General features: G+C 44.6%; 6 protein-coding genes across 25 annotated transcripts; 2 read left to right on the forward strand and 4 right to left on the reverse strand.

The window, feature by feature from the left end:
• The first annotated feature begins 2012 nt into the window (after positions 1–2012).
• On the forward strand, positions 2013–33133 carry cdk16 (cyclin-dependent kinase 16). Of its 7 annotated transcripts, none has more exons than XM_049016837.1 (18): positions 2013–2420; positions 14824–15001; positions 17474–17650; positions 18125–18258; positions 19783–19908; positions 20480–20536; positions 20663–20777; positions 20867–20961; positions 21138–21200; positions 21477–21600; positions 23127–23247; positions 24407–24504; positions 24739–24844; positions 24941–24983; positions 25215–25305; positions 25612–25711; positions 25821–25903; positions 28665–28793. In XM_049016837.1, the coding sequence occupies exons 2-17, from the start codon at positions 14884–14886 to the stop codon at positions 25900–25902; spliced, it is 1650 nt and encodes a 549-aa protein (XP_048872794.1). In that variant the 5' UTR covers positions 2013–2420; positions 14824–14883; the 3' UTR covers position 25903; positions 28665–28793. The 7 variants fall into 7 exon arrangements, with proteins under 7 accessions (XP_048872794.1, XP_048872795.1, XP_048872792.1 ...); XM_049016835.1 differs by having other exon boundaries at positions 2014–2420; positions 25821–25898; positions 28665–33133; XM_049016836.1 differs by lacking the exon at positions 2013–2420 and adding an exon at positions 2476–3225 and having other exon boundaries at positions 25821–25898; positions 28665–33133.
• Positions 33134–33558: 425 nt separating this feature from the next.
• tsr2 (TSR2 ribosome maturation factor) lies at positions 33559–38097 on the forward strand. 2 transcript variants are annotated; one of them, XM_049016843.1, is made up of 6 exons: positions 33559–33675; positions 34086–34176; positions 35599–35690; positions 37104–37286; positions 37864–37906; positions 37937–38097. In XM_049016843.1, exons 1-6 carry the CDS (start codon positions 33595–33597, stop codon positions 38017–38019), a joined length of 573 nt encoding a protein of 190 aa, XP_048872800.1. In that variant the 5' UTR covers positions 33559–33594; the 3' UTR covers positions 38020–38097. The 2 variants fall into 2 exon arrangements, with proteins under 2 accessions (XP_048872800.1, XP_048872799.1); XM_049016842.1 differs by having other exon boundaries at positions 37864–38097.
• Positions 38073–56471, reverse strand: srpk3 (SRSF protein kinase 3). Of its 8 annotated transcripts, none has more exons than XR_007398487.1 (17): positions 56422–56471; positions 55876–55984; positions 49573–51206; positions 48083–48191; positions 47659–47746; positions 46396–46483; positions 46148–46254; positions 45881–46046; positions 44193–44218; positions 41712–41895; positions 41379–41621; positions 41179–41276; positions 40973–41080; positions 40502–40571; positions 40132–40224; positions 39214–39481; positions 38073–39058 (listed from the first exon to the last, which is right to left on the reverse strand). XR_007398487.1 is itself a non-coding variant. In XM_049016832.1 (17 exons), exons 1-17 carry the CDS (start codon positions 56435–56437, stop codon positions 39297–39299), a joined length of 2844 nt encoding a protein of 947 aa, XP_048872789.1. In that variant the 5' UTR covers positions 56438–56471; the 3' UTR covers positions 38073–39296. The 8 variants fall into 8 exon arrangements, 7 of the variants coding, with proteins under 7 accessions (XP_048872789.1, XP_048872786.1, XP_048872788.1 ...); XM_049016832.1 differs by having other exon boundaries at positions 38073–39481; positions 49573–50148; positions 50629–51206; XM_049016829.1 differs by having other exon boundaries at positions 38073–39481; positions 49573–50532; positions 50629–51206.
• A 512-nt stretch (positions 56472–56983) lies between these two features.
• plxnb3 (plexin B3) lies at positions 56984–101053 on the reverse strand. Of its 5 annotated transcripts, none has more exons than XM_049017059.1 (36): positions 100931–101053; positions 79513–80692; positions 78033–78212; positions 76763–76891; positions 76572–76672; positions 76352–76484; positions 75702–75861; positions 74996–75104; positions 74360–74468; positions 72914–73042; positions 72716–72832; positions 72530–72623; positions 72267–72433; positions 71972–72123; positions 71175–71280; positions 70762–70898; positions 70502–70678; positions 69107–69269; positions 68652–68888; positions 68283–68444; positions 67189–67337; positions 66769–66869; positions 66126–66343; positions 65816–65994; positions 65568–65634; positions 64698–64844; positions 64364–64523; positions 64140–64243; positions 63969–64056; positions 63699–63865; positions 63206–63366; positions 62416–62563; positions 62163–62227; positions 61596–61671; positions 60030–60104; positions 56984–59904 (listed from the first exon to the last, which is right to left on the reverse strand). In XM_049017059.1, exons 2-36 carry the CDS (start codon positions 80674–80676, stop codon positions 59800–59802), a joined length of 5736 nt encoding a protein of 1911 aa, XP_048873016.1. In that variant the 5' UTR covers positions 80677–80692; positions 100931–101053; the 3' UTR covers positions 56984–59799. The 5 variants fall into 5 exon arrangements, with proteins under 5 accessions (XP_048873016.1, XP_048873020.1, XP_048873018.1 ...); XM_049017063.1 differs by having other exon boundaries at positions 79513–80689; positions 100931–101032; XM_049017061.1 differs by lacking the exon at positions 100931–101053 and adding an exon at positions 100817–100920.
• Positions 101054–104207: 3154 nt separating this feature from the next.
• On the reverse strand, positions 104208–118461 carry abcd1 (ATP-binding cassette, sub-family D (ALD), member 1). 2 transcript variants are annotated; one of them, XM_049016701.1, is made up of 11 exons: positions 117962–118461; positions 116409–117421; positions 112621–112801; positions 111878–112020; positions 111301–111469; positions 110660–110754; positions 107661–107806; positions 107112–107257; positions 106309–106393; positions 106034–106159; positions 104208–105663 (listed from the first exon to the last, which is right to left on the reverse strand). In XM_049016701.1, the coding sequence occupies exons 2-11, from the start codon at positions 117345–117347 to the stop codon at positions 105438–105440; spliced, it is 2256 nt and encodes a 751-aa protein (XP_048872658.1). In that variant the 5' UTR covers positions 117348–117421; positions 117962–118461; the 3' UTR covers positions 104208–105437. The 2 variants fall into 2 exon arrangements, with proteins under 2 accessions (XP_048872658.1, XP_048872657.1); XM_049016700.1 differs by having other exon boundaries at positions 116409–118461.
• A 5812-nt stretch (positions 118462–124273) lies between these two features.
• Positions 124274–131692, reverse strand: ccdc120a (coiled-coil domain containing 120a). The gene is made up of 9 exons (XM_049016702.1): positions 131569–131692; positions 131382–131487; positions 130879–131009; positions 130174–130290; positions 129945–130065; positions 129069–129125; positions 128843–128978; positions 127414–128469; positions 124274–126537 (listed from the first exon to the last, which is right to left on the reverse strand). The coding sequence occupies exons 1-9, from the start codon at positions 131614–131616 to the stop codon at positions 126432–126434; spliced, it is 1878 nt and encodes a 625-aa protein (XP_048872659.1). The 5' UTR covers positions 131617–131692; the 3' UTR covers positions 124274–126431.
• Positions 131693–143765: the final 12073 nt, after the last annotated feature.

The raw sequence follows: 143765 nt of genomic DNA on the forward strand, positions 1-143765 counted from the left end.
TTTATGTCACACTTAGAACTTAATATCATAACAGTAGAACAAACTAGAAAATAAAAGGGAAAAATTATTTAAAAACACAATATTCAAATATTACAAGGACATGAGGGTAACTCTATTGCTTTGTACCTTCAGTTGAAATCCCACCACTGCTGTGTGTGCACTTCGCATATCCTCCCGGTGCCATATGAGTTTGTCCTGGTTATTTTGGTTGTCTCCTGTGGCCCAAACACATGTAGTTAGGTGATTTGGTGTCGAAATTGCCCACAGGGTACGAATGTGTGTGTATATGTCCCCTGCAATGGATCGACATGTCACGCAAGGTGTGTCCCTTAGTTTGGTCCTCTGCTCCCTAGGAATGGCACCAGTTCAAAGTTCCTGTGATTCAACCCAGAATAAGTGGTTGGGAAATGAATGGATGGATGCAGAAGTACATGATGAGTTGAGACTAGAGAATAATTTTAAGTTGCATACGACTGTTCAGATAAAATAAGTCCTAAAGGGTTATTTAAAAAACACAAAACACAGGATACTGTTGTTGAAATGCCCTTATAAGATATATTAAAAAGTTGTTTTACATAATTGCTGTGGAAGGCTATGGGTAGCTATGGCCGGGCTTTTACAGTAGTGTACTTGAAATGGAAATTGGGTTCCTGATGATCCAGGAGCCAAGTACTGGAGTCTGAAGGCCATGAATCGTCAGGCACCAGTTCAGTCACCAGGACAGAGACACAAAGATCTAATTCTACATGGCACAATGGACAGCTGAAGTAAAATGAAGCCAAACTGGTCCATTAATCCATCCATCTTCTGTAATCGCTTGCCCTATTCAGCATTGCAGGGTGTCTGGGAACCAGTGCGCAAAGTGCACTCACACCATTCACTCGAGCACACACACACACACACACGGGCAATTTGGTAACTCCAATTAACCTAAGCATGTTTTTAGACTATGGTTGAAACCAGAGTACCTGGAGGAAACCCCACAACAACAGGGGGCAGATCATGCAAACTTGAACTGTGATCCTAGAGGCGTAAGGCAGTGCTAACCACTGGGCCACCATTCCACCCCTGCCAATCTGATCCTATGAAGAAATTTCCTTGACAAGTTAGGATAACAGTAATAAAAATATACATAAATCTTCATCAGTGTGTTTTTTTTTCTCTCTGAATTTTGCTATCAATTCATTTTACCCAGAAATACAGTTTGTTTCACACAAACATATCTCATCAAATGTATGTATTAAGAATTTTGAGCCAAGTTACAGTGTCATTCCCTTATTATTTTTGCTTTTATTATGTTTTGGCTTTTGATACCTGGGTTAATTTTGCATTTTTAGTTGATTTACTGTAAAAGTGGGTTATGAAAATATCGAGTACATTTTACTGTTTATTGGCAGACAAGATTAATGCCAATGTTGGCAAACCAGCCACTAATTCAGCACTGGCTTTTGAAAAGGGAAATAATAGACACGGAAAAAGTAGCACCCTCATTGCACAAATGCGGTACAGTGATAATCCATAATTTCCTCGCAAAAGCAGAAAAACCCTGTTCAACAATAACGAATGGAGAGAAAATACACAGTCTTAGAGAATTCAGACTATACACAGAACAAAAGGCAGACTAAAAAATATACATTTTCCTTAAACTACCTGTATTATATTTTGAAATGCTATGTTTTCTTTATATATATATATATATATATATATATATATATATATATATATATATATATATATATATATATATATATATATATATATATATATATATACATATATATATATATTATGTCGGACTAAACAATATTAGACCCTCTTTGAAGATCTGTAAAATTAACGCACATTAAAATTGCTCTGGGAAGAGCAGTTTGACATATTTGCCTGACCTCTCAGTCTCCCCTGTCCCTCTAATGTAATGGTACAACCTCCGTTACTTCAACGGAATTTGGATCAGACTACTGCAGGAGTCTGATAGCCCATGAGGGGGACGTGGGATCTTAAAATTAAATAATATAAATAGAAAGTTCGTTCGATTTTTAAAACACGTGTCTTCTTTTTTAGACAAAAAAGTTATAAAGATTTTCTTGCCTGTATTAATACGAGGTGACCTAGTTCAGCGTTTCAGAAGCAATTGCATAATTAAATGATCTCCACCTCTCCGATCTGACCGAGTGAGTGACTCCTGAATCTATTCGCAGCTGCTCAAGCACCCCCCTTTCCTTCAGATTTGGGAAAGAAAAATCGCCGCTCAAACGTTATAACAATTCAGGATAACACAACTGAGACATGCTGTCAGCTGTAGTGGAATCTGAGCAGTGTCAAAGCCAGAAGAATCATGGCTGAGGACTACTGGGAGAACATATTAGCTTTCGCGTATTATTGTTAAGATTACAAGGGCATAGGGGATCTCACGTCTTTGGGTAAGCGATCGAGCAATCTTTTCTTGTGGCAGTAGTTGACTAACACTGGCATTTAACTACTGGATTATAATTTATCAGTGTATTACCGTATTACAAAATATTTCTCATTTTGGACCTTTAAGGTATAATAGGGACGAAAAAGAGCTATCGCTGAATTGTAAATAATCGTTGCATTTCACATTAGATTCTCTTCAAACGTTGTGTGGGACAAAAGTCGGGTCTGGGTTTTGTTGAAGAACGTCAGTTAGTCGACTACATCCTGGCTATTAATATTGTGAAAAATTAGCTGCATCGCATTCCAGCGCACGTTTAAACACGAAGTCGCCTGGCTAAAGTTCTGCAAATATAAGTACCGCAAAATAAAAAGCTGTCCGTGGACGATGAGATATTCTGCAAAAGGGAAAATTGCAGTTTGAATTTAGATGACTTTTTAGGGTTAGCCTGCTACCTACTGTACATTAGGCTCGCCAGCCACCGTAGTTCACGCTGAAAGTGAGTGTCGGAATTATTATAAATGTAGGAGCCGGTTCGGTAAACGTGGCGCTTCCACTGTATTGGCGTGAACCTTGGAAATGGTCGTCATGACTGCTGCGTTTGTGACGTTGCCGAGTTTAACGGTAGAACGCGGGCCGATGTTCTGTTGGAATTAGCTAGTCTTACGTCACACTTATAACGGGCACTACCGGAGAGTGGAAAGAGGACACTGCTGCCGACTTGGTCCGTCTCTCATGCCTCCAATGGTGGTGTGATTAAGTCTGGCATATTTCTCTACGACTGGACCACAACTTACTGTGGTGGATGGCACGTTAGTATATAATTGTATATATGTTTATATTTACACCGTTGTTCAGTATCACGCATCGTTGTGTTTTGCCGTTAGCCTATAGTTTTATTCAATTTCGTATAGCGCAACTGAGGCCAATTCACATACAGCTATTTACATGCAGTGACTCCAGAAGGCCAAGCTGGTGTTTCATATTACAATAATTGTAGTCATATTACACGGGGTAAAATCGGCGGTTTTACGCAAGGCCGTTGTATATACATAATTGTTTTTGTACAACACATCTGTATGTTTCGTGCATGCACACTTTTTTTTTACATTTATTCTATGTAATAGCCATGCGTATGCTGTATAATTTAGGCCTATAATTAACGGAGATTGGCATTAAGAAGTTTAGCGGTTGTGCACTTTTAATTAGTAAGTGGAATGTAGGTTACTCATTTTACGTGTGCAAGCGATGTCCCCGCTTTTCAGAGCTTTTGGTTAATTTGAGACATTGATATGAAATCTTTAAGATTTTTGTTTTTATTCAGTAACTTTATAGATGTTCATGGTTATATTAAAGGCTGGAATACTCAAATAAGCTAATGCAGATTCACGTATATAGCATCATTCTAATTAGTCTGTGTTAGAAAATTAAACCTGAAGATTTCCTGTGCTAGCAGAAATGTTTACACGTGTGAATCATTTATGTCTAAATGTTGATGTATTTAAAACGAATTATGTGTATTTCAGTACACTGCGAGACTAAATGTGGTAATTTTGTCATCGGATGTGTTCATAAACATTGACCTGGGCAGACAGACAGGATATGAATACCAGGCTTAAGTTATCCTGCAGCTCTCTAGCACTTGACCAGCGGATTTGGAGCATGAGTGGGAGCAGCAGACTATGGGAAGGGTATGAGCAGAGCGCATGAATCCCAAGGCCAGCTGCTACTCTGCCCCCACCATCTAACTGCGGTGCTGAACCTGAGTGACTCCAGTGGCTAGTTACTGTGACAGATAAACATCAGGGCAGCTTGCGATGATGAACAATCGTACAGAAAGGGATGTGTGGCATATGCCTCATGCGAGGTGTTAGGCTCCTCTATTCATGACTTAATTTGCTGAATCTGGCACTTTGGTTATTTATGTCTCCTGCTATGACAGTTGCAGTCATGGCATGGTGGCAACAGACCTCATCAAGCCAATCGTAGGCCTAGTTCACTGATGGCACTGAAACGGCTCTTGGAATGTCGAGGTTGATGCAGAACCTTCTGAGCTGAGCATGCGCCCATGTATTCCCCTCTGTGGTGTGCTTGCCGTGTCCGGTGAACCACTGCACATGCTGAGACGGACGCAACTGTATGGCTTAGTCTCAGTAAACTGGAACTGCTACAGGAAGAGCACAACTGTCCCAAACCTGCACACGGCTGGTGCTGACTTTAGTCTCACAATTAAGTTTAGGGCTCACATCTAATGAGCATCCCGTTTCCTCGCATCTCCAGCACCCTAACACTGGCGTTTTTGTCACATTGTGAATGAAAGTTCCCGGCTGCATCAGTTCCAGTCTGCTTCAGCTTACCCAAAGGGCACCTTTCATGCAGCATGCTAATGAGCTCTATTTTGATTGGGTCTCGTGTAGTTAAGGAATATAAACAAGGTCTTCCTCTACCACATTGCATTCCTTCTGTACCAGTCGTTCAACACACTTATTGCCAGTTGCCTCTTGTAGGATTCTACCATATGGAGAGCAAACCCTAACCTGTTCCTATTTTATGTTTTTTTTTTTTATTGGCAACCATCCATCCATCCATTTTCCAAACCGCTTATCCTACTGGGTCGCGGGGGGTCCGGAGCCTATCCCGGAAGCAATGGGCACGAGGCAGGGAACAACCCAGGATGGGGGGCCAGCCCATCGCAGGGCACACTCACACACTAGACACTCACACATGCACACCTACGGGCAATTTAGCGACTCCAATTAGCCTCAGCATGTTTTAGGACCGTGGGGGGAAACCGGAGTACCCGGAGGAAACCCCACGACGACATGGGGAGAACATGCAAACTCCACACACGTGACCTAGGCGGAGACTCGAACCCGGGTCCCAGAGGTGTGAGGCAACAGTGCTAACCACTGCACCACCATGCCCCCCCCCCCCCCGGTTGAATATCTCATAACTAAATAAGTTAATTGGCAACAAGTCAGTAAGATGATTGGGTGTAAAACAAGCCTCCCAGAGAGGCAGAGTCTCTGTGCGGTGAAGATGGGGAGAGGTTCACCACTCTGTGCAGTGAAGATGGGGAGAGGTTCACCACTCTGTGCAGTGAAGATGGGGAGAGGTTCACCACTCTGTGCAGTGAAGATGGGGAGAGGTTCACCACTCTGTGAAAGACTATGTGGGCAAATATGTGTGCAGTAATTTAAGAATAATGTTCCTCAATGTAATATTGCAAAGATTTTGGGATTTTCGTCATGTACAGTACATAATATCATGGAAAAATTTAGAGAATCGGGAGAAATCTCTGTACGCAAGGAACAAGCCTGAAAACCAATACTGGATAAACGTGATCTTTAGGTCATCAGGTGGCACTGCATTAAAGACATACAATGGGTTAGGAACACTTCAGGAAACCAAGCTTATTTAAGATGAACTGAGGCATTGTGGGAAAACTGCCCTGTTGTCTGACAAATGAAATTTTTGAATTCTTTTTGGAAATCACGGATGCTGCATCCTCCAGGCTAAAGAGGAGAGGGACCATCCAGCTTGTTATCAGCAGACAGTTGAAAAGTCAGCATCCGTGATGTTGTGGGGGTGCATTAGTGCCCATGGCTTGGGTAGCCTGCATGTCTGGGAATGCACATTAATACCAAATGATGAGGTTTTGGAACAACTTGCACTGCCTTCCAGACAAAATCTTTTTCAGAGAAGGCTTTATATATTTCAGTAGCTAATGCCCAATATTTTGCATTTTACTTCTTCCACTTTCATTAACCACTTATCCAGTTTGGGTTACAGTCTTGGGAGCCTCTGTGGGAAGTGTCTCAGAAGATTGCAGCCGTTTCAAAAGGAGACAGACACAAACAGGCATGTAACAATGGAAATTTACTGCCATGGGTTAACCTGAATAGCATTTCTTTGGGTTTTGGGGAGGATGTTTGCAGATAAACCGCATGTAAAGGTGGGAAAGAATTCAGATGCACTCCTTAACTAATGGAATTTTTTCATTTTAATTAGTGCACAGTTTCTACCAAGACACAAAAAATGTAGGCCAATTGTAATATTGGTAAATGCATTCAAAGTGTCGAGACATAAATATACAAATGGTAGGAGACGCGGAACAACAGCACTAATTTGATTTGCTTCTTGTTGGAAAAATGTGAACCGATTTGTAGCATAGTTAACTTAAATAAAGCAATTGAATTGACTGCTGACCAGTATCTAATACTGACAGGCTTAATTTACTCACTGCTGTCTAGCTTCAGGCTTAAAATACTGAGCAGCTGAGCTGACACACCAACCCATTTACTGTAAGCAAGATGTTTCTGTTTAAAGCTGCAGAACAAACCAAAGACCCATTTCTTGAGGTCTTAGCTGCAGAGCACGGCATGGCCCAAATTTGTAGAACTGTAGGAAATGTTCTTCCAAAGCCCATAGCTCCGGCATCTTGTGGTTGTCAACCACCGCCATCTTTATACAGTGAGCACTGGAACTGCTGTAGTAAACACTGAGACTTCTGCAGCCAGGATTATGCAGTGAGCACAGGATCTGCTGCAGTAAACACTGAAGTTTCTGCAGCCAGCATTATACAGTGAGCACTGGAGCTGGTGTAGTACACATGGAAACTACTGTAGCCACTGTTTGTGGTGAGCACTGAAAAATATTGCATGTTCTGTGGCAAGTACTGAAAATAGCATGTGACATGATACCATCTTAGATTAAAAAAAAAAAAACAGATCAATGTTTTCATGAGGAAAAAAGCACCAATATTTCCAAAGGCTTCACTTCACAAAATTATGTTTTTAAAAACATTTTTTTGCTTATCTTGTCACAATTATGTAATTGTACATTAACAAAATCTAATCTTCATAAAACCAGAAAATCATAAGATTATGGAGGTCCTCGCCTGATGGTGTTTGTAAAACATGATTTTAATTGTATAGTCATGGTGTTAACGGTCTGCTGTGCACACTGGGGTACCTGATCTAGATTGTAAGGCCAGTTGGGAAAGGGCTTTTCGTTATACAGTATGGGCATGATAGCTGTTGCCTTTCACTGCAGTTCAATGCCTGTCAGGCAGTTTTGATATTCTGGAAGGAAGAACATTCGCTTTTCTGGGTATTTCACCACAGTTTTGTGCCCTTGCCATGTTATTACACTTTCAACTAGTATAGTCAGTGTTTTGTTGAAAATTTGACCATTTTGAGAAAAATCGGCACCCTGGCTTGCTGCAGTAGTGTGCTAGAGTCATGTGGGTCTCTCTCTTTTCAGAAAAAAAGCCATTCACCATGTGCTAGCGACCACATTTTGAAAATGATCTGTTTCGGCCTTTTGCAGTAAGTGGCATGAAACAGGCTTGGGGATGATCAGACTTGCCTTATTTCATAGCAGACAGTATGGTTGTAGAGATGAACTGTGTTACATAACTACTACAGCCTCCCTGCCTTGGATGGCTTCTATATATTCGATCCAATAAAAATGAGATTAAAATTTGCTGTCACCAGTATTCTGAAAGCTTTGTATCACTATTCCACTTGATGTCTTGGCTCAGCTATGCAGTGATGATGACTGCTCACTAGTAAACAAAGGTTATGCTTAAATTACATTAGAATTTATGAATATTGTTCAAAGCTGTCAGAACCTTGACACACTAGATCTAGTGGAGTGTAGATTACAGTTAATATTGCTGCTTGGCTGCTGACTTGTGTTTATACTAATGTGCATCACTGCATCGATGGATACAATTTTTGAAACCTGGGAAGCTGTACATTTGAGTCCCATAAACATTTATGGTAGGGTCTGTCTGAAAACTGAATGATAATTGGCAAATTTTCACTATTGAAAATGCTCAAGACCTTCGAATTAATAAAGAGAGAGACAATGTGGTTTTCCAAATTAAACGTTTTAGTACCTGTAAATGCCTGTGATCTTGACCTGTCTTTATGTTTATAATCTGGATTCCTAGCTATTCCTTTACATGATTATAATCCTTAAAATGTAGTTGATCCATCTCTGAGCGTTAATATGGAAATATTAGTTTATGATTGTATGTTGTATTATGTTTGATGTTTTGAGGTGGGATGCTATATTTTTGATGTTAGCTGATCCATTAGCCTTGCTACATTTTGTGTTCTGTGAGGTTTTATCGACTAATGTTGCCCCGAGATAGATAGCCCCTGTGCAGTTGTGGCTATGACAAAACCACCACTTGTACTGATTGGCTACTACTAGTCATGATAATACTTTTATGTATTTTACTTGTTTAGGGGTCTAATGATATGCAAAATTCATGGTTCGTTACAAACTTTTGGGTTCGTGGTTTTGTGCAATCTTGGGTCAGCAGGGAAAGCAAAATGATTGAAACGATTTATTATTAACTTCACACACAATTATGAACAGTTGTCAACTAAAAGTAGTGTCTGTTTGTGTGTGTGAATAACCTAAGAGACACATATTTTCACATCATAATATACACTGAACAAAAATATAAACGCAACACTTTTGTTTTTGCTCCCATTTTTCATGAGATGGACTTAAAGATCTACAATTCATTCCAGATACACAATATTACCATTTCTCTCAAACATTTCTCACAAATCAGTCTAAATGTGTGATAGTGAGCACTTCTGCTTTGCTGAGATAATCCATCCCACCTCACAGGTGTGCCACATCAAGATGCTGATCTGACATCATGGGTAGTGCACAGGTGTACCTTATACTGCCCACAATAAAAGGCCACCCTGGAATGTGCAGTTTTGTCTCACAGCAAAATGCCACAGATGCCACAAGCATTGAGGGAGCGTGCAATTGGCATGCGGACAGCAGGAATGTCAACCAGATCTGTTGCTCGTGCATTGAATGTTCATTTCTCAACCATAAGCCGTCTCCAAAGGCGTTTCAGAGAATATGGCAGTACATCCAACCGGCCTCACAACCGCAGACCACGTGTAACCACACCAGCCCAGGACCTCCACATCCAGCAGGTTCACCTCCAAGATCGTCTGAGACCAGCCACTCAGACAGATAATGCACGGCCCCATGTTGCAAGGATCTGTACACAGTTCTTGGAAGCTGAAAATGTCCCAGTTCTTGCATGGCCAGCATACTCACCGGACATGTCACCTGTTGAGCATGTTTGGGATGTGCTTGACCGGCGTATACGACAGCGTGTACCAGTTCCCACTAATATCCAACAACTTCGCACAGCCATTGAAGAGGAGTGGACCAACATTCCACAGGCCACAATTGACAATCTGATAAACTCTATGCGAAGAAGATGTGTTGCATTGCATGAGGCAAATGGTGGTCACACCAGATACTGACAGGTTCTGAGTCCCCAGACCCCCAATAAAGCAAAAAACTGCACATTCCAGGGTGGCCTTTTATTGTGGGCAGTATAAGGTACACCTGTGCACTACCCATGATGTCAGATCAGCATCTTGATGTGGCACACCTGTGAGGTGGGATGGATTATCTCAGCAAAGCAGAAGTGCTCACTATCACACATTTAGACTGATTTGTGAGAAATGTTTGAGAGAAATGGTAATATTGTGTATCTGGAATGAATTGTAGATCTTTAAGTCCATCTCATGAAAAATGGGAGCAGAAACAAGAGTGTTGCGTTTATATTTTTGTTCAGTATATAAAAAAATAGCACTGCATCATAATGAACTGAATTCCTTCTAAATCCTATGTTCCCTACTACCGATTATGGTCACGTACCTGTGGTGATAAATATCCCCGTAGCCATAGTTACTTTTAGCCCAGTCCTGGCAAAAACCTGACAAAAGCGTCTTAAAAGCCATGCGGAGACTAACTTTCAGGGGCTGCATCTGCTTGGCTCCAGTCGTGCACATACTTGGATGATGTCGTCTCATGAGTTGGATGTGTTTTCAGTGACATATCTGAGTTTGGTATAACAGCTTCAACAGAAATTTATTGGAAAACCAAAATGTTCCCAAACTGGCAATTATGACTGACTTTAGCTTGCATTAGCAATGACAAACTCATAGCCACAATTAGCAATTTTCTGTGTTGAACATATATATACTTGTAATATTAGGTTCTGCCTGTGTGAATACATGTATTCATTCATTTTATTATGCTTATTGAACCAAAAATTATGTACCTAATGGTGCATAATGAATGCGTGGTACCATTAAGCCCCAACTATTGATAACTGATATTGTCATATTACCCACGCTTAAATTTAACAGTCCAATATAAATATGCGTAATGTTACAGCCCTACTGCTTGCACTCTTGGAAATGCACAGCAATGATGACCTAGTGTCGAAATGTTCGTGTTACATCCATGGTGGATCTATAATATAATAAAAAGAATCCAAGCCGAGAATCCGAGTTCTGACACGATTTTTTTGTTATGTTGATTGTGTATCATTGTCATGAACTGAGAATTAATCATCTGAGTCTAGGAGTGTTGCATTTATGTTTTTTAAGCTCTTATTCAAGGATTTTGAAATGTGCCCTAGGATGACGGTATATTTCCAAAATAAATGCAGTAAAATCCTGTTATAGTGCACTCGCTTGTAACATGATATCGTCTATAACGGACAAGGTCCGCTGGGCCCGGCCGTGCGGCTTTAAGAACATGCAGAAAAAGCATCGGATATAAAGGACTCGCATATAACGGAATTTCGCTTATAACGGACAAACAATTTTGTCCCCAGGGCAGCTTTTAGCTGTAGTTTGTTTGGCTATAATGGACATATAGGCTCCGCCTACAAGGGGCGTGCCGTGCCAGTGATATCCAGCGCAATCGGAATTATTAATAGTCATGCATCTGGTCAGGTAAAGTTGGATTACTACATGTACAATATAATAATCTATACCACAAGTGTGTTTGCTGGGGTGTGGCATGAGTAAATGGTGTCCTGTAGTTGTGTTCTGGGCACACAACAACTCTGGATATAACATGCTTTGGATATAACGGACTGTTTCCCTTGAAGTCCGTTATAAGTGGATTTTAAGCAGGGTGATAATTACTGGTTTAAAATCCAACTATTTGGAAACATGGCAAATGGTGTCCACTAAGGTTCTCTACTGGGACCGGTCATCTTTACAGTTACATAAAGTGATTTAATACCAGTCTCAGAGGTGATTATACTGCTATGTATTTTTGTGCTGCAGCCCTGGATCAAGGTCTTCAGGAGGTTCATTCTGTCTTTATGTATTTCAAGTACCTCGCCATCTTTCAAATGTATAAAAAATTTGTCTTCTCAAATAAAAAAAAAAAAAAAAACATTTTAGACTTTTGCTGTGTGGTCAGGGTGGAAACCCCATGTTGGTCGGTTTTTAGGTGTGCAATACAATATTTTCAAGAAGTTTATTGTGAAAGTTTCCATCTTTCCATCCAACTTGTCTGGTTCTGGTGTGGTGTTTAATTTTTGTCTTGTATGCCTGAGATTCTGTTTGTATCCCAAGGCCTCCTGGCTAGCTCTCCCGGGAGATTTTGTTGTCTCAGAGGGATTTACCTGGAAAAGGGAAAAAAGGTAACATATGGGAGAATCGACAGGTCATGTTGAATGAAGGTCATAGAATATAAATGGCAGTTGTTTGTGTGGCAAAGTAGGTTGCTTGCATTATATATGCTGCTTATCTGGATAAAAATATAATTCATAAAATGTATGATAATGCTTAAAAGAAATCTGATGCATTCTCTCTAGAAATGCCCAAGTTACAGTGCTCAGTTTTGCATTTTGAATAATGTACTTGGGGCTGTCACGATCATGAAATTTTAGTTGATTAATTGTTATACAAATAATTGCGATTAACGATTTTATAGTGTTGAATGAACAGGAAAAAGACAATCAGCCTAGAGCCTAATCATAGTTTAATATTAAATACACACCCCATGAAGAATTGAATGTTGAATACTGGAACATAAATACTGGAAAATAAAAATTGCATTTGCCTTCTAAGCTTTGTAAACCAAAATTATAGAGGCCTGATTTGACATTAACAAATAAGTTAAATTCCTCAAGTTAAACAGAACCCGTTGTCTCTTCCTGATCCATACCACCTGCCCGATTTTACTTTGTACGTCAGCACCACCCGATCAGCTCATCCTGCCATTTTAAGACACATCATGTATTGTCTACATTTACAGCAAACTAAGCAGGTAACTTATTGGAACTAGGCTAGTCTGGAGTGAATATAAGTGAACGAAGATAAAAATCCTTTAAAACTGGGGTACCTTACATCTGACAAGTGATCTGGCTAAGCAAGAAATTTGCCTTTTTGAGAACAGATATGAGCCCTGGTGTTAATAATTCCGTTGACACAAAAAAAAAAACAACAATCCATTTTCTTTGCTTGTCATTTTAAGTGTTCACTCCGGTCGTCTATTTCCAGCTTTTGAATCAACATAATTACCTAAATGTCACATATCTGAAATGATATTTCCATCAGTTGCTGCTATCCAACGACATGGTATTTTGGTATACATATAGCTTCGGTCTACTCTAAAATGAAATATGTAGTTTGTTGTATTTTGTCTTTGTTTCAGCATATTTTTATTAGGCGAGATTTTAATATATGATGTAATATATGGGTGGGTGGCACGGTGGCTCTCAGTACACATTTCCAAGGTAGGGTATCTTAATCCTGCCTCTGCTCTCTGACTGGAGTTTGCGTGCTCACCCTGGGACCCACTGGTGCTCTAGGTGCACTGCAGTTTTCTCTCACAGTCCAAAGTTGAAAAGGCTAACTGGTGACTCTAAATTGCCCATAGTGACTGGCATCCCATCTGGGTTCTACCCCAGTCTTGGGCTGTGTGTGACCTGGGATAGACTCCAGGCCCCCCAGGGGTGGTAGAGAGATTGCTGGATGTAATATGTTTTAAATAAAGGGTTATCTCTGTAAACATCAATAGAGAGTGATATTGATCCTGTGATGGCATCCTGCTATAGGAGTGGAGCGTGAGATGGAGCAGCTATGCCTCTCAGATTTTTAGTAGATTTAGGCCAGAAAAATCCCATTTGCCCCGTAAAACTATACAGGCAGCTAATGAGGTCTGTGCCGGGTCGGTCGGTTACGTCTAAGGACACCATTGTCCCTACTGGCTTGTACTTGTGAAAAGCTTGGAATTAAAATAGGACCTTGTTTTCTCTGTGGAGCAATAATGATTAAGATCAGGATTTCTTTACAAATAGTGTTTTTTCAAATGGAAATGCTATTTCGTTAAAAAAACTTTTATTTATTTATAGGTGTATTAATATTTCTTCTTCCAACTGATTCCTCATATGTTGGCTTTTGTGCTTTGTTTATTTCAATTTTTTTCTCTGGTTAATTTTTATAAGTGTGAAGTCGTGTCTTTTCTTTATAGGCAGACTCGTTAGCTGCCTTGTCCCGAGGCTCTGGCTGTGCTGACGGCGTGATGCGCTCTGCACATTGCCGCTGATGTGCCTGAGGGAGCTGCGGCGGATGGCGTCACACGTGCCCCCTTTCCCATCTCTGATTAGCGTTTCGGTCTAATGGGGCTGCCAGTAGAAGACGAAGTAGCTTCATTCTGCTCTGTTTGGGATTGTGAATGTTTGTGGCCCTTTGGGATATTATTAGCTCATTTATTGTGTGGGGAACAGTGAGTCAAGAGTATCTGCTATATCTGGACTCTAACACTTTTTTAATGAGCTTTTTTTGTATGATGATTGTAGATCGCAATATGCCGACACATTGTAGCCTCATACCTTCAAGACTGGGGATTGCTAGTCCGGCTGCCACTCTATCTGGCCAGAGGCCAGTTGCAACCTCTGAATTATGAATATGTGTGTAATCTACGATGAATGCTCATCCAGTACAGGGTGTACCCCCCCGCCCTGTGTTCTGTGTTGACCCTGCAGTGGACGGGAGGGTGGGATATCGGCAAAATCTCTCATGTCTTCATATTTCTGCCGTTTTGTAAGTCCTGTTTCTTGCAAAATGTAGACAACTCATAGGCAAGCTTAGACCATCGCCCCCTTCCCCTAGAAAAACCATACTCTTCACGCTTATCTTGCTCTTTGTCAAGTCATTTTCCATGTGTGTTTTATAGGATAAGGTATTAGGATACAGAGCAGCAGTAAAGGAGCCTTCTCGGTTGAAACACAATCCTCTGCCAGTCTGCTTTACGGGCAGACCCCCGGATTCGATGCACCGCTTGCACACATCTCTGGCATGTCCACAGTGGCTGACAAACTCTGCGTGCGTTTGGGACCTTTTAATTTGCATTGCTGCAGATGGCTTAACTGAATATCCAGCTGCTTAATTGCTTAAAATTGGAGACTTTCTTTGAGCCAACTTGGGTAAAGGCGTCTACTTTAAAACCCAATGACTGTAATCTTCTCTACTCTTTCCCTTGAGTTCAAGCCGCTGTGGCGTGATTTCTTGCCTGTCTTTTTTTTCTCCCTCCTCTGACAGAGAGATTGAACAGTGGCTGCCTCTCCCCCCTCTGCATCTCGCCCCCCCCTTCCTCCTCTGATGGACCGCATGAGGAAGATTAAACGGCAGCTGTCCCTCACGTTGAGGGGGGGTAACAGTGGGGACAAGAGTCTGAGCGAGACCATCAGCTCACAGGACACCGCACACAGCGATTCGGGTACAGTGGACAAAACACTGCATAATAAGATTGTTGTGGGTATTCTGCATACTGCGACGCTGCTGCAGTAAATAAAACAAGATGTATTGTGGCACTGCTACAGTAAATAACCCTGCATTGTCACCCCACTACAGTAAATAAAACATTGTACATTCTGACACCACTACAAGATGTACAGCATTGCATGTCATGACACCACAATAAGACATACTGCACTGCATCTTGTGACACCACTACAGGACACGCAGCACTGCACATCTTGACACCGCTACAGGTCATACAACACTGCACATTGTGACATCACTACAGGACATATAGCACTGTATATTCTGACCCTGTTACAAGGCACACGATACAATGCATTGTGACTCAGCTATAGGACATGTGACTCTACAGTAATAATGCTGTGCATTGTGCCTCTGCTCCAGTAAATAAAATTGAAATTGTGACACCACTGCAGTAAAAAAAAAAAGTACTTCTAATTGTGACTCGGCTACAGTTAATAAAACTACACATCGTGACACTGCTACAGGACATACTGTACTGTGATGATTGCAGTACATGCATCGTGGCACCTATTCAGGGACGGTGAACTGAGGCTTCAGTGTGAGGATGCACATTGAACTGTGTATGTTATGACAAATGCAAATAAAAAGCTCGCCCTGACTCTGCACTGCAAATGCCATGAACTGGAGCCCTCTGTAATGGGCATGTGGACTGAATTTAGAGAGTTCTAAGAGGTCCATTTCTGCACTGTGCCTGGAGTGTTTCTGGTGAATCAGAGTCCAAATAAAATTCCAGTTCAGTTTAATGTATCATTTTATGGGCAGCAGTTGCTGTAAAATAACACGGATTGTAAAATTTAAAAACGGAGATGTTTGCTGCCATATTCTTTCAATATTAATAGATTTCCAAGTACCAGATAATTCAACAAAATATTATAATGTGCACATTATGCAATAAAGTATCATCATCATGGCATATAATGTAATAAAGTACGAAAATACCATATGTAGTTTACAATGTCATTTACAGATTAGCAGTATGTTATAGTCTATGATGTAATATTGAATTATATCTATAATCGGTACACGTGGTTGTGGGATGGGGGAGGGATCGTCTCCGGGTGAGATGCCACGCCCACCACCGATCCCTGGGGCCGTCAAACACCGTCAGCAGATCTAGTTCCTTGCAGATATCGTAACACTGTCCAGGCCTCGTGTCACGGCACCTGAAGGTTTCACGTGACCATACTCATGTATGACACACAGTACAGATATCGCAGACCACTCGCGTGTCCGTTTCACCCGATTTTCCGTTGCCACAGCATACATTCCAATTTGATGTAGCGATTTCACCGGAGCTGGCAGGTTGGCGGCTGCATCTGGAGGCGTGTGTGGGATAGCAGAGCTCCACCTTCCCGCATGCCGACGACTCCTTTTTCTGTTAACCAATCGCATGTCGCCTCCAGCATGGTCCCTTTCTGCTCTCACACTGGCTGCGTCGGTGGCTCCTTACTTTCCATTCTCGAGGTTCTTGCTTGTTTGAAACAGCTTCAGTCTGTCTTAACCCTCCCCCCCCCCACATTTGGGCCGGGGGGGGGGGGACGGCTTGGTTAAGGCCCCGTGCCCTGCTGCTGTCCCTAACGTCCCGTGACGGAATTGTCTGCATCCTGAAATCCACGCTACCAAAACCTCATTTTAGGAATGTTGGCCTCAGCTGATTGGGAGTAAAGATGTTGACTAATGCAGCGGCAGAGCTGGGGAGGTAAGCGTGGTCAGCGCCTATCAGGTGCTTCAGTTAAGCGGGACCGTAGCACAAACTTTATAACCAAGTTAACCACCTTTTAAAGCTCTCATGCTGAAGATGTTCCCTGCAAATAGACCCTGTTTTAATTTGTCCTTTAATTTTGATTTTACATTTAAAGGAAGCTAAAATCACGCATTCAGAATAGACAGTGTGGGATTTTTGCTTCCCTGTTATATTCTTTGTTTTAAGTTACTTCTTTTTTTGTTTCTTGTCTTCCCCCTCTTCTCCTGTTCCTCCCTTTCTTCCTCTGGACCATCCCACTCTTTTTGTCTTTCGTCCTTGCCTTTGTTGTTCTCTCCTCCTCTTTGTTCATTCCTGACTCCGCCTCCTCTTGCGATTCTCTCATCCTTGTGGCCCCGCCCTTCTTGCTTTGTGTGCATCGGCATGTGTTTCCCCTCCTTTCCCTCACTTGGCCCCTCCCTGGGTGTGTTGCTGTGCCCTTGTCTTCAGTGTCTCTCTTTACCCTCTTTACTGCCCCGGCACCCTGCCGCTAACCCCTCTCTCCCCCTCCCTTTCTCCCCCCCACTCTCTCTTCCCGCTCCCCACATCTTTCCTGTACCCTGCCCTGCCCTCGCCTCCTTCCCGTTCTCCTCCCCTTGCTCGCTGAACTCCCGCTGTCCCCCATGCTCCCACCCACCCCGCCCTGACCCTTCTCTCCCCCAGACGCCATGTCAGTGCGGGGCAGTGGTGGTGTGCGGGGCGCAGTGCGGGGCGCAGTGCGGGGCGCTGGAGGCTCCTTCAGCATGCACTCCCTGCTGCAGTCGTACAGCTCCAGCCTGCACCGACCCCGTGGCCTGGGCCGCAGCCTCAGCTCCTATCTCAACCACGCCACACGCCTGGGTACAGCACACTGAGCCATACGCGGTGGGGGGGGTGCGTGCGTGCGTGCGTGTGTGCGTGCGTGCGTGCGTGTGTGTGTGTGCGTGTGTGCGTGCGTGCGTGCATGTGTGCAGGATGTCAGGGAAGGGATTACTTGTAGTGCCACACAATCAGTCAAATCCTGTATAACTAACTAATGGGTGGGAATAAAGCCTCTTTATTCTGGGTTTTCATTACACAGAAAATCGCAGGTTCGGGGGGTGGATATGATCCCTGTGTGTGTGTGTGTGTGTGTGTCTGTGTCTGTGTGTAAGAGTGTGTTTCCATGGGGGGCACTGGTTGTTCTCAGAGGTCATGTGTTTATCTGCATCTTCTTGGGGCACCACGTAGTGGCATGCTGAGCTCTGTGTCCTACTTTTTGTGTGTGTGTGTGTGAGAGAGAGGGTGCTGGCAGGACACGGCCCTTTTCTAACTGGGTGATTGTTGTGTGTCCAGAAATAGTGCATGAGGATGTCAAGATGGGCTCAGATGGGGAGAGTGACAAAGCATCTGCCACATCCTCCGATGAAGTTCACAGTCCGGTCCGAGTGAGACTGAGGAACAACCCAACCCGCAAGATCTCCACAGAGGTGCTTATGCTGGAGCACACACACACACACACACACACACACACACACACAAGTATTGATGTTGGTGTGGATGATGGGTGGTATTCTGGTGAGCACGATGTGGATGGTGCAAACATGATACAGGGAATGAGTGGTGTTCTGTAGAAAATCATGTATGGAGTGGGTGGTGTTCTCTAGAACATGGTGCATGGAGTGGGTGGTGTTCTCGTGTAGACGGTGAAACAGCTGAACGATGGAGCACGCAGTACGGCTGATGTCGTCACCTGACATCAGTCTTTCATGTGGATGCTGGGGCTGGACATTGCCGCCTCTCCTCCACTTTCCCCTGTCTGTGTGGTGTAACAGCCTGTTTGTATTTCATGTGAATATACCTCCACACGTGGGCCTGAGCACTAAAGATTGGAAATGGTGATCTGATGAGTATTATTCTACACAGGTAGAGAGAACTGAGCTGGGAATCACTGGCTTGTACACATAAAAGTAGTTTTGAACATTTTATTAACATTTTTTTGTTATTGAGTTTTTTGATCTACTGCAAAATGACTAAATATGCTGTTAATAGTAATAATCATAGTTCTCATTGGATGTTTCTTGTCTTTTGGGACTGTTCTTGCCTGGAGAATTTGGCAGACAGGTTCCCACCACTTACATCAAGATACTTCAAACGCAAAGTGCATATTTAAAGGGCAAATTTGCTTGTATAAAAGGGTGGCTTGTTTAGATCTGTGTGTTTGACGTTGCTGGAGGCCCAAAGAAGATTAGATTACAGCTCCAGGAATGGTTCCGACTGGTCTGAGCCCAACTGGGGATATGAACAGCCTTCAGTTAAAGGAAAACCCAGGTGTGAGAACCAGGTTATCCATGACCAAGTGAAACTATGCGATTGTACTTTGTTTTGTTACTTATGGTTAAGGTTAGGGCTGGGTAGGGATAAGGGTTATGGAGAGCGGTGTGTATGTGTTTGTGCAGAGAGAAAATGTGGTTCTGCCAGGTTAGTCAATAGCTGAGATATCTGAAAGTGGCATTTTCGCTGCAGGGATGAGCGCTCTCCACTCTCTATCTGCCTGTAAATTAAACCCATGAGTCTCACGCAGTGTCCCTGCTGTATTGAGCTTAACAGCACTATAGCCCAGAAGGAGCGCAACTCCACATTACATCCAAAACACCCACATATAATACAGCTTTCACGCTTAACACTAATGGTAATTTTTTTAAGTGCATGTAGCCATAATGCTGATAAAAGGTTTTTTTTTTGTATAACTGCCTTTAACTGTCAGCAAGATTGTAGATTCCCTTGTATTTTTAGTCCTGCTTTGGCGAGACGTCATTGTTGTAGTTCATTCATACATCAGACTTATCCAAACGGTGGGCCGTGCTTGTGGTTGTGTGCCGGCTGCTGCGGTGCTGTGAGCTGCCTCACTGCTCGAGCTCCTACCCCGTTTCTGCGGTCATAGCCACTAAGTCGGCTTCCCATGGGCACCACTGCCTCTCTGCTCCAATCCTCTCCTCCTCCTCTCCTCTCAGGACATCAACAAGCGCCTGTCGCTGCCAGCAGATATCCGGCTGCCTGACAGCTACCTGGAGAAGTTCAGCCTGAACAGTCCGCTGTTCGACAAGCCGCTGAGCCGCCGGCTGCGAAGGGTCTCCCTGGTACTCCCCCACCGCCTCCCCCCCCCCCCAACCCCCAGCTGTCTGTTGTACACTTGCTGAAGGTCAGAGTCGGGCGCCAGTGCTCCTCGGTGGGATTAGGCAAACATGGTCTCTCCTGTGGGCCATCCTTCTGCATCGGTGGACGCCGAGGATTTATCATGTGCAAATTTATACTGTAGCTCTGGGCGTTTTTGGCATAACGAGTAAATATAAGTATGTAAGGAGATGATGGACATGGGAATAGCACAGCACCAAAAGGGGGGCCTGCAGCTGCTAGCGAGAGCAGGAGGCTTCGCTGAGACGTGGACCTCCTCCATGTTAAATAACCAACATTGAGCTGAAACTAATGAACATGCCAGCTGGATTCAGATGTGATTAGGAGCAGGAAGAGCGCAAATAGGCAGTTTTATTTTTTTTCCATTATCACACAGACCAGCCGTGGAGGGATGATATTGACAGGGCACAGATATCTTTGGGGAACTGCCACTCGTGAATCGACAGGCGAATGGTGTGTGATTGATTTCTGCCCGTGCAGTCTGCTCTTACCTTCTGTGCTGTGTGCTGTTTACAGTCGGAGATCGGCTTCGGGAAACTGGAGACCTATGTGAAGCTGGACAAACTTGGAGAGGTATGGTGGGTCTGCTGGTATCTGTGTGTCTGTATGTCGGGTTGATAGGGCGTGACTCTGTATGTGGGATCAATCAGGTATTACACTTCTTGTGTCTGTGTGTCTTTGTGTTTGTATCAATTCCAGGGGACCTACGCCACTGTATACAAAGGCCGCAGCAAGCTGACTGACAACCTGGTGGCCCTGAAGGAGATCAGGCTGGAGCATGAGGAGGGGGCTCCCTGTACTGCCATAAGAGAGGGTGGGTCCTCTTTCCTCCACTCGCTGTAGTGCATTATGGGATGGCCTGAAGTTGAAGCGGGAATGACCGTTATCCTCTCTCACTCTCAGTTTCCCTGCTGAAGGACCTGAAGCACGCCAACATTGTGACTCTCCATGACATCATCCACACACAGAAGTCCCTCACGCTGGTGTTCGAGTACCTGGTGAGTCAAGCGCGGAGAGGGAGCACTGCCAGGGGCCGAGGCCCCGTTCACTGCTTCCTGCTGCTCCATCTCCCCACTCCCACTTGCCATGTGATTGCTCGCTCTCTGCATCAGCAGTACCATGTATTTCTTGCAAAATTAGCTGATAGTGATAAAGTCCCCCCCCCCCACCCCAGGACAAAGACCTGAAGCAGTACCTGGACGACTGCGGCAGCTGCATCAACATGCGTAATGTCAAGGTGAACCACTGCCTAAGGACCGAGCATTCAGCCAGCCCCTGTGAAACTCACGGCATGCTGGGAAAAAAACAACCGGTTCATGTATCACCAGTTGCTATGGACACACAAACATCCATAGACTGCTAAGCCACCACCGCAGCCTTTGGTGCTTATTTAAAGTAACAGGTCGCCCTTAGTAGGGTCACATGATCACCGTGTGTGAGGTTGGCCCGTCACCGACCCCACGCGCTTCCCCAGCTCCCAGGCTGTGGCTCACATCTCTGCTCCTTTCCCCAGCTCTTCCTGTTCCAGCTGCTGCGTGGCCTTAACTACTGCCACAGGCGCAAAGTCCTCCACAGAGACCTCAAGCCCCAGAACCTGCTCATTAATGAGCGCGGCGAGCTCAAGCTGGCTGACTTCGGTCAGTGCCGCCTGTCCCCCTGTCTGTGAGTCTGTCTGTCCGCCTGTCTGTGTCCGCCTGTCTGTCTGTGAGTCTGTCTGTCCGCCTGTAAGTCTGCCTGTCTGTGTCTGCCTGTCTGTGTCTATCCGCCTGTCTGTGAGTCTGTCTGTCCGCCTGTCTGTCTGTGAGTGTGTCTGTCCTGTCTGTCCGCCTGTCTGTGTCCGCCTATCTGTTTGTGAGTCTGTCTGTTTACCTGTTTGCGAACATCTGCCTTAGTCCGCCTGTCTATCTGTCTGGCCATCTGGACTGTTAGATCTTTTTATCCTATGATTAAATTATCAGTTATTAATGTTTTTGTCCCAACATAGTTGATGTCTCTGTTTGATAGCGCTGCTTTGAAAATATTCTAATTGGATGTCGCAGAATAGCAAACAAAACCAATAAAACTTTATAGATAGATCTTACATGTCATATGAATGTCGCTGTTCCAGTACTGGGTCCCAGGGAGCCTGGAGCCCCCCCAGGAAGCACGGAGAGAGACAGGGGCCACCATGGACAGTGCATCACGCTACACACGCTAGGAACAATTTAGACAGACCGTCCAGGATTTTGTGATTCTGCATTTGCAGAAATGAACGCAAAAGGAAACTATTTGCAGAGCTTTCAGTTTTTCAGATCACCACATCTTTTCCATAAGGAATGGCCAAATCAACAGATAGCTTGCATTTGGACTCTGACGTGTCCCTGCAGTGCAGATTCGTGTGGGGTATGGCCGGGCCCTGCTGCGGGGAAGATGAGCACAGCAAACATCTCATTTACCAACAAACTGAGGCAGTACATGGAGCACAGACGAACGTAATCCACGTAAAACAAAATACGGGCACTTACACTGAAAGAAATAAAGTATAGTTTATTTACCTGATGTACGACTGATTTTATTTGCTGCTAACTTTGAATTTATTTTACTAAGGCTTAACTAACTGGAACCAAAAAGCACATAGAACTCCACAAGCCGCATCACAAATTTCGTGAAAAGCAGGTTAATCTTATTTGGCCACAACAATCACAAAACATGCCCTGAAATTGTATAGGGACCGATTTGGAGATGCTGATTCATCTCTCTGGATGCCGTTCGGCTAGCAGGAGGTGTAATTGGAGAAAACCTGCATGAACTCTGCGACATGATATTAATTGTACACATTCAGATCAGGGGGTCAGCTATCTACTGAGCTACTATGCTACCAGTGTGCAGACACATTGACTGCAGCAGAAGGATCCTAAACTTGCTGTGTTTCAGAAAAAAGAATGCGGGGTGTGTGTCACATGGGGTCCACTGGTACCCCACTGTTGTTGTATCATGCTAGTTTTGTCTGAAGGTGTTTAGAGTATATAACTTAAAGAATGTAGGGAATCTGGAGTGATATCCTGTTTAACATTTACATCTCTGTAATAGCCAGTTATCTGGCTTTCTGCAGCCTTTAAAAGGTCACCCACCGTGGGGCTTGCTGGTTACCGAGTACCTTATGGTCCCTTCCATTGCGTTTCAGGTTTGGCTCGGGCCAAGTCCATCCCCACCAAGACTTACTCCAATGAGGTGGTGACGCTGTGGTACCGCCCACCGGACATCCTGCTGGGCAGCACTGACTACTCCACCCAGATAGACATGTGGTGAGGCTCGTGGACACAGACTGGATTGACTGTGGATGTTTTCTTCTTAATGTCAAAATCCCAATTTCTGGACTTTTTAGTTAAGCTGCCGTATGTCAGTTTCATCCTCTCTTTCTATCAGACTAATTTATACATTTGTGAAGATGAGGTGCTGTGGTAACATGAACAGGTTTTCACATCCTTTTCAAACCAAAGAATCTAACTGCCACTTCTGAGATACCATAGTTTAGTTTAGGCTGTCCCCCCCCTCCCTGAGTAGGGTAACAGTTAGGGCAGAATATAGTGTGTGTTAGTCCATTCATGCCGTTTGTTGGGTCATCACACTGCCTGTGGCACTTTGTCCATTTTTCCTCCATTTAGTTTGATCTTGTGTATTTATACACTAAAGCAGGTACTTTGAAATGCCCTCTCATTGTCACACGACTCTGCGGTGTGATTCCAATTACAGCGCACACATGGTTACTGTTAAAGGACTTGGAAGGAAGTCTGAAAGAAGGGGATATTGGGTTTTGAATTTCAGTTGAGTTCATTTTTGCTGCCTTGGATTTAAAATAAATCCTGCTTTATGTGAATGTGTACGTCACACTCGAAGCTCCCCCTGGTGGCTCTTTTTGTTTAAGCAGTTATGAGAAGGCACTTTTGTAATTTATTAGTTCATGTACCTTCTAAAGAGGCAGGATAAAGTACTGACACTTCAAGTGTTTCAAGAAAAAAATATTTGATTTGAAGGGCCATATAATTGGTATCGACAAGAAACGTGTAGGTGGTGAAACACAGCAGTAGTTTTATAAACTAACAGGCGCTTTGTAGAAATTTATGGACGGCTGCCGAGTCTCGCAGTCTGACAAAATGAAGGAAATCTTCATCAGGAAATAAGTAAATCACATGTGTACATCGCTTTCTGCCTGTGCTGTGATACAGGGGTAAATGCTGTACAGCTGAGCAGGTCACAGATCCTGTGTTAGGAAGGTGTTCAAATCCTGTGGTTGGCAGAGCAAAGCCCTGAACCCCAACCGATGCAAAAATCGTGGCTCTCCCTCCTCCCTGTCCCCAAGCTATTTATGTTGCCTTGGACAAAAGTGTTTGCTATTTGTAAATAGCTGGCTGCCCTGTATTTAGTGAAGATGGCGATCCGTCTCTGTCTCTCTCCTTGTCGCAGGGGGGTGGGCTGCATCTTCTATGAGATGTCCACAGGCCGACCCTTGTTTCCCGGTTCCACCGTGGAGGAAGAGCTTCACTTTATCTTCAAACTGCTGGGTCTGTGTTACTCGCTGGCCGACCTACCTTTAAGTAAACACGGCAGAACCGCCCCCTAACCCGTGACCGTTCTGTCGGTTCTGGAGGTTCAAAGGAGGCTTTGTCGTTCTGCTTGCTTGCTTAATCCCCCCACCCTGCAATTTCCTCGCTGCCACCTTTCCTGTACTCCCTTGATGACAGTCTTACTGCCCCAGCTGCGTTCCAGAATGGGGTTTAAGCTCCCTGTGTTTCCAGGTACGCCCACGGAAGTCACTTGGCCTGGAATCACCTCCAACGAGGAATTCATCTCCTACAACTACCCCCGCTACAGACCTGACTGCCTGCATAACCACACGCCCCGGTGGGTGCTCAGGGCCCCGCTTTCTCCTGCCTGGGCTGCCTCTTCTCTTTGGGCACCTCTCGCTGATGCTGTGTCTCGTGCCTTTTCTCCCTCCAGACTGGACAATGAAGGGGTAGACCTGCTTTCCAAGCTGCTGCAGGTGAGGCTGGGCCTGCAGGCTGCCCGCTCCTCTCTGCTCCCCTCTGCTCCTCCTGAATCCCGAATGCTGTGCTGTGTGTCGACACGGTTCATGCGCCATTTGTACAGCGTGTCTGAGTGCGAGTCACTTATCTACGCTGTAACTGAGCGAACGGACCTCCCATCTCCTTCGGCACGGTGAGTGTGTACGTGTCTGCACGTTTCGCTCTGACTGCGCACCTCTGCCTTTCAGTTTGAGGGGAAGAAGCGCATCTCTGCTGAGGAGGCTATGAGACAACCCTACTTCCACTGCCTGGGAGAGAGGATCCTCACACTGCCTGACAGTGAGTTCCCCTCCAGCATGAGAACAAACTCTCTGCGAAGCTGTCACTCTCCGTTACGGCAAACACCGCTGCTGCCTGGAACACCCCCCAACAGGCAGCCCCTGCAGGCCTATGCGGCTGTCTGTAGTTTGGTTAGTCATACACGCGACCAGAAGGTTCTGTGTTCGGGTCTCCAGAGGGGATCCGTTTTAAGAGCTGATGTCATCAAGATCGTACCTCCGCAGGCTGCCATCTGTAAGTGTCTGTGACTGCAAATCGGTCATCATAAACATCAGAACCTTTATCCACCACGTGTAATAAATACAGAGAATATCTGCCAGGGCCAGGGCCTTCCAGAGCCCCACTTAGATCAACCTCAGTGTGAAATTCACGCTTCATCCTTCAGACAGCCCCGAACATTCCAGCTGTGAGTTTCAGGGAGCGCCTCTGTCATTAAGTAGTGAGCAGGATGTATTTTGTTCTCATTCCACAGTTGCTGTGGGTAAAGCTGAGTCTCTAATCCTTCCTTTTGTCAGCTACTTCTATTTTTGCACTTCAAGACGTTCAGCTGGAGAAGGAGCCTGGCATGCGGAGCAGCTCACTCACAGACTCAGGTGAGGTACGCACAGCATCATCGGCGGCATGCCGTGCTTCTGTGCCGAGTGTAGAAATGTAGGTGTAAGCCCCCCCCTCCGCTTCCGATTTATATGTGCACGCACAAAGACGACATGAGTGTGCTCCTGAGCTCCCCCTGTAGGCTACAGGAGTGTACTCTTGGGTGCGACCTCTGTGTTTCGCTGATGAGCTTAGCTTGGCTTGGAGCTCCAGCTGCCTCATTTACCAAGCTCCGTTTGAGAATATAGGGAAGCCAGCTGGTATTCAGCACACAGCACTTATGAGCCATGGTCTGGATATCAAATGCGACTGTCACCCTCGGACCAAATCTCTCGGTGCATAATGGCCACCTCATGCTTTTTCAGCTCCTGTCGCTTCTTTCCTCTCTCTGCTTTCCAGTATCTTCTATCCAGCTTTGCTTTGACATTTCCTGCACCTTTAGGCCACTCTGTGTGATCCCCAGACACGGGGGAACAGAGGAGGGGGGGCGTGGCTGTGTCCTGAAGGTGGACAGGACAGGAAGTCCACCCCACCTGTTTCCTGTACTGTCCACCTAGGAACCCCCCCCCCACTTGTTTCCTGTACTGTCTCCCTTCAGGAAACTATAACCCCACTTGTTTCCTGTACTGTCTCCCTTCAGGAAACTATAACCCCACTTGTTTCCTGTATTGTCCACCGACAGGTCATGCCCCCCCATTTCCTGTACTGTCTCCCTTCAGGAAACACACACCCTCCCCCCGCCTGTTTCCTGTACTGTCCACCTTCAGGAAACACACACCCCCCCCCCCTGCCTGTTTCCTGTCCGGTCCACCTTCAAGACCCCCCCTTTCCTGTCTTGTCCATTTTCAGGGACCCCCTCCCCCACCAGATTCTGGATTGACTTTCCTTTGTCTTCAGTGCTTGTTCATGTCCTTGCATCTTTGCAGTTGTGTCACCCAGTTCAGTCAGAGATGTCCGAGGTTTCACCACATTTCACTGGCACCCTGTCCTCTGCCTTTCATCACGAAAGGGTTACCACCTACTTCTATGTTCCCCCCCTCGTATCGTACCTGTCCTCTGCACCACATGGGCACTGCCTGCCACTATAACAGAATAAAAGTGATAACCATTACGAAAATATTTTTCTTAAGGTTGTGTGATTAGTATCAGGTCATATTTTGATCTTTTCCCATAAGTAGTTTGCAGGAATATTTTAAATAGATACTAACCCAATAAATATACAGTATATTTATTTTTGTATGTATTGTAATGAATTTGTATATTACTGCAGTGTAGTGATATCGTCATCTTAGGAGCTGTAATGAAGGCTTTTCTTCCTCAATAAGTCATCCTTCCTCACACTGCCGTTTCCCTAATTGGGACCCTGATGAGTCACGCCGTCGTCTCCTTGCCTTAGGTCTGTCAGTAATGGCCACCGTCTCTGTCAGACTGCAGCAGACTGAGGATGTTTACATGCATCACTGAACTGTGGCTCGCAGAGCCATGCTGATGTGCTATTGCCATGCATGGACACATCATGCAGCTTGGTGTCTGCAGCTCTCCTGCGGGAGTCATTGTTGGCAAATCATTATTATTATTATCATTAATATTAGTATTTTATTATTTTTGTTACTAAAGCAAGTGTCCCTCACTGCACTATTTGGCCTGCTAGGAGGCACTGTTGGCTGAACCTCTGGAGTTGCTCACAACAAGAGCAGGCCGGTCCCCTGCGGGGCTGTGCCATTTCACTACGAGCGTGATTATCCACTGTGGCGGCCATGCACAGTGAGCTTGCGGAACTTTCCACCTCACACGGCAGAGAAGATGGCATTGTGACCATGCTGGACTACATTAAACCGAAAAAGAGCGAGAGAGAGAGAGACAGTTCATTACACTGTAATGAACATTATCTTTCACCAGTATAGAACATTGATTTCCTAGGTCTTACTCTCTTAAAAAGGAAATCGTGGTGGCAGGTGTGCCTTTGTTTGTTTATTTCTGCATTTCTGCTAATGGAGGTAGGAAAAATTTACAATCCTAACCAAAGACTTAATATGAACCACATTCATTTCTTAGATATGGAAAAAGTCCAGCTTAAGTAAATGTAAGTAAAATTTAAGTAAAAGATTGCAAACATTTCATAAACGTAGTATATATTTATATCCATCCATCTATCCATTTGCTGTAACCGGTTGTCCGATCCAGGGTGTACATATTTATAAAGAACCACAATTCATCAGTGTCCTTTTTGCTGTATTGTGTAGGATGTCTGTATAGAAGATTGAGACTGATTATATTCCTTTTTGCACTGCATGGTTTTATTCAAGTTCTATTTCTCATATACAGTCATGCAGTGCACTACTATGTAGTGAAATGGTTTTCTACCTACTTTCTGTATTGTGCTTTGAGAGTGTGCAGTATTTTGCAAATCAAAATAGTATTAAAAAGAGTGAGTAGTTTTCATAATACTAAAAGGGTTCACTACAAGGCAGATTTTAAAACATTATTTAAGATTATCTCATTATTCATGGGACCTGACCGAAAACCCAGAAACAATATCTTTCCATCTTGCCTGTCTGTGGTGTTAAAGAAATGGCAGGATGGTAGTCATGTCAACGGGGGGGCCGTCGTTATCGCCCTGGTGACCAAAGTTGTGTGCTGTGGCCCTGAGGTCTTTGGTGTTTGTACGGGTGTCTTTCCACTCATGGCTTCTTATCCAACAGGCGCATTAGACAGCACTGGGGTCCTTGCCAGAGTTGAACCTGTCCTCTGTTTTGTCTTTGCAGTGAACAGCACATCCAGACGGCAGAGCCTGCTCTTCTGAATGTCAGACACGTAGAAGAACAAGAGAGTCAGAGACTGACGGGGATGTTTGTTTTTTTTTGTGTGTGTAATGAAGGGATGCATATTTAACTTGTAACCTTTAAATTTTTCGACCGCGTAATGGGTATTTAGTACACAGAGGGTTTATTAGCTGTTTACATGTGAGATGAAGTCAAGGCTGGGGGGGGTGACGGGGTTCTACCACTCACCCCCCAGCTCTGCTCAAACTTACATTCGAGTTTACCATGACAATCAACACTCGCGCCATCATTTTCCCTGCTTTTCACACTGATGTACAGCAGTCGTGTGACACTCAGTGGACTGCGGGTGACCGAGCCCAAATAATAACACCCGTAACTAACAGATCACGACGTCAGTGGTGAAGCCCAAAGAGTCGATGTGAAAACGCAAATGAAGCAAGTCACAGGCTGTGTGGTGAAAACATGGAAGGATGGTGATAGTGTTCTGTGTATCAGTGTTAAACGTGGAGGGAAACGTGGTGAAGTCACGTCATGCTAGTACTGTAGACTCCTCACTTCGGTCTTCCTATGTCCCTTCTATTTGGAATGCTATTTCTACTCATCCCCACTTAAGCCATAGCAAATGGTAGAGTTTGTGACGGACGGCAATATTCTGTTCCATTGCAGGGTTTTGGCACAACCTCCTCGTTCTCTCTGTTTGTATGTTCATTCTTGTGGTTGGCATGTAATCAACTTGTATGCCATCTTATATGCTCACCTGAGAGACGTGAATTTGTTCTTCTTTGTCTGTAGTCCTGATTTAAGCACAGACTCCCCCCCCCCCTCCCTTTTGGAGTGGCAAACCCATGCATGGTTACCCTCCTTGCAGACCTTGCCGGAGAGGCACACGGGTGCCGGTGTATTGCCTACTCTGGAATACTTTCAGGCGGCCACATTTCAGTGCATGGGATCACATGGCTTCCATTGAGCTTCACCCCATGCCAACACGTGCACCATATTCACGCCGGGAATCTCGCCCTAACCCTTAGAGGGAGTGCAGAGGCAGTTAAGGTATTTTTGTGCCATTGGCGGGGGTGGGGGGGGGGGGGGGAGAGAACTGTGGAAAATACTCTGGATATGAATTGAGATGGCAGGTCACTCACAGCTTCTGAAAATCCGGCTTAATATACATTTTTCCCTCCTGAGGAATCGTAACTGTTTTAACTGTCCTTACAAAAGCATACTTTTTTTAACATCCATGTCTGAAATTATATCCCAAGACACAGACCCCAGTATGTATTAATATATTCCATAACAAAATCATTTTTTCTCACACTCAGACTGTTAAGATAATATTGGCCCTAATATATCACATTACCATTAGGTAACCCTGACTGTAATTCAGTGTTAACCTAAAACAATATTTTGATGGGAAGGACCCTTTGCTGACAAAAATGACAGTCCTGTTAGCTAATTGGGTTTCGAATGCATGTTGGCTGATCTTTCTCTGAATTGGACCTGGCTGTCAGGCTGTGAGCCACCCTGTCAGAGATGCTGCAGATTTTACCCATGTGATGAACAGCAGGTGTCTTTTTCTGAAGGGTGGGGGGGACTGGGGGAATCTGCAGTGCGGAGAATCCGCCCCAGCGAAGGCTCAGCAGGGAACTGTGCAGCAAACGGACCTCCTATCCATGTTACAGTGGAATTATAAAGTATCGTTTTGTTATCGTTGACAGTGATACCGTCACGATCTTGTTTTAAGGAGAAAATGTTGTTTCACCACAGGATTCATAACCAGTGTCGGTAATTTTGTTCCATTTGTTAATATTTTCTTCGGATGAAGGCGACAGTGGTCCTTTCGTGTCAGAACACCTTAGGATTCCGGAGGTCACTGTGCGACGGCAAAAATGGCTGTTTGCGGCTGTGAAATGGCCTCCTGTTTCATGATGCAATAACTGAATTAAACCGTATGAGAGAGTTCTGTGTTTATGGGGATGAACTGACTGCTTTGTAGGTCTGTGTTTTTAGGTGAGTACGAGAATATTTGCAGGGGACGGGGATCAACAAAGCTGAAGGCCGATTTTACCACCCGATTACTCTTGTTTTATAGATCCTGATATTTTGGTATTACTTTATATGTTTTCACTCTGTAAAAGACTGTTTAGAGCCTGTGACACAAGCTTGTAAAATGCTTCTGATGATAAATATGAATAGGCTACATTGTTAAAGTTTATAATTATCTTTTTACTTGTGTTCCTTTGAATAGAATTTTATAAATGGCCAGTTCATATAATCATCTAAAGTGAAGCGATTCACACGTTTTGCATTGCTTATGCATTTTACGTGTTACTGAAGGAATTTTAAATTGGAGTGAGATAAAGGCAAGTGGACAGTAACATCTCTGCTGTGCAGCTGACTGCTCTCCAGCTGCCTCTTCATACTGGCCAATCGTGAGCAAGAGAGGCAGAAAGGGAGGGACAGCAAGCATGAGTATGCAGCATGTCTACTGCAAAAGCCTAAACGCACGCAATATCATTTCCACACCTTAGGAGCCATAACAAAACCATTGGAGGGACAAAGAATAAATGTTAACCTAGCAAAGCAATATGTAAATGCACAATTGGTAGATGCCTGTGAGATGTTTAGCCAGATGTTCCTGTTGTAGGCACAGCAACTTGAAAGGAAAGGGCTGGCTTTTAACTCTGACTGTACTCATGTTGGACTTCCAGGATACGCACTGTTTGTACCAGTCTAGGACTGGGCCGTCTTGTGTTACCGATGCACTGCTGATGTTTTTTTTTTTTGTTTCCCAAATGGAGGTAAATGAGGATAATCACAATGCTGTTTTATTTTCTGGCAAAATGCTTCTGTTGGTTCATTTCACTGCATTGTGCCTGCAATATAATACAAAAGGTACTTTTTGCAGCGAATGAACTTTTTTCCTGCTTTGCTCCAGAGTGGAATGAGATGGCTGGAGCTTGGAAAGTCAGACACATCCCTGATGCTTCTCTCTGGCCTTGGTGGCGCTGTAGTTCGATACTCAGAACTACACTCTGAGGGTCACTGTTGTGCGGAACTTCCTGTCTTGATTACCCATCGCTTCCAGGAAAGCAAATTTGCAAGTATGGGTTATTTGGGACTAAAATGGGAGTCTGTTCAGAGACCTGATCAACATCAGAGAGATGCACCAACTGACATGTTGAAGGAGTTATAGGAATTAGTAGACACCCTATCATCCAATAATAAACTAATATGTCAAGCGGTTGTGTTTTAAGGAAAGCTGGGAGTGATTACAGGCATCAGTCAGAGAAGCCTGGATTCCCTGTCAGCGGCAGACAAGCAAATGCATTCCTTGTTTACATGAATTGATTTCATGGGGCTCAGATCCATTTTATGCTAGTCTTCAACTAACTGTGGGAAGATAGAGGATAAATAGTTTCCATTTGCATTAGGATTATCTTCATTTGATATTCCAGACACTTCTATTTATTGTTCAAGTGAAATGCTTTCATAACTTGAAAACAAGCTGTTATTCACATCATATTTTTAATTATAACCAGATAATGGCAAACATATTTTTTACTATGGTATATATTGTAATTAAAAACTGAAGGTACAGAACATTTTGGATTATATATAGGGCACATCAGTTGCTGTGAACAATTATTATAGGTGTGCCTTATACTCAAAATACAGGATCAAACCTATATTTTATGTTAGCGATGTACACAATTGGCTTACTCAAACCTCAGTCGTAATTGCTTTATGAATTGTATCAATTTACGTAAAAAAAAAACTCCTTTGTAAGCTGCTGTAACTGCTGTCGCCTGGTGGATGCAGCTGCTCATCCGCCCTCGAGCAGCCTAAAGTCCGTATGACTCTAACTTATTGCTACCGGTTTAGAAAGAAACCTGTGCGTTGCGTTTGTACAGTGGAAATTAAGCCTTTTGTGTGTCTCATGTAATTTCTGAAAGTGAATCATTGTCACTACACAGTCTAATACAATAAACATTCGAAGTTGAAACAAATGTTGAAAATATTTGTATTTACAGGATTTCAATAAAAGTTGGACAGACACAATACTGGAAATTCCGTGTTGAACAATTAAATGTAATGTATTGAAAAGCTACGAAATACATATATATAATCTTATGTCCAGTAAATGTGTATTGTACAGCAGCTTTCTATCACTGGCTGTTCTTAGCTTTTTTTTTCAAAAGTGTAATACCAAAGTTATCCGCAAGCTTGCATGAGGTCTCCCAGAATTTGCTCAATGATGAACGCTGCCTACAGTTTTTCAGATCAGCTGGTCAACTACTGTCAAGTTGCTGCAATGTGTAGATTACTGTGTTGTGTCCTTATATTAAGAAATATAAATCAATTTTTATTACTCGAATATATAAACTATGTGAAGATGTTATTCAACGTATTCAAAGTATATTGTTCAATAAAACGAAGAAACTTTCTCTAAATCAATGGTTTGCTTCTTTCCGTTATTACAAATTATACAGGGGGTACGATTCTGAATTAGGAGTACCAAAAAGAAATTTGCATAGTAAACAAAAAAAGCATTCATTTATAGAATATGTTGTACGTTTCAATGAATGCAGGATTGGACCATGATCAGCGCTTATGCATAATTTCCTTTAATATTTGCACACATCTCAAGTCTAATTTAGAACAGTCCAGTACATGCACGCACACAATGACGCTATATTTGTGATCGGGAGATAGGATAAGAACACAAACACCATCATCACCGATATTTTATAAGCCTACAACATATAATCATTTTTAGATTTTTAAATATATGCTGAATAAGAATTGGGAAGATACATGGCGACATAGATGGTTATCGATGTTTTCATTATTGGCTAGTTTGCCTGAGCGAAATCCATCCGATCGATTAGTCGAGCCTTCATATTTTTTTAAAATGGAAGCCTCCTTACCGTCTACACGTGACGTTTTTACGGAGGCACTAAGAGCTGTTTTGGAGACTTGGCCAGTACTTCAAGTAAGATTCAGGTTTATGATTGTACTCCTGAAGTCAGGAATGATCCATAGAATATGACCTATTTTGTATTAGTAAATTGCCTATCGAGAATGACTGGAAAGTAGCTCGTAAGCTAACGGCTTCTTATTTGCATAATGACAACAACACACGACTTGTTTATATTTTCCTAAAATGTATTATGAAATAGGGTTAATATCAAAATACTCATTCGATTTTTAAAAGCTTGTTTTGTAAATAGACTAGCTGTAAGGTGTCGTTTACAATCTGAGGTAAATGCAATTTACAATTGGCTTTTTAAGTAAAACTGTATGGTAAGAATTCATAGGAATAAGAATTGTAATAGTTTAATGAGTGTATTTAAATTGTTTACGAATAGCCATGATTCTTAGTTGATTATTGTTTCACGATAGATAGCAGTGGACAATGGCTTCGGTGGCGTGTATAGCAAGCAGAAAGCGGACTGGATGGTCGATGCTGTTCAGCAGTATTTCCAACAAAATGGTACACTTTCTACCGTATTTCCTCAGGATAAACATGTTTTATGCCTTTCTGACACCATTTTTAATACAATAATGCATCTTTTCTGATCACCATACATAGCATCATTTTAATCGAAATGATCGAAATTTAAAAAAGCAAGCATTTTGGGCTATTGTGCAGGATTGATTAATCTGGACTATTATTAGGACGTTTACTGTACTTACCATTAACCTTATTGATGTGTAAACATGCTACATTCTTTTACACAGAGATGTGTAATTATCAGTGTACATCTGACTGTGTCTGTTATAAAAGGCTGAGACCCTGGTGTAGTTCTAGCTCTAAAAGATGATGTCTAAACATAGTTCATACTTCACGCTTTCGTGCGCTTCCGGCCTGGAGACTGTCGTCCGCGCGGCAGCTTGTGCGGTCGACGCATGCGTACTGCAATGATATTCATCCAGACCAGCAGAGGGCAGATCTCTTAGGTGTGAAGGAAGCTTACGCAAAAGTATAATGACAATGTTTTAAAACAATAAAAACATTACTCTCTTTTGTAAAACTACTTAACTGATGTCCGTTTTCTCTCACAAACAATTTGGACAGTAAATGTTTAATATTTACTATTTAGCCTACCTCTGCTTGGTCATGTTTCTCGCTGACTACTATTCTGTCCTTGTTATAAAATGTGTTTTTTTTGCATAGAAATCAATAATAATCAAGACACACGTGGAATATATAGACGACAGAGTTTTAGGGCCACCATTAATGAAAATAGAAATATAAAACCTCGAGAATAAAGTCGGAACTTTCAAGATTAAAGCTATAATTTTCCGGAATAAAGTATTAATAATTCGAGAATAAAGTGAAAATAAAGTCAAAGTTCCAGGAAAAAACGTCAATCCTTTCGAGAATAAAGTCGTGATTTGTTGAATAAAAGTCATAATAATTCGAGAATAAAATCATAAACCTACGAGAAAAAACCTGCAATGTTTCAAGAACAAAGTAATTGAAAACTATGCGAAAATGTTCAGAATCGTGTAAGGACTTTGTGTGGCTTATTCGATATTCAGTTTTCTGACTTAAATAACTTTTAACGGAAGTAAGGTGTTGCGTTTTTAATGACAGAATTGTGATGTCCAGCCTACCTACTGGAAACACTTAGTCAATTAACTTGCACATACATAGTCAACGCGCAAGGTTTCCACTTGACGTAAAAATCTGAGCTACACGCGCACCTGCCTCAGCCCTGAGTACGATGTTTACGTCACGTCCCCTCGTCCGCAACTGAACGCGCACGCGGGAAAGTGAAGTATAAATTGGTCTTAAGAAAGCATATGGTGACTGCAGGCCCGCTGGTAGTAGTTGGGTTTTTTTGCCTCTAGCGGTCATATCACAAGCAGCAACACTTTAGATACATGACAGCTTTTCTTGTATTTGCAGATGACTTGCAACAATATGAAGTAGAGGACTTCCTGGCAGACTTAATGAACAATGAGTTTGACACCGTAGTGGATGATGGCAGTTTGCCTCAGGTTTGTTTTTTGCATTTCTTATGAAATCAAAAGCCATATTTAATGGTTATGTGGTTTATGTATAAACTAACATATTTATGGTTTTATGTTTTCTTGGTAAGTTCAGAATAGTTTTTGTAGTATGGCATAATCATTGTTTTTTTATATATATATATATATATCTATATATATATACGCGCCATATATGTATGTCTATAATGTATGTCTTATGTATATCTATAGTGGTTTGCAAAAGTATTGGACCCCCCTGATATTTAATTTGCCTGAATTACAAATGGTGATATTCATGCATTCTTCCTGAGAATGTTTTTATTGCACATTCTCTTGCAGTAGATTTATAAAGTGAAAATCAGTTACTTGTCAGCAAATCTAAACCTAAGGTAAAGAATGTCAGTGTGATAATTAAGACTAAAGAGCATTATACGGAACTCAGAGATGAAGTAATGAAATGTCATAGATTTAGAATAGGGTACAAACAAATATCCAAGAGGTTGGACAGCTGCACCACAGCTGCCTATACCAGGCCATCCCTGAAGACTCAGCAGCCGCACAAAAAGGAGACTAGTGAGGGAAGCCAACCGGAGGCCAACTGCTAGCCTGAATAGGAGGCTCCTATGTGAAAACGTGTATGAGACAAGGTGTTTTGTTCTGATGATGGACTTTGACCACAATCTTGCTTTTAGCAAGCAAGCCTATTCTTTCTCTTTCAGTAATATTAGCATGCCCAGGGGGTTGATACTGAACACAAGCAGCTTTTTTAGTTTTCTGGTTTTCATTAACTAAGATAAATAAATTTGACTTTAAAAATTTGCCGTGAGAAGTTGAGTTTGCATTGAAAATACTGACAGGAAGAATATGTGTATGTATCATTTGTAATTCATGAGACTCTTTTTCACGCATGCACACATAATTATCTACACCACTGATAAATGAATCCAAGGGTGTCCAAGGGCCCTCCTGCCTCCCCAGTCTCTTCCGGCTCTAAAGCGGTTTCACACCGTCACTTCAGGTGATGCTGCCCCTGTAAACTGTGTAGCCCTTTCTTACATCTATGATCTACGGTCACCCAGCTCTCTCAACCTCTCTGTTCTTCATTTTCCCCCCCTCCCCGCTTGTGACATACACACTATCTCCCTAAAACGTCTATCATCTCTTCCAACACCGTGTTGTCGGATGAGAGCCAGTTGTTCCTCAAGGTCACAAACCTTGACCAGCTGAGATCGCTCGCAGATGACGTTTGACTGGATGCAAGCATCTAGAAGGGCAGCCATCTTGCAAACACAACATTCAGCTGGCCCCACTCGGGCAATTTCAATCATTTTACAGAGGGTTCAGTACTGCAGAATAGTGAATTAAACTCAGTAGGGTTCAGCCACTGTTCATTTTATATTTTTAAATGCGTTTCTGTACTAGGTGGCTTCAAAAATTTGCCAGCTATTCAAACAATGTGAACAAGGGATGCTTTTAGAAGTCAGAAGTCAGACTGCCCAGATTGTACAGAGGAAAAGTTCTGGGAGGGCTAAAGCTACGCCTGCACAGCTCCCAGCAGACGAGGAGGAAGAGGAGAGTGAGGAGGATGAGAGAGTAACAGAAGAGGTATTTCTTAAATTGTTTTAGCAGAAAGATTATTCATCGCAATTGATGTAATTTAGTGGCTGAAACTGTGTCCTTGTACCTCTGGGACTCTGGGTTTGATTCCCCCCCGCTCTGTATGTTCTCCATATACACACCCCCAGACTGGCAACATTTTTGCTCCCTTCCAGCTCCAGGAGGAAAAATTTGGACTGTCTAGGGGTCCCCAATGACCCCATTGACTAACACTGCGCTAAGGGCAATAAAGAAAACAATTAACCGAACTACATGATTTTTTTGGAGTATGAGAAGGGTACCTGGAGAAAACCAGAATCAAACCCAGTGTCCTGGAGGAATGAGGACGCAGTGCTAACCGATAATCCAGATGACATCATTTTCAATGTAAAATCGTAAGGGTTGAGAAATGACTGCCTTATTGTGTATAAGCGTATAGTGAAGTTTGCGGCCAGTATTTCCTGGGATGGGAACCAGGCAGAATGCAACTATTAGTGGATGAGCAGTCATGGACGGATGCATGGATAATTCAGTGAAGCATAGCATCTATTTCTCAGTGTGACTGAACTCGTGCTATGATTGACAGCCTATGGAGTGTGAAGAAGAAAAGGGAGGAAGCTCGTCTACTACACCCCCCCAGGGGCAGACTGCTGGCACAGCACCCCCCCAGGGGCAGACTGCTGGCACAGCACCCTCCGAGGATGCTGAGGACGGCTGGACTGTGGTGCGGAGAAAGAAGTGAACAGTTTGGAGGGGGGGGGGGGAGGGGATCTGGACACACAGCTAATAAAAGACTGAATTAATATTCTGCTGCACAAGACTACATGTGGACTGTGCAGGTTTATTTCATTTATCTCAGAAACAGAATTCATTCATTTTCTATTGAAAACTTAGACCCATGTGCTTTCAGGGAATGATGGGTTGAGTTTCTCGAAACTGGAATTGTTACGTACCATGATGTATTCTATCCCACACCTGGCAAGAGATAAATGTTTGATCATTTAGTTCCTTTTTTTTCCATTGGAGGAATCTGGAGCAAGCTAGTTTCTATTCATTTATTTTTAAAGAAATCAAAGAGTTTTATTCTTTGGCTAACCTGCTTCATATCAGAACAGAGAACTGCAATCAGAGACCACATACATAAAGGCCCTTTAATGCTACTGTATGACCGTAGTGGGACCTGAGCCCAGCTTACGCACCACACTTTGCTTTTTAAATGTTTATTAAGTACACAGGTTGTTTTCTTAGCTTTGCTTCCATACAGCACATGGCCACTGCGATGCATCCCCACGTCACTCGCGACACGTATCAAAAGTAAAGGCATTTCTTTGTTTTGGACTAAGTATTTTACTCACAAAGATCAAGGCACTATCATTAAAACTTAAAACGGCGAAAGGATGTAACACTGCTGAATGTTGTGATTTAAAAAAAGAGTGGGGAAAAAAATTTGAGGTCATTCCTTTTGTGACCAATTTCACTTCAGAAGCAAACATCAACCCTTGAGTCATGCCTGTGTGCGTGTTTATGTATGCGTGTGGGTAGCAGTAGTGACGAGGCTGAGGCTTCGTCTACCTCTCGATCTGTGTGTGAGGTAGCTGAGGCCCTGTCGCTCTGTCTGTGAGGTGGCTGAGGCTCTGTCTCTCTGTCGCTCTGTCTGTGAGGTGGCTGAGGCTCCGTCACTCTGTGTGGTGGCTGAGGCTCCGTCTCTCCGTCTGTGAGGTGGCTGAGGCTCCGTCTCTCCGTCTGTGAGGTGGCTGAGGCTCCGTCGCTCTGTCTGTGTGGTGGCTGAGGCTCCGTCTCTCCGTCTGTGAGGTGGCTGAGGCTCCGTCGCTCTGTCTGTGAGGTGGCTGAGGCTCCGTCGCTCTGTCTGTGAGGTGGCTGAGGCTCCGTCGCTCTGTCTGTGAGGTGGCTGAGGCTCCGTCTCTCCGTCTGTGAGGTGGCTGAGGCTCCGTCTGTGAGGTGGCTGAGGCCCTGTCTGCTCCTTGCTGTTTGTGAGGTGGCAGGGCAGAGGTCCACTGACTAAGAGCTGAGCCAGGGGTGCCGCAGGCACTGGGCAGCAGTGGCCCGCTTCTCGGGGATGAAGTCCAGCATGGTGAGGAGGAAGTCACTGAACTGGGCCGCCTGCTCCAGGGGCCACTCGTATTTCTCCAGCAGCACCTCAAAGAGACCCCATGGCTTCAGGCTGGAGATGTGCCGCAGGTGGCCTGTCAGAGAACGAGGAGGAGCATGGGGGCTCTTCTTAGGAGCAGTTCACTTGTTGCATGGACATGATTAGCCCGTTGTGAAAGTAAAATAAACATGAAATTTCTGGTCACAGAAGTTACGATGTTTGTTTTTCTTAATCTTTAGGATTTGTAAAATTAAAGGTTTATTCAACCAACAAATGTAACATTTAAGGTGTCAGACTCGCGTAAATATTTGGTAATCAGGCCAACATTGCACATGCCCTGGGAATAGCAGTTGATACAACAACATACTAGATCCATTAACCCCAACTAAAATGGTACAGTGTGTGATTTACTAATGACCTTTACTTGTCAGAGCTCAGGCAATCCATCTCAGCCTGCTGACAGCCAGTCATCTCCGCCCCCAGGGTCTGATTGGCCCCTGGACCAGCAACTAGGCGTTTTACCTACGCAGACTAATCCTCTTACCTGGTATAAATGCTGGTTCTTTCTCTGGATGCTGCTATAGTAGTGTCATCGTTTTACATAATCAATTTAATGAGCAAGCCCCCCCCCCCACTTATTCCATCCCCCCGAAAAAGTGGGCAGTTATGAAAGTACCGTTTATGTTTTACAGATGCAATCTCTACAAAACAGTGAGCAGCAGGAAAGTTAATTCTTTATCTTACCTCTGCGATTGAAGTATTCCCGGGAATATCGTCCGGAGAGGGCAAAATGGGGTGGAATGGGTCCTAGCAACTCAACTATGTGGGCAATATGATCTGGGAATACAAAAGAGTCAAAAGGATTCAACGATGGACAACAAGTGGCTTTGTTATTAACTCATCAATCCTTATCATCTAGCATTAAATATATAGGCATCTCCATTAGTGAGCACTGTTCGCAAAAACAAAACTTCATGCTACATCTGACGAACGGAGCGTCTTCCTGTACTGATTTTTGAAGGCTGGAGTTACATGCAAATCTCCAGTCTGAAATTTAGTATCTCACTGTGGCACAGAATCAGGTGAGACGGAGCGCAATGAAAAAGGCTCCTACCTTCATCTCGCGTGTATTCTTCTCCTGAGTGAGGTTCGAACAGGTAGTCCCCGGTGGCCAGCTCAAACGCCTGCAATAACACCCCAGACTCCCATATAACTTCTTTCACCAGCATCACAAACTTCTGACAAGCCAGCAAAAAAACCTAGAGCTCATACATGAAGACTTAAGTATAAATGCAGCTGAGGACATGAAGAGAAGAAGCCAAGCTCCGGTTATGTGTTTACAATACTTAAAAGCACAGCATTCAGTGTGAAGGTGATCATTTCGTTTCTTAGATCAGTGTTTCACAAGTCGGTCCTCAGGGACCCCAAGACAGTCCATGTTTTTGCTCCCTCCCAGCTCCCTGTCAAACACCCCCAAGGACCGTCAGACAGAGAAACAGTGTGTCAAGAGCATCCATGATCCCATCTGCCAGAGCTTATACAGCATGGAAGACGGCGGGGGAATCTAGCCTCTCTCTGAGCTCACCATACAGGCGGTACTCCAGATGTCAGCTGGGGGACCATATTCAGCACCGATCAAGACCTCCAGTGCACGGTACTGTCGAGTCTGGATGTCCTCTGTGAAATGTTTGTGCTTGCAGAACAGAGGAAAACGATCGCAAGTCATTTGAACATGCTTAAAGTTTTCTAATTACAGTACATATATATGAATAATCATGTGTGATGACTCACCACCCAGCAAGCGTTGCCCAGGTCAGCTATCTTGATGCGGATCTTATCCGCGTTCTGCGGCTCTAAGGGATTGACCAGGAAATCCGCTGCACTAAACACTGGCAGAAGAGACCACACTCATCAGCACGTGATTAATCATTATACACGGATCTGACCTCATAACGAAAATTGAGGGGACACACAGGTGGGGCGGGACTGACTGTGTGGGGAGAGCAGTGAGCGATGGCTGTCTCTCTCAGTGGAGTATCCTGACAGTGTGGAGAGGGCCGACTCTGAGGTGCGGGACAGGATGGAGCCGGACAGGCCGGAGCCGGGGCTGGAAAAGCGCATGTCCCCCACCCCTGAGGACAGCCACTCCGGGCTGGCCTTACTGGGAGCCACTGCCGGCCCACTGCCATAGCTGCTCCCGTTCCCATTCTCTGTACACAATGGGCCTGGGGACACTGTTCACACAGTAGTTCTAATTAATGTGGGAAAAGATGCTGGAGTGTAAAACAAAAGAGGTGAAGCTGCCTGATGAGCTGGTAACTCACAATGCGTATCCTGTCTGTCGGGTTCAGTGCCCTCCTGCGGTGCGACCCCCCGTCCCCAAGGGGGCGACGTGCTGGCCAGCTCCTCCATCCTCTGAAGGTCCAGCAGCCTCTCCTCCAGCAGCTTCTGCTGCTTCTTTTCCTTGCGTTTCAGCTTCTTCTTCTTGTTCTTAGAGACCTTGCCTGTCTGAACACAGAGACGTCAGGGTCAGCCAGGGAAACCCAGAGGAAATCAGGATTCAGCATCCATAGCAGAGCTCCTGCACGTTTGTGGCCAATAGGTGGCAGCATTGATTCCCCGTCTCCATACAGTAGCTGTCCAATTTCTGATAGTCAAAAACCATGAGCACAGCTGCCAGAAAATCAATACTTAACACCGGCAGCCAAGATCACACATTTATATAGAGCAAAGAACACATTAGAGGTTTTATATAAACACCGATTTTAAAGACGTGCACCATTAATCCACACAAAGGCCAGGCCAGGGTAATCGTAAATGCTTCCGGTGTGAACGACATTGGTGTCTAATGAGGAAGATGTGAGTGCTGCCTCTACATAAGTAATGTAGAGTTATCTCAAACTGTGAAACACAGTGGTTCATCTTCTGTAATCTAGCATAAAAAAAATCCATGCAGCAGCCATTCGAACGATAAATGAACAACTAAGACCAAAAAATAAAGTTGTTTACAGTCCAAGGAATCTTTAGCGCAGGCGAACAAATTGACATTACCACAAGCAAAATGCTGATGCCCAGTGATTTCTTTAGAAATTATTTGTTTTAATAGTATAGCTATTAATCATGCAAAAAATAATCAGTGTTTTTCCATGTTGAGGTTTTATGCCAACTTCATAAATGATACTCACACTACATTTAATAAATACAGGACCACTGCCCGATAACTGCCTACATTTAATGCAACACCTGCCCCTACTTCCTGCTCCACAGGTAACGTGACCTTCAATAAAGCATGAAAGCTGCAGAGCTGACCAGGTGACCTCCAGTGATATGAACCTTATGAGAAAAGCTACATCTTGGGAATGAAAACAGATCAGGCAGCCATGTGCTCTGCCAGGCTCAGCTGCTCTATATTCCAGCGGACAATTCTGCCCTGATTGTGCAGAATTAACTATATATTCCTTACAGCACTGTGCATTTAGTCAGTATGTACACAATTCACTGGGAGAAAAAAAAAGTATTATTATTAAAAAGAATGTTCCACTTTACTCATGGGGTGTCACAACACTCCATAATTTTTCTAAGAATCGCATAGAAAAGGCAATCTAATAAGTAAATAGATTAAAGTCAATTTTATAATTTATTTTCCAATATACCAGCGTTACGTCTGAAGTTACCTGCACTGAATATGACACCGTAAACAATGTCAGTGGCATGTAGAGGGGGAGGGAGTGTCCACATATTTCTGCAATGGGTGCTAAATGCCATCAATAAATGTTGTTGTCAAGGTACCAATGGATAGATACCCTGTACAGCTGTATAAGGTGACACTGATACAAATTGACGAGACCATTTTTCTGAATTTACAGATAAAACATGCTTCCCTAAAACCTATAGTCACTTAAAGTTATCACCTTTAGAGATGTGCATCTGACATTAATGTGGCATACTATGCTTTTTTTAAAATTTTCACCTTTTTTCACCTTGAAGCCACAAACAACATTTCACACTGTTCTTTGAGGTATAACCTTTGCTGACACCATGAAATGACAAAAAGAGTTACAAAGTCGGGCTTTGCTTCACTAAGGAAAAAGATGTCTGCAAAAATGCATTAGTAATATTCTGGGGCATTTGAGCTGCATTCCATGCAGCTACTGTGGCAGCTTTCTATAGTGTAAAAACACCTCCCTGCAGCAGCCATTACAGACTCTGTCCAATACAAAGCTACTGGCATCCCTCAGCGCTGCCTCTTCATTAAAAAAAATAATGTAGGACAGGTCAGGTTGTTCTGCGAAAGTTGTTACAAAAACAAAATAAGCTGCAGTAGCCACCATTTTCAAAATATGACGATTCTGACTCCTTCAGACTACATTCCAAGGGTCATACATCCTAGTAAGATTTCTTCCATATAATCCAGGATACAATCCAAGTTTTCAGCTTTTGTTTATGTCCTTAACTAGAGAAACGCATTTCCTCTTTCGCAAATAGGAAGGTGAAATTTCACGGCTCTCCCCAAGTCCGGTAACGATAGAGGATATTATGACCATTATTAAGAGCACACAGTCTGACAGACATTACTTCACACATTTTCATGCTGATGTGTGAACACCGAGTATTCCCATGTTATAGTCCGTTTGCACCCATAAATAAATAAATAAATAAAATCACACCAGGTTAATCGCATGCCAGACAGGGAGACCCAAATTCATCTTTCCATCTTTACCATCAAGCATAACAAAAAGGATTCATTTCTGTTCAGCAAAAATGACATTATTAGCCCTTTCTGCCATGCAAGCATCTCCACATACCTGCTTCTCCCTGGGGGCGGTGCTAACTGCCATCAAAACAGAAGGAAAAGTGGAACGATTACAAAAAGGGAGAAATGAAATTAGGAGCAGTAGACAGTACAGAAATGGGATGACCAGAATGCATAAGAGAGATTAAACGTAGGAATGCAACTGATATCAGACAGTAAGAACTGATAAAAGAGAAGAACGATATTTGAAAAGTACAGGAGCCGGTCATACAGCCTTAAGCAGTTTGCTAAAATGTACAGATTTGCAAAATAAGGGCTTTCTGTTCGGATAGATGTAATGCAGTTAGGTCAAGAATGCACACATACGAGGTGTCCTCTTTGCTAAAATCACATGCATCTTTTAAAAATACATCTGTTGTAATTTTGACTTTTTTCACCAACTGCTCTCAACAGGGCTGTAGGGCTGCAACAAATATTCAATAACTGCGATAAATCTGAAAGTGAAAATGTCTGGAATTAAAAACATGAAATTGAATGATGTGTAACAGTGATCTGGACACTTTCGTAAATGGAAAATGTGTAGCCTGTACTGTATTTTTAAAGCAAAGAGGGAACGGCAACAATTTGCAACACGCCGATTAAAACTGAGGGAAAAAACAACAGAGGGAAGACAAGAAACCCAAGCCGAAAATAGTGAGCAGCCTGGCATTTTTTCCACAGTAGTGGGGGATGGTTTGTGTGCATTACGGCACAACAGCACGGCGAACATGAAAGAGCGTTTGAAAGGGAAACATCCCAGTGGAACACAAAGGTAACATTACCCTCACTTCCCCGTTTGTTATATCTGTCACAGGAGGATCTCTTTTTCAACACTAATGTTTTGTCTTGAAAAGTAACCTTTTCTGCAATGATTGTTTGAAAGAATCATTTTGGCCTGATTTCTTTAAGAGATTACAAACGAGTTCAAAATGTCGCCAAATGATTTAACGGACATTGATTTTCGCAATGGAATCACTCGGCTCGTATGACATAAAATACACTATACCTTTAGCCAACTTGTACTAAACAAGGCTTAGAGCCAGCCTACGCCAAGATCATATGAATAAGCTGACATTCCGGCATTGTAATAAAGAGTTCAATGTAAAAATCAGAAGCATTTGTTCTTTGGAAGTTAAAATTCTCCGTTCTGAGTCACATAGGGTGTTTATTATACACTACATTCATTTAACAAAATAGGCACTCCTTAAACCTTGTTACTCTTACATGGAAGTATATGAATGAATAATTCAATATTTTGATAGAATATCTGAATATCAAAATACTCTGAATCTTAAAAAAAATCGTTGCAGCCCTACAGGGTGGTATAAATTTGCAAACCAAACCAGTAAAATAACACAAATGTTTGCATCAGCCTTATTTTAAACCTAAAATATACTGCCTTCAGTGCATCCCAGCAAGGGCAGCTTCACACCGCACACACACACTGAATTACACACCATGTTCCTTTACAACATTTTGCGGCAATTAACCCCACATTTTACTGAGGCTGCGCTTACTAAGACCTCCCACCAGGGCGGGCTGCAAAGCATCTGCTACACCAGCTCCCCACAAATGCAAATGGCCAAAACCGGGCATCACTGTGTTCAGCACCTGCCCCTGAGGTCCATGTTTCTGGATGGATACTGGGTGTTGTCCAGCTAAAGGGTATGAAAGCCTTAGCAGCTCCAGAAAGCTACTTGCCAGAGGAGCCGGAGGGGGGTGGTGCTCCGGCCTGCTGCCAGATGGTGGCCTCGGCGGCCAGCCTCCGGACGTACACCTCATCTACTTCTAGTAGGATGTTCTCTGGCTTGATGTCTGTGTGGATAATCTTGCATTTGGTGTGGAGGTAATCCAAACCCTGCAGGACCTGTGGAAAAGCACAGGGAGGGAAAGAAAAGGGGAAATTAAACAGGAGGAGGGAGTCTTCCATGCAAAGCTTAGACGGGGAAGGTCAGAGTAAGGCCTGACCTGGCGGAGTATGCTCTTCACGCAGACCAGGGGCAAGCCCATGTAGTTGGACTTGATGATCCATTTCAGTAACTGGTGGCCAAGAACCTCCAGAACCATGCAAACGTCTGGCACAGAAAGCCGTTAAGGACACTTAGGGTCATTTACACAAGACTGTTTAAAAAAATGGACAAAAGATGAGGATATGGGAAAAGGGAGCAGTGACCACCCGTCTGATGGGCGGCACAGGGCGATCTGATAAAGGATACGAACACCGTGAATGCCAGATATCTTGAAGTCATCAATCAGCTGTACTATAGTCTCTCGTTTAGGGTCAGTGGGGTCGCTGTCTCGCACCTGAAGGGAGTGACATGGAAAAAATGCAGAATATACTTTGGTAAAAAGAGGCATATCTGCAATTTGGATACGTTTATAACAGCTAGACTTCATCCAAAGTATAACATAAAAATTGCTCAATGAATACTATAAAATCAGCAATCAAAATTACTTAGCTCCATAGAATCATTTATATAAATAAAATTGATATCCTCCTTATTTCCCACCTGAATCCATGACTTCACTCGTAGTTTTAACCTGTAAACTGGCATCCTGTGTTTCTAGATATTAATTACTCATATTGCAGGTATTCCACCTATACTGCAGCTGCATCAGTAATTATTTTGTAAGCGTACCCCAGAAAAGAAGTATTAAAATAATTAAATTAAGGGACACATGTGCATCGTTGGGATCTTCTGAGTAAAGAGTATAAAATCTGGAGATTCAGAACCATTTTCAGTACAACCTGAAGCAGCCTGGACCTGATGTAAGACAGTCTGAACTGGAGGAGCCCGGCCCTGTTTTTCTGCCTTTACCCTCTCAAAGTCTCTTTGATTCATTTTCTCCGAGCCGCCATCTTTAAAGCACAAGCACAGAGACGTGGCTCTCCTGTGTTTATTTCCCTTTCAACTCCTTCTGTTCATGTTTCTGCACCTTCCCATCGTACAAGTTCTGAGAAAGCAGCACATCTATCACCCATAGCCATCAATGCATAAAGATGTTAAAAGACATTGTAGTAAGCAACTGCTTCTTCGGTAAGTGGGATAAAATTTCCTGCTGGAATCAAGATGGTTAGAACACTGCGTTTAATGTCATCTGATGCCTAAAAACAGACACTGGCCCATGGCTGTGTTTAGTCAGACACCTTGGTAATCAGTGTGAGGCAAGTCCCTGATGCTGGTGCGGATGTTTTACCATGGATCTTCGCCTCTGTATTTCTGCATGTATTTCTGTTTTCGTGCCTCTTTTGGACTATAGGAAGGGGGCACGTTTTCCTTTTGCCTTTATTTTCCTCTTGTTTATGTGTCACTTTTGGGTGGGTAAGCCAGAGGGTCACACCGCTGGTATACGGCTTTTGTTGCTTTGGCTTACGACGTGTCTTGTTACTTGTTCGCAAAAACTCTGTGCAAGACCAGTGATGCTGGTACTTCACCCCCATATCCCGTTTAGCTCATTTTCAGGTAACAGGCACTTACGCATTTCAGCAGTTTGATCTCATCCAGAGCTGTTTCCGTGTAATGCTGAGCGCTTTTCACGATCTTGAGGGCCACGAATCGCTTCCTCCTGCACACACACACACAGACACACACACACATCAGTCCTACGTTGCTTCACTCACTGATTAGAAAGGACAGTAGAAAGGCAGCCTCAGTGTTTCCCAACCCAACCCTTGGGATGCCAGGTAGTTCACATTTTTGCTCCATCCCAGCTCCCAACACACCGGACATTTGGTGTTGTTGATTGTTTGCTTCTGTTATGCAGGGGGGGGGGGAGAGCAAAAACGTCAACTGTCTGGCTGTCCCCAAGGGCTGGGCTGAGCAACACTGCACTACACAGAAAGGACACAAACCCATGATAGTTATGTCTCTAAAAAACCAACACTTGGCGAAAACTACTTACTGGAGGTCCCAGCACAGCCAGACGGTGGAGAAGTGTCCCCAGCCCAGCTTCCTGACAACATGGTACCGCCCATTGAACAGGTCTCCTATCTTCACTGGATAATACCCACCTCAAATATACACAGGCAGGTGATCAGGCACTGACCACTATCCAGGACATTACCAGACATTGCCATTCATTGCTATGCAAAAAATATATACGCTATATCAAACAAAATAATTACCAAATAATTATTCATATATTCAAAAACTGATTAAACATATATTCTAAAACTGATTAAACATATATTCTAAAACTAATTAAAAATCGTAAATACAGAAATCATACCAGAGATGTTATAAAATATGGCTGTTTCAGGAAAACATTTCTATCCACAAGGAATGAATTAAAAAATACAACAAAAACAAAACAACAATCCTCAGTCCTTCAGTGGAAACGTGGCGTAAACTGCACTAATCATTCCGGATAATGAAACAATTGACATATCAGATGGACCTTGGGCCAGCCATTAGATTCCCTGAAAGCACTGTGACATTCACCTTACAGGAAGTCTGGACTAGTATTCACAAATGGTCAAATAAAATGTCTCTAGAAATGCATTTCTATTGCTTAACTGAATTTTGTTTAATGTGACCTGAATCGCCCGAGTCATTAAAAGGCCTCAGTTTAAATTAAGTTTAAGTCATATCAAGGAGAACTGAAACAAAAACCAGCACTGAGTGCAAATAAAATGACACCCTCGGTTTCTGCAGCAGTCATACTTCTCTGTCTCATGCCCATATTTCAATACTGCTTTCAAATGACATAATTTGTGTGAATAAATTCTCCATTAAAGTGTAATACATACGCAACAAAAAAAAAACTAAAAATGAAATAGAAAGAAAATGTAGCAGTATAATGTAAATCACCAGAAAAGTAAATTTGCTAATTTGTGCATGTTTTTAAGAAAGTTTAAATAACTGATAAAATGGCAAAAAGCACATAAGACAGCGATTCTGGATTTTTGCAGAGGAACACTTCAGGGTCATTCCCAGGGTCCCACATTACCCTCTCAGAGGTACTGCTATTCTGTTTGAGTGAGTGAGAAGCTCTCAAAGGGGGCATCGGTTGGAATTTTCTGCCATTTTCAGAGCTTTGTAGGAGGAAATGTACATAAGATATAGCTGATCTGATTACATGTTTTGAATTCTAACGGAGAAGTTAGTCTGAGTCATACAGCCTCAAAGCTGCACATGTCATATCAAAGGAGCTATGACTGTCAGAAGTGTGACCAAAAGTGTGACTCGTTCCGCAAAAATCATAAAATGTATTAAAATTTCATAGGGCTGCAGTTTCAACACTATTGCAGATATAGACCTAATATTTTGGGATTTTTCCATAAGTTTGGTAAAGGAACACATACTAATTAAAAATACTATACTTACTTCTGACCAATTTCCCCTCTATACAAAGACCTCTGATTTGATGCATTAAAAATAAGACTAGTATACCTCTGCAGTAATCAGTAGGGTCTTCCTGTTCCTCATCATCTGAACCCAGGAGCTCTGGAGGGGGTGGAGTGTATTCGGGCGGTGGAGGGCTGAGGGCCTGTGATGGGGGGGCTTTGGCTGAGGTGACAGATGGTGTGGGAGGGATAGTGAACTGATCAGGAAGCACACACAGAGAAGGGCTATCAGAAGTGGGTGGAGCTTCTGATGAAGGTGGCGGCTGTTTGCTTGGGATCCTTGGTACAGGTATAGATGGGCAGAGTGGAGCAGTGGGCTGAAGGTCTAAAGAGGGTGGGGTTTCCGATGGGGTTGTTGGCGGTCTGGTTGTGGCCCGTAGTGTGGGAGTGGATGGAAAAAGTGGAGCGGCAGGATGAAGGTCAAGAGAAAGAGGAGTTTCTGAAGGTTGATTCAGCTGTTCGGCTGAAATTTGTGGTGTGGGTATAGATGGAGAGACCATACTGGAAGGAAAAAAGTCAGGTATGGGTGGAGTTTTTGAGCCTTGATTCAGCTGTTTGGTTGGGGTTTGGGGTGTAGGTGTAGATGGGGAGACTATAGCAGGAGGATGAAGATCAGGTATGGGTGGAGTTTTTGAGGTTTGATTCAGCTGTTTGGTTGGGGTTTGGGATGTAGGTATAGATGGGGAGACTGCAGAAGGAGGATGAAGATCAGGTATGGGTGGAGTTTGTGAAGCTTCATTCAGCTGTTTGGTTGGGGTTTGGGGTGTAGGTGTAGATGGGGAGACTATAGCAGGAGGATGAAGATCAGGTATAGGTGGAGTTTTTGAGACTTGATTCAGCTGTTTGGTTTGGGTTTCTGGTGTAGGTGTAGATGGGGAGACTGTAGCAGGAGGATGAAGATCAGTTATGGGTGGAGTTTTGGAACCTTGATTCAGCTGTTTGGTTGGGGTTTGGGGTGTAGGTGTAGATGGGGAGACTATAGCAGGAGGATGAAGATCAGGTATGGGTGGAGTTTTTGAGACTTGATTCAGCTGTTTGGTTTGGGTTTCTGGTGTAGGTGTAGATGGGGAGACTGTAGAAGGAGGATGAAGATCAGGTATAGGTGGAGTTTTTGAGGCTTGATTCAGCTGTTTGGTTGGGGTTTGGGATGTAGGTATAGATGGGGAGACTGTAGCAGGAGGATGAAGATCAGGTATGGGTGGAGTTTGTGAAGCTTCATTCAGCTGTTTGGTTGGGGTTTGGGGTGTATGTATAGATGGGGAGACTATAGCAGGAGGATGAAGATCAGGTATGGGTGGAGTTTTTGAGACTGGATTTAGCCTTTTGACTGGGATCTGTAATATGGGTCTGGATGGGAAAAGAGGAGTAGAGGGATAAAATTCAGGAGAGGGTGGAGTTCCTGAGGATGGTATTGGTTGCTTAGTTTGTGGTATGGGTATGGAGGAGGAAAGTGCAGTAACAGGATGAGAGCCAGATGTGGGTGAAGTTTCTGAGTAGGACGATGCCTGATTGGTGGGAACGAGTGGTATGGGTATGGATGGTGAAAATAGCACAGCAGGCTGAAGGTCAGGAGGACTTTGAGAAAGATGAAGCAGTGGAGGTGAAGGCGTCCTGGTTGCAGCAGGATGCCTGTGAAGCGTGAGGATATGAACTTCGTCTATGTTGTTGGAACTCTGAGGCCTGAAAACAAGTACAGAAGCAAAAATGCCTATTAACATATGGAATTTGAACATCCTGGAAATCCCACCCAGCTTTCCCTTAAAAATGTATTTGTGCATTACCCTGTAGACTAAACTGCTACACTCATAATCAGTATTCTATTCAGCGGCAACAAAAAAGAAGTAAACACATGCAGCCTGTTTAAAGCCCAATATCAGCCTGACCAAATTCATACACAGTCTGCCTTAAAGCATCACCACTGCGCCCTCATTATTTAAGGCCCAATTGCACATAATATTCGACCTAGTAAAGTATAACAGGATAAAAATAAACACTTTTGTCTTTTGTAATTTAGATTTACATGTAAAGAAAAAAGATGCATAGCTTCCACTTAAATACCATCTCTCGTAAAATTTCCAGACGGCATTTTCTATAATCCTGCTGTCAGTTTGAATACCTATGTTGTCACCATTTCAAATTTCCACTCCAGAGCACAACCAGCATATAATCACAGTTACCCAAGATTTTTTTGGTTTTTGTCAGGTGTTTCGCTTGGTGATTCTACCTTAACTTGTCGAGTTGTATTTTTTATAACATCCCATAGAGCTGTCTATTATACATATATCCAAATTCACATACACATGGTAACTGCCATAAACACCCCACACAGAACAAACATCACATACACTATGATTCACAGCTTAAAGGATACTAATATAATCATGTAGTTTTCAAATAGCAAGCTTATTACTTTTTATTATTTCCATCCATTTTCAATATCCTGCATTCATTAACTAAAGAGGCTATGGAAAACACACATAATATGCCAATGGCCACCATGCAACATAAACTGAAACACACAAACTCGGCTACACTCCAAGGGTTAATCCATGTTGCCAAATTGATTATGGTTTGCACACTTGTGTGTGTGTGTGTGTGTGTGTGTTTGTGTGTGTGCTCTGTCCTGAGCAGTGCAACCGTAGGTGATAAAATATCAAATTCAGTCCTCCCCATCCGGGAAGAAAATTCAAATCCTAATGCAAAATGAGGCTGTAATTTCATAGTTGCACAAAAGAATAATTCATAAACTGAATTCCTAATGAAGTTATCCGACAGTGTACCCCTGTACCAGTGTTCTTCCATCCCTAGACAACAGCTCAATACAAGAACAAAAACAGCCAGTAAACCAGAAAAATTCACCACGATTACCTAACTCTGAGAAGCAGACCACGGGTGTATTTCAAAAGCCAGACGACAGGAGTGATACACGTTTTTCACGTCAGCTATAAATGACTGCGGAAGGAGATGTGCTTTTATGAATCCACATGCAAAAAAACAGCCTGTCATATTTTGCATTTTTTTAAATTTACTTTATCCTTTACCTGACTTTCACATAAAGAAAGAAATGGCAGCACATCAGACTAATTACATTACTAGGAGAGAATAAAATAGAATGTTTTGTCATATAAAATTACTAACAACACCATCATTCATTGAAACTTTAATTGGATAACATTTAATACCAATATATTTTAACAAGATTAAAACAAATGCACAACATACACTGAGAATTAAGGGACATCACCGTCATCTACACAAGCAAACAATGCTCTCTGTTGCAGAGAAGTATGGCTGCATTCAGCAGCCCCGTGCACTACTGAAACCAAGATATTGAAAAGTCCATAGGCTTAGTCAAGTTTAGCTGGGGCTTGACTTTTTTTAAGTAAGATTGGTATTGGGGCTAAAATACTCGGGGCTATGATCGGACCTTATGACGCCCATGGTTGTAGTTCTGGCCTACTTACAAGACACTACCTTCATAGTTAACTACGTTGAATTTTAATGCCATGCCAGCAACCAGGGGTATATTCATGGCGAGCAAATGGACAGTAAAACAGACTGAACAAGCAGAAAGCTTAAAACATCATAAAGAAGTGGAATTCGCTACAGTTAAAACAATCTAAACGATATTGAAGATGTTTTTACTTTACTAAAAAGCTCAGATAAAGAGCCAGGAAAATGATAAATCATCCTCAAAGTTAGCCTTTTACCCCAGACATAAATTGAACAATAGAAATTTTATTCTGCATACCAATCATATCACTGCGCACCATGAAAATAGCCGGGGTGCTCGTATCTTCTGCACAGTGATATGATTGGTGTGTGGAGTTCAGTACTGTGGATTATCTTCAATAACTGGGTCATGATTTCTTGTAAGAGACATTGCTGTTGGATTTAGCAAAAATGCATCTTTCTGGCACTTTAATCACCTCAGAAAGAATGTCATTCAGTTCCATTATATTCAAGAGAAGCCCAATATTTCAATGGTTGATATCTTCAACCACTATGCAACCTGCAGCAGAACAACCTAGATGGATTGACAGCACTAAAGTCCAACTAAAACATCTTTTTCAGTTTTGGAGTGAATTGCCCTTTTAGGTAGGTCTATTCCCAGTTTTTGGATCAACACTATTACATAAATATCCATTCATCCATCCATTTTCCAAACCACTTATCCTACTGGGTATCGCGGAGGGTCCGGAGCCTACCCCGGAAGCAATGGGGACGAGGCAGGGAACAACCCAGGATGGGGGGCCAGCCCATCGCAGGGCACACTCACACCATTCACTCACACATGCCCTCCTATGGGCAATTTAGCAAGTCCAATTAGCCTCGGCATGTTTTTGGACTGTGGGGGGGAAACCGGAGTACCCAGAGGGAACCCCACGACGACATGGGGAGAACATGCAAACTCCACACATGGCTCGAACCTGCAATCCAGATGTGTGAGGCAACAGTGCTAACCACTGCACCACCATGCCACCCCACACACAAAGAATCGAAAATCGAAATATCTCGCTGAATATCCCATTCTGAGCCGGTGGAAATCGCTCACAAGCTGCCTGTAAAGTGAAACTGATGTAGTGGGAAAAAAAACATTAACGGGATCAGGTTGGGTCGTGAAAATGTTGTGTAGCAATTTCGTACAAATCGGGCACTGTGGTACAATTTGCCATTAAGTCTGATGCTGCGCATGAGCATGTGCAGGCGGTCGAGGTAGAAAAGGACAGGTGGTACAGATCGGTTCAGAAGCACAACCAGATGATATTATTAAACATATGTCAATCAAACAGTACAAACGACGCGGAAATAGCGATAGAAATACGTCTCATCCAGCAATTTTTATACGGATGGAGACGATTCTTGCGATTAGGCAAAATATCGCGATCATGTAGCAATTGTTACATGCCTAAATATAATCAATACTAAAGTTTGTTTTTTTAAGTTTATATGTAGGGTTGCAGCGATTAGTCAATGACGTCGACATCAATGTTTTAAATCGACGCGTCCTTTTTATTTTCAAATTATTGTTGTTATAAAATTACTTTTTTGACTTATAAAATGCTTCAGTAGGTTTAAATTAAAACGTACTTTAGTATCACAATGTAATTAAAAGAGTACTTCAAATCAGATTCGAACCGACATCCCAGAGGTGTGAAACAACAGTACTAACCACTGCACCACCATACCGCTCATTATTTTCAGTCATAGAAAATGAGACTGAAGGAAAATTAATCGTTTAGATTAATCGAGAAATTGGCAACATTGTCCGGGAGGGAATTTGTAATATACGTATGATTATATAACGTTTTAAAATGTTATATGAATAGGAACTGATAAAATGGTACAGAAATTCACGTACAGAACCATTCCCTTAATCTATTCCGTTTTATGCATGTAGTTTTTATTCAGAATAAACAGTTTTTCTTTCCACCACACAATTTTCACATAGAAACATTCGTGAATGCAGAAATATATCAATTTATTTACACCTATCACTCACAATCATTGCAGGACGTCATTGGATACATTCATCATTTCCACAAAGCTTTTAAAATTAAATTCTGCGTCGCGCCTGAAAATGAACAAAATTCAGTACATCTGCAGAGCACGCAGACTAGCCTTGTATCATTAACAAGCAGAATAAGCACGTCACAACAATCCTGAGGTTAGCATTACTGTATGACAGTTCTTTCAGATGAGAGTATTACCCGTTCCTGTTAAGAATAGGGCCAAAATGCTTCTTCCCATTCCATTTCCATCTTTGATATATTTTTCATAACATACGTGACACAATTAAATTATGCAGATTTGCTTGACAGTTAACACACCGAACCAGACCACATTTAAACTACATTGACAGTATTTAATTACTACATGGAAGGCATTATGAACCTTAAACCGTTTGCTGCAAGTTGCAGCCTGCGACCTCCTAACGTCACCAAATTGAAATGTAGTAAATGGAATTAACTACGCCGACAGCAGGTCATGCCTTTTCTGTATCATCGGAAGACACGTGTTCCCGCAGATGAAAACCTCTTTTGACTTTCAGATATAAATATCTGCACATGGTGCAGCGCAAGCAGAAAATACAATAAGTGCATTTACACGCGCCGTTTTTTTGTTTTTGTAATAAATCGCTGCATTATTGTCACCGGGACGAGTCAAACCGAATAGGAAGGGGTGGGCTGGGGGGTGGTGAGACGTGAGTCAATGTGCTTATCTGGACAAATGAGTCGTTCGCCCCCCTCTAAGTATTTTTAGCACACAGTCTCACAGAGAGACCCGGCCGCAAAATCGGGGACAACCCAGGGGTACGGCTCAGCAGGGGCGGCTAGCAGCTACTCACTGCAGCTCCAAGCTGGAGATGTCCACGTCTGCCGCTCTGCGGTGCTTCTTGCTCTTCTTTTTGTGCTTCTTGCCGTATTTGCTCTGCGGGTTGTGATTACCACTGGGGACTGAGGGCGATCACAGCACACAGTGCAGTCAGACGCACAGATCGCTACCCAGTTAGCAAACCGTTATAGTCTCACTCCTAGCATTATACCACACCGTTGTTGAAATGTAAAAATGAGAAAAGTTTAGCCTGGCTCTCTGAGTTATTTAGTAGACGCGTGGCTAGAATGTCGTTAATCATATATAACTTCTCAGCGACATACATTTTGAATAATGACAAAAGTGTTAGCTAGCTGGGAACACACTCAAGCTCGGTGTCCGCACACTCAGGTAGCATTAGCCAAGACGAGCAAACCGGCTGTGCGAAAAAAGACATAACACAGAAAAGTACATCCCCTCTTTACTTTACATTAACATTGCCGTTACGCGACCACACCTGAATAGTCTAACTAGTATTGGGTAAGAAAAACGCATGTTTTTGCGTGTTTAAAACTCTCACCGTTCATCGATATCATCAGGACAGCTGTCACCACGCACACTGGGCTGTATTTAGAGAAGCGCATGCGCAGTGAAGAGTGTAGCGCAGCTGGGCTTTCCGTAGGATCACGACCGCTGAGCAAGTATACCGATGTGTTTGTGCTGAAGACAAATGACTTTCTAAACAATACCGTCGTCCTAGCCAACCCAGTCATTTACTGGCTACACCGCAGATTCATCTGCTTGCCCCTCTCACGCAAATCTCAAAACCAGTGGTTTACAAGATATCTCAAGCATGTGAGAGCCATAATCTTGGAAGTTCCCCAATGGCTGCAGATTTCTACCAAGCCTAGATTTTGCAAAGGTCACAGTTAACGCCATTTCACCGTATACCTTAAAAATACACCACAAACATAAGCTAATTTACACATTAAGATTGCAGTTGGTTAAACAGAAAACTTGCTGACAATGCCTCAGTGCAGCATTTTGCAAGAATCCATAACCAATATTTTTGTAACAATTATTTTAAAATGAAAATATATTGGGGAACATTGTAATACACAGTAAATAACGACGACATGAAATCCAATGTTAAATAACTTTATTTTCCGAATAAAAATCCTTCAGGTTCTCATTTTGGCTTCCAATATTTCTTCAAATGATATATTCAGTATTTCCAACTAAGTCCAATGTAAGAACAATTTCTCTTCGTCATATTTACAAGCACATGTACACGATTAGCAAACTATACATTACAAATACAAAAAGAGGCTAGGTTTACTGAATCAAATTTGTTTTCCCCCAAACACTTTCCCAAGAATGAGAAATTTGCAAAAATTGAAAGAAGCAATTTCAAAACACCCTGTTTTTTCATCTGTAACATTTATCATTTAAATAAGCTGAGGAAAGAGATGCCACAGTACTGTACATCCTAATCAAGAAGGTGGTAAAGGAAGAAAGAAATGCAGGAAAAAGGGAGAACACTATAAAAAGAGATATGGAGTTTAAGCTACCAATCTGTATATCCTGGGGGAAGAACAAGATCACAAACTGAGGCTCATTTTGTGCCAATGCCACTGCTTTCTCATACATGTCCCGGCGAGTGCGCGCGCACACACACACACACATACATACATACATACACACAGACACACACACACACACACCAAGCTAAACAGCCATGAAGGTAAATTTAAAGAAACCAGTAATTCACGCAGTCATTAAGCTAATCACAAACATGAAATGGGGGGGGGGTATAATCATCTCACAATACTCAATATTACATCAATAAGCCGGGGAAGCTGGCAAAATGAAGCAGGCAAAAGATTCATTTCATCCCGCAGAACAGAGCAATGTCGTGATTGGTGATTGGTTCTTTTTTTCTCCAGTAACCATCATGTTCCCACGAGTCGCCCGGGCAGAACACAGCATCCAGCTAAAATAAATACATAAATAATTAAAGTATAAATGTGCAGAGCTGTCACGGCTAAGCAGTCAACACAGGCTCATGGACGCGTTCTCCTTCCCCACGTTAATCCTGGAGTCTACTTTACACTAACTCCAACCTTACACACTGCTTGGAAGAAAACACACACCCGGGCTCAAAAAAAGAAATAAAATAAAAAAGGCTGTATACAAAGTGCTGAGGGGTTAAAAGCAAATTAAAAACCAATTAAAACCATTCAATTCAGATTCCAATCTACCAATTAAGCTTAAATCACTCTGTGTACACCAAGAATGCCATACACTGTACCACAGGGAGCCATGGCAAAGAGCCACATGATTGTGAGACAAAACACATTACCATTTTTATTTATAAGCAGATGAGGGATCTGATCAAGTCCAGGACTATTATAATAGCAAAACTACTGAGCAAGGTAACCATTTACTGACCACAAAACACCCAGCACAACACTGGAAAAAACTGCAGCCACTTCCATTCAGCTTATCTTACTACAATTGTAAGATATAAAGAAATAATCCAAAAGACAGTAATTCACAACATGTCCTGTACAATTTCATAAGCAAGTAGCATATTTTTAGTTGCAAGTGATTTCAAGAGAGCTCTGAAGGCACATGTGGTAATAGTGTAAAAATGAGCTATAAATAAGTTACAGTAAATAAGTTAGTTGCTATATAGCATTGATTCGAAACAGCCCCTTCTACAGAGATGGTGCCACGAGCTGCTGGCTGTTACGTCCCAGGCTGTCTGATAGTGAAGTTAATTGCCGTTCCCCCCTCTTCACTAGATCGCTTGTCAGCCTCTCCTAACCCCACACAACCTTCCCAGCCACTGCCCCCCCATCCATTTATTGCTTTACTTTAGTGTGAACGTCATCCCGTTTAATTAAATTGAAAAAGCTATTTCATAAAACATATATTAATACTGTTAATTTGGCCAGATCTTGAGACCTCCCTCACTCCACATACATATGGCAGGAGATTTTCCAAAGAGGAGGTTTCCCTGTTAAATTAGTCTTACTCCTGTAGAACAAACAATTGTTCACTTTCGCAAAGCCACAGGCAAAACTCCCAAAGGGATTAAATATTTACATTCCACACACCCTTATATCTTGCTATCAAACAGCGTTAGTTTAAAGCAGACAGCAGATGCTCTGGCATTTACACTCAGTAACTGCCTGTGACTAGCGATCAGCAAAAGTGGATGTCACAAAAACCCTCAATGCAGCTGTTTTAAGAAACCAGGCTGAAAAGTGAGAGCCCTACTCCGAGTAGCCTGAAAGAAAGCATAATCTTTCTCTTACTATAGGTTTACCTGCTGTCAAACCGGCTTCTATTCATTCACCTGTGCATATTTTAAACTTTAGCAATTGATTCATTGCAACAAGGTATTTACACAAATAACTGAATTCTAAAAGTTCACTGGTTCAGTTTCATACAAAAAGAAAATCACGAAAATGACCAAAACAAGAGTAAAAAAACATTTTCATCTACTGTGTCAATACTGTCAGTATGAAAACATGTTTGTTGTGCCTCATTATGCATCTTACCAGCTTACTAGAACACACAAGACTATATATGTGCACATGTACACACACACCCCCAAAGACAGTTATCAGTCATTCAGTTTTCTTGTGCCATACTTTTCTGTTGAGTATTGTAAACTACAGTCCCTTTTCCAACTGATTATAGAAATTAATTCCCAGTTTTGACTCCAGGTCCCTTTCACTTCCAGTTCAGTAAACAATAACAACAGAACTTCCAAGAGCAAAATTTTTCAAGTTGGAATCTGGAACAGAAAGTGACAGGAGCTCCAGAGTTGGTCAGTGGTTCCTCCACTTCCGGTGCCTGGTATCTCTGAGGCGTCACAGGTCAGTTGTGTTCTTTGCCTCAAGTGGCACTTAGGCCAATGTTCATTTCAAAGCGACCCATAGCAGAGTCACAGGTCAGTAACCTTGTTCTCCACCAGGGCGGCGACCTGCTGCAGGCGATAGGCCAGCTGCATCTTCTGGCCTGCAGGATCCTCTTCCAGAGACATGATAATCTGTGCACAGACATATATGCAAAAATACACCCATATTACTCTTCCATGTATTAAGCCATCGTATCTTTCACTGGTGATGAACAATAAACAAGCTCAGTATGACTGGTCAGCTGTGAGCTACTGACCTGATCGTAGTACTTGTTGATGTATTTGTAAAGCTCGTGCAGTGCCAGCAAGCCATTCATCTCTGACGCAAAGCTCTAAAATAGAAACATCACTAAGTGCTATATAAAGTTATCACTGGTGATCTGCTATGTGGAGTCTGGATGGCAAATGAGCCGTATGAAACCTGTGGCTCCTGACAGTTCTGACAGCATGATTCCACTGCTATTAGAAATAACTGATTGTACTTAAATTCATAAATGGCATCCTAAATCTACCCTGCAAAAAATAAATACAATTAAAACGGTAACACTTACTTAAAGCACCCATGTATAATGTATTATAGATACAATTCATAAAGTATTATAAACACTGCTATCACTATTTATAAAAAGGCATAACACATTACAGGCATGTTTATTATGCATTATGAATGCTTTATGAAGCTCTCGTCTATAATAAATTATAAATACCTTCATAATGCAGTATAAAGCATCCTTAATTTACACCAACCTTTACAATGCATTTTGAAGGTATCTATAGTGCATTATAGATGAGCTTCATAGAGTATTCATCATGCATAATAAACATGGATATTATGTATACTGCCTTTTAATAGTTATAGCCATGTTTGTAATATTTTACGAATGCATTATAATGCATTATGTATGTAATGCATTTTGACTGCTTTAAGTAAAATGTTACCAGAAACATTTTGTTCAGTAACACATTCTATGAAGCACCCTTTTATAACACATCATACAAACCTATATAATGCATTTATAAAGTATTTAAAACACATATAAATATTTATAAACAGGCATAACACATTACATACATGTGTATTATGCAGCATGGATGCTCTATGTAGCTCCTAAATATCTGCGTAGTGCATTATAGATAATGTCAGTATTAGAATTAAGGATGCTTTGTATTGCATTATGAAGAATTTATAGTGCATTATAGATGAGAGCTTCATCAAACACTCATAATGAATAATAAATATGGCTATAAAGTGTTTTGCCTTTTATAAATATTTATAGCCGTGTTTATAATACTTTATGAAGGTATCTACAATGCATTATACTGACTATGCTGACAAAGTGTTACCCTTTGTTTCATGGAAAATGAGGTAATAAAGGTGAACCCGGTTCAAGGACCATTATGAAATTATTTATAATTAATAAAACTTCAATATCATAATCATACTTAGAACAAAAATAAAACTTGTGGTTTAAACTACTTTTAAAAAAATCCAGGAGTTGGAAAATTCAGGTCTAGAAAGTACAAATCCAGACCAAGATTTTGTTTCAACCAACCAGTTGAGCATACAGAGTCACAGCCACAGAGTACTCACCTGATTGGTTGAAACAAAATCTTGGTCTGGATTTGTACTTTCTGAACCTGAACTTTCCACCTATGCCAAAGTCTACACATAATTACTAGCCACTGGCTATGACCCTTAACCCTATTCCTGATTACTTTTTTCACTTTACCACTTTCTGCTAGGACACCGTGTCTGTACACCCAGTGACATGAGAGAGATATTCAGTCAAACTTCATAACACAATCAGAACTGTCCTTCTTACCCCTGATAGCTCAGTGAGGGTGGAATTCATCTCCTGGTAACAGCCAGAAGCTGCATTATGGATGTCACTGTAATACCTTTTGCACACAGAGACAACAACAAATAGACATATTTTAAATAAATAAAAACTTTGAAGGATCCTGTAGGACACACAGAAAAATTCTGGCATATTCTCTCACATAAGGACAGAAGCTCCAGATGTACAAGTTTGGATGAACGTGTTCTTAGACTGTTACATTAAGTCAGTTTTTTTCTCAAACCTGTCCTCGGGGACCCTTAGACAGTCTACATTTTTGCTCCCTCCTGGCTCCCTATCGGAGGAAATTGTGGACTGCCTGGCAGGGATCTGGGAGGAAGCGAAAACCTGAACTATCTTGGGGGTCCCTAAGGACCAGGCTGGGAAACATTGCATTAAGTGAACATGACAATCAGGCTGTTCATCCTGATAAACAGTCCTAACTGTGACTCTCCTTCACAGTCTATCGCTCTGTCACTAACCTCAGGTTTCCCTGTCCATCACATATAACTGATCTGATCTCTGTCCCTAACAGCAACATGTAGGTCTCACCTCTCCACTAGCTGTTTGTACCGGGGGATCTCTCTGGCATACAACAGCTTGTTCACTGGGGAGTCCTGCATGAAGCAACAGACATGAAGTTCAACATGACAGTCATCACCATGGACACTGAATATGGACAAATGTGTCAGCTACATGTGACCAGCTGCGTGCAGTTTGGTGGTGGCTGAAAAGACAATAAGTCAGTCAGAGAAGGTAACCCAGAGGGGAGAAATGAGATCCAGAATTGAGATGTGACACAGACCCGGCCCACTTTGTGTTCCGACGTGGTGCACGAGTCGATGAATGTCTGGGCGATGACGGACAGCACCGCGTCCACGCTGTCTGTGACCTGGACATCGAAGATGAACTGAGGGTTCTTCAGGATGTTGACCCAGAAACGCAGGGGCAGACTGAAGGATTTAAAAAAAGAAGCAATATGGATAGACCAGTAGCTGAGGAATCCATCTTCATAAAATAACTAAATAAATGAGGAGGCACTTCTTTACACAGCGTGTAGTTGGAGTATGGAATAGTCTTCTTGTTAGTGTAGCGCAAGATAAAACCCTGGGTTCCTTTAAGTCAGAGCTAGATAAGATTTTAACAACTCTGAGCTATTAGTTAAGTTCTCCCCAAACAAGCTTGATGAGCTGAATGACCTCCACTTGTTTGGAAATTTCTTATGTTCTTATGTTCTAATGACATTCTGCATACACATCGTGGAATCACAAATCTGGCAGTAATGTGCAGTTGGATTCTCATACATAAAAACGGCATCAGCAGATGGGTCAAATTTATATTTTACCAGCAGAAGCTTTGGTAGAACTGACCAATCACAGGTTCAGCTCTTTAAGCAGACCAGTGGCCTGTACTACGAAGAATGGTTACTGGCTTATCGGATTTAAGGTACCCCAGTTTTAATGGACTTCATATTCGTTAACTTACATTTTGTCCAGACTACCTTAAATCCGGCAAGTTACCCTGATAAGCCAGTAACCCCACTTCGTAGTACAGGACCCTGGATCAACCACCAGATTCAATCCGGTGACGCTTACCTGTTCGTCTTCCAGATGTGCACTGTCTCCGGGTCCTCGATGCCATGCTTCTCGGCCATGTCATCCAGGAAATCGAAGAAGAATCTGACGGCGATGGGCGGTGAGCGCTTGGTGCTCAGGATGGCAACGAACACGTCGTCCACAAACTTCTGCAGCGTACCCTGATGACGAGAGAGGAGATGCGCTTCACTTCCAGCCGCATGGCCTCCCCCAAACCCCTTTGGTAAGCAGGCGAGTCGCTCCGCTCAATTCCGCCGCATGACAGTCAGTACAAACAGCCCCAGGGCTTTTGCTGCAAGAAGGCTCAAGCACCTCTCCTTGTCATCAAGCGAATACCAACCGGAGTCTGCAGTGACAGCTAAGGATGCACGTGCAACAGTGGTGCAGATCTGAGGCTGAGTGAAGCAGGCTAGAAAGGGAAGTCGCACCTGAGAGGGAACAAAAATGACAGGCGGAGGTGGGGGAGGGGATGACAGGAGGGGTTCTTCCCAACCTTCATGGAGAGCAGGCGTGTGAGGTAGATCTCGGGAATAGCCTTGGCTCGCTCTCTCTCTCTCATGCTGCTCTTCCGATGCTTGGGAATCTCCGGGTCCTCGCTGGATTTCACCAGATGCCAGAGACGCAGCCCCTCCTCCTCCTCGCCTTCCGGCATCGGGACCTCTGCGGACCACGCAGAGAGACGCATTGAGTGCCACACCGCAGCATGCAGAGCTGTTATACCAAAAGTGTTCAACAGGCCGGTGGGTAATTTCCTGGTGCTTACTCTCTCCTGTCTGGTAGACCTGGTTGACTCCCATAATTCCAGAGTTCTGGGTGCGGGGGATAAGAGCCACCGTAGCCCCGTCTGGCACCTAAGAGGGAGAGTAAGAGAGAGATCAGGTATGGTGTGTCACTGGGTCAGAAGGCAAACGATCACGGGCAGCACACGGCTGACCTTGTAGTGCTGCAGCGTGTTCTGCCTCTTCCAGCGGCCCAGGACCACCGCTGTGACATCATCGTCAGACAGGGTCAGGTGACCCGCCTGTCCAGATCGCCACTCTGCAAATGAACAATATTCTTCCAGCATCAATCATACACTTAAAAAAAATTCAAAAGTTGTCAAAAAAAGTTGTCACAAGGGGGCGCTGGTCATTTAGGCAATCATGACTATGGCCATACCCAGATCCAAGGAGTCGGCTGTAGGTCTCTGGGAAAAGGGCACTCCTTTGTAGATTTGGTCCAGGATCTTGTCCTTGACTTGGGTGATGGTGTCAGCATCCAGGACCTTAACTGGACAGGGCTGGACCTCAGCTCCGTTCTTAATGAGCACTGTCAGCGTCTTTGGCACCATCAGTATGGTGCGGGCAAGCAGGGTGGGGGAAACAGCAGAGGAAGAGGAAAAGGCTACTCAGGATGCTGCGACTGGCTGGGCACGGCATACCTTCCGCTCTGGAGGGGGCTTTTTGGCGCATGGGGGTGTGCATGTTCACATCGTGGCGACACAGACACTGACCATGGAGCAGTAGTCGATGTCCTCTCTCAGCAGGTGACTGTCATTCAGGGTCCGCTTGGCCTTTCCCGTCACCGCGTCCACCGGCCCCTTGTCCACCTGGTACTTGATGGCCCGATAGAGCATGTAGAGCGGCTCTCCTGCCACCTCCTGCGGGCCGGCGACAGAGCAGGACGGCAGAACTGTCACACACATACACACGCATCTGTTCTCCCCGCCTTGCCCTCTGACTCACACCGTCTACCCATTTAGCCAGTTTGTTTTAAATTAGAGACCATTTGCACTATTTCATTATCTAATTCTTGGCTCCGAAGCTTATTGAATTTTAAGGTACTGCTCTGTAATTTCTTTTTGAATGGAGTTATTGAGGCACTGCTAATCTCAAGACACTGAGAAGCTGGAAGGCCATATAATTAGGAAAATCAAACACTAATGGCCCTCTCTCCAGTTTCAGAAGATAAGCCAGTGGTTCTCAGTCGTGTTCCAGGAAAACACCCTGCTAAAGTGGTTTTCATTCCAACCCATACTGCTTTCAACCTGCAACATTCATTATTAGCTTATTAAATGCCATGTGAGCCTGACTAAGGCAGGATTGGAATGAAAATATTGTGGTAGGGGAGCCGCCAGGAACAGGACTGAGAACCGCTGATAAGCACAGATATCAATGTAAACCCACCCTTATATACAACCCTAACTAAAACAAATGATTTCTTTCATTTCGCCCTTGATGATTGATTCACTGACTTTGGGAGGGCCAGTTTGTGACCTGAGTATTCTAACCAGCTGCATCATCAGTTTAACTGTTCAATATTCAGCGCTGAAACCGTATGTGGTTGAGGCAGCAGCAACACGAAGACCAAAACAGACTGCAACCTTCAGAAAGGAGTAGAGGCAGATGGACATCCAGTTGGTGAGCATCTTCTCCACCACCGTCTCAGTCCTTGGGAAAGAGAAACACATACACACATAAACCCAGCCACGCCCCTTTATGTACTATAATGTACCTGCAGAGGGAAACTCGATGGTGTTAAGGACGATATTCGTGTGCATGCATGGCTGCCAGGAGGAAGAGCGTGTGGTTGGGATTCACACGGCAGCGCCCAGGTCCCGCGGCCTCATACCTGCGCAGCATCAGCTTCGGGTTCTTGGCCACATACTGCTCCACGAGGTCGCTGAGCAGCGTCTTCATGACATCGGTGAAGTACTCCAGCTTGTCGTGCAGAGCCATGGTGAGCAGCGACGCCACGTAGCCCCGGTCTCTCTGCGAGAAGTTCTGCTGAGCCTCCAGAGTGTGGATGAACTGGGGAAGCAGGGAGAGGCAGACGGTCTTAGTGAGGGAGCAAACGAAGGTGACAGCCCGCCTTTGTAAAAGGAAGTACTGTCCTGGGACGAGCCTCGACGTGGAACCCAGCCTGCGAGGAGGGAGCCTACCCGAATGAGGAAAACGCGATTGTTCAGCAGGTTGTTGAGATGCCCCAGGCCCTGCTCCACAGTCAGCCTGCGGGTCTCCGGAAGGTCCAGGTTCTGGCTCAACGGCGCCCCCCTCTGGCCGGGAAAGAAAATCCGCTCCGCGTAGGTGCGATAGTCCAAGAATGGGATCCCCAGGCCTCCGACATCGCTGCTGAGATCCATCATCTCCGTCATGAGGTCTGAGGGAGACAGGAAGGACGGCCTCAGAGGGAAACGTCTGCCTATCCTTAAAATAAGAAGCCAAACCTACCTCAAACCTAATGCGTAAGGCTTAAATATCTCACTAGCCTAAGGTCTGTGCCTTTAATAATGAGGGGATATTCTGGGCTATGTGGATTGGGACCAAAACTGGCGAAACACAGTGAAGTTATAGGCATGAGACATTTTAATATTATGAAATTATTTTGGAACAGATAAGCACCTGCTCCATTAACAACAATAAAGAGTCTTTCATGTGTCCCTCTTGCATATCAGAGCCAGCAAATAAACAGATGAGGCTTTATCTGCCTGGCCTTTTGTGGACACGCCAGCTTGAGCCCAGGAGGTCATAATGAGCCCCATAACTCCCCTCAGTGCTCTCATGTCGATCCTCAGAAGCACAGACCTGTGAACTCTTTTCTGCACTGGTCTCCCACGTTGATCTCCAAGGTCTCCAGCTGAACTAGCACCTTCTTGTAGTCCCGCAATGCCTGCTTGCTCTTCCTCCTGCATGCGGAACAGGAGTACTTTCAAAAATGCAGTCACTGGACAGGCGCAAACGGAGGATATATATGAGGTTATATATGTGAATTGGATTTGCTTTTGTTTATGGATTCCTCAGCCTCTGCACAACATCTGCAACAATACTGATAATAAAAATGACATACATTTATATATTACACAGTAGTGAAGTCCATAAGGCTGTGTGGTCTGCTTTGTTCTGGCCTTGTCCAAGCTACCACTTTCACCGGACTGGTTCAACCAAGGAGGTCTCTCTGCTGCAGTGTTTGGTTCTCTGTGTAAATGGGAACGCGCTCGTACACACCTGTACATGAAGATGATGACTAGCACAACCAGCACCACCACCGCAGCCCCCGCAGCTAAGCCCACCTGGGCTGCCATGGGCATGGGTACAACATCACCGCTGTCGTAGTGCACCATGCCCAGCTCGAATTCCAGCTTGCCCATCACCACCTGCAACAGTAGGGGGCGCCCTGTATTTGTAACTGCAGCTTAGACCATTTTAGTGATCAAGAGCAGCTTGACACATGTTGGGCAAGGCCTACAAAGACGAATAACAGGTCGCAATAGCATACAACACATGGCAATACAGTGCGCATGTGGTCCTTGACTTGTGATAGGTTCATCAGAAAATAAACTCATCGTAGGTAAAAAATATCGTAAGTCAAATCTGAATACAGGTAAATAACTACTGTTACTGAACAAGTCAATAATTACTGTAAGTGACTATCAGTAAAAGGAGAAGTATTTTTCATTTGGTTGAATACAGAAAAGAAATCAGTATGGTACGTTGTTAAACACTGCATTAGATGTTTACATTCGCGATGGCTACAGAGACTGGAAGTGTGGCTGTTGCCATCAGCCGGCATCAGCACAAAGTCTCATACGGCGTATCGCAGGCCGAGGAACAGACTGGAATTCAAAGCTGATTACTAAATGTGCATCACTATCGCACAATCATGGAGTCAAAATATCATAAGCCGAACTCTCGTAAAGCAAGGAGCATCTATATAAATATTATGGTACTGTAGTTCTTAGTAAATCATAGCTGAAGAATATATACCGATTCCATTTGTGATGTGTGCCTTGGAAGTTTACTGGCAATTTATTTCAGTAATATTACCTTATAACCTTATTTGAAGTAGACAAGCAGTCCTTTATACCTTTTCTAAGCTTTTTTTATTTTCCTTTTTTGCCTTTGGGTAATAGGGTTATATTTAAGGTCAGGGTTAGGATACACTGTACGGCACCTACCTGTTTGTGAAAATGCAGCAGATTAAATGAAAACTAAGTGACCCAGACATTTGCTGCAGGCGATTTTGTGTGTGTGTGTGTGTGTGTGTGTGTGTGTGTGTGTGTGTGTGTGTGTCCGTTTCCTCGGTGTACTGGTGCACTTACTCGGAGGCTGGGAGATTCTTCGGAGCTGTCTAGGCTGCGTGGCTGGTTCTCAGGAGGCTCGCAGTACAGATGGGTGCTGTCCAGCGTCTTAACGTCACACTTACCGAGCCCCACCCAGGCTACCACCTCCTCCCGGGTCATTGCCAAGGTCAGACCCTCCCCCTGTGGGTTATATTCATGGCCTGAGACAGGCAGGAGTTTGACGTGGTGTGCAGCAGGAACAAGCCAATGTGTGGATGCGCGTGCGTATGTGTGGATGCGCGTGCGTATGTGTGGATGCGCGTGCGTATGTGTGGATGCGCGTGCGTATGTGTGGATGCGCGTGCGTATGTGTGGATGCGCGTGCGTATGTGTGCACATACTGCTCACCTCCACTGCGATGACCCCCCCAGGCTTGAAATGGTACAGCTGCTCCGGGGCGTCGTGGTTGAGGCGGCGCAGAACCGGATCCGGGTGGTACTTGAACGGCTTCCCCACAATGCTGGCGAACTCCACCTTCACGTTGTCCAGCTCAAACCACACCCCAGTGACCCTGAGCCCCCTGGGGATGGCAGGGGTGAAGCAGGTCATCTGATCAGGGGAGACATCAGTACAGGCTTCCCGTATCTGGAAGAGAGCAAAACATGGACTTCTGTTTGTGCTGATCTCACCGTGGGACAAATGAGGGAGTTACATCTAGCAGAGAGGAACGCACAGCCTGCCAGACAAGTTCCAGAGGCCCTTTCACTCATTGTGACGTCTGTAACTTGATCGGCAGCTCATATTACACATGACCAGGTCAGGCTCAACCAGACCATTACTCAGCCCCCAGAGCCCTGGCTCACCTTGGAAACGCTGCCGCTGGCATCGCGGTAAGCCCGCGCAGTCAGCAGGCTGAACTGCCGCCTTTGCGCGCTCCAGTCGTCGCCCGGCTCCACGCCTACAGACATCAATGGCTTCTGAACCACGTCCAGACTCTTCCCTTTCACTCTGATGACACGCCCACCACTGTGAAGCCACAGTCACATGGGCAATGAAAAGGTGTCGACAGGATAATTATCCACGGTTCAGTGCAGAAATAAAAAGGCAGTACACCCACAATATGCACAAATAATATAAAATTATGCTCTTATACATTAATTAACCATAAACTAAGTCTTAGTTACATACTGATCTCAGGCATGATCATGAATAATGAATGAATCATGACTGACAATTTCTCTCTTGAAGTTATTATATTTGTTATTTCTAAAAATCTTTATGAACTACTAAAGGAGCAAATGAATAACAAGTGAAATACCGATCTCCTGTTTGTCCATTATTAATGAACTGTGACGCATCTTTTACTTCAATATTCTATATTTGTTCATGATTAGTAATTTAGTAGTAACTGTACTCAAATAAACTGTTACCAAAGTATCTATTTCAGTCTACAGTAAAACCTTGGATTGCGAGTAACTTGGTCTGCGAGTGTTTTGCAAGACAAGCACAATCATCTCCCATGCTCGGTCTCAGTCGGCATACCTCACTCGTATAGTTAAAATTTAGTAGAAAAGCAACACCCGAATAAGGGCGTAGCAGTGTGAGCAATGAATCTGTTTAAGGACAATGCAATGTCACATTTCTGTGAAATCGAAAAAGAGACAAAAGCAGCTGTCATTGGATAGGTTCCTTGTTAAAGTCATCAACAGATAGCAGTGAGCCAACAGATAGCAGCAATTCCGTTAGTTATAGTGAGTGTCGTCCTGCAAAATAACCCTCCTCTTCTCCTCTCTCTCGTCTCCCTCACACCATCCATGATTCTTTTCAAAGTGCAGCTTAATTTGCTTTATGTATTTTTACTTTATATTTTGTATTAATCATTTTTATATGAATATTTTTGGGTTGTGGAACGAATCATCTGAGGTTCCATTATTTCTTATGGGAAAATTCACTTTGATATACGAGTGCTTTGGATTACAAGCACGTTTCCGGAACGAATTATACTCGCAAACCAAGGTACAACTGTATTTCTACTGTGGATATCCATTAACTATGGACAGACATAACTGCACATTAGTTTAATGGTTTGTTTTTTGATTCACTTCCTGACATCATGTCAGAACTACCTGAAAAGTTCTCCCATTTTTGTGCCATTTGTGATATGGCAAACTGGACTGCAGTAGCAGATCACTCGTATAAAACATTTAAAACAACCATTTATGTACGTATGGAGCAAGACGTGTGCTCTGGGCTCTCACCCGTAGAAGCTTTCCACAGGGGTCGCATCTGTAATGATGGGATCGGCCATGTAGCGGAAGGGTGGGTGTCGCAGAATCCTTTCCGCTTTGCCGAAGAGCAGCCTGACCTCTAGTTCCGCAGTGTGATTCACAGGGTTGGTGCGACACACCACCTGGGTGTCATTCACCTCCTCCACTCTGGAAAGCGTCAGGACACGGTGAGCCGTGGAGAAGGCCGCGGCAGTATCGATGGAGCACTTCAGCGGACACGCGACACCTACATGTAGCAGGGATGGAGGCCAACGTAGGCTGCCAGGTCACTCCTCTGTCCCGTCAGCAGCTGAGAGCCCTGCACCGTGAGGGTCGTCCCGCCAGACACGGGACCCTTGTTTGGAAATATCCCATGGAGCTTCGGGTCCTGGCACACGGGACGCACACATTACCACACACGCCTCAACATGGCGTACAGAGGCGGAACGAAGGAAGTCGCAGCCGAGGCCTTGTGCACACAGGACTCAGGAAAATCCTGACAGCTCAGCGTGTCCCTCTTAGGCTGGACAGCCAAAGGCTCACATTCACACACACTGACGACACAGAGCTCCCTATGGTCAGGGTCTTGACACAGGAATCCTTACAAACCTCATGCCCCTTCTCAGGCCTTCTCTGCTGCCACCCTCACTGTCTGTGTGTTTACCTGGTATGTAAAGATCTGCTCGGAGTTCCCAGGCTCTGACTCTCCTACTGAGACCATCACAGGCCCCTCAGTCTCCTGCTGACTGGGCTGTAGTTCACACACAATCCTGAAACACACACACACACACGTTTCAGAGTGTGGACATAGGGGGCAGCACTGGGATAAAGTAGAGGCCTATGAAGATCTAAAGCGCTACAAACAACAGGACCCCATTCAGTCCCATCTGCCAGCCCTGATATTTAAACGTTGAGTTCTAGCGCCGAGGGGAATTAACGCTGTACCTCCCCTACACAGGCAGGAGGTTTTTCTAAACGCTCACCACCCTTTCTGTGAAGAAACGCTGCCTTTGTTCTCATATAAACTGTTATACAACTGCTTTCTATTTCTCTCCTCTTCTTGAATAAGCACTAATATGAAAGGAGTCCTCAGAGTTGACCTTATATATTCTCCCCAGAACAGTGCGCACTTGGCTCTCGTTTCCCCTTGGCTGCCTTTGTTTGACACTAAAGAGATTTAGTGCTTTTAACCTACAGTGGGGAAGGCTGGCTGTTTAGCCCGAGTCATTCAGAGTCCGTTCCCTTCCAGCACTGATTTGCATCTCTGATTTGCATATGAGAAGCTCAATGTACTCCCAAATCCACTCACAATGCCCCCAACGACATTGCCTTAGATAGGGACCTAAAACAATTTGTATATAAGCAGGCCTGTGACTCTACAATGGGCCAGAAAAGTCAGACGAAAAGGCAGCCACAGGGAGAGCTGCTGAGTGCCACGGCAGATTTCACGGTGCCACTTACCTGGTTGATATAACGTAGGTCTGAGGCTGCGGGAGACAGTGCACGCCAGCCACTGTCACCCTGCCCTGGATGTCCTGAAAGCGCTGGCCCAGGTTGGACCCCCAGATAGTAACCAGGATACCCCCCTCCAAGGGGCCAGTATGAGGTTGGATCTTAACAGATACCGAAGGAGAAACAGCAGAGAGGAGCTAAAGCCAGGCATCACCCAAGACCTGCCTGGTGTTTGGAGCAGAAACGCTCCATCTGCAACTCATTTCTTGGCCGGATGACACTGTAGCGGAACCTGGGAGGGTACCTCCTTAATAATGGGTGGGGGGCAGGTCATCTCCGGGCCGCCGGGGCAGGAACCGCGGTATGCGCACCAGGGCGTGTCTCCTCCGCACCACACGCAGTCGTAACGCGTCGGCACGGCCAAGCACTGGCTGCAGTCGGCCTGGCCCACCGAGCAGTCATACAGCCGCACTGCAGCCACAGAAATCAGCCAATCATTTGAGAGAACGACCTTCACGCGTTCACATGCCACTCACGTCACAGTCCATGTGCGGGCGGGGCACTTACGGCGCAGGTTGGGTGTGGAGTCAATGCGCTGGGCGGAGCCCCGCCGCAGGTAGACGGGGGCGGAATACTCCATCTGCTGCACCCAGTACTGGAACTGAAGAGAAGCACATGGCTCTCAGCACGCTGTGAGCTGCCAGGGAGGCGCCCCGCCCCCCCCGGTCTGCGCGATGGATGGAGGCGGTGTACCTGGTGAGGAGTGCAGGTGATGATGTGGCTCTGTGCGTCCTCCCCTTCCTGCAAAGTGGCAGAAAGGACCACGGCCTTGCCCTCGATATCCACCACGCAGGTGTACTCCTCGCCAGCCTGCACACACAGCGAACATGAAGGGTCTGCTCCCAGATCCCACTGGGGGGGGGGGTTGCCACGTCACCGCAGGGTGATTACCGCAAAAAGGCCCAGGTTCCTTGCCCGGAGAACCAGCTGCACGTCCAGCCGGACTGGGATCAGCGGGGGGCTCCTCAGCTCCCACACACGGGGGCAGGCGTCCGGGCCGCGGGGCTCCAGCTGCTGGGCCTGCCATGGTGGGGGTTGGGGGATGGAGTAAGGAAGTGCTAGGAGTCAAGGGGATTGCTTGTGTGTGTGTGCGTGTGTGGGTCCTGAATACCCCCACTCTGAAAGAACAGTGCATCGTTTTTAAAAAAAGTTCCACATACAAAGGCCTGATTCTGGGACAGGGCTGCTTTACTCGCTGATTTACTGGAGAAGCAGGAAGTGTTTACAGTTTTTATTTGGCTCAGTAAGTGGAGACTCAAATCTGGATACCAACGTTTGCCCCCCCCACTCCAGAAGCAGTGTTGGTCAGGGGCATTCCTGCAAAGTCATAAAGCCACCCAACAAAAACACAGCATTCAAACCCCACCCGTCTTCTCCCGTTTTTAAACAGGCTCCTGCTCCCATAACAGCAGACACACCAGAACTTTGCCACTGTGCCATAAATTCATCCAGCTGCATATTTGATTTGTTATCCCAGTTCAGCGCTCCCGTTGCCATGGAAACCAGAGGCACAGAAGGCAGCGGGACAATGAGCCGGAAGAATTACGGGTCGCTTATTTAACCCTGCCTAGCCTCGCGATCACCGGCCGGGTCTCAGTCAGTGGTGGACCCCCAATCCCCCTGAGGCCGTCGCTCAGGAAACCGCCCCCTATGTGCACACTGGCTCCGATAAATATTGGGACAGGATGGGAAAGCTCCAGTGGGACAGTGGTGGGGGCTGGGATGGAGGCAAAGCCGACGTGAAGGTGAGAAGTGCCTGAACAGAAGAGGTCGTTCTTAATTAAACATACGTACGACCGAACAGAGGCAGAGCCAAAGAAAACGAACCAGCAAAACGTCAACAGCAGAGTAAAGCTAGAAGCCAAAAGTACTGAAAATCATTTACAAATGAACCTGACAAATGATCGATTACACAAGCTGCTGAATAGGTTTGACACAGAAAGTAATAAGTGCTCTGCGTAAACTGCCGAAAGGGCACCGCTGCCTGCCCCTCCATCTGCGTGCAGACCCGCCAGCCGTGCGCCCTGTGTACACACGCGAGGTGCCGCTCTGTTCGACCCCCCCCATCAATCACTGCCAAACCCCAGGCTTTACATGCGAGTGGCCCTGTGTCAGACCCTATTTTACAGGTGCATTACAGAGCAGACGGAATTAGTGAGCAGAGTAGAAGGGAGCCGGGGCTGAATGGGGGCCCTGGGCATAACCACACCCGCGGGGCATCCGGCATCCGTGCCGATTGTTCTGCCTCTCCGCCTCCGCCACCTTCAGCTGTGCCCCCTCAGGTCGAACTCACGGCAGTTCTGGGGTGCTGTTATAAATGTGTCGGGGCAGCCTTACCAGCGCGCTGTGGATGACGTGCTGCTCGGTGCAGTGCATGGTGTGACTGCACAGCTGGTCCAGGGCACACCAGTGACACGACCACCTGCTGCCCACGCAGGCCATGCAGCTGGAGCACAAGCGAGACGCAGGAGATTAGACAGGGGCAGGCTTCACCGAGATCTTAGATATCTACGATGGAGACCAGCCCGAAATCCTGAGAGGCAGCCCTGCCTGTGTGTGTCAGTGTGTGTGTGTGTGTGTGTGTGTGTGTAGGTTTGCATAGATCACATTTGAGGACCAAATTGTCCCCAAAGTGTAGTAAAACCTGAAATTTCCCTACTTTTGGGGACATCTTTTGAGGTCCCCATCTGGATAACCTCAGTTTCATAAAAATCTGTGAATGTAATCAAAAAAGTAAAAGTGCCAAAAGTCTTGTATTTGGGTTGGTTACGTATGGTTAAGGTTAGGGATGGGTAGAGGTTAAGGGTGTCGTGATTGGGATTAGGGCTTTTCCCTTAGAAATGAATGGATGATCCCCATTTAGATAGGTAGATCAACTTTGTGTTTGTGTGTGAGTGTATATGTGTGTGTGTGTGTGTGTGTGTGTGTGTGTGTGTGTGTGTGTGTGTGTGTGTGGGGCGGCTGCCAGCTCACGGGGATGTGCTGTTGAGTGCCCCAATGGCTCTGCAGTCGTAGAAGATGATGGTGGTGTAGGCAATGGTCACCTCCCCAAACATCAGGGAGACCTGCAGAGACACATGATCTACGGGGGGGGGGGGGGGGGGGTGGCATACCGTGAGAGGCCTGTGATTCAGGGAGCCCGTTTCCAAAAGTCTGACACAACCTCAAGCCACATGAGAGTCCACAGCTCTGCCGGCGACACAGAGGTGCACAGAATCTCCCAAGAACAGGGATACAAAACAAAACTAATAACCAGATTTCTCAACCTCTCTAAACAGCATTTCTGGGCCATTTTTCACACTTGTTAATGAACAGCAGCTAATGCTTATAAAGTCACCGCAAACCTTAGGCTTAAGTCTGGCACTAATGAGACGGTTTAAAATGTGTCATAACTAAAAGGTTTATAACTGGCAAATAAAATAGAAAAGGCATGTTGTTTTCTCCAATGTGTGTGAACAGATTCCTACCCTTTATCCCACACCCATATTAACACACCCATGTAACTAAGACAACTAAGTGTTAACCACATGTTAAATTTAACAACCATTTTTTTTTTTAAAACAAAAATGACATCCTGAAGTCTTAAATTTAAAATCGAAGTGAAGAGGCTACTATGCAAAAAACAGACAAGCCCAGGTAGAAATGTTTCATGTTACAGTACATGACAAGAGAAACTCACCACTACCAGCTGGGCTGGGAGGGAGGAGCTTAGGCAGGGGTGACTGACACATGATGCTGGTCGCCGTGACAACAGCGGGCTGAATATGGATGTTACCAAACGAACAAGAGAGAGTCTCCTCCTCTGATAAAGAGGGCAGCTGTGCTACGCTCAGGGAAACCTGGAAGAGCAAAAAAAATCGTTTGCAGAAACTCCCAAATTTCGGCGTGCAGCCTGTTATCAACAAATACACTTTGAACTAAAAATCATTCTTCTCTCCATATTTCAAGTGTTTTTTTTTCCCCTCTATAATTTTCTTAAAATATGATGCTTGAGCATAAACAAATAATAAAAAAAAAAAACTCCAAACCTCGAGGCAAGATAGCGATACACATCAAAAAGGCGCGGAGACATAATGATCAACCTTCCGCCCGCAGACAATTCCCAAATGAGAGTTTGTGTTTCCATGAGGAAAGATTGATATGCAAATTACTACCATTATTCATTCATTTTGCAAACTCCCACCTCATCCAGAGTGACATGCGTGGGGCCGTGGAGCAGGAGACACATGAAAGCGGAGTCAATAACACCACTTATACAGGAGCCGCCCCCACCGGAACAGGGTGGGCCGAGATAAAATACCCCGATAAAGCGTGAACTGCTGTACGTACGTTGACTTGCTCCTCCCGGCTGTGCACGTGCGGATGAACGCTCTCCACAGAGACGCACTTGCTGCTCTCATGGTAGCTCCAGAGCCAGTGGTTGGGCCGCTTGTGACGAGAGCACTCCATCCGGCGGGAGCATCTGTTGGGAGAGCGCCCCACACAGGCCAGTTCAGGTACGGCAGGGGATGATGTTGGTGACAAAGGGAAAGGGAGGGGTGAGTAGTACCTGCCCTCCAGCACACACCAGCCGCAGTAGGGGTCCCGAGCGGAAAGGCAGGAGTCGCATTCTAAGTGACGGCTGCACAGGGACACCGGGAGCCTGGTCACCTGGAGAGGGACGCCAGGGCTCATTTCCGATCTCATTTTTGATCTGCAGATCTGTGGCCAAACAGGAGGGATGATGTGGCACATGCTCACCTTGCTCTCCGTCAGGACGTAGATGCTCTGGCCCGCCGTATCCAGAAGCAGGTCTGGGTTTATGGGGCTGTCCTTGTCCACGAGCACAGTCTCGTACAGATCGCCAGAACCGTTGTGGTGCAGAAACACCTACGGGGATGAGGGGTAAATACACATCACCTGACGACATCTAGATCAGCGTTTCTCAGTCCAGTCCTCGAGGACCCCCAAATGGTCCATGTTTTTGCACCCTCTCAGCTCCCAGTAAGGAGCAAGAATGTGGACTGTCTGACAGGGAGCCAGGGGGGAGCAAAAACTTGGGTCGGCTGGGGGGGTGTTCCCCAGAGGATTGGGTTAAGAAACACTGACCTATGGAAATCATCCTCCAGCATAATGAACCCACATGGACAATCAAATTGGAAACCAGTTTGTGTGTGTGAAGCAGAATGTGGGGAGTGTGAGAGGCAGATTCAGCCTGTAGCCAAAGCGGTGAGTGTTTGACGGGGGGGGGGGGGGGCCTGGTACAAGAAGTCCATGAGGCCTTGGGCAAGATAAGGACTTGCTGGCATCGAGTCTCCTCACTGAAGGGGGGGCAGTGTTATCCGAATTCTGGGCTCACAGCCCGACCAGTTTGCAGAGCACCGTGGCCCCTGGGCACGCTCGCAACATGCTTGGCATCAACGGCCAAAATGCAGCAATCTGAAGGCCCCTCAAGACCCCTCGAGGCCCCCCGGAGCGTTCAGAAGAGTGCCGGAGCCATCAGCCGCGGCCCACGGGACACGGAGTCCTGGCAAAGGCAGCCACTTAGAGAGGACTCAGAAAAACATTCACGGCCCATCACAATAAAAGTGTGTGCTGTCACCGCAGAAAACTCTTTTCAGTAATTACACTCAAATCACTCCGTCACCACACCTCACTGACTCTCTGCGAAATATTTCACATGACCAGTGTGTGGAGGTATCGCTCGCCCTGCTTGAATTTCCCCCACTAAGCACTTCACTATATTTTTCCCGGCATTACAAAGGGCCCCTTTGTTGACTGTATCAAACGTCAGAGCAAAACAAGGTCCTGTTACAAAAGGTCACCCAACGAGTCCATAAAGAACATCGTGAGATAAAAGGGAGGAAGGCGGGCTGAGGATTTACAGGGCGGCGAAGAGGGACACCCACACTCAGACGCGTTCACAGTCAACGTCTGATACCCAGTGGCCTTCACTGCACGGGGGAGGTGCCCCGTAACTATTTATATGCCGTGATTCTCAGAGGGGGGCTAACTTTGGACATGGGCATACCTTACTCAGAGTCCCCTTCTTGTCCCCCAGCAGCACTACGGTGTGGTCAGCCTCGGTGGCAGCCGCCACGGCTGTCAGCAAGGTACCAGAGGTGAGGGAGGCGTCGGCCTGGAGGGGCACGGCGCTGGCGATGGGGCTGGGGGTGTGCTCTCCGCCGCATGGGTACTTCTGCAGGGAGTCCTGCCAGGGGGAAAGAGACACGTCTGCGCTGGAGGGCGGAACGGCAAATGCGCACGCGGAGCCGGGCCTGTGCCGATGCCCCGATCCCGCCGTGACGCGCCCATTACACCTGTCCACATGGATCGGCGGCGGCAGACGGGGGAACACAGACTGCGGGGCGTCCATGAACACCGGAGAGAGCACAGCCACAGGCAACTGTCAACCCGCAAGTCTCCAAAGTCAGACAAAAGCGTAGAAGGTCCTGACATGCCAATTCACAAAATAAAGTTTACAAGATGTACTTGCTGCATTAGTGACTGCTACATTTCACCTAGTCTTGCAGTATCAGTTCCCGTTATATAGTTATATATATGAGAAACAGAAAAGAAATAGAACAAATTACTCAGCAAATTGGTATGGCTAGATGTCCTTTTTCTGTCCAGCTGTCAGAAGAACATAAGGCAGCGTTATATTTATACACTCTCCCCACCAGGGGGAGACATACCTGGAACACATGTACTGGAAGTGAAATTTGACGGTTTATGTCACAAAGACGCATCACAATGAGCAATTCTAAAACACGCAGACAGAAGAGGAATCTCCTGGAGGTGAACAGGAAGCATGAGGTTGCTTCCACAATTGGAGGTCATTAACCCAGCATGGCGTGGTGCAGAGCACTACAGCGCCACAGAGCGACAGACAGCAATCGATAGCAGGAGTAAAGAAGAAGGTCAAGAGAAGCCAGATAACCAATAAAGCCGGATTTATCCACTCCGCTTTCAACCTTAAATATTGGTACAAGAGGGGTACCAGACTCTCTTGCCACAAGACACACATAAACACACACACACACACACCTTAAGGCAAACTCTCCCCAATTCCATCACATGGTTACAGTAAACACCACAGCGGTGGCAGGAGAGTTCTGCCTACGGAGCCGGAGTGCGGCCCAGCGGCCGGAAACACGGGGGCCCGGATAGCAGGAGCGGAGCCAGCAGAGGTGCGGCCCTTCTGCAGTCCTCCAGGAAAGGATTAGCGCCTCTGAGAGCAGCTGGAGCTAATCTGTGTCAGGGCAGAGACAGCTGCCATTCAGGGACTTAACATGGAAACACGTCCCTCTGGAAGCCAGGCGCTCGTGACCCCGTGACCCGTCACGCACGTGCTGCTGGCACTCGCGGCCCCCACCACCGTGGCCCCCTCCCACCAGCCTGCCTGCCATTCTCTCGGCTCTGGGAGCCTTGCTGCGGGTCTGCCGGCGTCGTGAGATCAAATGGGGATTACACAGGCCCCCAGGAATGGGGCGGACAGAGGGCATCCTCACCTCGGCTAGACGCAGGCACTGCGAGGAAACCTCGTACCCAATGTAGGCCTCCTCTAGGCCCTGTTCGTCGCGGCCCTCCTTAGTGTAGCAGAGCTGCTGGGCGCGCCGCATAGCACGGTCCAGCCCCTCCATGTCGTACACACAGAGGGCGGAGCGCGAGGTGGGCGTGGGCATGGATGCCTGGCCCGTGGCCATGGCCACGAAGAGGCTCCAGGAACCGGCGTGGATGCCCAGGGAGGCCGCCTGCGCCAAGTTGTACCCATCAGCACAGGCCAAGGGCACCTCCACGTAGGAGTAAAAGTTGGGGTCGCCGGCGCAGAGGCGCGACACGTAGGTGCGGTACTCCCGGTTCGTCCAAACGTCCCTCCGTGAGAACAGGAAGTAGACATAGCCATTGTGCTGCAGTGCCGTCACAAAGTGGTTGTTGTATTCGGAGTAGCTGCCCACCACCAGCTTACCCAGCTCCTCGTGCGAGAAGGTGGGAGCCAGTTGATGCGAGCTGGGCCCCAGCCGGCGGGTGGTTATAGGCGGTATGCCCCCAGGACCCTTGCTGGTGTACCCCCGGCCGACCAGCATCAGCGAAGAGCCCTTCAGCTTCACCACCACACCCACTGTGGACACCCGGGGCTCATTGGCAGCCACATACTGGGAGTCCACGGGATTGTCCGTATGGTAGAGCACCTGTGACACGTCCCCCAGGCTCCTCTTCTCACAGGTGCCCTGCAGGATGGTCCCACATACGATCAGGCACCTCTCCCGGTCCTCTTCCTCCAGCAGCAGAATCTTATTGGTGTTGTCCGTCTCCCGAGCCTGGGTGCATTCGCGGGGGTCGATAGGGGGCAAGCAATCAGAACTGTCCAGCTTGGGTCCAGTGCGACCAGAGGAGATGATCTGAAGGTTTGCTGAGAGGTGGTACAGAGCATTCACCCCCCCCACATAGACGTGTCCGGAAGCAGAATCCAGGAGGAGGTGCGTGAGTGGGGTGCCATTGAGTGAAACATGGACGGGGCTGGAGGCGCTACCATGGAAGGCAGAGGCGACGTTGCCTGGGGATGACCTAGGGGTCTGGGTCAAGGTGGAAGAGAGGGAGGGCGGCAGCAGCAGCGGTACAAGGGGCCACCACCGGATGCCGAGGAGGAGCAGCAGGACAGCAGCAGCTGGCATGGCACCCCCTTACCTGCTGGGGAAGGAGGAGGAGAGAAGCGCAGATTAGAAGTTGCAAGATTCAGCCACTGCAGAACTGTCCTGAAAATGCGAATGTGACTGAATTCCATGACTGGGTGGAGCTGGAACTTGGGGAAAAGCCTACAGGAAGCAGAATTGGAACTGAAATAGAATTTTAGGAACCTGAACAGGACTTAAAATTCTATGTGATTCTGTTTTGCGAGGATCTCAAAATACGTATCTCAAAAAGGGTGGTGATATACATTTATTAAATAAAAAATATATTACTTTGAAATAAACAAGCCAATGACTTAAACCAACAGAACCTGCCTATTACACAGGCACAACATTATCAGTGAAACGTGTATAAATTAAACTCCATTCAATCTGTAGATTCTTATATTAATAAGGCCTCAGCTGTTAAAAAACATCATCGATAATACACCAGTGTTAGGCTTATACACGCGATCTATACACCCCTTATATACATCAAGGTGAGTGACAAACATGCTTCCCTAGGTCAGATGTGGTGTTGGTGCAGCATTGCATGCTGGCTGTCAGGTCTGCCTGTTAACCCTGTTCCATCGGCTTAAGGCCAAAATGACGCCCATATCTTACTTCGGCTGCTATGTTCATCAGTTATCTACGCAGTGTCTTTGAGCAGGAGACTCGTGAAATGAGCGTGACCTGATGTTGTGCCCCGGAGCGGATTCGGCACGTGCACCACATGATGTAATTCCTTAGACTGTTTTTGAAGTGTGATGCACAGCAGAGATACAAGGCCACTTTCATCAAATATCAAAATAAGACAGAATTGTGCCGCTTTAAGTTTTTGGTATCCAGTACTGGGATACGGGTTATGGCTGTTTCTCCAGTGCAGGAGAGAATTGCAGTTCTCAGAGTGGCATAGCTCAGATAATTTTGCACCTCCTGTGATGCAGGTAACAATGTTGCTGCGGATGCAACTTGGGAATCCGTATATTCCAAAAGATTGCTGGTGGTATCTTTTTAGAAAAATGCTTAATATTACTTGTTTAATACTTAGCAAATCAACAACTTCTTGGGATTAATGAAACTCAGTTCCACGTCTTGTAATTCCAATTCAGTTCCAATTCTTTTTTTCCTAAAAGCAGGGAGCAATTCCAATTTCGGTTCCAACTCCTGGAAGTGATTTGGAATTTATCATGCATTCTCAATTCCAATTCATCGTGCTCCCACCTCTTTGCTGTGGAGAAGATATGCTCTGGGTTCCCAAAAGCGAGACATAAGACACATTTAAAGATAAAACGCCCCCAAAAAACCTTTATAATCAAGTCAAATCAACAGCAGAAAAGAAGAAAAGAAATTACTGTTGTCAACAGCCAACTAAAAAATTAAGCCACACAGCTTAAAGTACATTTTAATTAAAAGCAATTGCCGAACAAATGGAGCATAAAAAGCCAGCGGCAGTTCAGTTCGGAGGCCTGCAGATACCACATTAATTCAGGAAAAAGGTGAAAATAAAACCACTTGCCATATTTTTCCCTTTTGGATTTTATTTAAGTACAAGAAGGGGGTGTGGGGTTCGTTTGGTCTTCCAGTGAAAATTCAGTGCGATTTTCACAGAGCACGTGTGATTGTCAAGTAACATTCTAAAGTTGGATATTGTTTTATTTTTTGAAAAGAAAAAAGGCCTGTGAAGACAGATGAGAAACTGGGAGATACAATTTTAATAATTCATCTGCCTATTCAGGCAGGAACGTCTTTGGAGTGTGGGGGGGCGTTCCCGCCTCGCCTGATCGGTATGCACGTCTGCGGCCTGCTGCTTTACTTCTCGCCTACAAAGGCCGCAGTCATCACCTTCAGAGAAGGACACGCCCGCTCATGACAACAGCGGCACCCACAGGCCCCGGGCGGCCGTTAGCCTTTAGCGCGGCCGTGTGATTCGGAGCGTGTGGCGCGGTGTCACACACACGTTGGGAGTGGCCCGGCGCCGTGGAACAGGGCTGTCGGGTGGTGCCGTGTGCCTTGCTCTGGCCGCAGCCCGGCTCCGGGAGCGCTTGCCGGCTAAATGCCAACTTTATTTTCGAACGTGCAGCATCAGCAAGCCCTTAATTGACAGTAACATTCCTGGGGCAAGAATTAGCATTGACAGATTGTAAAAAAAAAGAAAAAAGAAAAACACAACAAGGCCGTCCCGTTGCCTTCAGTCAGGAGGTGCTGCCAAGAATCAGACCAATTAACTGCTTATTATGGCTCTACAGACGGTGTTATGTCCAAAATCCCACGGGCTGCACCTGTAAGAGCCGGGGGGGGGCTGGCTTCCCACTGCCAGCCTTCAAACGTGACCCCCCCCCCCCCCCACCAGCCTGCTCCCTGCCACACATGTGACGTGTGTCAGATGGCCACCCCCCACCCCCCCCCCAACCCCCATAGCCTTATTCTCCTGTCCCTGTCAGACACTCTTATGGGGCTCCTTAACCCACTTCACAGAACAGTGGAAAATTCATTCACTACCCCCTCCCCGTAAATCCCCTTCATTACCACAGCATACACAAACTGACAGTCATACAGCCCCCCCCCTACACACACACACACACACACACACACACACACACACACTACAGAAGCCCGCACAGTGCCAGCAGCTCACCGGAAAAAACAGGAGACAAAACAATCAGTATCAGCCTGCCACGCTAAGGAGAGCTTTGGCGTGCAGGTAGACAGAGAGCCAGCCGGCCTCATCCACGCCACCTCATAACCACACACGCCCCCCCCCCACATGCCAAAACTCCCTGCAGGCAGTTTACAATACAGGCACATTATTTCACGCCAGGAGGGGTCTTTGTTCCGGCAAACCGGCCACGGCGACAGAGGCGAGGGCCGCGCCCGGACATGCGGAGCCGCGCTAGCTTGACCACTCGGCTCTCCGCTGCTCCCCCAGGATCTTCTCTTTGTCTAGTGACAGGTCAGGGCGAGTCCGCACCCCCTCCCCCCCCCTCCCAAACTCGAGGGCGGGCCGGAGCGCATGTGAGACTGCAGGCACCCCTGACAGACATGGGACAAGCTGCATGAGGACAGCCTCTTTCTGCCGGCAAACTACAGCAGAGAGACAAAGAGCGGTGTGAGCGCGGCTGTCCCCGGGCCATGAGCGCGCCCCGGAGACGGCAGCGGTTATTACAGCCTGCTTGCGTATTTGAGAGGAGCGAGAGAGCGCCTGCGATTTACAAGTCTCTTTGATGCCGGGCGGGAGTGCGTCGGTGTGCGAGTGTGCGAGCGAGCGAGCGCCCATGTGTGTGCGTGCGTGTGCGCCTGAGGTTTGCAGTGGTTTAATCACCACCTCCGTGTGCTTGGCAGGGAGACTCATTTCCATACCCAACCCAAAGGGGGGAGCAGGTGGGGAGATGCAGCAAAATAAGGAGAGAGGAGGGGTATGTAAGGATGGGGGGGGGGGCAAAAAACAGACAAAGCATGGAGGGGGGGATAATCGAAACCGGGAAGTCAAAAAGAGGTAGTGAGAAAAAAAAAGTGCTGACAGGAAGCAGACTGTGAATCTTGTACCATCAGGACACATGTGATCAGAGCACATTTCTTACTAATGTCCACACCCCCCAATCCATTCAGAGGCCCCCACCTTCCTCTCTGCTGAGAGTGCAATCTCCCGCTTCTCTTCTTCCTCATCTTTCCTTCATACCCTAAAACTAAATTCATGAATATTTAGTGTCTCTCCCTCCCCAAACGGAATTGGAAATTAAAGGTATTTGAGGAGTAAGCCAAGCTGTAAGTAACGGTTACCAGCACACCACTCGTCCTGGAGGGAGAAGATGGTTACACTGCTGACAATTGTTTCAGGTGGGTCCCGCCTACCCAAGGGATCATCGCTCACAACAGCACTTATTATTTTTATTTAAAGTTTGACTATCAGGTACTTCAAAGACACTCAATACTTGTGGCCGCTTTCAAGATTTTCCCTTATTATGTATATCACATACGCAGAGACGCCGTTATATTTTTAAAGAGCAATTACATTTTCAAAGCAGTACAGGAATTTCCGGTTAAGACCCAAAAATTACAAAATAACTTCGGCTGTATCTTTTGTAGAAGATATATTTTTAGTAAATCTGATATCTTGTCAGACTTGAAAGGTTTGGTGGGAGAAGCAACTAATTGATTTGCACAGTGGGAAAAACAGTGGAGAGAGACTTAATAATGATTGGATATAACCAAGCAAACTGTCTTATCGGGTTTAAAGAGCAGAAGCACTGATGTGGTGCATGATAGGTGCAGATACGTCTGAAAGAAGATGACCCCCACCCCCGCTAGACACTGTGAAACTCACAGGAATTCATCTTCCTCGTAACTGGTTGGTTTACCCATTTGAAAACCACATAAACTGTCCAATAAGTTCAAGCACAGACATACTCAATCAAATAAATAAGACACAAGCATATAAAAAGCAGGACTCGCATCATTTTTAAGAGCATTTCCCCATCTGTCAGCCCGGACGGAGTCTCTCTGCAAGTCTGAAGTTGGTAATGATCAGTGGAGTTGAAAGCTCCCTGGCGTTTCGGAGATGTGTTTCGTACAAGATGAAATCCTCTTTGAAGGAAAAAAAAAAATGCAAAATTGAAAGAAAAATAAAATCCCAGATTAAAACAGGGACTCGCTGGAGGGTTTTGGGTGTTCAGGACAACAAAGCAGACATCAGCGTGAACAGCAAATTACACATCCACATGCCAACCACACGGTGACTAACTACCACCCCTGGGAGAGGAATGGGGGGGGGGGGGGGGGGTGAGGAAAGGGACGGAGGACAGACAATGAAGCACAGGAGTGAGACGGATGTGATTGGGGGGGCGTCCACATTCCTGTCTGTTAGGTCTTGCCTCCATACCCAGGTTTGAGGGACAGAGAGGTAGAGGGGTGATACCAACTCCACCTCCTCACATCATTCTAAATGGAGGGGCCGGCCATGTGGCAAAGCATGAAGGGAACATGGCAGGATTCACATTTACTGTGGGGACCTGCAATATTACCCTGGCCGCAAGCTATAGCGGACAAGCACACGCATGTCAGACATCCGGCATTCCGATTAATCCTGAGATATACAGGGAAAAAAAAAACCAGGTCTTCAAGGTTTACTGCTTACACTTTGGCTTATCACTGCAAAGAATGTTGACTAGCCAATGAAATTTACATCAGACGAAAAAAAAAACATTCAGGAAAAATAATTAACAGGAATTATACAACTAAGCCAATCAAGTAAGTGCAATACTTCATGAGGAAAATATGTCTTTAAAACAAGGACTTAATAAATAAGGAAAGTTAATACTACAGAAATATTTGACAAGAGAGAATTGAAACATATTTTGATTCAAATCACCTTGTCTTTCTTGAAGACAGATCGTAGATTAATACAGAAATCAGATAATAGGTGCAATTTTGTTTTGGTTTTTGTTCTTGTTCAAGTCAGTCTTAAGGCAGAAAAGGCACGCCGCCACCCCCCCCCCCCCAAAATAATAATAATAATAATAATAATAATAATAATAAATCCTGGCAAGCGGGTCTGTTCTCCACGCAGCCCGGTAATATTTGGGAAGCCTGTCCAAGGCGCCGAAGGTGCAGAGCGCGCTTCACAAAGCGCCTTCAGACGGAGGCCAGGTGGGAAGTGCGCACGTGTCATTATACTCACGAGTCGCAAACATAATAGGAGCGACAGCACAACAGCACAGCACGATCGGTGTCAATGCAGCGTTAACTGTGCACGACACAATAAGAAATTACAAGAGAAATGATTACTAAAGCACACTTTTACAACAAGTCTCCAATAAACGTCGTACATACAGTCAATCGACTTCTACGCGTTATTACCTGGAAATATTCAATTTCTTTATCTAATGATCATTACACTGAACAACTACAAGGCGTAAACAAATTCCAAATTAAATAGTCAATTTAAGAGACCATTACACGCTTCGGCATTTTATTAGTTACTGTCAATATTATAATGCAGTTCATTATAAACACACGGATGTACAATGCAAACAATCGTCTTTTTAAAAGTTCACAATAATTCACAAGAAGCACTTACTTCACTCAGAAAATCCGCATTTCACTTCGATGTTAATGAGACCAGTTGTCTAAAAAACCAGCCGCAAAAATAAAAAGTAAAAAAGAAAGAAAAAAATCAACAGCCAGTCTTACCATACACACTCTATAAATCCCATTATGTGGCTGTTACATTGTTCGGAAGCAGCCGAGATTAGGGCGAACAGGGGGAGGAAAAGAAAACGTCCTTGTGGGAATAGGCGGAGCCTGTCACACAGAACACACGCATGTTCCCTATGAAGCGCGCTCCTGAGGCGGAGTCACATCACTTAATATTTAATTACGGCGATACAAGTACCGCCCTACAGGAGCGGCGCCGCGTATTAATTATGAGATGCCCGCCCCAGTTTGGTGTTGATTCCGCCCCGCTCCTCCTCTTTAACCACACCACGCCTCTTACGCCGCAGCTGGAGAGAACAGATGGGAATTGGCAACCGCCTGCCGTTGTTAAATCCGGGTTAGACACGGATACTGTTGAGGTTTAACAATGCATTAATAAAGTAAACAGCGCTTTCGGTGATCGGACTTTTGCGCTGCCGCTGAGCGCTCCTTTTTGCGCTTCGGTGGAAAACCACCTCGTAATGCGAGTACATTTTTTTAAAAACCAAAAACATATAACAGCATTGCCACTAACAAGGGACTAGTTTAAGTTGTCATAATAAATACTGTCGGAACTACTCCACGAGAAAGCGGACTGACGTATCCCATCGTGCTACGCTGGATGCGAAGGTAGAGCGGCTTCCGGGCAGACTTGGTGATGAACAAGCATGCGGGGACTCCTGTGCGCTCAGCTGGGACCGTTTGCCCAGCGCAGTGAACACCCCTACATGAGGCCCTCATAAAATATTAATCCTGCACATAAAGGGCTCACTCCAGGACAGCGGGGAGTAGGGAAGGCCATTACAGTCCATAAGGTCCACAGAGCTGTCAGAGGGTGTGGAGGACAGGTCAAGGGCTAAAGGTTTGATGACAAAGAGGAAAAACGAAATACAAGAAAAAGCAAGGCAGATGCAGGGATAAATTAGGAAGACAGAGGCCTATAAATGCTGTGAAAATTAAATCTAATAAAAAAGCTGGTTAGCATATTTTGTTAAAATGCATTTTTAACCAAAAGCTCACATCAGCTGAGAGAATACACAGTCCCTAGTGCAATGCAGACTGTAGAATACATCTGTACATGCCGTCTGTGTTTGCACTGTGTCTGACAGTGACAGGGCTCTCAACAGAACAATGAGAGCCTGTCAGGGAAGAGGCAGCCCGCAGCCCTGCAAACACACAGGGGCACACGGGACACACGCACACACTGGCGCAAAGTGACACGCAGGCGCCCGCAAAGCACAGATCGCGTCTCTTCACATGCTTGCAGACAGCGACCTGTGTCTCCAAATCAGCATTTGATGGTTGGATCCAAAGATGTGCCAATGCACCGTGACGAAGTGGTGGGACAGCAAATCAGAACCAGGAGACGTGGAAAACCCAGGTCAGGCTGTGTATGTTAGTGCCACTGGCGTTACCATCAAGCCAGCAGCCTTCGCCATCAAACAAGAGCGCCCCCCAGAGGCCTTCAACATGGCCCTATTCAAGAACATTCACTGCAGGTCACTCAATTCCGTCCAAAACTCGATTAAGGATCCACAAAACCCGATTATCACTCGCAGAGATCCATTCCACAGACATACACAGAGTAATTTTATACACAATTCAAAATGGATCAATAGCCTATGTTTACCAGTGCATACACAACTTTCTCCTCGATCACACCATGAATCTAAAAAAAATCTGAAGAATCATAAGGTGATGTTTGCAGTACTTCCCTTTAAAAATACACACAAGGCTGAATAAAGGCTTTGAGTTTTTCAAAGAAGATTGTTGGGGGAACAACCACAGGCTCACAAACGTCCCTGTCTTTTGCTGAGGAAAGGGACAATTTTAATAAGAGACAGCTCCGCACCGGAACATCCCCCAGAATCTCCCGTCTGAGGCACAAAAAGATTTTACATGGTGGAACGATCGATTCTCAATGCGTTTCATCTATCCGGTCGTTCTGTTTGAAGTCAAACATTTGAACTAGATCCATTTTACCGCACATTCTCTAGATTTAGTGTAAAAAATGCACCAAGGGAGTTTTTAAGCCCTAGAGTTCAGAAATATTAATATTTCTTCGTGTCTTACTTCCATTTCTGAATCCAGAAGATAAATAATAACATGGCGTGTCCGTAAAGGGAAAGACAGGATGTTCACATCACAAAAATATAATGTTACGGTTACCTGGGCATACCAGGATCTATGTGTAATGATACAGATGCGATCAATGTAAATAAACCAAATTTCTAACCAAAAATTACCTGTTCCTTAACATTCTTCTACAGCATTACAAACCAATTTAAAGCGTTTAAAATTTCTCATCTACAGACCTGGTCTTGGCCAAAATTTTATTAAACGCAATAACCAACTTCAAAAGACGGAATACATGACTTGGTTACTGATTAGTCCATAAGACATGCAAAAAAAGAAAAAAAAAAAAAAACATTGAAGGTCTGAAACTGTTCTTTTCAGCTCGCACACTAAACAACGGCACGTAACCTTTCTATTGCCTTGTGCTGCCGCGAGATTAATAGCATTAGAAAGTGCGCTATAAAGCACACATTAACCCCGTTTCCCCTGAATAATTTAAGTCTTATTCTTGGAAATGTTAAACCAAAGAGGAAGTTTCATCTTCAGACCAGCATCTTCTCATTATCAGACTTTGAACTGTGAAAGACATTTTTCTAATAATTTCACAGTGAGTTAACTTGACACTGACCCATCTTCTGGTACAGGCATATTAAGAGACATATTACAGGACTACACTACAGGACGGACTACAGCTAGCATATTGTCGATCCTACAGACGTCTCATACAGCACGTTATATTCCAACAAGTTTTGGGAAACAATCGTCAATTCATTATATTCTGTAGGTCAGACGATGCATTTACTCAAAAAAAATCACTTTTTAACCCATTTAATACAGCTCAGTGTTTCTTTCAGCCAGGGTTAAGCTGCCTAGAAGTAACTGGACACTAATCTGCCGATTGGAAGCATTACTGGTTTCACTTCCATTTCCACAGACTTCAGATAAAGTTTAAAATAAATTGCTTAATGACTACCAAGAAAGGTTTTGTCTTAGTATTAAATACGTTACTGCATTATCAAGTGTGATGTAACCTAAGAATCTTTATAAGTGAGATGTCACAAAGCACCTGACAGGAACCCTTCCAAAAAGAATTAAAAATGACATAAAACCGCTTCCCATCAAGCTACCTTTCAGCAGAACAGACCTGCAGAGGCACAAGGACTAGAGCCGCTGTGGATGTAGGAAGATGGGGAGGAAATGCATGTCGACATGTGGACATGCGCGCGTGTGCACGTGAGTGAGTGTGCGCGCGTGTGCACGCGAGTGAGTGTGCGCGTGTGCACGCGAGTGAGTGTGCGCGCGTGCGCAGAAGCCAGCAGGCCAGCCTGAAAGACCACAATTATATGAGTCTGCGCTCATACCCGCTCGGGGCCGACAGGGCCAAGCGTGCGAGCACACACCCGGGCGCCCGGGCCGCATTCCTCGGCTGCGCGGAGGAACTTTCCGTGGAGCCGCTTTTCTGACACAGTACAGTACAGTCATGTGGGCCGGTTAAAATGCGCGGAAAGTCTGCCCATTACAATATCAAAGGACAGCCTGATAAAGATGGCCTGTGTGCCGAGCGGAAGTGGCACGACCCCCAGCGTCTTCGACGGCCCCCATCGCCTCCTCAATGGGTCCGCTGTTGTGCCAGCTGACCTCCGACCCCCCGCCACCGTGCGATTCCCTTTTACACGCATGGCCAAGCATGCGGCTGTCAGAAAGCAGTGCAGAATAATAATTCATGTCAAGTTTTAAAGCCAATTCGATCCGGTTTGTTTTCCACCAAAAACTGTATCATATAGAGCCTTGATATTGCACACCATAGATATGGGCACAGCTCCCATCCATCCATCCATCTATCTATGGACCCTGTATAGGGGTCACAGGGAGTACGAATGCTCAGAGTAATTACTGCAGTTCTGGGGAGTGTGATCACATTAATGTCAAATTTGATCAAATGCCACACAATAATGACAATAATCATAAAATCATCATCATTATTATGCTATTATTGACGATAATTTATTATTGTTGTTATAACAAAAAAATCCATCTTAAGTCTGCATTTAAAAATTTTTGCCCACAGCCTGTTTTACAGATTAAATCCTCTGTAAGGCTCCTTAAATTTCCCAATGAACTATGTCCCCGTTTGTTGGTTCCTTTCTTCATTTTAAAAACAGGGATTGAGGCATCCGGTGTCCCCATGACCCACATCTGCATGCTGACATCTGTCACCGGTCAAGCAGCCGGTAAAACTCCAAGCTGCCAAGTCAGCTTGTAAGGGTCTCAGTGCTCATTACGAGCCGCTTAAAGCACTGCCACTCTCCATGCTGGCCAGAATCCATTCAGCCGTAATCCCGCATTCCCCACAAAAGCCTGTATCAGCTCTGCTTATTCCATCAACCCCTATATCCCCAACAAACACACACACACACACATTCTGTACACCTTAACGTTAATAAATCACTGTATCAACTTCTGGGTTGGTTAAACACTTTGAGAATACGATTGACAGAAGTACTGCGAAATTATTATTACAGGCCTAATGAACAGAACCAATAGACTTTTACTGCTTAGACATTTGTGTCCCACCAGAATTATGCGCAAATATGCAGCCTTCACTAAAGATTATTTAGGTAAATCACCAACAAAGAGAACTGAAAAAGGCATTGTCTACAATTTAACCAGTAAATGTAGATCCAATCATGCGTGAATTAGTCCGAAAAACAGAGCGCGCTCAGAGTACGTGGCAGTTCTCTGTGGCTAATTGCCGCCACAGGCTTCGGCTGAGTGTACCAGGTCCGTTTAAATCAATTTTCATTTTTGGGTTTGTGAAAAATCACAAACGATAGTCTTCCGGCAGGAATCCACCATGTTTCGGAGTTACTAGTAACGCAGTGCTTTAACTGACTTTCCACAGCCTAGCATACCATTGCAGAAGCAGCCCTACTACCTTTCACATTTTAGTTGACTCATTGTGCAATTTACTAGAATGAGTTATTACTGAATTTAATTTACACGCCAGCCTGACCAAGACAAGCGATTAAAAGGTAAATGGAGCAATTGATGGATGGATGGATGAGCTTAATTTAGACAGATCAATTATTTATTGCTGATTATTTTACAATGGCATAAAAATGCAGAAACAGATAGTACTTTATTGTATATATGTGTTACTCTACTCCATAGGAAAATACAGTATCAGTACTGAGCTTTTTAAGCTGAATTTGTATCCTAAGTAGTGCTGGGTGGTATACCGGTTCATATCGAACGCCGTTTTTTTATTGTTGTTATGATATGATTTTTTATACCGCAATACCGGTTTAAATAGTCTACACAATGTTCTGAAAGTGGCACGGCTGGAAACTGCTTAAGGAGTGACCATTTTCAATGGTGCACCACAAAAAATGTACCGGGAAAGATCAGAAACGGAAGATATAGCTGACGCTGGAGTTGAAAATAATAAGACACTGGGGTTGTCAAAAGATACTAATCAGATATTAATTGTTATAAAAAATTAGTATCTGATTAGATACCAACAGTGCGGTTTTCGCCTCATTCGCCACACTTCACACAGCACCATTACAGTGCAGACGCGCGTGCACGCACACACACACGCAGCCCCTCCCCTCAGTAGCCGCTGAACGCATTCGCGCTGGTTAACACACACATACTGAGTTGGCCGACAACAACGGCAAGCTGCTTTAGAAAAAAAAAAACAAAAGTGCCGTTTGGAAATATTTTACAGACGAGCATGGAAAGGCTAACCTCATCAAACCTGGCGAAGCATCTTAAAGACCGACATCCCGGTCTTTATGAGAAATTTCGCGAGGTCAATAAAGCTCACGTTCCAGCAACACTGAACTATTAAACACTTATCAAAAATGTTCACTAGGCTTATGCACACCTTAACATTAGCCGTTTATCTATAAGCAGTTAGCCAACAAACACGTTAGCCGTATGTTATCGTTAAGGTAGCGGATAGGCGCAATGGCTAATAATAAAATATAATTAATGTGGGAACAACGCAAAAACGTAAAACAAAAATGTGTTCTGTAAAATCCTGTAAATTGTGGTAAACGCCCAGTCATACTTAAAAAAATATATATATACATATACTGTTGTATACCGTGAAAATACCGTGATATAAATTTTTGGTCCTACCGCCCAGGTCTAATCTTTAATTACCAATGTGATTTTGACAGTGAGTTACAAAAATGACACATCCAATTTACTGTGACTCATTGATTCATTCAGGAGCTGAACCATGAGTCCCAAAACCCAGACATGTACACCGATACTGATATTTTTTTTGGAGGAATGAAATAATGAATTTAAACATTACAGACCACACACCACTGTTCAAGCCGGTAATATTACAAAAAAAAAATACTGACATCTTTGAGGATATCCCCTTAGCAAATGAAAAGGCTTCGAAACTCGAGTGTTCAACTGCGTTTTACACACATGTCCAGCGAGGCCATAAATTGCAGAGGGAGGAGGAAGAGATGCGGGGAATCTGATGAAATGTCATCCCTCACCTAGGTGGCAGGACAGGTTTCACCACAACTGGGAGTCCACAACATAATTGGGGGGGGGGGGGGGGGGGGCATACACACAGACAAACACCAGAAAGCAGTAGTGTTTATCTTGACAAAACAAACTGGAAGTGGGATCCTTAAAAGCAAAAAATAATTTTAAAAAATGAGCCACGATAGTTGACTTTGATCACGAGTCGAATACACCAAAGGGGAGAAAGTGGTCTTAATCAAATTTCATTGTGCACACTGCCCTGAACAATAGTGCTGCAGCAGAGCTCTTCATAGGGCGATACGGCGCAAAGGCAGTCAAACACACCCAGTTAAATGCGAGATAAGACGCCTGGCCAAAATAACAGTGAGTGCATTTAAATGCTAATACCACGGTCCCACCACTCCGCCGTTTCTCCGCCGGCTGCCCGAACGACCATTACAGACAGAAGATTATTTCTACCATCTATTTATACCGTCTATTTTTGGTCAAGGCACAGCTGTGCGCGACACAACGGGACTAAGGGAGAAGAATCTGCACAATGCGGCGATGAGCGAGCGCACGCCCCCCCCCCCCGCATTGTGACTGCGCTTGGGTGTCATTTTTCCTTGTGAATTCATATGATCAGTTAGCTAGCTAATGACCTGAAGCGGCGTGGAAGTCATGTAAGAGTCTCTCACAAGGGACTTTCTACACACAAAATGAGATTCTGCTTTTTTTCTTTGTTTCTTCCTTTGATATTAAAATCTGTAAACAATTGACTTAACACCAAGAATTTGTACAGTAAGATTTACTCAAAAATACCTAAGTGGGAATGCCTTCATTGCACCATTAGTAAAGAGTGCCTGAAAAGGCACCATCATCACCGCGGCTGGATGGCAGTGACACGCCACAGATCTCTCCGCTTTGTCTTTCTCCCCTGCACATTACCGCAGTCAGGATGGTTGTGTAACAGCTTTGCACTAAAATCGGGCCGTTAGAATGTCCCCTCACTCATTCATGGTCACAGAACAAAAGACATTAGGACTGACTTTAATAATTGACCCCAAACAGACCTGGTTTCCAAAAACAGGCTTGCTTAACTACTAACCAGTTAAATGAGCGGAACGGCAGAGCGCGCGGCTCAGCGGCGGGGCGCGGGGCGCGGAGAAGCGAAGCAGATGCATCTAGCTGTCTGACAGCTGCGTGGCAAAGGCACCAATTAAAGTGCCACCCCAGCCTGTGACACACATTATCACACGCACGCTATAATCTGAAGCGCAAATCTGCACCGCTGAGGTGCACCCGGAGGAGCCGCCGGGGAGGAGTGTGGTGGAGAGGCACCGGGAGCGGGGGGGGGGGAGGCTCGGAGGTACAGGCGTGTTTGGTTGGTGGAACGTGAAGAACAGGAGGAGAACATGAGCACTCTCTCGCTGTCAACGCATGGAATGCTGTCGCCGCGACGATCACCACAGCCTGTGTGCGCATGCCCGCGTGCGCGCACACACACACACACACACACACACACACACACACACACACACACACACACACACACACACACACACACACATCCGCTTTAAATTGTTTTTTTCTTTTTTTCCCTTAAATTAACAGGGAGGTAAATAGTGAAAGTCTCAGCTTTTTTGGAGGAGAGCAAGGAATGTCTAAGGGAAGAAAAGCGAGGTGGGGGGTGCTGGGAAGGGGGCCGGGCGTTTAAGCCGGGGGGATCCAACTCTCCATCTCATTGTTCTGGAAAGCTCCGTCAACACTGGGCCGCTTGTGCCTTATAACCACGCCAACAAAGGCCACTTGAAGGTGAGGAATAAACAAATAGATGGATAAATCATCAATTAAAGCTGGTCCCCTGACCTCCTTAACAAGATAAGAAAGTGAAATTTCATTAACTGCTATCTTAACAACTGCTGGGCCTTTGAGAGACTGAATCAAAGGGGGGGGGGGGGAAATCAGATCAGATGGGAGAAGGGCCCATGGACTGGCATGGAGGTAGGCAGGTCCTGGGAGACTGAAAATTTAGATTAAGGGGGAGATAATTGGGCTGCCTTTTGTTACTGACATACACTGTTAAAAAAGCGCAGGCATTAACAGGCTTCTTTTCTGCGATCTGCTTCGCTTCCAGCCCGCGCTGTTGAAGTGAGCAGGGCGACAGCGCTGGCCAGCCCATGCCGACGGGAGGGGCTCACATTTCAGCACGCAGCGGCAGATCTTCATAGACGGCACGTCTGGCTGGACACTAACAAATCCGTGCCAACGAACAAACACACAGGCTGAAACGGCACAGTCAAGACACGGTAAACATAGTGAAAGCGCGACGAGGAGTCGATCCACCAGTTACCACATTTCTCGGAATGGGTAATTACAATCTAAGGCGAAGCCTTTTCCACATTTACCTTTTTAACTTTGAATTATGGTGAAAGGCTGCACTCTGTGGCAGACACACTGTCAAGCTTGTGGGGAAAACAACTAAAAAATCCACAAGTAAGTAACCATTGTTTTTCTAAGTCTTCCAAACCTTTCCAATCAAATTTAAATGATGGAAATGTTTGTTTTGGTCTCGTTCCTTGTTTAAAATAAAGGGGAACAGCAATAAGAAACCAACACTCTTAGATGTCGACAGGATCTCCAACGAAAGCCTGTCATCAGGCAGACCCTGCCATCTTCCTGCCAGCCCCTGTCGTCTGCAGAGGTAGGCAAACATGCACAGACGTGCAATTTTGCGAAAACCTGTAAAATGTTCTGCTGGCTTTCCTCTGTCTATTTCATTATCTCATCTGCAGCTAGGGGACACCGGTTTCCCCTTGAGCACTGCGGGGGGGGGAGAGAGATTCCACCCCATTTCATCCAATTCCAGATTATTTCAGCATAATCTGCCGCCCGCACCGCTCCTCTAGTTGGTGGTTGTCTCATGAGGACGGATCACCTCGATGAGGGTTGTTACGAAGGCAGGCGAGCGCTCTGAGCGACGTGAACACGGCAGTACAGAGCTAACGGCGGCCGACCTCCTTTCGGGCTGAGCAGTACCGTAGAGACACACTCGGGGCATGAAAGGTGCCGAAATTTAACCAGGTAAAATGCACCGCAAATCAAAAAAGGAGGGGAAAAAAAGAAAAGCGCATAAATATTTAATGGCACCTTGAGCACATCTGAGACAAAAGTGCCTCTGTCTGTGCAGGATATGGCCTGACAGGGAACTGGGGGGGTGGGGGGGCCGTGGCAGCCGGCCCGATCAAGGGGCTGCTGGGGCTCGGAGTCACGGCGCCTGACAGGACCCGCGTCTGGGCCGGTGCCCCCGATCCGTCTGACGACGGCCCGCTTGCCTTGAGTCACCACAGGGGGCGCTGCCATCTCTGGTGCACGTTTGCAAACAGACAGGCCATGACACCTATTGCTTTGGTGGGGGAGGTGGGGGGGGTCCTGACACGTGGGGTGTGGTCTATTTACACTGAAGGATGTCGGCTCAGCAGAACTGAATGGGACAGCCGGAAAAAAGCCCTTCTGAGACACGACGTCCATCACGCTGTAGCCAAGAACAACCGATTATTCGATTATTACTGACAATTATAGTGAATCTGATGATGGCAGTGCCGTGCACAAGGAGGGGCGCACACACACCATAACCTTGCCGGTCACGTGCAGGAAGTCAGTCTGCAGGCTGCAGATGGAGTGCAGACAGGCAGTGAATTCAGATAACACAAAAATCAAAGTGAATTAACCAGAGAGGCTGACTGTGCAGGCTTCGCCAATCCCTGCCACACACGTGTTCTGGTCTCACTGGCGTCCAAGGGAAGGGAGAGACAAAGGAGCCTCTGGCGGTTTGGGTCGTTCCGTAACAGACGGAGGAGGGGAGCAGCAATTTTCGGACAGGTTTTAACGGCGGGCTCGGCATTCACACATACACACAGCATGATGCAGCAGGCGGTTGTGTTAATCTTTTCGAGCACAGGTGTGGGCAGCCCCCCCCCCCTTTCTTGTCCCTGACTGGACTGTACTGTATTTTCTGGATCCATCCTCTCTCTCACCAGCCCCTGAACTGGTCAGACCTGAATGTACCTTTCTCCCTGCCGCCATGGCGATTTGCCTGGGGCCACAAAGGGCAATGGTGATTTGCATGGCTGTCAGCAGATGCCCCCCCCCCCCCCCCCGTATAGAAAGGAGACATGCAAACACATGCACACAAACGCGAATGAGATGGACGCCGGGCTTTGACGGGAGGAAATCCGTTTTTTCTTTAAATAAGCCCAAACTGTTAGCCATTTTGGATTTCAGAACTGCTCTCTTTCCTCACAGCGAGGGAAGTGTTGAGCACACCGACATAAATGCCTCGATGCTGACCGCAGGGATAGTGGTGACACCCGTTAAACATTAACTACTCACTTGTCATAGCTAATCTTTCGCAAGACCTAAAATGCCTCACATCAAATAAAAAGGCTATGGGCTCATCCTGATTTGCATAAGTATGACTTGCGTGTTACAGATATGTGTGTGCGTGTGCGCGTGTGTGTGTGTATGACCATAGGACTGAATAGAGAGCATCTCAGCTTCGCCTCAAGCACACGGACATCATAGACAAAATCCCTCTAATCCAAAAGGACTGGCAAGACAGCAGTTTGCTCCCGTTGTGTCTGCTGGAGATGGGAGACAAAGTCGAAAGCATACAGGACACACAATACACCACTGCTAACTATTTTGGTTTTCAAAAGCAGATTCTTCAATGACAGGCCAGCCCAAGCCCTTCAAAAGAAAAATCATTCAAAACAAACACTCAAAGCTAAAACTACCTACAAATCTTCAAAACATGGTGCTTTAAAGGCATAATGAAACAGCTGCTTGTTATTTTCCACACTTTTTCAGTTCCATGTTTTCTATGTTCACAACAGCAAAATCTTACGACTGTCATAAAAGATTTACTACTAAACAAATGTAGGCAATGATCCATTAATGAATGGTTTGTGCGCTCAATTAGTATAATTTGCTTTTCACTACAAAACGATCCACTGAATAAATGCAAGGACACCTTTAAAGAATCCTCTTGATCCCAAAGAGGCAAAGAAAAACTTAAAAACCTTCAACAACATTTTCCTACAAAAAATTCAACTGTTCAGATTTTCAAGGGCATCTTCCGCTCATAATATCTGACAAATGATACAAGGTACATCTTCCCCCAAGTCCCTCTCTGGAAAGTTCCAGGACATTAATCCTGGAATCAGGTCCAACACAGGTAGAGCATGGAAACATGTCAATGGAAATACCAATAAATGCCATATGAACACGTCACTCTGATGAAAGGAAGACTGACCTCATACAAACCAAGAGACCGCATTCTGGTAAACTGCAGAGAATATAAGCATTCATGATTCTAATACTCAAATAAATTAAGAGGCAATGAGAAGAATGGGGCCGACAGGCCACAGAGTAGATTAAAGATTACCAACAAAATGTCCAGTAATCAGGACTGTGGAAATCCCCTAATCCTGCAGGCAGAAGGGAAAGAGAAGGTCTGGATTTATTTCCGTGATCAGAAAGGCAGAAAAATAGGATAAAACATAAAAAGGAAACCACAAAAGAACTGGAAGATCATTAATAATGGACAATTGCACAAGAGAAAACTGCTTAGCTACTTAAACATCCCCCGAAGAGCCTGGGGTACAGGTGGTACTTCCAACTGGCAGAGTAGGACGTCAAACAAACACTCGTAATTTTCGAGTGACCACTAAGAACCCATAATACAGAGAACTGTCTAATATGCACATTTGAGCTTTTAAAAGACACAAAATACTCCAATACTGACAATGTTCCAACAAACATGGCAGAACAGATGTCACATAATAAATAAAAAATACTGGATACTTAGATAGCACTTATCCGGAAAGATTTATTTTACACGTTAGTACAGCTCAGAACTTTCTTGCTGGAGTCATCAATAAACACCTTCCTCAACAGGACAGCACCACTCCAGACACACTTTAGGATTCATGTCATTGTCCTCAACCACCACGTCACCTGCTGTCCATACAGCTACATTACAACAGTGCGGCACCTTCAATGTGTTGATATGATGCATTATAAACTAACTTTCTGAACCCAACTAATGCTGTGATTGAGGAGGGTATCCACAAAGAAGGATAACATAGCACATTTTGACAAACATTTTATGCACACACATTAACGATGCAGTGTCAGACAAGCCTATATATATATATATATATATATATATATTTTAAAAAAACAACTTTAAAGTACAATATTCCTTATACTGTGTAAAGAACAGAAACTAATCTTCTAAATTCCCCGCAAACTTCAACATGTTTCAGTCTCCCTACCGCATGTATAACCCCAAATTCATTAATAAAACTATTTTTCATGAAGCAAAGGAAACAGAAAGATATCCAAATTCTTTGAATTACTATTCAAACAAAGAATAGTGTATGGGCCAAGACAAACTAGTCCCGAGTTCACACAGTTGTACTTTAAACAGAATTTTCCAAATTACGTGATTACGTTTATTTGTGTTTAACTGTCAACCGTAGGAGATCATGAGACCTGTATATTACTGGACAAAGGCCCGTGGTATGTCAGCTTCACGCACCCTTACATGTAGGCTAGGGAATGAATCTCGAAAGAGGCAGCTCCTGCGTTCCCAGGTAGCAACGTACATACACAAAGGATTAATTTCCTGTCCAACCGCAGCATCATACAAGACGCTTATCTGCATTTTTGTCAACATTAAAGCAGAAAAGAATTAAACGCAAGCACCACTTGAAGCGTTTGGGCTAAGAAATCACACGTAACTTCAGACTAAACAAACATCACAATCTCTGCTACACAAAAGACAACAAATAAGTCGATCGAATGGACGCAGGTTGGAAGAGATCGAAAAGTTACTTGGCGTCTACAAATTAATATGTAAAAACTCCACCACAAAATAAGCAAGTCAAGCGAAAATAAATACAGAAATCCTTTGGGAAGTAATTGATGCTTGAAATGAAATAAACGGAAACATGTTAAAACAACTCGTATAATGGTGCATGGCGGAATCAGAACTAATCTGCGCTCCGGCTGGTCTCCAAAACCGACCCGTTACAGTCCCACACCGGCGAAGTATCACTCGTTTCGCACACAAATGCGCAACAGCACGAAGACTAGCTGGCTGTCGTTTTACTACCAGATTAACTAGACATATTAACAAACCAATATGCTTACCAGCTTAAGCAATATCTATAAGTAGCCATGGCTGCCGGTTGGGAAAAAAGACATATTTCAATGGCTTGCTACCCCAGCTACAATTGAAAATAGATCGGCTGCTGCTGGCATGCTGTTAAAAAGCCCATCGGAGCCGCCTTACCCTACAGCGGTTAATGTCGCTTACTGTAGTTCTGCCGGGCTTCCAACTGCATACAAAAAATTAAAAGCCTTCTTTGCTTTTTAGTAATCCAAATCAGAAAGTATGGGGATCGTCCCCTGTTTCTAAATACGGTCTTACCACGGCTGAAGACTTCTCCCGAGTCAGGTGGAGGACAAGATCCTCAATGCACCAGCCACGATGTGTCTGATAGGCATCAACTCAAGCGCTTTAAAAAAACTTCAAAGTCTTAACGCTGAGTTCCCGAAGGAGAGCTCAAAGGGAGCGGTACCGAGCGAGCGGAGGTTTGCAGCGGCACCTGTTGGCAAAAACCGACTTCATACCGAATTTTTCTTTCTTTGATTAACGTCCGATGGTTTGCAGGCATTTAGGAAACCGACACAGAAATACTCGGAAAGCGATTAAATATCACAGCTAAGCCCAGCGAGGAATACTCTGTGATTTTTATCTGAACGTTTTTCTTGTTAATACAATTATTTGTATTGGATGAGCATAACAATTGCTGGACATTTCAAACCGATTCGCATAACTTTGCAATATTTATATATGATGCGTGTCTCCTAACCGAAATCTCTTTCAGCTTGGTGTTTACACCACCTGCCGAATGTCGATGGAGACGTGTAAATCATAAGTTGCACAGTGCAATCGGACCAAAGCCACTTTTAGCATTACAGAAATCACAGCTCTGCATCATGCACACGGAGATGTTGTCCCACAACCCAAGTGCAGAAAGATTAGATGTGTCTACAAAAATGAGGCAGTGAAATGTTTATTATAAAAATAACAGTTCTTTGATTTTTATAATTTATTGTAGTATCTCACTTGTCGCAAACGGCAGAATCGGTTTTGGGGCTAAATGTGGAACGTGTTCTGCAACCTTCTTGTCAGTGCTGCGTACGGACAACGCGTGGGGATGATTCTTTGCCAGCCATTACAGTGCGTTTCAGTCAACTAGAAGGTCTAGAGAATATGCGAAGAATGTGTTTAAGACCGCCATTAACTGCCAAATGAAATGCTTTCGTGGATGATATATGAATGAAAAATGCGTGTGGATAGGTCCACACTATGTGTGACATCTGATTAATTAATATTGCATCAATTTTATGATTTTAATATACGATTCTAAATCAAATATGACGTTAAAAGGAAACTATGACACTCTACACGAATGCGTAAACGAAATATTTTTCTGAATGGATTTTAACTAGAAACTATTGGGGCGCACAAGTTATTATAATAAAGCATCTGTTTTATTGTAGAATTTCCACTCCCTTAGGGAAATTCCGGTTGAAACCAATAGACCGTAACGGTTAGCTATGCGCCTCTTGACAGCCGAACTTACAATCACCAACCGTCAGTTGATCTACTGCACCCTACAGCTAATTTCTACCACAAACTAACCATTTTAGCTTCCCAAGGGCCATTTCAAATGATCTGAAAATTATATTGTACGTTTTATAGTGTTGTGTTATGGAATCAGTGTAGAATGCAGTGATTACATATAATAAAACTTTTACGATATGGGAATCAAGGGCATACCTTTGGGTTGAGCATTGGGGGGGGGGTCTCCATCCATTTAAGGGGGTCCAGCGGGTTATGTTGGTTGATTTTGATTATGGAGGGGGTCACAATCCCCCATAATTTACGATGATTTATTGAATACATAATAAATATATAGGAATGATTGTCTGAGTGAATCTGATTTTTTTTACCTTTATTTTACCAGGGAGTCCTATTGAGATTAAATCTTTTTTTTACAAGGAAGACCAGGCCAAGGTAGCGGCCTTACGACATGTAAAATGGTGCATGTTATCTTTGATCAAATAAACAAACAAATGAACAAATCCTAGCGCTTTCAGTGGCTCTGTGAAGTAGTGTGTGTTAATACAGCTGGTCTCCTCTGATTAAATATTTTACACGTTTTTCAATGTAAAACATAATAAATTTAACAATGCAATTTACACTAGATGCGGGACCGATTTACACTTCTCCTTCAAAATGTTTTATTTTGTAGTTAGATCTGTTGAATTTAAACGAAACAAATCAGGGTCCGGTTTCTCGAAGCATAGCTTTTAACGCAGAACTTACGAACGACGTAGCGTTAAGCAGGCTTCGAGAAACTCACACTGACTAGTCTACTGCAGTGGGCCCCAACATTTTTGCCACCACGGGCCGGCTTTATTTCATTAACATTTCTGCGTACCGGGGGAGGGTGTGTTAAGAGACGTGCAGGGACGTGTAACGGTTCCCAACATTTTTTGCGCCATGAACCAGTTTCATGTAAAACAATATTTCCACGGACCGGTATAGAAACAACTAAAAACAAAGTGCGTAAAAATACAACTCACCATCCTGCAGAATTAGTGGGAGCCCTGAGCTTGTTTCCCTCTTACGAGCCGGTTTGGGGGAGGGAGCGGAGACGCGTAACAAAAATAACGAGGTGCGCAATATTTAACTACAGTAAAATCCCGTTATAACGGACTTCATGTGACCAGGCAAAACAGTCCGTTATATCCAGAGTTGCTGTATGTCCAGAACACAACTACAGGAGACCATTTACTCATGCCGCACCCCAACAGACACACTTGTGGTAGAGATTATTATACTTGTAGTAATCCAACTTTACCTGACCAGATGCGTGACTATTAATAATCCCGACTCCGTATCTGCGCTGGATGTCACCTGCACGCCGTGCGCCTTGTGGGCGGAACCTGCATGTCCGTTATAGCGAACAAAACTACAGCTAAAAGCGCTCGTCCGTTATAGACGATATTCCATTATAAGCGAATCCAGTATAATGAGATGTTACTGTAATTACCAAGTGCATTGCTTATCGCCATCTATGAACCACAGATGGAAGTGTTTTCCAAAATAAAACAGCCACTGTTATCCTTTCGCCGCGAAGCGGTACCGGTCCACGGCCCGGAGGTTGGAGACGCCTGGTCTACAGTATCAGAGCAAATTACGAATTCCCCGCTGTAGCAACCGTGAGCTTTAGTGGGTAGGGGGATAAATAAATAAATAAACACCAGGCAGCCATTGTAAAGAGGACTCTATCACGAAGCAATATGGCTATTTCTTGCTTAGCCGGATAACTTGTCAGATTTAAGGTAGTCTGGGCTAGTTAAGCATGATAGTTAATTTACACTGGTGCACCTTGAAGAGGGGCATCAGAGGTTCATGGATATCATGACAGACTCAGAGACTGAAAATACCAAACCAAGCAAGGGGCCCGGATGTCTAGCTACTCCCCTGACCTTAAATCCTACAAGTTATCCAGTTAAGCAAGACATCCAGTTTCATGACACAGGCCTCAGGTTTCTGAATGAAGGCAAAACAGGAACTTACTGTAGTAGGTGCCTAAGCTGCAAACTTATGTAGCAAAGAAAAATGAATGTACATTTATACATTTTATATTTATTTAACATTTGAAGTACGGATGACCAAACAGTAAATGCATTTGTATTCAACTTTAGGGAAACCTTCATATTAGAATCAGATTAAGAAAATAAACAGGTAAAAAAATTTCTGTTCTGGTGTTAAAGGATCTGAATACAAAACCTAGATAAGCAAACACACAAAGACCACCAATATCACCGTTGCCGAGTTACTACAATTATGCCTGTGGTTTGATAAAAATAATAATAATAATCAAAATCTGACATGCACCCATTTAGTGCATCAGGGCAAATTCCCTTTTTGCATTAAAATGGATGGTACGCTCACACCCCTTTTTTACATACAACTTTGGTATGTGAAGTTTACCACAGTGTTTTCTATAAGACCCAGCTGAGTAATTACTATACGTTATAAGGTGCATCTTATAAGATTTGAATTAAGTGCCAAAAACACAAAAGTTGGAAAAAAATAAAATTTCAAAAGGTGCATAAGCCACGACGGTAAAATTTTTCAAATTTTAGAAGCAGAACACACGATTCCTTTATAGCACACTACACTGTTTTGTGTGTTTAAACTATAGTTACGTAAATATGTTACAGTAAGTATAACAGTACTTTGTGTGTAAAATAAGGTTTTGGTAAATGTGCTCAGCTTCTTATTCATAGACTCGGTGGAAGAAGCTTTAAAAAGTGCTGTACAAGTTCTATATATGACACAATAACATTGTAAGTTGATTACAAAACACTAAGAAATTGAAATTTGTTTCTGGCCATTAAAAAAAAAAAATCAAAGCAGGTAAACAGTGTCTTTCAAAGGTTGAAATTTCAAAAAGGAAAAAAAGAAGTTTGTTAAAAAATCACAAATTAAACAACCTACAGCAATCTTCAGCTGAGATTGCATGGTGACAGCTCCCCAATTTTGGCATGTAAAGCAGACCAACACCTCCAGAGCCTTCCCTGTGCCATGGATGCAGGGGATGCTTCCTAAAGGGTGAGATCACAGGCTTCTTCACACAGGACTTGTGTCCTTATTGTGTAGACTCACCACTTGCACTCAGATGCCCCTTTCAGAAAGTCTCCATATTACATCTCCATTCAATGTGCGTTTTTTGTACACGACTGTCCAGCTGTCCCTCTGCTGCATCTCAGACTCCAGTCCCCCTCCCTCACACCTCTTTCGATCTCACAGCTTTCGACTTTCACCCAGAGCTCCAGATCTCCACCTCCCCCTACTCCTCCTCCACCACATCCGGCTCTACTGCTCCCTGCAGCATGCTGTCCTCGCCCAGCATGCGGCACAGCTCCGCCAGGCGCTGCTGCATCTTGGGAATCCCCGACAGCTGAGTCTCTAGCCGCAATTTCTCGTCCTGAAGGGACAGGCGTGTCGAGGCGTCCAGTCTCTCGAAGCGCCACCCCCCCTCTCCGTCGAACTGCAGCAGATGAGTGTGGTACTTCCTGAGAAAAGGGACAGAACACTGCATTTTGCCAAGACTGCCAGCATCTCTGAATGGGATTGCACATCTGGCCACAGCAGGGCGCCACAGTCCTCTCATCTGGATCCCGCATTATGACTTTTTAAGCAGCATTTCTTGGCCTACTTGCCCCATTTATGATTGTAGTTCCATAGCAACCACTTCTGCCCCCTGTAAAACTGAGTGAATGATTATACATAAAGGCCCCAGCTCATGCATACACTTATTGCAAAAACATATGCAATACTGCTAAACACAAAAAACACACTTAAACATCTTACAGTTATAGATATGAATAAACCCTAAGGGCAGTTTATAAGTGAACATAAATGATAACATAACGGCACACTAACCAGAGTGAGGGTCGATGAGTGATTGAGAGGAGTGCTATACCAGCATCCTTTGCTGCCTCAAAGATTTTCCCTTCAACATCTATGCTCACAGCACTGGTACATTCATCAAGGAGTGCATACTTAGGCCTGTGGTGAAGAATTATAAACCATGACACAATACCCTTTCATGTAATCTATCAAACCAACTCCATCTTACAAGATGGAAGACCACTTTTTTTGATGAAAGGGACGATGATTAAAAATACTCAAGCAGGAAAGTACTCATGTTTATTTACTTGTGGTAGAACATTCGAGCCATGCCAATGCGTTGCTTCTCGCCCCCAGAAAGCACATCCTTCCAGTCGCTCTCTGCATCCCAACCTGCAAACACACAGTTCTAAGCCGGGCAGGACACCATCGGACAGCTACATTCACTGCAGTCCAGCCTCCGAAACTCAGTGTGGGAAGAGTGGGAACGCAGCGATTCTTTGGCTGAAGCCATCTTAAACCTTGTCCCTTTCCCACTCTTTCTGCATACCACTGACCCTGACATCCCTTCCTACTTTTCCAAATCCTCATCTCTTATTCTATATACTTTTCAAATTTGTTAGTATCAAAACCACAGGGTAGTGTGCGATGCAGTGGGTTAGGTATCCATGCCCATACACAGAAGGTTGTGAGTTTATATCCCATTGCCAGCAGAGTAATCACATCAATATTGGGTCCTTGAGCGAGGTTCTTGACACCAAGTGCTCCAGGGTAACTACAGCCCCAAAATTCCTCTTACGCTGCATTAGACCATGGGTTCCCAAACCTTTTAGCCCACCACTCCCAAAATAATAGTGCCAAATAATCACAGCCCCCATTTTTCTGACTGAAAGGGAAGATTAGCAATTGAGGTTACCCTGAAATGGAACATTTTTTCACATTTTCTATTATTTTATAAAGATATTCTGGAAATGTTCTCACCATCCCCCACCCCACCCCCCACCAGTGTCTCAACTCCAACCTTCGGAGCTCCTTCTTTAGGGAACAGCATCTGCTAAATAAATAAATGCAAAGATCCCCAACAGAGCTGACCTCACAGGCCTCATCTTACCCCCTTCTCTTTCAAGGATGTAGCGCAGGTTGACGGTGTTGAGGATATCCTCTAGATGCATGTCAGTGAAGCCACGCTGGGTCATCTCCTCTTGGGTGTCTGGGTAGATCACCTGATCCCGCAGAGTGCCCACCGACATGTAGGGCCTACTCGGGTCAAGGAGACCAGGTGGTGTGCAGCAAGATCACAAAAAGAGGAGGAGTAATGCCTGATTATTAGGCAACAGGGTATACAAATGGTGCCCAGCAACTAGCCTTAATTTGGGTATTTGTATGCATTGTCAGCTGCTCGTACTTCTTGAATGAGGCATTCAGCTCATTTTACAGTAGCCACCAGAAGTACAAGTTTCTCTGCCTGTCAGTTGTCTCTCGGTACAGACTGAGATTGTGATGAACAAGCAAGCAACTACAGTGCTCACTTTTAGCTAAAAGCAAAGCAGGCTGAATGTGCCATTCCTGTGCTTTTGTTGCTTCCATTGCGAGAACTTGGAAGCACCACACTGCCCCTCACAGGCCTCCCTTCTCAAGGTGTACGGCAAGGGACTCCTACCTTTGGGGAATGTAAAACATCTTATCGGGGGGCGGCTTGCACAGCACCCCTCTGTATACAGGCCACAGGCCACTGAGGATGCGGAAGAGAGAGCTCTTGCCGCAGCCGTTCGGTCCTGTGATCAGGAGATGCATGCCTTCTTCTACCTAAGGAGGAAGAATGAGGATGCATGGAAGATGAACATCTTCATTAGAGAACCAGATTAGCCCATACACACATACCGGTTACAGGATTTTGTTACTTTTAAGGCAATGAAAACCAGAATATTTTGTTTTTCGGTAGATGTTGATCAGTTTGGCGTTTCTGTGGGCTTGGAGACATCGTCTTTTTCTCAGGGAAAAGCTGTCAAATGCCCTTCATTAGAGAATCATACACTGTAAACAAGTGATGTAGGCTGGACATTGTGAAATGGTTTCTGGGTGTTAATAGCCATAATGCCAGTTAGACTAATTGGTGTGTGACTCAGTGATCCATACCCAAGTCCAGATGGTCAGGGGTTTCAAACCTGGGGTCAACAGAGTAACCAAACCACCTCTTAGCCCCAACTACTTCAGGCATACTGGTTGCACACTGACCCCGTTCATTAATCCTAAGTTTTCCTCACCATGTTACTTTAATATCTACTAAATACCTTGGACTATAAGGGGTCCATGCCAAGGTACAAGGCTGAAAAAAAAAAAAACAGATATTAAGCGATCCAAAATCGCACACTACCAGCAAATGAAGTGAGACACTTCAAAAGCAATTTCCCTACACAAGCTTGTGTGTGACATTAAAATAAAACCCTAACCCTAACATATCCATTAGGTGGCAGTGATATTTCTTTGTTGGAATTGTGAGAGAAAACATTTCCTGTGTGTTGTACTAGAGAGAATACAAAAGTTAGGCATTACAGTTATTACGGTGTATTTCATTTAACAAGTGATTTAAAAACAAGAACAACTACAGCCACTAATGTTGAACATTTTACTGCAGTCTTCCCATTGAAACCACTTTACAACAAGGTTCCCTTTTACCACTTGTAAATGGTAGTAACTCATAAATACTAATAAAAAGAAAACTGTTATAACTTGTTTAAAATAGTCTATTAATAATTTACAAAGTGTTACAACGTAATTAATAACCAGATTATAAATCATTCATAAACTCTTTATATGGGTAGTCTTATTGGAAAGTGGCACTACTATCTCTGAAACTGTGAGGACAGTGTTACCAACAGGTGCTGTATGGATCCCAAGAGCAGCAGTGATGAAGGCAGTGCATACTACAGATTTCATTGTACATGCTGAGGTACTAATCATCAGCTGGTGCATAAAACACCGGGCAGGCATTCGAGAGGAGGGGAGCGGGGTGCTTGGAGTTTAGACTCAACTGATAAGAGGCAGCAAGTTCAAATTTCACTTGAAGCACTGATTTTTTGCTCATTCAATTGTAATTAAATTGATTTACACACTTTCCCTATGATTTAGGTGTAGCAATTAATAATTAAATTGTTAATGCCCATTTATGCATGTATTTCACATTTTTCCCCTATTATGGCTCAGACTGCACAAGTAATTTAAGGATGGTCCAATTATAGTTAAAAATTAAACCCACACTATTCCAACCGATAACCAGTTCGTGGAAGACTTTTTTAAAGAAATATAAGCTTGCTGATGGAGTACCTCTCGGCCCCATTGCAGCTGTGATACCACTAGTTAAACACGTATTACATCAGCACAGCATTACAATGGTACAGCACTGCCAGCCTTACAAAAAGAGCTACTAAGGGATGCTGTGATGGGATACAGAGTGACGTCGAGGAGAAGCATTCACTACAGTGACGGGCACATCCTATTTATCAGAACTGGCTTGGCTATATATCAGAACTGCCTTTTCACCAGTTTAAATATTCTTAAAAAAAAATAAAATTAAATCAAGGACAGTAAATGTAACCCATTATGTAATCACGATCAACATTTATTAGTGCTGTAGGTGTATTTTAACATCTGACAACCTCTGTATTAGACTAACATATTTAGTTGCTAGTTATATGGATATATAAAAAAAAATAGAAAATATATATGTCACTTCAGTAAGGTGCTAAATATTGCAGCCATTCCACAGTGCACTGTCTGCTGTCGTGGTGCCAGCTGGTTAGCTGGCAAGAGGCATGGAGCCAGGGCTCATTCTGCCAATGCTGTGTAGAGCCATTGTTAAAGGTTATGGGAATAAAGCTGACTGGATTGTGTCACAGCACTTCACATGACACAGCGAAGGTGCATGTTAGAGCTCTGATCTGCTTGGGCATGGGCTAGAACTACACACAGCTCCATCGGCCCACGATTTCATGAGCTGCACCAACTGGACACCCAAGAGTAGCACACAACCAGCATTCCTCTTTCCCAAGGCGGGTCATACGCAAGCACATGATGCATTTCCCACACATTCACGGCACAGATTTATTTCCAATGGCTACTCTTCGGAAATCTTTCATTAACATCCATCTCTAGACCCAAAAGGCCTCAGTGAACATTGTTTGCAACATACTTGCATATTTAAGAGAGTTTTAGTGGAGTAAAGCAAAGTACCATTAAAAAAAGCACCTGCCATACAGGCATGCTCTCTAAGCAGGGTTACAATGACCCAGGAGGTAGTAACCTTGGACTGTGAACACTACAATATCTAAGCAAACTATCAGGGCAAATGAAGGTTCACAGCATGGGGTGAGAGAGCAACTCAACAGAGGTTTCCTGTGACACTAGCAGCAGACCTGCGCAGTTCACAGGTAGACAGGGGAAGACTGCTATCTGGATGACGAGGCAGGCAAGTACCATGCAAGGGCCCTAAGCAGAAACCTTGGGCCTGCCCTGAAACCGTACGCTTGCCGATGTGGGTTATCAGCAAGGTCACAGTGAACCAAAAACAACCCCTGTTTGCGCACACAGCTGAACAAAGGACAAAGGGAGGAGCCAAATGGGGAGTCATCACTCGCAAAGCAAGACAGGATGGCTTCTTACTTTGATGTTTAGGCTGGACACAACAACATCTCCTGTTGGTGTGATGATGGGGAGGTTCTCGCAGCTGATGCCCTGCTCCACATCAATCACCTGCCCTATACCGACAAACACCAAAATAAAGGTCAGAGGTCAAGTACACCACCCCCAGCTTGCACTCTCAGTTACTTGTCAGTACCATAAAAAAAAAAAAAAAAAACTGATAAAGGGAAGTCATGTAACGCGTACCTTTAATTAACCACAAATCTGCTAAAAGCATCAACTTTTAGCAGTTTAATCAGGGAGAACGAGATGTCTGCAAGGTACAATATCAGCCCAGTTTTGAAGCTGAAGCTGCTATTCTGCTACTTAATGAAGCACTTTAAATGGATGAATGGATGGATGAATATTTGAAAGATATACTACAACAAAGGTGAGGTGTCAATATGGGGAAACTTTTGCTAAAAAGTTGTCTACGCATTTAACTTTCTACATATGCAAAGGATTCTGAACTAATTAAGTAAGCTTAGAAACTGTAAAAAGACTGGATGTAAATTCTGAAGCAAACAGGCAGATCCTGAGCAGAAGTGTCACACTGTACGACTCCCCCCGACACACAGAGCGAGACAAATGAGATGGAGTTGGGTTGTTTTATTTATTTTTACCCCGGATGTCCACTGGGCCCTCCATCCTCATGCCGTGCTGCACCAGCTGCTTGGCTCCCGCCTGGAATCCGTCCTCTCCACCAGAGCGCCGGTAAACGCCCATGCGCACATCCTCGAATACGGAGAACATCTCGTAGACCCGTGCTGTGTAGCCCGCCAGCTCCGTCACCTGAGGAAAGGTCACCAGGTCACCACACCGCTGCTCATAAACCAGCCAGCGGGTCACAACAGAACTTTTAACACCAGTCTAGCACTTCAATCTGCTAGGTACGTAAATAACAAAAATAAAGGCATCGATTAATGGACTGAAGCAGGCAGCCATGCAAAAATTTATAAAATAATTCCGTTACATTCAAATTGGCAAACATGGTAATGAGGCTCATATGACACACTTAGGTTACAGTAACTCTAAACATAATTAAAACCAAAAAGGATTATTTTGGACATTTGAAGGATGTCACATTGTCTCTACTAGATTTGCTGAGCTTGACCACCCCCAGCTGCTGCAACAGGCTGCCTGCCCCCCATGGTGCTGCATGTCACAGTCCCTGTGACCTCTGACCCTGCACTGACCCACCTCCTTGTAAGAGCTCATTATCCGCTCCACTGCATCAGCTCCCGCGTTGAGCAGGTTGCGTGCCGTCGTGAAGGCTTCAGTGCGTTCGCTCACCAGCTCCTCCTCCTTCATCACCATGGCAGCCTGCTTCACGTCCTCTGAGTCTGGGACAGCACACAATACGCCAAAAACGCAAATATGACACAAGTTTACTCCACTAAATCTCAAAAAAATTGTGCAGTACAGTGAATAAGTGCATGGATGTTATAATATGGGATATACTGCAGCAAAGTCTCCTTAGCAACAGTCCTAGAAACGGGTGGCATGTTAGAAACTCATAGGAGGCCACAGAGGCCTGCTTAGCTACGCAAAGGCAGGAGGGCATGGTGGCAAGGCCTCTCCTGTTGTTTAGTGACTGCTTCTGCTTTACATCCTACTGCGAGGTCCTGAGTGGCTGAAGCGTGAGCCGCATACTAAACCCTGCCCTCAAAGGCCTGCGACACAGCTCTGGTCTACAACAACGGAGATGTTTGAGGCACCCAGTCCCATGTTTTCCTAACGGGCCTTTAAGATAACCCTGCACACTGATTATTACACGCAGTGGATTCCGAAGTGAGGAGGATCACATAAATGAGAATTCATTTGGAAAAAGCAAGATACAGGGGGGAAGAGAAGGATAAAAGGAGGGGGTGAATGAAATGAAGACCCAAAACTGTAAAGCGGTTTTCATTTACGGCATTACACTGGGGGAGGGTAGAACTTACCATACTTGGAATAGCCGGTGGCGGTAATGATGGGCACAGCCACCATGACAAGGCCTGAGGCACTCCACACGTACTTCATGAGGAACTGCTCCAGCATGACGTACCACAGCCTTTTGAAGAGGATGAGGTTGATCTGCGAGGACAGAGCCTGATAGCTGCGCTGCAACTGGGACATCTCCACCTGGGACATAGAGGCACCACCACCATCATCATCATCATCATCATCTACTCTCACGCTGGCTGGCTGGCTCACTCTCAGTCTCCCTCAGACTTTGCTTTTCGGTTTTGCATTCAAAACCGAGGAAAGATCAAAGAAGTTTTTTACAGCACATGCTGGTTAATAACTGAACTCCCCCCCCCCCACTCCTGCCAACGCTTCTCAAAAGATAACATGCATACTTATAAACAGATAGTCGAACCATATCATGTTCTAAGAGTTGCTGACTTTTTCATCAGCTCGGTGCTTGTCTGCCTTATCAGAAGTGCTGGAGCTGGATAGAGCTCAGGCTCATTAGCTGATTCTAATCTGATTATCACAGATGTAGTACATGAAGGACATGCTGCATTTTGTATTTTTGCCTAAACAGCTGTGAACAACAGATTCTCTGCAGCTCCTACTTTCTTCCACTGAAAGTTGAAGACAGTATGTGACTAAAAATTACCCTGTGGAGAGCGAGGGGGGCAATGGAAACACATGACAAAGTCTCATGACAGAGGCTGTCAATGTTATTTCTTACTTTTAAACTGGTCACTCCTACAAACCTACACCCCAGTGTCTACTTTTTTGGAAAGATTTTGCAATAGCTTGTATTCACTTCTTTCATAACTCTGATCTGAAACCTAGTTTAGCTAGGCAGCTCGCTCTGTTCTAACAGGCAACATGTCTGCCCTGAAGAAGACCTACGTCAATCTTTGGGTTGCTCCGCCTGCATGAGTGAAGCAGCAGCAGCACCATTACGTGTCAAAACTCCAGCTTCACTTTCCTCAGGCAATATCTAGTCACATGCCGGCAAGACTAATACAGCCAGCTCTTTTGCATCCCTCAGGCTTTTGTTCCTGTGTCACATGACTGCCACCCCCACCCAAGCTGTCGACTACTGCCGGACCGCTTTCCTGCCAGTTGACAGTTTTCATATGCGTAACTCCCACCCCCCCACCCCCAACCACAACAGCCGCAGGGCATATCTGCTGGTGTTTGCTGCACTGACTAGCCAAAGCTCTCTCTTCTGTCATATAAAAATAAAATACAGGTATCAACAATGCCTTAAAACAAGGTCAATTATACTGTGCCAGTTACTCCTCCTACGGGGCAGCTATTAATTAGAATACCTCATAGACAGACATTCATTATTTGGAAGAAACATTAATTCTTTCATATTAAAGTAGTTTCATTCTTCATGGGCTACTGACAAAGTCTGTATTTTTTTAATTACCCATTACCTTATTACTTTCCCCATTCCAAGACCAGGTAAAACACTTAAAAAGACAAGCAAACTTTTCCAAACTTTGTGCATGTGTTCTTTACATTAGAACATACATTGACCCTAGTGCCGTCTTACTGTAAAACATAAAAATTTTATAACCACCAATGGAGACATCTGAAAATGTAGATCGAGCAAATAATCACACATTTCAGAACAGAACAAACAGGCAAAACAAGGGAAAGTCGAGTACAGTAGATTAGATTAGTACCAAGACAAACTGTTATTCAGTAGTGTCTCAAAGCTTCGTTCTTTCCAAGTCAGGATATCCAAGATTAAATCTTTGGGTAATGGGTTTTAAACCTCACTCTGTTTTTTGTTCTCTACAACATTTTGGTGCAGAACTGAAAAACTTAAATTTTGAACAAAAACAAAACATTTAAGTTTATAGTTTCTGGGCTCAGTCCAATTTACATCATTCAATGCTGGGCTCTTTGTGAGATCTGAATTTTCATACTGATTATGTTTACTTTTACCTAAAATCTGAATATGGAAAACACTACATCAACATCCAACATGCCTCAAGCAAAACCTTGGAAATGTGCATAAAAAATAAATAGATACAAAATTGAGACATGCTTCTACCTTCGGGTAATGTGTTACAACGAAGTTGAAGAATAGACTAGAGCAATTAACTGGGAACTTTCATGCCGCAATGTGGTTTACCGACTATTTCTGGGGAAAAACAAACCTTCGAACCTGAATAGCAGCTAAGAGTTCTCAGGTGTTAGACAATAAAATAAAGAAATGGTAAAAGTATAGTTGAAATGGGTGATAAGGAGAGTTATGTACATACTTTGGCAGCTGGTGAGAGGTGTCTGGATTTTGATAAACTTTGCGGTTTTGCTGGTCAGTCTCCTTTTAGCCAAACATCGTAATGGATTAATGATTCCATTCAATGGCTGGAGGTTTTATATCCTGACATTTATAACTACCTCATCGAGTCTCCAGGTAATGTCAATATCATGGAGAGTTATATGTAGCTGCCTTCTGAGTCTGTCCACATTGTTTATTTTACTACTGTTAATGTGCAGATCCTGTTTAAGAGTTCTGTGTAGCCTATTGTATACAATAATTCACAATTTAAAATGGCAATTATATAATGTAGATTACACATATTAGCTACCAATGATGAAGTGTTTGCTGCAGACATTTCCTATTGGGGTGCCATAGGTTTCCCTCAGGATCCTCCCTCCAAATAGCCTGAAGCCATAAAATTCATCTTTTGCCCTCCCTTTGCCTACTTAGTAGCAAGGAGAACCAAATAATTTGGTGCGTTTTACTAGTGACAGTGCAGGAAACAATGCAGCAACTTTTTTGCAAAAGTTGCAAATCTCTTTTACGACCAGTCAATTTTACAGCTATCTTTTCCTCTAGAAGGGGGCAAGTCTGCCAAAACTACTTCAAGTTGACATCACATTGCTCTAGTCTGTCAGACTATACACTTGCGGCAGCAGAACTGTAAACAAAACTGAATGCAAATTCAATATTAGCTTCCAAATTTATTAATTATAAATTATAAATTTATTGTATGCCTAAAGAGAATCAGGCAGTAGTAACGTTTTGGATATGTGCTATCAAGGTAAAACGCGAGGCAACTCACCTCACCAGAGTAATGCACATGGGAAGGAGCAGAAAAAAACACAATCTGAAAGAATTGTTTTTGAAGTCAAAACAATGACATATATTTCGTCACACTTAACTCCACTAGGGCAACATTCTGTACGTGAGCAAAAAGAGGTCATTCACATTATCTATCCAGCTATCCATCTATGCTTTTATCCTTGTCAAGATTATGGGAGGGTCTTCAGTATATCCCAGGCAGCACAGAGTACAAGGCTGAGGTACACCCTGAATGGGAAACCAGTTCATCAGAGGGCATACATACACACACACACACACACGCATGCACACGCATGCACACGCAAACTAACTAACATGTCTTTAGGCTGCAGAAGGAAACTTAAGCAAATTGGGGAGAACATGCCCACTCCACATCCATTCGGAACAACAGCCATCAACCTGTCTGCACAAAGACAAACATGTCTGTGCCAGCGGCAAAATGTCTTAACAGAGGTTAAAAAAAAGAAAGTAGGCTACCTTTTTAAATACTGTCGGGTAAAAACTGCATTTCGATCAAAATGTCTGTCAGAATTCACCCTGGTGTTGACCCCTGACCATGATAAATGTACACCTCACACATTTGGATCCTATGGTCCTCCACTATGTTCCTTATGTACCTTTTTGGCAATTTCAGTTGAAATGACTTTAATAAATCCCCCTTGTTCCTCCAGATGGAGTAATTACCTGGTGGCCGCCGTAGAAAGCGATCTCCTCTGAATTAGCAATGATGCGCGAGTGCATGTAGCGCAGGTCTCCTTTTCGCCGGGCCTCCTCGGCCACCAACTTGCCAAAACGTGGAGAGAAGGCTCGCAGCACCTTGGCTGTGAGTGCCACCACAATGCCTGCGATGACAGAAGGCCAAGTGGTGTTGGCTCCCTTGGACTCGGCAGTCCTCAGGAGGGTGTAGCAGGTCATCACCACATCAAGGATGGGTTTGGTGAGGTTGGAGTACAGGTGAGCAACACATCCAGCAAACATCACCACATCCTCCGTCAGGGACTGGTCGGGGTTAGCCAGACGACCATCCATATTACTAACCCGATAGTAGGTCTGGTTGCTGAAGTACAGCTGATAGGCATGAGTGACAAGTCGTGTGCGGAAGGCTAAAGTAAGCCGGCCTTCCAAGTATCGTATAGCGCTGTTGACAAACGTGGCGGGTATGGCAATCAGGAGCCATTTGGTCAGTTCCCACACAAAGGCATGAGGATCTTTCTGCACAATGGTCTTGACAATCTTTCCATCCAAGCTGGCGACGTAGATGGACAGGAAGGTACGGGAGACGAGGGCCACGGAGTGGAAGCCCAGTAAGCCCAACTCTTTGCATAAAAACCGAGGGAAGAGGATGCGAAGGAGCCGGACAAGCCTTTGAAAAAACTCACGGTTGACGGCCGGTGAACTGCTCTTCTTTTTCCCCCCCTTCTCTAAGATTTCTTGAGATCCCCTTTTGGGAACCTGCAGAAAAGAACCTTTGGTCTGCTTCCCAACCCCTCCTCTAAGTTTACTAGACAGGAAGGGGTACAGTTTTTTCAACCCATATGCAGCAACAAGTAAGAAAGCAGCTTTCTTCACAGCTGAGGTTTTCTTCAAATGAGGAGGAATCTTTGCATACATGACCAAGGACATGATAAAACCGTTGGCTCAGTTTTCTTAACACACCTGAGAACTGCAATGTCTTTTTCCACTTTGAAGATAGTAGCCTAGTAGAAATTAGTAGAAGTTAAAAGAAACATCTAATTTCTCCAGAACAATCTGTGGAGAGAAATCTAACCTCCAGGCGTTTTGAAAATACCCTAAATTCCAGCAAAAATGTAACCGTAGATACATAAATAGATTGATTAGATTCACATTAGTATGCTATGAAAAAATCTTTATAATACTAATTAAGTAGTTTTCCAGTCAGATACACGTGTGCTAAAAATATCTTTAATTTATTTCCATATTTTAGAGTGGGAAGATTTTCGCAACAAGCTACCGTCCCACTTTTCAGCCTTTTAGACTGAATGCACCAAACCATAAAATACACCTACTTCGTCCGCTTACTTGAATAACCAAATACTATTTAAAAAACATATTTTATATTCCCGGAAATATTTGCACAGCTTGACACAGTAAACACGCGAATTTACATTAAACTGGGAGTCAGTCTATAATTCAGTCATGAGTTAAAACTCAGTGACTCTACGGTTACGTGGCAGAAAACAAAGTGACAACAGCGTTGAAAACTGAGTAATACTTACGCGTCAATAAAGAAAAACAGGACTCACGCACTTCAGGAATAACAATAACGAGGAGAGGCTACCTGCCCACTCCCTGCTTCTGTCAGACAAAGTACACGGTCACCGGCAAGCTAATACAAAAGCTTCCAAAAGTCGATAGCTACTTAAATATAAGTACCAAAAGAGATCCAATCCCGAGTTCTTTTATGTCCGTTATCCATCGCCATAGAACTGACACAGTAATAAAAATCAAGAACTTCTAAGTGAGAAAATAACTGTCACTGGCAAAAAAAACAAAAAAAAAAGTCAGCTCTGGTGCTGCTAGGCGGCTAACCCAAACTCGGGTGCCGAGCTCCCGTGTCACTCGGGCGATGACCTTCCCGCCCCGCACTTCCCGAGTCCGCAGAGTTTCTCGCCGAACTGCGCGAGCGCCAGCTGTCCGACTACGGGCTGCGTCGAAGCGCGAGCGCCGCTGCTCCACGAGCCTCCTTCGCCTGCGGCATCGGTCCGCGTGAAGCACCTCGTAGGCATCCGTTTGCTGAAACGCCCCACAGCAAGTCCAACCCCCGCGGTTCCTCTTTAACGCAGAGCGAAAGGTAGGAAGTCCTCCAGAGGTCCCATAATTCCACCAACTGCTGTCAGCGTGGAGCGAGACCGGATCGGCTGCGGTCTATAATGTCTTCTGTCTATATTGGACGCCTGTTGCACCGCGTTTCTCGTTTATGGACAGCAAAAGCGAGGGCCGCGAGGGTTTTGTTTTTGTACCTGCTCGCTCGGTTTATTATATTAATTATTATTGTCGTATTAAATAATTGTTAATACTCCTAGTAGCATGGCAATTCGACTCCTTTTCTGGCCTTTCATATATGGTTGGGAATATTTTAGGCTAACTACACTATCAATTACGTTTCATGTATTAAGTATCTAAGCAGCCAAAGAACTGAAGCTATAGATTATGGCTTTATAGATTATGATTCGGTCGTTAACATTTTTCTGGGCGCTTTATAATTCAGCTATAGCTTTTTCACTTTGCGACCAATGTGCCTTACTCGATGCAACGTTTGTAAATGGAGACGAATAACCCCTTAAAACTGGAAAAGTAAACGAATATAAGGGCAAGTTAAGCTTTGTATTTCAGAGGCCGGCAAAGGTAAAGAAGTGGGAGGGAAGTAGTGCAAGCTGCCTGGTGAGCGCCACCTAGTGTTTTCAGGCCACTATCGCAACGATCCTCCAGGTTCACTCTAGGTGTCTATTGTGCAACAGGGCAGTTTTTGGACATGTCACCGTCTGAGCTTTTAAATACCGTGCTATATCTGGATATTCCTCGAAAGTGGTTATGTAAAGGACAGGAAAAGTTAATTGGAAGACACACAGTATGCAAAACAGCTAACGGCTGAATCAATCTAGGATTCAATTACAGTCAACTCCGGAATTGTTTGCAACCCTGATGAAATTAAACATTAATATATAAAATTAATAAGAAATGCAGCCAGTGATATTTTGGCATTGTGCAAGCCATATGTTTTAACATTTTAGTTTTTAAAATTACCATTTTTAATCGAAAAAGTATATTTCAAAAATATTGGCAATGCCATGTTTAATATTTAATAAAGCAATTTGGCAAGGACAACAGCACAGAGCCACGTTCTGTAACTTAGCTAGGCCTGAGAGCACCTGCAGGGGGCTCTTGAGCCACTCCTCCATACAGCATAAGTCCAGTTCTTTAATATTTTTAGATGTATGCTGGACAGCCCTCTTCAACGCACAGCACAGGTTCTCAATAGCGTTCACATCTAGAGACTGTTAGCCATTGCAAAACCTTGACTTCCTGTTCTTATAACCTTTTCTGTGTTGATTTAGATGTGTGCTTGAGCTCATCATCACAGGCAAGATTCAGATCTGATAGAGACAGCAGCTTGGTTTTTGGCTAAAATGTCCTATTTTGTGCAATTCATGGTACCGTTGATATTCACAAGGGCCCCTGCACCATCTGCAGCAAAACAGCCCCAAAGCATCAATGATCCACCAGCACATCAGACAGCCGGTACCAGGTGCTTTTCTTTGTAGGGAGTTGCCATTATTTGTCGGTGGTGTGTGTGACCAAATAGTGCAATCGTTGTCGCATCTGAGCATAACACAGTTCCAGTTGTATTTCCAATGTAACTTGGCAAACTTCAGGTGCTGCATTATGTAGTACTGTCTCAGGAATGGTGGGTTCTTTCGAGAAAGCCTTCCAAAAAGCTTCAGGTGATGCAGGTGGTCTCTGACAGTCAATTTTGAAATATTAAAGCACCAAGATTTATGCAAACCGTGCAGTTCAGAAAGTACTTTTTGAGTTCTTTTTACCTCTTTCGTCATAAGTAGGGGCAAAATGCTGATGTGTCTTCCTGGCATGTTTTCAACAATTGTCCTGATTGCACTCAATAGTATTTTTTTCTTTCCTTAGCTGTTACCTAATTTGTAAAGGTTCATCTTATATGAGGTGAAGGCCCTTTGAATTTACACATATTGATGAATGACAAAGGGACTCTGCGCTTGTGTGACATCATATATGTACCCCAGAAAAACAGGAAATAGTGGCAGACAACACAAGACTATACACAAGACACAAGAGAAATATAAAGACATATTTTCACCAAGGATGCAGATTTCATTAGTGTTAAGATATTCTTCAGCAATGCCAATAATTTTACCCCACGTTCCTGAAAAGTTTCTCTCATAAATATGTTCTTGAAGGAATTATTTAAATGGTAATCAATTTTTCTACACATTTCGAAGGAAATTGTGATATATGCATGGTTTATTTTATTTTAGTTTTTTTTCCCTTCCTTTCTTTGGGGTTGCCAATAATGCTGGAGTTGACTGTAATGCTTTTTGCTCGATTTCACTTTTGAGACACAACAGGGAAGACCCTTAACTGTCCTAAAAGGCGTTTGCCACACTGCAACTACAGATCATAACAGGAAATGACTATTTCCACTGTTCAAGGTGAACATCTACGAAATACAACTTCCTGGACATAGAACTGTGTGAGTCATGTAGTATATTCATCATCAGTCGTAAAAAATAATACATTTTTGTATAATTTATTTCAGCTTTCGACTGAAATAGTGTTTTTTTTGCTGTGGGTATGGTTTACCTGATGTAAACTTTGAATCTGTAATTCACATCTTGTTTAGGTAAATAGAAATGCCTTATTTCATGGTGACACAATTCAAAGGTGAATTAAAATAATCATATTCTTTTATGTCATATGCTATTACCCTAATCTCCAGTGTTGAAATGGACAGACAAAAGCCTTAACTTCAAAACAGTTCATTTTTTCTGATAACTTATTAAAATTGTGCGGTATTCTGGCAGGCAGAACTGTTGTTTATAAGTTATTACAATGAACCCAGAGCTCCAGTGTACTGACAAAAGCTTCCAGATTTTCCATACATCTGTTTTTTTTCTATTCATCCTCCAACCACAGATCCTGGGTAGGCTCACTAGGGGCATCCAGAATTTTCTAACATAATTTACATACATTTTATGTGTCAGTATACAATTCAGTTTGTTCATCGTAAAATCTGCATTGTTTGATGTGATGGGAAATTAGTTCCATGCACTGGCAGGCATACTAAATTGGCAGGTAGTGATATGTGAATTTTGTCTGTGCTCCAGATGGAAGAGTGTTATACTGCTGCTCTCATTCTTTTAATGGCAGGTTCGTACTTGTCCCACTGCACACCGCTTGTACACACTTGCACCAGTGTATGCCTCCCCCCAAATGTTAAACTGAATGTAATGAAAATGTCAGTCACTGATATTATAAAGAGCCCTCCCTGCTGTTTCTGAGGATGGCAGGATGTGCTGCTATCCAACACTTGCAAATTTAATTAAGCCCTATATATGTCACTTAAAAGAACAATGTCAAAAAAGAACCAAACAATTCGGTTTTGAATGTCAAAACCATGAAAGACTCTGACGCTCACCAGAAGGTTTGGCTCAAAGACGATGGTAATGAAAATATACAAAAGCATGTTCACAGTTGGTATCCCTCAGTATTATACGGTGGCTTCAAAAAAGCTATACATATGTATACGTTGTATGTTCACCGTAAAACACAGTTAAGTCTCCCAACAGTTTCAGACTTATAACCTTATCACATATTATAACATTTCTATGTTAAAACATTATAAACAGAATGAGTTATATGTATTACATTTCTCGTCATATTTGACTGCATAAAACTTTGCTCAGCAGGATTATTAAAATTAACCCTGAGTCATTACTTATTTATGATGTCAACCTATTAAGTTTCATCTGTGCATCACAGAAACAGGATATATTAATTTTTTTTACTTAACTACCAGCAAACGTTGGTGTAAACAACATTCACCAGGTATACTAACCACATACAGAACACACAGACACATACACCTTGGGGGTATTCCATGAACCAAGATTTATCTGGGTTAACTTAAGCTAAAAGTCACGATACTCCAGTAAAAGTTTAGGTAAGGAGCATTCCTACTGGACAATCATGTATTCTAGCTTAAGTTAACCCAGCTGGCTGAGATGACACACCCTTAGCTGTAGAGCTACACAACGCTCCAGTGCCCCGGTCACATGATCAGTTCCAGGAGAATGCTTTCTGCTATGCAGTGGAAAGAAGTCTACTTGCTACTTAGAACTGCATGGGTCCAGTAAAGATTAATGCTGTCATTCAGGCCAGAGAATGACCTTTACTTTTGCTTTAATTTCTTGAATATGTTACTTTCCAGCAATGCTCCATTTTGCTACTTATAAATGGCAGTAACTCATTCAAAAACTGTGCTATAACCTGTTTACCGGTGTCTATTGATTTGCAAAGCATTACAACCTAATTAATAACCTGGTAATACATCCTAAGTCTGTTATAAGGGAAGTCTTATTGTAAAGTGGTACCCATTTCTACATAAAATGACCTGCAGCAGAGAATGTCTGTATATGGGGGATCGCCAAAAGTATAAAAAGGACACTGATCAACAGGTACAGAAAATGAACAACTTTCATTAGCTCTTACATATTACAGGTATCGCTGTCGTCAATCCAGGGCAACAATTGGTAAACACGTATTTCTTTTGTATTCCAAGTCCACATAAATTCCACATAATTCCAGTATCTTCTATCGTAACCTTTAAATCGGCAGGTCTCCGCATCTTCTTCAGCATTTAGTAACGCCGTGTCCCAACATTCTGACGTTCAGTGATCGTCGTGAAGCGGGTCGCTGTCTCCCTCTAGTGGCTAATATGATTAAGCACTTACTATGTACCCCAAACGAACATCCAGTGACCACTTAATTAGTGCACGTAACTAGTACCGGGTAGGACCCACTTATGCCTCCAGAACCACTTCAAGGGTGGACAGATTGTTCTGAGAAGCCTTTGTACCCACCATTGTTACACTATGTCTGACCTTGTAGCCTTAATGAATCTGGCCATTCTCCTCAGCTCTCTATCATTAAAAATGCATCTGAATGTTCTGGTTTACTATACTATACTGGTTTACTGTGTGTAAAGAATGCCAGGAAAGTAACCGTTTTTGAAATGGTGGAACCACCATGTCCATCAACAATCACATCACATTTAAATTGCTTAGGTCATGCATTTTAATGCTTATTATACAGTAAGTAAACCTCTCAACCCTGTTTGAATGCTGATATATAAAGTTGCAGCCCCATGATTCGCTGATGGGAAAAGCAGGCCGTACAAAATTGCATGATGTTAGAATTGACCACAAATATAATTCTGGGTTAAAGAGATGGCAAAGATTTAAAGCTTCTAATACTTCATATGAACATTTTTCATAATGGATAAGCTAAATGGATAAATATTGATATTTCACTCTACTGTATATCCATTGCAAATCAACCAGATTAAACAAAACAAAGCTCTTATTAGTGAGGGTGTCCAACATATTTAAACCTGAAAAAAAATTATTTTGAACAGAATTCTATTTAAAAAGTCTATATCATCTTACACCAGGCGCCATAGATGCCCGTTTCATTTCACAGTCACTTAACCTGATCATTGATTATTTCCAAACTATGATCTGTGAAGCACAGCAAAGGAGGGCAGCTGAGTGCAGACACAAGCCAGGCGCTTCAGGCAGCTCAGACACATCTAAGCACTGAAAACTTCCATGGAGACTTCAGAATGGCACGGCTGGTGGTCAGTGGTGCGCAAATACCGGTGTGATGCCGTTTTACTTTGGCGGAAGCCCTTTGCACAAGGGAATCAAATGGGCAGGGATGAAACAAAGGAAAACAGGGAGGTCATTCTGAGGGCCAGTGAAACGAGCGAACATGGATGATAAACAGGTTCCCTCTTTATTGGTTTAGTTATTACTGCCATAAGACCTGCTTATGACACGACACAGGCTCTTCCAGTTTCCATCTGCCAAAGAACTACCCATTATCTAACCAAGACTGCCCCCCCCCCAACTTCATGCCCCAAATAATTCACCAGTTAACATCATGTAAATCGCTCTCCAAATAAAAACAGGACTGAGCAGTCATAAAAAACAGCATGATCCCCACAAACAGTTTTCATTACGCTATTTTCACATTGATCTGTTAAAAAACATCTGCTCAGAAATGAACTGTCGACTCTTAAAAAAAAAAAAAAAAAAAGAAAAGCAGTAAGATTGAGAAAGTTTCATAATATTTGCCATGGGATTGAGTAGCAGTATACAAATATTTACAATGAAATAGAACATGAACCATATTTGGATTCCTGTTAAAACACTATTCGTTTCTCGCAGTGGCCTAATTATAAGTAAAACAATGGCGATGATAATTTCCCATCTCCAACAGAGAGAACCACGCAAACGGCTTCAGAAAACTGAAACCAGTAGCAATATAAAAAAAATATATATATTTCACTGACAAAGCATCCACTCAAGAAACCGCTGGTAAATGCTTTAATTAACCAAAGTTTATCAATTATGATGCTCATGACCCATGTGATGCAAGATTGTACATATCAGTATTGCTTTTGTAAGAAGTTAGTGTCCACCCACCAGGGGGCAGAGTTGATCTTATCATCCCTTTCCTAAGCATTCATGATTAATTGCGGTTTTTCTATCAACAAACTTGCTGATGCATTTGGACTGGAGTTTCGATTCTATGCGATTTTTCAACTTCCACCTCCTGGAGATGTGGAAAAATGACGAATATAATCCCAGATTCTGACTTTTTTTTTTGTTTGCATAATTTCCTTAACATTGTAAACGTTTACAAACAGTACATCTGTATAAAATAAATATCTGGTCCTCACTTAGTCAATCACAACTCAGTGCTTTTTAGTCCTGATCCTGCGAAGCCCAGTGTGTATGCTGGTGTGTGTGGAAGCAGAGCCACGATCGAGACGCCCATTTAATAACCTTAAAACTGATGTGTACCCCAAGGACCTGCTACGATTTAAAATGCCCAATTGTCATTAACCCCTGAACAGCTTTTGGGTCTTTACACCATTGCAGCAAGTCCTCAAATAGTGCATCAGCGTGACGTGGCTCACATGATTAATTAGATTAAAAGCTCAATCAACCCCAGGATGTGCCAAACAAGAGGCTGAAAACACGTTGGGTCACCAAGACCAGGGCTGAAAACATTGGGCTAAGAAAATCGATAATCTGGACCAAGCACCTCAGACTATAAAATACTGGTGGATTGGTGACCTCCAAGATTTCATTTGGAAATGCTGGTGAAGTGAAGCCAGTAAAGAGCATGTGGCTTCCCCATGCTGTGGTAGATTCCACGTAATGCATGTCCGTGGTCACGCTTCCAAAATGAGGAATGCTTCAAGACCAATTCCAAGATGACAAAAAGCAGGGGTCTGCTGGCCACAGCCCTCCCAGATGGGCTTGTATGCTAAGCATGGGGACACGCATCCTCAATGTGTTAATCCCTCCCAAAGTGTCACATAAAGCCTGATTAAACCCCTATGCATTCTAAGGGAACGCCACACACAGAGGAACTCCATGAGTACATTGGCGACGCTGAATAGGACTTAATAAATACATGTATAGTTTGAGTACTTCAATGATTATGCAAGATGCGAGGAAGAATTTCATTTGTAAGTCTCTTGTCAAATATATTAACTGCAGTTCATGAACTAGTGGAAATTTCCAAGACTGCCAGGAGTGTGTAATGAAAAAGGTGAAGACAGACAATAAATAAAAACATAACTGATAGGAGCTCAAGTTTTCCCGGAACCCTGGAATCAGATAGCGGTTGGAAGACTCCACAGTCCAAAAACCGAGCAACAGCATGGTTATCTACTGGTAATTCATCTAATTTTTAAACGGTTCCAGTTCAGCCCACATGAACTGGACCAACAGACTGCACAGACCTCTTTATTAGGCTCTTCTTTCCAGGACAGAAACGCGGAAAAAAAAAATCTGGAACTGTCTGTGCATTCGAGTTATTTTTCTTTCTAGGCCTTAAGCATAACTGCTTATGTGTGCATCAGACCAGGGTGCCTGGAGCAGGTGAGTCAGTGCCGGGTTCGTTCAGTGTCAAGTCCTGCATCTGAGAGGAGTAGGGCTCCTGGTACAGGGACAGATCCAAGGACCTGCCAAAGAAAGAAAGCACCAGTTCAGAAAAAGACTAAAGCAAGAGAGCCAGCAGGGACTTGCCCAGTAATTAGATGTATACACGACTCAAGGTGCAAATTCACAGCTCTTCACGTAGCACTTGGGAAGACGTACAGCTTTCGCCTTTATCCCAAATACTGTGCAGCTGCCATTCAGGTACATGCTGATGTACAGGTACAAAGTCCTGCCATTTGCTGCTCAGGGACCTCTAGCCAGTCATTCATTGCTTCAGCAATGAACACCCCCCGTCTGCACTCAGATGATGAAACACTTCCTGGAAGTTTTACAAAGCAAGACACTGAAAGCCAGAAGTCGTCATGCACAGGAAGTTTCTGCGGTCGGGTCTCCCACAGATGCGCAGATGATGGTCACTGGCGATTCCTCACTGATCTGTCCTTAAAGCACAAACAGGAGTTGGCCATCTACAGCTCCTAAACCCAAAGCTTAAAGCGTTCTGTAAGGATGGGTTAGGGGTACTAACTGTACTGTGAGACTGTCCCCCCCCCCCCATCCCCAACAACAACAAGAACAAACACACAAACTACGTATGTATATCTTTGTGGGGACCATCAATTTGTTTCTATGAGAAAAACCCTAATCCCACAATTATGACCGTAACCCCTGCCCAGCCCTAACCTTAACCCTAAGTAACCAAACAAGAGTTGTGGCGTTTTTAGTTTTCTGATTGCATTCACAGATTTATAAAAATCGGAATACTCCCTGATGGGGATGAGAAAAATGTCCTCACAAAGTAAAAGGAATCAGGATTTTATTATATTGTGGGGACATTGGGTCTCCACAATGTAATAAACACAAAACCAGATGGACGGACGGACAGACAGACAGAGACAGACCTGCCATGTAGCGGGTGCCCATGGAAGGATGCGGACTGGGGCAGCTGGGTGCTGGGGCCATGGCTGTAGAGGTGCTCCGTCTGGAAGGCTTGTGCCTGCTGTGCGAGGGGGTGAGGGTGTGGGGCATGGGTGGTGCGACGGCGGGGCAGCACGGCGTCCTGTCCCTTTAGCCCAGCGGCAGCGGCGTGCCCCAGTGTGTTCCTCAGGTACCAGTCCCTCAGGCCCTCCAGGGCTAGCGCCTTGTGCAGGCTGCGAGTGGACTCCTCCGGTGGACCGCCGGGGAATGGCAGCGGCCGGCGGGCTGGGGGGGCGACAGCCTGTTCGGCCGGGTAGGAGTATGGGGCCGTGGAGCCAGGAGCGGCATGGGGGGGGTCCGAATAGGCGGAGAACAGCAGGGCCTCCTGGTGCTGTGGTTGCAGAGGCACAAAGGGACCACATGACTTGGTGCGCGTGACTTTGACCCGGCGTGGATCGCCCGGCTTTCCTCGCAGCAGCAAGGGGCTATAGGGCGGTGGGCCAGCCGCAAATGGGGGGGCCTGAGGCGCAGGGAAGCCGTTCAGCTGGGGGGCCACAGCGGCTGGGAATGAGGTAGAAGGAGCCTCTGTCCAAGGCCTGGCCCCGCCGGCCGGCGGCTGTCTCTGTTGCATCTTCTGCTGCTTGCCCCAGATGTAGTCCATAAGGATCTCGTTGTAGCCGCCGCCCCCTCGGCCGCCCATCGAGGAGCGCAGCCTGCCCTGTTCGCCATGGCCATTGAGGTGCCCCTCGGGGCTGCCTCGCTGGACCTGCCGCAGCCGGCCGTCCGTCAGAGCCTCTGAACTCTTGTAAGGCCCGCCCCTGCAAGGCATCCCAGGCCTCTGCACCCCTTCATCTGGGAAGGCGGTCCGGTCCAGCAGGGCGTCGGAGCTGTTGCTACGCCGCGTGCGGGCGCTGTACTGGCAGCCCGGCCGCTCTGAGGACCCAGTCGACAGCCCTTCCTGAGGGTGTAGCTGCACGACTTGCGGGCCTTCGGGGCTGTCTGACCACTGCTGGCTGCCAGATCCGCTCGATACCTCTGGCCTGTGGGGGAATTTGGAAAAACAACATCAAGCTGAAAGCCTCAGCTCATCAGATATGCCCAGCCTGCTGCTGCTCTTCCAATCACCTCACTACAGAGGAATCGTTTTATTTCTAAGGCTGGCGACCAGCTTGGGGGCTTGCTGTCTGGTGGGGCTTCCTCCTGGGGAGGTGAGGCAGAACTGCCTCTGTCCTGACGTGGCCATTGGAGGGCACCGTTCAGGACAACAGCGGAGCGGCAGGAATGCTCCTTCCCTCCAGGTTGGAGATGCTCCCTGAGAGGGAGGGGCTGAGCGGGGCAGAGCAGGACGCACTGACAGGAGCGGTACGGCAGCACACGGGCTGGGCCTGCAGGGGGCGTACATGAGCAACATACCTGGAAGAGCTGGCAGCTGAGTTGCGGCGCGTCCTCATCTCATAGTAGATCTCTACGGGCGACAGCTTCCTGCAGAGCTGACCATCGGGGCTCCCTGGGGCCAGGCGCTCTGGGCCGACACTGGGGGACGAGTCGTCTGTGAAAGAAAAGCACAGGTGGGCCCTTTAGGCAGCTCTGTGGTGGGCCCTGGCCCCCCTATAGAGACACAGTGGGTGCCAGCGCTTACCATTTTCCTGGCCGGTGGAGTCTGACATGGAGCTGCTTTCTGACTTCACTGCTTCATCTGCAGAGACAGGGACACACACACACACACACACACACACACACAGGGTCACTCACAGCACAGCACTGCCGGAGAGCGACGGGTGTGGCCAGCAGGCTGGAGCTGGCGGAGTTCCCTTGGCAAGCTTTTCCTGACGAATCGGGCCCCTGATCTCTTTCACCTCGAGAATAATGGGGGGAGGGGCTGCCTGAGGGGGGGGGGGGTGCTCCTTCAGCAGACTTCCTCCCCAGCCTGATCTGAACGTCCTGTTTCTAGAAGGTGCCGTGTTTTGTCATGTAGATGGGTTTTTCCTAATGAACTTCAATCCACACCCATACGCGCGCACACTCACACACATTATAATCATGTCTTTGTGGGGACGGTCCATTCATTACTATGGGCATAACCCTAATCCCAACAATGGCAACCTTAACCCCTACTCAGCCCTAATCTTGACCAAAAGTAAACAAACAAAATAGAAGTCTTTTGGTATTTAAATTTTTTTCATTGTAGTCACAGATTTTTTGAAAATTGAGCTTTCCCATAAGGTAAAAAAATGGGTATTCATCACATTGTGGGGACATTTGGTCCCCACAAGGCACGGTATGCCTGGACCACATACGCGCGCACACACACAGACCAATGACCCGGCACGCTGTGTAACGTTCAGCTTCTCCCGTCACCCCACACTCAGCGGGCTGCTCTGACTCAGCCCGGGTCCGTCTGCTTGGCCCAGACTCCGGGGCAGGCAAGGCAGCGTGGCAGAACACATGCCCGGCGTTATAAGCAGTGCTGCAGGCAGAGTGCAGTGACCCAGTGCCTGGGGGGGTTTAGCGGCACCTGTGTGACAGCCGCGGTGCACCGTCTTCTTGCCGTGCGGGGGCTGCTCGGAGTCGGCCTGCCTGCGGAGGGCCCCACGGAACCGCGCCGTCCTCTGCTTCCACTGACATGCCTCCTCTTCCTGCACAGAGTGTTGGGCGGCGACATCGGTTACCACCCCCCAAGAGAAAAGCACAGAGCGCACACCCCCCCTCGGCAGTACAAGGCCCCTGATGAGCAGCCCGCTTACCTCCCCCTTCAGGGAATGTTTATGTCCGCGGGGGCCGATGCCAGGTCTGCGGTACACCTGAGGGGGCTTTTCCCCAGCCTCCAAAGGAAACTCGCTGGGAAGCTGCCCGGTCAGCTCCTGCATGTGGAAATGGACCGCTACTTCAGAACCGCGAAAGGGCGAACACACACAGCACCGCCACCATTCACCAGCCAAGGACTTGCTCTTCCATCTCTAGATGTTTATTTTCACTGCAGCTATGGGGGGGGGGGGGGGGGGCAGCGACCAGTGACCGTAATGGTGAGGAAGTCACTATTTTAAGCTCAGGCTCCTATGTAACGTGAGGAGAAGGAGAAAGAGAAGGAGAAGCAGGCTGCCATACTGGGGGCGATGAGAGTGAGGCACGTGTGCCGGGAAAAGGCCGCCCATCACGGAGCGACAGATGCGAACATCTGTCCCTGACTTTGGAAAACAGGGCGACCATGTTTTCAACCACATCACCAAGTATTTCTCACTCCAGTCCTTGGGGACCAAAGCCAGTCCACGCTTTTGCTCCCTCCAAAAAAATGTGGACTGTCTGGCAGGGAGCTGGGAGGGAACAAAAACATGGACTGACTGTGGGTCCCCGGAAACACTGCTCTAGCCTTCATGCCTGTGCGGTGTGTATTGGGGACGCTGTGGAGGAGCTGTCCCCAACACTGGTGCTTTAAGGACGGAGCTACTGACCGCTTCCAGCAGACAGACGTGCCTGAGCTCCCCCAACCGAGTGTTCAACAGCGTCTGGAGGTTCCTCCTGCGCTCCTGCAGCTCAGAGACACGCTCAGCGTGCTGCTTACTGTCCCCGCAACCCTGAGGATCTGAGCATGCATGCACGCGCACACACACACACACACAGAACAGGGACATTTTGTTTAACGTCACCCATGAAATCTATAGAATAAACATTGTGAAGGACAAAAGAAATAAAATGTGCCCAAATAAAGAGAATCCCTCTGGTTTCAGGCCACCTTCCCTCCCAGTGCTGATGAATGAGGACGCCGTCCAATGGACGGAGAGATAAATCGAGCTCGCTCCGGCCACATAAACACACCCCCCACGTTGCTCTGCTGCGCATTTCCAAAAAGGCAGATGGAGCAGCTCTGAGAAGGCACCGCGGCTCCCCGTCACCCGAAGGCCGAGGAACACCACACACGGTGCTCTTCCTAAGCAGCCCACCGCCGCCATCTCACCTGGAGCTCCGAGGCCCGTGGCTGTGATCAGGTGCCCTTTGACCTCCATGTCATGTGACTCACGAGCAGCCCTGCCCCTCAGCCTGTCGACCAACTGAGTGCTCACCTACAGAGGAGGCAGAGAGTGGTGTTAAGGCAAAGGACAAAGGAGGAGCATTAACCACCCGCCAGCTGCTCCTGCTCTCACCGTGCAGCTGTTCTCATGAGGGAAACACTTCTCTGGGCCTGTGGCCATCCAGTGCTGCACTTATCCCAGCACCCTGAAGGGGGAGCCACTGTGCTGCTGCGCAATGCTCGTCTAATGCAGATCCCTGTTAAAAACAAAAAATACACATACTGGTTTGTAATTATATCTTTGTGGGGACTCTCCATTCATTTATATGAGGAAAACTCTAAATCACAGCATTACAGCCTTAATCCCCACCCAGCGTTAACCTTAACCATAGGTAACCAAAGAAAAGCCTAGACTTCTCGTATTTTTAGTTTTTTTGGTTGCATTTACAGATCTTTGTGGGGACCTGAAAACGGTCCCTACCACATCAAAATGCCAGTTTTTTATTACTTTGGGGGGGGGGGGCATTTGGTCCCCACAATGTAATATAAAACTAATCCACACACACACACACACACACACACACACACACATGGTCAAGGCATGGATTCTACCCTAACAAACGGTGTTCAGAACGCCAGGGGAACTGCACACGGTCCCTCTGCAATCAACCCATGAATATTCACTGTTGTGGGTGAAGCGCTCTGATTTAGCAAAAAATTTTAGCAAAAAAACAATTTAATTATATGTCACCAACTACAGTATACTGAACACAACAAACACAAATTTACAGAGAGACAGACACCAAAACAAAGCTATGAGAACAATCTGTTCGATTACAACACCAAGTTACCCATAATAGTGCGGACTTAACCATTTTTTTTTATTATTAAATGTCTTTTTTTGACCTCCTCATAGCAGGTCTTAAACAAAGAAAGGCTGAGTATGGGAAGGTCAGAGACACCAGAGGAGAAACTCAAATGAGACAAAAAAAGTGTCAGGTTCTTTGGAGTCCTCCTCAGTCCTTCATGGTCGTGGCCTGACTGAAGCTAAATAAAGTTCCCCTTGAAGCAGACTCCGCTCCCACACAGCAGCAGGGCGGATGGGAACAGGACGCACAGTCAGGGGCGGAAGGGGCTCACAGATAAGGAAAGAAGAACAACAACAACCAGGACACAAATCAGAGCCCATTAGAAATTCTATGGACTTTCTTGCCATCGTCTGACCGTAAACTTGGCGTCTGAGAAAGAAAGTAAACATCTTTGTCTGCCTAAACAAAAAAGAACACATGACTGTCAGCAAGCATTCGATAAACATGAATAAACATAGTCTCAGTGAGTGTGATGTTGGGTGCAACATTCCAGCAGCTAAAAGGAGCATCCACATTACATTTACAGCATTTACATTTACAGCATCCACACGAGAGATAAATGTGACTCAAGCTGATCACAGGACGGTGCAGGTCACCTTAGAATAGTGCTAGGAGTTGTGTGTCTAAATGAACAGGGGGGGGTGCAGGTGGGTACTGTCATTAATACCCATTATAGGATCACACATGCAGCACAGCCCTGAATCTGAAGTTACAGATTCTCTCTCTCTCTCTCTCTCTCTCTCTCCCCCTCTCCCTCACACACATACACACATGACATGGAAGGTGAAAGAGCATGAAAAGAAGGACGTGGGAAAAACGACCCAGCCAGGAAGAAATGGAGAGAGCAGCTGTGTGACAAAACATCCAACAGCGCTTATCAAACACATATATTCAAATGAAGAGGACAGGACTGGCTAGCTGGCAGGAATGAACGGGCTTCAAGCGGCGGCCCTTGCCTTGCATGTGCGTGCAGCGTGAGGGTTAATCGGCTGTGCCCAGGCAAACCACGGGCACATGGCCACAGCCTGGCCGGTGTGTTACGCCAAGTGCCAAAAGGCAGAAGCAGGACAAATGGCTGCATCCCCCCACCCCCTGCATTTTCATCGCCCCCAATCCCGTCCGTGATCTGCCATTCTTCTGTCTCTGCAAATTCAGTGACTTCGTCACAGATCAGACCTGACCTCCCCAGGGATTGTGACTTACAAGCAACATCTCTGTTAATTAAGTCCTCGCTAACGAGGCTGGGTAAGGAGCAGCTGCACTCCTTTCAACCTGGAACAACTTCCATGCAGCAAGTGAGAAGGAAAGGGGGGGGGACAACAGTTAATAAAAACTATAAAGGCCAGTAACTCCCCCGGTGTCTGGCAGGGTGATCTGCAGGCAGACATGAGATCTCCGGTCACCGAGTGGCAGTTTGACAGCGAGCCCCACAGCACTGGATCGGAGCCACAACGCAACACTCTCCCGGCACGTGTCGGCAGCCGCCAAGTCCTCCCCCTGCCCTACCGCCAGGACCCCGCAGGCCCTGCTGGAAGCATCACTTGCTCTGCTCTTCACAAGCATTCTCCATTCAAGTAAAGCCTGCAGATACACTTACACACCTAACCCCTGCCAGGCACTCGCAAAGTGAAGACTGTCTGTAAATCACCAGGGACAGCATGTCTCCATTTAATCACAAATGACCACAATAAACGATTCACACAGAAGGTGGTCCAACGCAGGTCAGCAAAGTTTGCATATAGAAATGAGCTTTTGAGGGCTCTTTGTATAATGTTAATTATTAATTTTCAGGCTTTGTATCTCTGATAGCCAGCAGAGTCAACAGTTTCTCCAGCCCCAGATTCATTGCTCAGGTTTCTCCCTGGAACCTTGTTTCATGTCCTATCTGCTCCATCCATGTTTGTAAATTTCCACCACGTTCCTTGATGATCTGTATTAAGTTTCCCGGTACTTCACAGAAACCCTGAAACACCATCCTGGAAATTAACATAAGCATTAACATTAACATAAATTGTGCATTCCAGAGTCTGTTGGGGGGGGGGGGGGGGACTTCCGCATGAATCCGAAAAGACAGCCACATGCCAGGTGAGAACTGCCGGCTAGCAGTCTGAATGCCGAAAGCTGATTAGCGACCCACAGGCCATTGGCGGGCTTTGTGTGGCTTATGCCGTCGTCTTCAGGCACTCGGAGTCAAAAGATAAGTGACAATAGGAGGACTTTGCCTTGTGTGCTTGTGTGCTTTCAAGAATCCATTTCTATCACCTGTGAAGCAGAGAAACGGGAACAGAACCTGTATCTTCACATTGCGAAAACTCTAAGTGCTCTTGCAAGCAAATACGCAGCTATATGGCTTATAAATTATTTAAAATAGGATGTTTGCCTATATCAGGCCCTATTGAAGAGAACAGTGGAAGTTTGGTAGCTAACAGCTCTCCGGGGGAATCCTTTACGGGACTCCCTTCCCCCACCCTTGCCTGCCCCAGGGGCCACTTTAGAAGGGGTAACACAAATTTAAGGGGCACTTCATTAAATGTTTACTACAAGGTCATACAAACATCACCAAGGACAAATAACGGCTTGACTACTTGATCTTTCCAAGCAGTCACAAGAGAACTGTGAAGTGAGAGTGAGCTTAGAGGGACTTATGTACCAAAAAACAGACAAAGCTAAGCTTTTTGCCATGAAGCAGAAAGGCATCCATACTATGAGTAAAACTCTACGCATGTCTGGTGGTGTTTTCCTATACAGTTATGCTTATTGACTCTACTATCTTCCATCAGAAGTTGCTAGTAGAGCAAATGAAATATTAAAAAGCATAGAGTGTAACCCTGAGATCCAAAGACATCCAAAGTAATCGTCTGTCTCGCCTTAATTCAGTTTTTCAGAGGTCAACACTGCACTTCCAGTGTTCCACAAACAGTACTTTTATGCAGGCTTGACCTACAGATTATCAAGATAATTGCGCCATGCACAATGACATTTGCCATAGGCAGGCATCAAAAATGATGAGTCAAAAGCTGAACAATGCACTAATGTTTTACGGCTTTTTAGTACAGCACCCTTAAAGGTTCTCATGCACACACTTCCCGCTTACGTAACAGCCATGGGAAGATGAGCTTTAAAATAAATAGGCTGTTGGTATGGCCCCGTTTTTGCTCACCGGGACGTGAAGGGCAGGGTTCCAGCCGACAGGTGGAGGGACAGGTGGAGACAGATGGTGTCAAGCAAAACTGGAGAGAGTGACAAAGCAGGAGCTTTTTCCTCCAGGCCGGACAGCTGAGAATGCACCCACTGCCTTGACCCAGGACAATGTGGCTACAAACCAGAGAGCCCAGTCATACCAGAGGCTCTCAGTAACAGCATTGACAGCAACTGACTAAAAGCTCCTGGGTACACTGGCAGAAAGTTCAGTCATGACAGCAATGGCAAGAATAATGCACCTATAGTGTAAAGCTTCATCTGAGAACTTCATAGAAATAGACAGTACGACATCCATCCATCCATCTATCTTCCAACCACTTACCCAGTATAGGGACACAAAGAGCTCAGAATCCATCCCAAGAGACACAAGGCAGCATGAAATGGCTTTGGAATCTTTTAAAATGGATGCTCTAACGCAAATTACATTAATGTTAGGTTTGTGGAGGTAATTTCAATCAGATGTTCACAGATGCCTTGATTAGACAACCAGCTCCTCGGCTTTGAAATGGGTCTTAGACCAACAGGGAGCATAAAGATGCCAACCACAGCTGGTCTGTAGCTGCAGGTCAGTCTATGTGCTGGTCTTAAGGCGAGGCACATCTGGTGCTCATATGTCTCCAGGAGCCTTCCTCCTCGGGAGAGACACAGAGGCATAGACAGCTACTGCTACACACCGGCCCACCACGAGGAAGGCATTCCAGGACAAAGGAGGCCGTCTACTTAGTCAACATGGACCCAATTCAGGGCTCCCTTCACCACTAAGGCGAGAAGCTGGAAATGGGTACCTGCTACACTGTGCTTTCATGCCAAAGGGAGCTGATTGCTGAGGAGCAAGATTTGAAGTGGCGGCTAGAAGGCCTGCTGGGTTTATGGCCTTCGTGTTTCTCTCAGACTGACTGCAGCGTGTAGAAGACGAGCTTGACATGGTAATTTAAAACACACCCAGCTGACCAGATGAGCACCTCGAAAAAGTCCAGCAAGAGCAAGGAAAAAAAGCAGAATGAAATTGAAGGATAAACAGAAGGTATGAACACAAAAACAACAGAGATAGAAGTGGGGGATCACTAAATATTAAATTCATTCAAAATACAACACAAAAAAATGTGTTTCCCTTTTAAAGGGGGGGAGGTGCGCAGAGAGAAAAATCAGCATGAAGTCATGGCAGCAGGGATGAAAAGATCGGAAGATTATGACTAAAAAAAAAAAGAGCAAGACAAGCAAAGAGAGAAGGGAGAGACGGGGTAGCTGCAGAAAAACAGGAACAACGTAACGACGGCAAGATGTGCCAAGAGGACGCGGGCAAGACAGAGACAGCAGCAGGGGAGACGGAGTCCGGTGGGCAGCAGCCAAACAGAGACATGCTCACTTAAACACCAGCGCATGTGTATAACACTGCAGTACAACAACTGCTGAAGGTTCGTGCTGATTTAACCAAATTCTCCCTACATCTTCTATCCAAGTCACTCTGGTCCAGTTTTAGAATAACCGGATGGACAGTACAGCCAATCTAAATAACCGAAATGGTGCAGCTGACACACTAACCCTCCCCTCCTGACAACTCTTGGAAGACACATCAATAATTATCATCTCTCTAAGTCAGGGAACATAAAAAGGTTGCTGGTGTATTCCAGCTTGCATGATAGGAGGATGGCCCCGATTCTGTCTGAGAACGACTCCATGCTTCCACGTTTGATGTCGACTCTGAAATTCCACCTAGAGCGCTCTTACTTTCAAAGCGCTAAACCATGAGCAACAAGGACTGACAATACTGCAGAATCCTTAAACACAGAGGCACACATCAAAGCGCAGAGTCTCTGCATCAGACGGGTGCTGCATAATGTACGTTTCCTGCTGCAGGAGCTGTGAATATTACCATGGAAATTCCACCCAGTGCAGAGCTTAGAGGTTTTTGGTAATAAGGTTTAATAATAGCATCCCAATATACCATTAGCATTGTGCCGCTATTGCATTGTTTTGTGACAACAGTGTGGCTCTATGCCCAGAATCCCTCTCGTCTCAGTCATCAAAAGTTCCAGTGGGAAATGATAAACAATTCACAGTTTGTACACCAACATGATATATAGGGGCACTTGACATAGAAACTTCACATCCCCACTCTGACCGTAAAACTCTTGGCCAGCAGCGACCTCCATTTGGTGCACGTGCTGCAGACAGCAAATGGAGGCCAGCTGACTGAGGCAGCAAAGGCTGTCTCAGAGTCCGGCGGCTGACCCTGTGATGGGCTGGGTGCGTCGCTTCGGGCTCCGCTGGCCACACAGTTGCTCCTCCGTTCATATGCTTTCGAGAACTCTGAATGGTGAGGCCTGCCATTTTCTCAGGGCGTCAGGAACATCCTCTCTGTGCATCCGCCACCACAAATCAAGCCAAGACATTTACCGTCAATTCAGGCCCCCGCTAGGCGCAATAAAGCTGGTTGCACAGTTTACACAAGGAGAAAACATTTTAATGCATCCATATGAAAATGAGAGGGATCCAATAAAACAGGAGTGATTTGGGAGAAAATTATTTCAAATATAGAAAGCCGCTTTCAGAGTCAAAACTCCACTCCCAACAGAACTGCATCTATCTTGAGGCACATGTGGGACCAAAAGCTACAAGTGATAGCACACAGAGAAGCCCATGGAATGTCACACTCTCAGTAGTATCTCATACTTGTGGTGATACAGCGATTCTCTCTGCATTGAGAATACACACTTGTTATGCCAGCCTTCTTGCAGGCCTTTCTCCCGTGGATTGCCATTTCTAAAATACTTCACAAGGCACGAAATTTGTTGAGTATTACAAAGTAGTTTGCATACGTGGTTGCTAGCACATATAGCTGAAAGGGTATACTCTGACTGGCTGTTCCCAGCAAAAACACTTCCTAGTTTCCTGAAGCTCGCCCTGGCTGCCTTACTCTTTATATAAAAACCCAAAGGGACCGGTTACACTAAAAGCACTTCCCTTAAACAGCATCTGTCATGGCAAATTGCGCAGGGCTGACATAAAACTAACAACCAGCTAACGTGGCATAATTTCACGCAACAAGACAGTCCTAATGGGAGATTATGTAAAGATTACAGCAGTCTGGATAACACAGCCCAGGTCCAGACTACATAGAGCCACCGAAACAGTCAAGAGTAATATGTTCCTCAAGACCACCGCAGCACTGGCACCATACAGCAGCCTGCTCCACTGGATTTCCCAAAAACAGTAACAGTAGAACTGAATCACAACCTTTTACTGCTCCTAATCCCAAGGACTTTACCACAGAAACACTACAGCTCAGAGGTGGATAGTTCAGGTCCAGAAAGTAAAATCCGGACCAAGATTTTGTTTCAACCAACCAGCTGAGTACTCTGTGACTATGGGTGCATTCATGTGACTATGGGTAGATTCATTTATTTGTTTATTTTTTTAACAATATACAAACATAATGCAAGATGCATAACAGATACAAATTACACTTTAAAGAACGAGGGGTACATATCCTCTCATTCACAAAAGATTCTTCAAGGCATTAAATAAATTGATAGTTTTTACAGCTTTTCGTTTTTTTTTTAGTCCATCCAAAGTGTTAAAATAAAATTTCAATTGCAATATAGACCGGCACATATTAGGCTTCTTTGAGGCCCATTTGCATTTGTGAACATAAAATTCACCATATAAAATAAACAGATTTAAAATAAAGACATAATTACTATTTATGTTGTTTTTCCCATAACAGAATAGAATATCTTTCCTATGTAAAGAAGTATTACAACCAGACAGCGTTTCAAAGTGCTTAGATTTTTTTGTCCAACTTCAGCCGGCGCTGCAAAATGTCACCACGCGCCACCATGTCAAATGGTACAAAAACCTCACGGGAGCAAGACAACTTAAGACAGATCGTGCAGCGCCTCTCAGCCGTCAGCACAAACTGGACCCGCCTCCGTGACGACACAACTTTGCCCTTATTGGCTGATTGACTATGGTTCCGATGCGTTATCTGCTATTTCTCCCAAAAAGCACGTAAAGCAGTAAGAACTGGTTTTCAGTTAATTTACCTGGTAAAATAAAGTTTAAATAAATTAAATAAATGCTCTAATAATACACGCAAGTCAGTTGTTTATTTATTATTAGTTACTGCAATGTTGAGCTGCTTTATTTGTTTAATCGTCTAGTCTGTGAAGAAGGCGTTCAAGTAAGAATTGCATTGTACTCTCTGTATGACAATAAAAACTTTGAATCCTTGAAGTAAATGTATTTGATCTTTTTCCTAATAGCTATTATTATTTATTTATTTTTTTTACACAGGGTCACTATACTGAATGGTTTATTAGTTTCCACTGCTAACAGTTTGCATCAGGTTATTGTAAAAGAAGTAATGTGCATGCAGGTGATATTTGTGTAGATTTATATACACCCTTCTGGCAGTGCTGCCATTGCAGTCAGGTCTCGCACACTACGAGGAGTAGAAGTTGTGTGACTTGGCTGCAGTCAGTTTATACTCCACCCCTGCAGCCACTGGCAGATCTGGCTCCACGTCACGTCAGCTGCAGACAGACCTGAGCCCGAGTCGAACGCACGCCTATAACTCTTTATACTCAACTGGCTGGTTGAAACAAAATCTTGGTCTGGATTTTACTTCCTGGACCTGAACTATCCACCTCTGCTACAGCTTTACTTTTTACTTTTCTGGCCACTTCTGATCGACAGGGAAACTTATTAAATTAATGAATGAGCAGCAGCATGCAATCTAAAGGCATATTTAACCAAAGGTAAAGATGAATACGGAAACTAACAGGTACCCTTTCCCCAGTCTGGGCACAGACAAACTTTTTATACATCGCAATGAGTGGGAGGCACCCAAACTTTGGGAAATACACCAACTTTCCTCACAGATGACACGTTAAACTTGCTCCCATCTATGTATGGGGATAATAGAACCATTTGGTACATTTTATGGAAGTACAAGAAAACACTAAGGACACACCATGATCATTTATCCCAGCAAAAAACAGCTGAGTCACTACAAGACAACAGGTGATTTCTGAGTATACTGAACCTGACCATAGGCCTCCAAACAGACCTCCTGACTGTGCCTGAAACCACACACCTCACTTACACATTACCCAGCTTTACATGCGCACAGAGCTGACAAACAGCATGATGTCATCTCTGTTGACCACTGATATAGTGTCTGTTTGCCCTGCAATGCCTTCAAGACAAAGCCTTCTGTGGAACAGTCAATATTAAACATCAGAGCAGCATAAAATTGATAAGATAAGTCCATTTTTAAAAAGGGGAAAATTGAGGTCACTGTAGATGCCTTGATAAGTAATAACAAAAAATTACAAATTCTGTCAAGATTACATTGGAATCAAGATACCACATTTGGGGCAATTTTTGGAAAGGAATTAGGACTTTAGGAAGGTCTGGGCACAGATGCATCCGGTCTGTCACAGCGCAGGGCGGCACTGTCATCGAGTTTTTAAGTCCCCTCCCCACGCACCCCAACCCCGCGGAACAGCACTCAGGTGTGACCGGCTGCCAGGGAAAGCGGCGGCTCAACGTTGTTTAATCGTTCCCATAAACAAAGACAAACCCCAAAGCACAACCAAAGGATCCCACATTTGCGTCAACATTTTACATTAGCGATACAATGGTGAATAGTGAGAGTCAGAGCTGGACAAACAACACTACGATAATATACAGTTTCAACAAATTACAGAGCACGGTAAATTACAAGGAAACTTCTAACTAAAGATCTGCCTTTAGCCCTGCTTTGAATAGAGGGACACTGCGCTTGGAAGTTTTTTTTTTTTTTGGGGGGGGGGGAATATTTGATTAGCTGGATCTGTGCATCGCTTGGCAACATTTCCTGTAACTTTAAACGTAAATTGAGCATCACCTCAGCTAATTAAGGGACCGTGCAAATACATTAAGAACTACGCTATTCTCACGTGCACGTTTGCAAGACCCATTAAACATAATTACGGATGATAGTTATATACACTTATTACCTTTATATCGTACCGTCAACCTAAAAAAAGTTTCTTGGCTACTCGTTTCTGTGAAGTTTGGGGTGGGCATCCTAAATAACCTAGTGAAGGACATTATCACACACGTAGCAAACAGTGATTTGCAGTGGGGGGGTTACTGTACCGCAGCTTATCCGGTAACAATACCATAGTGGCTCTTAGATTGCTTACTTAGGTTAAAAGTTATCTGTCAACCAAATCCTTTAAGTTACCCGACTCTCAAGATTTTTTTTGACAAATTAATAACATGTAGACGTAACAGCAGTAGATAACATGGTATACAAGAAGAGCAGAAGCTTACTTCGATATCACACGTTTACTTCGGCGTTTCGTGTTCGTCATTACTTGTTTGGAGGGGCTCCAATCCTGTACCGCACAGCTAACTTATGTTTCCAGTAATCGTATGCATCACTTCTTCTGAGACGCTGACAACTCACAACAACACAAAAGTTTCGGAGAGTATTTAAAGATACGCTCAAAGGCTATAAGAATATAAAGTATTTTCAACTGAATATGCAAAACGTACTCGGATAAATCCTAGAAAAAAACACACAAGCCAGCCCCCCACAGCACACAGCTGGGTCCCCGCTGACTCCACTCCTCCAGGTTGGACTAGTTGGCTTTAAACAGATGAAACCAACTGACGACATACAGGGGGGACTACGAACAGATAAATTTATACATTTCATACATGCACGTAGCATTGGTATTGCAAATAACTCAACTACTAAAATGTCTGTAATACAAGGCAGCGCACCTTCTTTTCGCTATTTTTAAGAAGTGGCGCAAATGTTTTTTTCGTTATTTCCAGTCCCTATTTCGTGCCGTTGGTTTTTTCCTAAATAGGTGCACTGAGATCTGATAAGATTCCAGCGTTTTCCTCTTTGAAGTGACTTTCGGAGTATTAGTCGTTCATATGACAAGGGAATAATTAGTATATGTCCAGCACTACCACCAAATAGATTTCAAATATCATTTCATGTAATTTCGAAGAACTTATGGGCGTTGATATTACAGGAATACAGGTTAATATTAGAACTATGTCTAAACGTAAAACGTTTTCGCTGGATAACGATGTTAGTTATACTTTTCCATTAAAAATGTGTGATTTGACTCTAAAGTGCATACTGTATATTAATTATTTCAACAAACATCTTAGTTTTTTTTATAACGATGAAAAAGGGATCAAAATCAATATGTTATCTTAGAGTACGGAAAATGTTCTACAGAACCTTCATGATCTGTGTATACTTGAAAGCACTTCCGACTTTGGCGACCAGTACTCAAACTGCTTCTACATACAGTCAGGCGCCGCATAACTACGTTGCGGCGATCTACTGACCGCATACACTATGGTGGTCCCATAAGATTATAACGGAGCTGAAAAAAATCATATCGCCTAGCGCAATGCATTAGTCACGTGCTTGTGGTGATGCTGATGTAATCAAACCTACTGTGCTGTTAGTCGTGTAAAAGTATGGCACATAGAACTATGTACATTACTTGATCATGATAATAAACCGGTTTATGTGTTTACTATACTGCATTTCGGATCGTTATTTTAGAGTGTACTCTCTACTTACAAAAATGGTCACTGTAGCCTAGGTGTGTAGTAGGCTATACGATCTAGGTTTGTGTAATTACACTCTATGATATTTGCACAAGAACGAAATTGGCTAATGACCTATTTCTCAAAATGTATCCCCATTGTTAAGCATGACATGACTGTGCGTGTAATTATAATACATTGCTTCCATTTTTCTTGCACATTGCTGAGCTCTCGGCTCCTTCCTGGCCCTCTGTTTACCAGCAACCTGAAATCTCCCCATGGTAACATGTCGTTCACATTAATGAAAAGCCCCTAATGGTTCTTTCATATTCCGCATCTTAATGTGGCACTTTACCCTTCTGATGGGCGAATCTTTACAAAATATGCTCTGCAGTAATACAGTTTGCGCTATATCTTCAGCGCTGTTGGTTTAATGCTCTACAGTTCAGGGCAGAGCAGTGCAACGTGCCGTGTAGTCTTAAAAGATGCAGGGGCCTAGTAAAATAGGTAGTGGTGGCTGTGTTTGTGTGTGCATGGCGGAGGGGTGGGGGGGTGGGTATGACGATTCCAAGGGCCCCTATATTACAGAGGCCCTAAACTATTTGAAACATAATTGGATTGGTCTGTGTTGGGGGCCAAATATGATATATGTTTCCTTGGGTCCCAAAATGTCTAGCGGCACCCCTGC

The sequence above is a fragment of the Brienomyrus brachyistius genome, chromosome 6, assembly GCF_023856365.1.
Source record: "Brienomyrus brachyistius isolate T26 chromosome 6, BBRACH_0.4, whole genome shotgun sequence".
Classification (NCBI taxonomy): domain Eukaryota; kingdom Metazoa; phylum Chordata; class Actinopteri; order Osteoglossiformes; family Mormyridae; genus Brienomyrus; species Brienomyrus brachyistius.

Bases quoted from the DNA above. Each gene is read 5' to 3' on its own strand.
- cdk16 (XM_049016835.1), top strand. From the start codon at position 14,884: ATGGACCGCATGAGGAAGATTAAACGGCAGCTGTCCCTCACGTTGAGG. The intron at 19,909-20,479 runs GTACTCCCCCAC...TGCTGTTTACAG, and splicing joins GGCTGCGAAGGGTCTCCCTG to TCGGAGATCGGCTTCGGGAA. The intron at 21,601-23,126 runs GTCAGTGCCGCC...ATTGCGTTTCAG, and splicing joins GCTCAAGCTGGCTGACTTCG to GTTTGGCTCGGGCCAAGTCC.
- tsr2 (XM_049016842.1), top strand. From the start codon at position 33,595: ATGGAAGCCTCCTTACCGTCTACACGTGACGTTTTTACGGAGGCACTA. The intron at 33,676-34,085 runs GTAAGATTCAGG...GTTTCACGATAG, and splicing joins AGACTTGGCCAGTACTTCAA to ATAGCAGTGGACAATGGCTT. The intron at 37,287-37,863 runs GTATTTCTTAAA...TATGATTGACAG, and splicing joins ATGAGAGAGTAACAGAAGAG to CCTATGGAGTGTGAAGAAGA.
- srpk3 (XM_049016827.1), bottom strand. The intron at 51,207-55,875 runs GTGAGTAGCTGC...ACTTGTTTTCAG, and splicing joins ATCTCCAGCTTGGAGCTGCA to GCCTCAGAGTTCCAACAACA. The intron at 41,896-44,192 runs GTATGTGGAGAT...CTCTGTGTTCAG, and splicing joins CCGCCCCCAGGGAGAAGCAG to ACAGGCAAGGTCTCTAAGAA.
- plxnb3 (XM_049017059.1), bottom strand. From the start codon at position 80,676: ATGCCAGCTGCTGCTGTCCTGCTGCTCCTCCTCGGCATCCGGTGGTGG. The intron at 73,043-74,359 runs GTAAGGCTGCCC...CCACCATGGCAG, and splicing joins ACGTCATCCACAGCGCGCTG to GCCCAGCAGCTGGAGCCCCG. The intron at 60,105-61,595 runs GTAAGAAGGACA...TTTCTATTTTAG, and splicing joins CCCTCACTGAGCTATCAGGG to AGCTTTGCGTCAGAGATGAA.
- abcd1 (XM_049016701.1), bottom strand. From the start codon at position 117,347: ATGTCCTTGGTCATGTATGCAAAGATTCCTCCTCATTTGAAGAAAACC. The intron at 112,802-116,408 runs GTAATTACTCCA...TCTATGTCCCAG, and splicing joins CTTTCTACGGCGGCCACCAG to GTGGAGATGTCCCAGTTGCA. The intron at 107,258-107,660 runs GTAGGAGTCCCT...TGACCCGAGTAG, and splicing joins ATGTTTTACATTCCCCAAAG to GCCCTACATGTCGGTGGGCA.
- ccdc120a (XM_049016702.1), bottom strand. From the start codon at position 131,616: ATGGCCACAGGCCCAGAGAAGTGTTTCCCTCATGAGAACAGCTGCACG. The intron at 130,291-130,878 runs GTCAGTAGCTCC...TTCCACATGCAG, and splicing joins ACGTCTGTCTGCTGGAAGCG to GAGCTGACCGGGCAGCTTCC. The intron at 128,979-129,068 runs GTAAGCGCTGGC...TTTCTTTCACAG, and splicing joins CTCCACCGGCCAGGAAAATG to ACGACTCGTCCCCCAGTGTC.